Source organism: Leucopleurus acutus (genome assembly GCF_964270905.1).
Source record: "Leucopleurus acutus genome assembly, chromosome: 16".
Classification (NCBI taxonomy): Eukaryota; Metazoa; Chordata; class Mammalia; order Artiodactyla; family Delphinidae; genus Leucopleurus; species Leucopleurus acutus.
In genome coordinates this window covers 60,014,310-60,157,504 of record NC_139158.1, presented here as the reverse complement: position 1 = coordinate 60,157,504, position 143,195 = coordinate 60,014,310, and the positions used below count along the sequence as shown (strand labels likewise).

General features: G+C 50.2%; 2 protein-coding genes across 2 annotated transcripts in view; both read right to left on the bottom strand.

Moving 5' to 3' along the window:
• ANGPT4 (angiopoietin 4) overlaps positions 1-35,440 on the bottom strand; it is a gene marked incomplete at both ends in the record, with an annotated part of 39,016 nt that extends 3,576 nt beyond the window's left edge. Inside the window, 7 exons of the mRNA XM_082856745.1 lie at positions 2,774-2,940; positions 4,383-4,484; positions 7,350-7,465; positions 11,101-11,333; positions 14,097-14,218; positions 15,672-15,827; positions 35,132-35,440. Coding sequence (XP_082712871.1) covers positions 2,774-2,940; positions 4,383-4,484; positions 7,350-7,465; positions 11,101-11,333; positions 14,097-14,218; positions 15,672-15,827; positions 35,132-35,440 — 1,205 coding nt within the window. The remainder of the gene's footprint in view (positions 1-2,773; positions 2,941-4,382; positions 4,485-7,349; positions 7,466-11,100; positions 11,334-14,096; positions 14,219-15,671; positions 15,828-35,131) is intronic.
• A 33,486-nt stretch (positions 35,441-68,926) lies between these two features.
• RSPO4 (R-spondin 4) lies at positions 68,927-108,366 on the bottom strand (the record flags this gene model as incomplete). The annotated part of the gene is made up of 5 exons (XM_082857815.1): positions 68,927-69,030; positions 72,394-72,579; positions 75,186-75,326; positions 76,028-76,216; positions 108,288-108,366. 5 exons carry the CDS (start codon positions 108,364-108,366, stop codon positions 68,927-68,929), a joined length of 699 nt encoding a protein of 232 aa, XP_082713941.1.
• Between the last annotated feature and the right edge of the window lie 34,829 nt (positions 108,367-143,195).

Here is a 143,195-nt window from a genome sequence, read left to right as displayed (position 1 = left end):
GCCTGCCCAGGTTTCGCCACCTCTAGGCTTCCCTATGGGGATCCACCCCACCTCACCAGGCAGCTGACTCTGTACGGTGGGGACCCAGGGACGGCACCTGTTTCTGTCACTCTCCCCTTAGCCCTTCTCTGGCAGTTTCCAGGTCCCTATGTGTTTTCCAGGATCTTCCAGGCTTTTCCTGAATGAGCAGGGCCTATTCCTTACGATCCCCGGAGCCCTTGAAAGAGCCTTGCTCAGGTTTGGGGTTTCTGTGGCCAGCTGCATGTCAACTCTTCTTTCTGCCTTCTTTTCAGAATCTCCCTGCTGCTTGGGGAGCCCTTTCTATCCTCTCTCTGTCTGCAGAATGCCTACTCTTCATAGGCACCACCTCCTCCAGGGAGCCCTCCCCGATAGCGCAAGCATCTCTATGCCCTTGTGCTTTCCCCTTAGGCAGCTCCTGTCTTCTTGGGGGTGTGGGTTTGCTTGTGGACACACTCACCCTCAGACACACACGACACACTGGACTGTGAACAACTTTGAGGGGTAGAGCGCAGGTCTGATTCTTCCACAAATGACCAGAACCAGCCCATGCCTGGCACAGAGCAAGTGTTCAATATATCACTATTATTATTTAGGGCTCTGCAAAGGGTCACATAGATGTGGGCCCTTTGAAACCTGAGCATAACAGTCTGGAACCATGGGCAGGGAGCTCTCCATGTCTCAGATAAAAAGCCAGAGGGAGCGCATCAGATTCACAGAGGGGAGCACAGCAAGGGGTTCCAAATGTAACATACATGTATATGCTTGTATAAATGGACATAAATAATTGAGATATACATAGATGCAGAAATATTATATTTCTGTCTTTGAATATATCGTTTGTATATCTCTAACATTTATGTAACACTTACCACATGCTGTGCGTTTTCTGCAGATTATCTCAATTATGACACAGATACTATATTTTACAGATGAGGAGACTGAGGCACAGAGAGGTAAGTAACTTGTCTAAGGCCACGAATCCAACGAGTGATAGAGTCAGGGTTCACACCCAGGCAAGCCGGCTCCAGGGCCATGTTCTTTAGCACAATGAGATACTTTTCCCGATGTTTCTTGCGCAAGAAAAATGGCAGATCCTGGACTTAGGGCCACAGAAGCTGCTGCCCAAGAATTGGGTCATGGAGTTGAGGTTTAACTGTTACTTGTGTAGGAAAGGGAGGCTCCCCCAGCTTCCTGTTATGCACTTACCATGTCCCAGGCACTGGAGATGGGAACAGCAGTGAGCTTGCCCAGAGCAGTCCAGCCAAGTGTGTGAAGGGCTGGCTTGGGGACAGTAATTATAACGTTATAATATAATTTGCTGAACATATACTAAGTGCCAGCACTAATGCTCTACGTGTGGTATCTCATTCAAGCTTCACAACACTTCAGATGAGGTAGGCACACCTATGGCCCCCATTTTGCAGATGAGAAGGTGAAGGGACTTGCTCAGGGTCGCTCAGGGAGAGAGGGATAAAGTCAGGATTTAAGCCTTGGCTTTGGTGCTCAGTGGCTCAAAGAGGAGTCAGCAGGACGTTGTGGCTACTCACTGTTCAGCTTAGGGAGTCGGAGGCATCCAGCTGAGCCCTGCCTAGCCCAGAGCCGGGGATGTTTCATTCAGCTCTAGACATTGCACTCGAGGGAGGAACATTATCAGACTGGGTTGGGTCCCACAGAGGGGATGTCAGAACCAGCTAGCTGGAGGAACCAGGGGCATTTAATAGAGGGGTTGGGGACACATCACCGGGAAGCCCTCAGAGGTGGAATTAGGCATACAATGCAGGCGGACAGAGAGTCATCAGAGATTCTTTGGGAGGAAGTGACCTCCCATCAGTGAAGGCATTCCAGCATGGCTGGATGATGAATGTGGCTGTGGAGGAGATTCTATCATCATGTGAAGAACCAGATGACATGTGAGGTCCTTTGTGGCCCTAGAGCATGAGTCTATGAATTCAATTCTGTCCTGGTTCCAAGCTAGCTTATCTTTAAGATCCTTGAGTTTCTGAGAGACGTAACATCATGTAGGAGAAACACCATGAGTTTTGGCAGCAAAACTGAATTCAAAACCAGGCCCTACCTGTTTTGTAACTTTGGGCAGGGGACTTAAGCTCTGTGTCTCAGTTCCCACATCGCTAAAGCAGGTACAGCAATGCTTACCTCAGAAGGTTGTGGGGAGGATTAAATGGAGTCATTTGCCTGGAACATAATAGGTGCTCAAGAAATGTTCATTCCTTTTCCTGAACAGAGCCAAGAACCAGGCTGAGGGAGGGGTGAGAGACCTTGATGATTTTCTAATGGGCTCATATTTAAGCCCATCCTGTGGTTAAGAAGCAGAGGTACAGAGAAGCCCACTTGACTTGCCTGAGTTCACACACTGAGCTGGAGCAGAGCCAGAATGAGCCCAGTTCCCCTGATTCCCAGCCTGAAATTTCCACCTCACCCCACAGCATAGGACAGGCTGGGAAAGTCACCTCCCCACTTCTGGGCCTCTGTAAAATGATTGCCTCGGGGTGACTGACCTTGGAAGGCCCCTTCCTGTTCCTAGCATGGCAGTGTCAGCGACATTCTCTCCACCCCACCCAGTGGCCAGGATGTGCTGAGTGCTAACCAGCCGCCTCCAGATCCCATGACGTGCGCCCAAACGGGGGACAGATGGCAGGAACTGGAGACGCCCAGGGACTGACCGCTGGTGCATACTCTGTAGCCACTAGCCCAGGGCTCCCAGCCCACCCATGAGCCTGGGCCCCAAGCCCACCTGTACAGCTGCCCCTCGCTGCCCAGCTGGAAATGCTCATACTGGGCGTAGGCCTCGTTGCCTTCCCAATCTTGCAGCTCCACGCGCAGAGAGTACGCTGCCCTGCTGGTGAGCTGGTGCACCACCTCGTTACCTAACCAGTGCTCCCCGGCTGGGTTGCCAAAGCCCTGGGGAAGAGGAGAATGGGGGTAGGCTGCATGCCGAGGAGGAAGGCTACACCTCCGGTTAAGGAGCTGGGCTGGGCCGGGCTCTGGGGACACTTACCCAAAACCACTTTGCTAGGAGCTCCCCAACTCCTAGAGCAAAAAGACTAAGACTTTTGTGAATGTAAAAGCCTGTTAAAAATAACTGAAATCACATGAATCATAACTGAAATCTATGAAGTTCAAGAACAGGCAAAAAAACAGAAGTCTGTGGTGGTAGGAGTCAGAATAGCTACTACCTTTAGGGGAGTCTTGACTTGGAGGGGACACAAGGAGGGTTTCTGGGGTGCTGGAAGTGTTGTATATCTAGCTTTGAATGGTGGTCACATGGGTGAATACATATGTGAAAATTCACTGAGTCTTACACTTCAGATTTGTGCACTTAGCTACATGAATATTACATCTCAATTAAAAAATTAAATCAGCTGCATAACTGGTAGAGCAAACATTGTTCAGTGACATGGCAGCCACTGCAAAATTTCAGTGACATAGGAATGTAAAGCTAAGAGCATTGGGAGTCACCAGTGTCCCAGGGTGACACGTGACCAATGCCCTTGGGCAGAACAATAATTCAGCACCGAGGACAGGGCACACCTAAGCCCCACTCCCCATTTTAGTCATGCTGTACCCCTTATTAGCCTAATGGTTAATATCCAGCAGTCTTTTGCGTATTTCTGCTTCTGAGCACCCTATTTCTCTTTGCCATTTGAGTGATTCTTTAAAACCCAATTGGTTCAAGAACAGTCATAGATTAATTTGGTGCTTTTTAAAAAGTATTTATCAAATGAACAGCAAGCAGACACACACAAAATAGTATTGTATTTCTGTGTAGCTTTTTCTATTTCTTTTGCTCTTAAAAACTTTAATAGCTTTTGAGTCAGTTTGCCAAAAATCCTTTATCCAAAATTTAATTAAAAAATTGAAAGACGATAAGGCACTATTCCTCGTCTTGTAAAATGCATGGGGTCTTTAAGCCAGCAATTCTGAATTTAAAACATCTCTCCTGCAGATGTAGTCATGTATGTGTGCTAAGACAAAGACATTCATTTAAGCGATGCAGCCAGGGGTGAGCAGCGGAGATCACTTTTTTCTCTTCCCTTTTTTGTATTCTTTAAAAATTTTTAGCAAGGTATATGTATTATCTTTTCCAAAAATTAAAACAAAATAAAACTTAAACTTTCATTCTTAGGATATATGTCAGGACTTGCAAAAAGAGGGTTCAATTTCGGGTGATGGAGTCCCCGATAGCATACTTGCACTGGCCAAATCTCTTTGAAGGCAGTTGGTTTAGGTGGGCTGAGTTATTTTCTGAGAAGGGTTGGGGGCAAACCAGACCCCTGCCCACAACCCACTTCCTGCCCCAGGTTTCAGGGCTGACAAGCTCCTCCCCAGGGCAGAAATGTTACCTGTTTGTAATCCTTCCAGTTCCGTTGGAAATTCATGCTGCCATTCTCACGGCGCTGGATGAGGGTCCACCCACCTCCACTGGCCTCCATGTCACAGAATACCTGGAGGAAATTGGGGAGGTGGGAAGTTGGAAGCCCCAGGAGGCAGCCAGAAGCCAGGTCTGGGCCAGCCCGAGGGTGATTTGGCTGACAGAACCTCACAGAGCAACAGGTGAGCTTGGTGGTCCAGGGCCTCCCAAGGATCCAGGTCCGAATCCCCCACCCGTTGTCTTCATTTGTCTGAAACGGTGGGCAAGTGATGTCCTCCCGGAGCCTTCTTTTCCTCAGTTGTAAAATGGGGATGTTAATACCTTAACCTTTTTGTGCCTCAGTTTCTCATCTGCACACTGGGATTGTTGTGAAAATTAAATGAGATGAGTCATCCACCAAAAGAACAGAGCCTGGCACATAACATGCTAGGAACTCAGTAAATGGAGGCCTTTCACTCGCTATTATTGCAGGGTTGCTGTAAGAATTAAATGCCAAGAGATGTAAAGTGCTTGGCACATGGTGTAGACTCAGGAAATGTTATTACAGGGGTTCCCTGGTGGCCTAATGGTTAGGATTCTGTGCTTTCATTGTGGAAGCCCAGGTTCGATCCCTGGTTGGGAAACCATCCTGCATGCCGGGCGGCATGGCCAAAATACAAAAAAGAAAAAGGAAATGTTATTACATTCAGCAGATAAATGTTTTCTGAGCATTTACTAGGTGCCAGGTTCCATTCAAGGCATGGGGAATGCCAATATGGATTAGACAGAATGATTCTTTCTTTCAAACAGCTTACCATCCACCACAATCACATCTTTCAGTTTAACTTTTGTTCACATGTTATTTCTTCCAGCCAGCTCAGTACATTTCAATGTTTGATGAGGAAACATTTGGTGCCTGCCCCTGTACTAGGTGAATCAGAGACAAATCAGAGATAAATTAACCCCCAGGGCTGGCTTGGTCTGGAGGAGGCTAGCAGACTGATAGGGCTAGGTCTGATAGGGCTAGCAGACTATTGAATAGGAACATTTGAGCAGCTACAAAGAGAGTTCCCAAGAAGGAGTCATGGGGCAATCCTGGAAAGCTTCCCAGGGGAGGTGGCATTGGAACAAGGCTTTGGATGATGATATGCCTGCCAGACAGAGATCAGTGGGAATAGTGTTTCCAGTGGAGGGAGCAGGAGTAAAGGCTCTGAGATGGTGAAGGTCTGCTCAGGGAGAGAAGACAGTGGCATCTGTTGTGAGGGTAGCAGAAGTTGCAGGAAGGGAAACTGAGGCCCAGAGAAGGGAAGGGACTTGCTCAAGGCAAATGAGTCAAAAGTAAAGCTGAGGTTTGAGCCCAGATCTCTTGCCTCCCAGGCCAGCTCTTCCCTCTCTATCAGTGTTCCCAAATTTTAGTTATTCACGCCTATCCAAATTCCACCATAGCTGAACTAATTTCATATAAAATATTTACTTTAAAACTGGTATCTTTCAGGCTTCTCTGGTGGCGCAGTGGTTGAGAGTCTGCCTGCTGATGCAGGGGACATGGGCTCGTGCCCCAATCCGGGAAGATCCCACATACAGCGGAGCGGCCGGGCCCGTGAGCCATGGCCACTGAGCCTGCGCATCCGGAGCCTGTGCTCCACAACGGGAGAGGCCACAACAGTGAGAGGCCCGTGTACCACAAAACAACAACAACAACAACAACAACAACAACAAAAAAACTGGTATCTTTCATAGAGAATGGACTTGAGGATACGGGGAGTGGGAAGGGTAAGCTGGGACGAAGTGAGAGAGTGGCATGGACATATATACACTACCAAATGTAAAATAGATAGCTAGTGGGAAGCAGCTGCATAGCACAGGGAGATCAGCTCGGTGCTTTGTGACCACCTAGAGGGGTGAGATAGGGAGGGTGGGAGGGAGACGCAAGAGGGAGGAGATATGGGGATGTATGTATATGTATAGCTGATTCACTGTGTTATACAGCAGAAACTAACACACCATTGTAAAGCAATTATACTCCAATAAAGATGTTAAAAAAAAAAGGTGTCTTTTTTTTACATAAATAAATACTCAGACTAAATGCATCTTAAAAGGAAATCTTATTAGTACCATAGAGGGAAAATTAGCAACACTTGCTTTTATTCAGATAATTGTAAAAATATATATAATGAAAACAAAATAGTGTTAGAAAATTCTAGCTAGAGATTGAGGGCCTAATCTCTCTTTGTTAAAAGGGGGATTTAGCAGGTGTGTGAGAACTGTTGAAGATAATCTGAGCCATCCTCCTTGATATATTCAGCTGGGTTGAAAGAAAACTGAAAAGGGAATATGAAGTGGGAAGACTGGCTAGTTGTTCTCCAAACTCTTCCACTTCTGGGCCTGGCCCCCAAACCCTCCCTCCTGACATCCACATTTTCCCTTGACTGCCCTCCCCCCACGCATCTGATAACTGGGCCTCAAAGTTCTGGGTAAGCTTGGGAGCCACTCACTGAAGATGGTGGAGCTTCCATCGGCCCCAGTCTCTAATTTCCCACATAAAGCAAGCTCCCACACCTACCTTCAGCTGGACTGTAGGTAGACTAGAAATAAACGTCTTTGTGGTAAGCCCCTGGAACTGAAATGCTTGCCGGTTTGTTTGCTGTACCAGCCAGCATCATCTGAACCAACACAGAACCATTTATTGCTATTCCGACTTAAAAGCATCCCAGGAAAACACGCTGGAGAAGGATGCATTGCCAGCTTTGGGAACTTCTGCTTTAACCGCATGATCTGACGCTGAATGAGTGGGGGCTCCAGAGGGTAGGCTCACCCCCACCTTCTCTGGAATCTCAGCTGTTGGACAAGGCCTGGAGGTGACGTTGGTGGGGGCAGGGCGGGGTGGGGTGGAGGGCTGTCTGCGGGTCTTCTGGCTCAGCACCCTCTGATAGCCTCAGCCCTCCGGGAGCCCCCTAACCTTTCTGGGCTCTGTCACATTGGCCACATGGATGGTGTAGATGCCACTGGCATTGGCTCCGGAGCGCTGGATCTCTGCACAGTCCTGGAACACCTGCTCAGCTGCCCTCATGGAGGCTGCAATGGGACAAGGTAAAAACAATTGGAAGTGAGCTAAGGAGAGAGGGAAGGGGTCAGGTGGGCACTCCCGTCTGCTCTGTGCCAGGTTCTGGGCTGGGAGGCGTTGGGGATAGGGAGAGGTAGTCGACCCGGGAAGGTTTCGTAGAGGAGCTGACAGTGAGCTGGGGCCTGGATGAGGAGCAGAGGCCACCCAGGTGGAGAAGGGGCGAGTGTCTCAGGCAGAGGGAACAGCATATGCACGGACTCCAAGGCGGGAAGAGTCCTGTGTGTGCAGGGATCGGGGTGAGGTGAGGGGAATCTGGCTAAGGCCACAAAGAGGAGATGACTCCCACCCAAATCCAGAGCTAAGGCCGGAGGGAGCTCTGGCTGTTTGATGGACCAGAGAGCAACATTAAAGAAGGAGAGATGAGGCTGAGATTTCAGCCTTGAATGCCAGGCTGAGGAGCCCAGACTGTGCAGAAGAAGAGCCCTCTGGCCAGAGGATAGAACAGAGATTGGAGGGGATGAGACTCAAAGCAGGAAGGGCAGAGATGAGGCTGCTAGAGTCTTCCAGGACAGGTAATTGGGGCTTGAACTCCACTGAGGTACTTCCGCATTTCACAGACTAGGAAACTGAGGCCCAAAAGTGAGGTAACTGGCTCAAGGCCACACAGCTGGGTCAGGTGGGAGGGGTTGGGCAGGGCTTTCCCTCTCTCCAGGTCTTATGGGGGATTTGTCCTTGGAGCTGTCTCGGGTAGGAGACCCAGGGTCCCCTCCACAGCCCACTCTACCAGCTGCAGCTCTTAGGTGGGTCCCCCTCATTGTGCCCTCCCTGGGAGCTGACCTCTGGCCTTAAGGGAGAATATTAATTTAATGGCCAAATCCCACCAGGGCCCTGGAGGCCTTCAGGCTTAACCTGAAAAAAGTGACTGTTGGTAAATAAACTACAGAGGTTTCAAACACCCTCTCTGGCTCCTTTTTTGGGATCCAATTAGAGGTTTGGGCTATGATTCCACCAGAAACCAATCTGTGGGTAGGTGGGTATCCAAGGATAGGGCTAAAGTTCCAGATGGATAGGTATCCTGACCAGTGAGGAACCAGGAAGCTACCAAGGGGTGGGACTTCCTGTTTTGGCCTCATTCTTGAACCTGGATCCTGGGTCCTGAAGCTGAGGCCCTGTTGAAATGAGGCTGTTATTCCCAGATCACAAATGAAGGGACAAAGGCCCCAAATCCATCCCAGTCTGTGCACATACATTCCCTGGGCAGAGTCTCCACGGCCACGTCTGCCAGCCCCCTGGTCCCTGGGGAACTGGAGTCTAGCCAAACCTGGTAGGTTGCTGGCCTAGAGGCGAGCTGGGACAGGCCCAACTTTCCCAGCTAGGAAAGGGCAGAGCTAGGAGCTGGCCTCAGATTTCCAGCCACTCTTCTCAGGGTCTGTCCACTATTGTTTTCCTTAGTCAACAACAATAGCCTTAACGACAATCATAGCAATAAAAGTGAAATACCCACCATGCATTGTAGTGTTTCTTAGCCAGGTACTGTCAGGGGCAGTCTGGGGCCAGGAAAAGTATTTTCAGGGAGCATAAGAGCAAGGATGGACCAGTATTGCCATGCAACATAGTCTGGCCTCAGCCTGGACCTCGCTTAATCTTTGCACCAGCTTCACCCCCTTTGGCCCTAGGCACCACGCTCAGCCCCTTCATGTGTATGAACTCATCTGATGCTCTGTGCCAGAACTCTGAGAGGAGCTATTATTCCCATTTTATAGGTGAGGAAAGTCAAGGCTCTGAGATGTTAAATGACCTGTGCAAAGTGCCAGTGCTAGTAAGTGAAGGAGCCAGAGCTCGAACTCTGGTCCATTTGACTGGAGAGCCAGTACCTTTCCTACTACCCACCTCCCCTTGGGTCTCCACCACTGAGCCCATACAAGGTTGGACAAACAGACCTCGTTAACGAATGCTGCTTCTGATGCCATGCATGGGTTAGGTCTTTTCTACCTGTGCCCCCGTCCTTCTAACCTTCTGAATGCCCTGAGTTCTCCACCCCTTGCCAGCCTCCACCTGCCTAGGACAAAGCTGTGCAGAGAGGGGGTGCAGGCTTCCTGCTGGCCTTCATGGATGCCTGGTTCCTGTGCCCGTCTCCATCCAATCTTCTGTTCTACACCTGGTGACTAATCTTCCTCCAGTTTCTCCATCTAGACAGTAGGGAGAAACAACCCGTAGTGCCTCTCCCTGGTGACAGTAGGGCAGGACAGGCGTTTGGTCAAAGGGGGCCTGAGGCAAAGTCCCCTATACAACCTCTCACCCAGACTGGTGAGCAGACATTGGGCCACAGCTGGAGACTGAGTTAGCGGTGAGCCTGTGGGGAGAAGTGTTGGGCCCAGGCCCCGTGCCTTTGCTACAGGATTGATTTAGGCAGCCTCATTGCTACGGCTCTATGCACAAGCCAGTGATGGGTTCGAGTCACTCCTAATCTCATGGTTTGGAAGGTGTTCACCTCTCTTGCCTGTGGCCACCTCAGGCCTCACACCCCTATCTGGTGGGACCTGCCCAACTTAGATGGAGCCATGGTGCCATCCTCTGTCTCTAAATCGCTGCCACCCATAGTGTCTGGAATCCATCACTATTGCTTTTTGTTTTTTTTTGGCTGCATTGGGTCTTCGTCGCTGCGCGCGGGCTTTCTCTAGTTGTGGCGAGCGGGGGCTACTCTTCCTTGTGGGGCGTGGGCTTCTCATTGCGGTGGCTTCTCTTACTGTGGAGCACGGGCTCTAGGCACGTGGGCTTCAGTGGTTGCAGCACGGGCTTAGTTGCCCCACGGCATGTGGGATCTTCCCGGAGGACCAGGGATCGAACCCATGTCCCCTGCATTGGCAGGCGGACTCTTAACCACTGGAAACTTCAGGAACACTGCTGGCAGGGTATCTAGCACATAGTAGGCACTTAACAAATATGTATTTCCTCCTCCTTCCCTCAGAGACCCACAGACGGGGGTTGGGCATCTTTTGCAAGAGACAGCTGTGGAACTCTGCTGTTCACAGCTGTATCCGCAGCACCAGCACCGGGTCTGGCGCGGTAAGTGCTTGTTGACTGAGTGATTGAAGTCGGTCCCATTAGAAGTGAGGGCTGGGGAGCGGGGCCGGCCATTGTCCTCCTTTCTCAGAAGCCTGGGCCACAGGTGCCTCCCCACTTCCGTTTGGCCCTCTAGGGCTTAGGGGCAGGGGGCATTAGGGTGAGAGAAGTCCTTGGGAGGCATTGAGTCCAACCTCTCCATTCTGCAGATAGGGAAACTGAGGCCTGGGGAGGGAGGCAAGCCCAAGCAAGTGAGGATGGAGGGTGGATCCTGGACCCCGGACTCCTCAGTCTGGGCTGGTGGTATCCTTCTTATTATCATCACCTCCATTAAACGCATGGGGAAACGAACGCCGGTCAAGGTCACACGTGGAGTCGGGGCAAGAGTCTGGACTGGTTCCTCTTAGGACTGTTGTCGTCACCATTATTACTGCTGTTTGGTGTTATTCCTGTTTCATAGGTGGGGGCGGGGGGTGGTCTTTCCCGAGGTAGCTTCCAGGACTGGCGTGAACCGGGAGAGTAAGCGGGGTCTCCCACCCCTCTCCTCCCCTCCTGCCGCACCTGGCGGGCCCCCTTTGCTCACCCGGGCCCTGGGCCACGACGCGCACCAGGCGCTGCACCGACTCCAGCAGCTGGCTCTGCTGGCGCTGCAGGAGGCTAGAGTTGCTGCTGGCGGCGCGCAGGCTGCGCTCAAGGCCGGCGAGGGCGCCGCTCTGGCGTCCCAGCAGGCGCCGCAGCCGCTCCTTCTCGCCGCGGAGGCTGGCCAGCTCCGCCTGCTGCTGCGTCTCCAGGGCCTGCACCCGCGTCTCCAGCGCGCTGCGGGGCGGGGGCGCACAGGCGTGAACCCGCCGTCCCCACCTTGCAGTCACACTCGCGGGCTTTCCCCTGGGCCCGGGAGTGAGACTCAGACCCACACTGAGGCTCAGAGCGGTAGCGTCCCGCCCAGGGTTACACAGCCCGGAGGTCCGTGCCCACAGATAGCACAGAGTGAGGAGGGGAGGAAAGAGAGACCTGGCATTGGAGTAAAATGGATTGGAGTCCAGTAGAGGAAAGAGGTGGGGTGGGAGGGACACAGCAGCAACCTGGTAGCCATTATCAAATCCCAAATATGCGTGCCCTTTGACCTAGCAGTCCACTTACCAGAGATAACCTCCAGGGAGCACGGGCATGAATGCCCTTTGGAGGATGGGTCGTAATAGGGAAAAACAAAACAGCCAAAATGCCAACGGCCAGGACTGGCTGAGTCTGTTCTGTTCTGGTGTCCCTGGAAATGTTCTGGAGCGGTGAAGGGGAAGGAGGCTGAGAGCATTTGCGCAGAATTGGAAAGATGCCGGGGACTTGGAGTGGGCGCCCTGGCGCATCAGTACCTCTAGTCTAACCCCACATGTGGGAAATTAAAAGAGAAAGAAAAAGGTATTAATGTAAATGTAGAGGGATACTGGGGAGCTTATAGGAAAAGGCGCGGATGGACACGTGGAAGGACATAGTGGCGCCTGTGTTTCTAGCGAATGTGAAAGAAAATCCACTAAGTGCTGTTACTTCTGCAGAGCAGGTTTGAGCAGATGGGGGTGGAGAGGAGGGGGTGGGTGGAGGGGACTGACCTTCCCTTTCATTCTGCACAGGTCTCTATTGTCTGATAAGTAAGACTGTCTAATGAGCATGAGGCATTTTTGTAATGAGTTTTAAAAAAAAGAGTCTTAAAAAAGAAAGAAGCTTTTGACTCAGCTCTTGCACTTTTGGCATTTTATCCCACAGATTTGCTCACATGTGTGTGCAATAAGATATGGGAATGTTATTCATAGCGTCACTGGTTGGAATCGTAAAAGACTGGAACAACCTCAATACCCATTAACTGGGGACTGGGAAATAAATGCGGGGACAGCCACACAGTGAAACATTATGCAGCTGGAGGAAAGAACGGGCAAGTGTGTCATGCAGTTACGGAACCATCTCTAGGATAACTGAAAAAATGAGACCAAAAACCAACGTGCCGAGGAGTAGTCTGCTTCACTTGGGTTTAAAAAGGGACTGTGCGTACATATTTGCCTCTGCTGTGGGTGGGTGGGTGGCTGAGGGATAGGGGTAGGAGGGAGATGTCTTCCTATACATGAGGCTATGCCAACCCATTCTCCAGACTAAGAAAATGAGTCCAGCCAGGGCAGGAGGAATTTTCCCTGGACCCCAAATTATGCCGCAGGAAAAGAGAGAATTTGGGCACACTGGATTCTAGAATTTTAGCTGTCTCCATGGGCCAAGAGCTTATTGATCATATCCTCAATCTTCACTGGTCTCTAGGCACTGGGTAATTCAATTCAGAGTGATTGATAGTGTCCCAGTCCTTCCCCCCTCAGGGTGGAGAGTAAGAATAAGAAGTTACACAAACTATCATTAACGGTCCTCAGGTCACAGGGAGCTGGAGGACCTTTATGCCTTTTCTTTTTTTTTTTTTTTTTTTTTTTTGCGGTACGCGGGCCTCTCACTGTTGTGGTCTCTCCTGTTGCGGAGCACAGGCTCCGGACGCACAAGCTCAGCGGCCATGGCTCACGGGCCCAGCCGCTCTGCGACATGTGGGATCTTCCCGGACCGGGGAACAAACCCGTGTCCCCTGCATCGACAGGCGGACCCTCAACCACTGCGCCACCAGGGAAGCCCCTTATGCCTTATCTTGACCCAGCATGTGAGCAACAGTAACATCTCGCCCTGTACACAGGGCTTGTGGCTGCTTCAGTGCCTCCTCCAGCAGCCAGACCTTGGCAGTGTTTTCTCTACTCAGCTCGAAACCAAGATGAAATCAGCTTCAGAGGTCCATGTCTCTCTGCCTTATCTGTACCCCAGGACTCTTTCTTTCTTTGTAATTTAAAGGGTGTTCCCCTTGTGTGTCTTTGCTTATAAATGCAGAGACTGTCTGCTAATGCAGAAAAGAAACTGGTCACTGTGGTTGCTTCTGGGAAGGAGAGTTGGTAGATGAGATCAGATTTATTTGTTTGCAAATAAGTAAATCAAATTAAAATGTACAGGGTGAATTGTATGGTATGTAAATGGTAGTTCAATAAAGCTGTTAAAAATTTATGAAATAAATAAAGGAAGAAAGAAAAGAAGGGAAGAAAGAGAGAGGGAGAGAGAGAGAGGGAAAGATAGAAAGAACAGAGAAAGAATCAGCGTGTCCTGAGCCCCAGGAAAATGCCTGTCCCCTGTCCCACCCAGGACGGGATAGCCAGGCCCCATGCCTGCCTGGCCGCCAGCCCCAGGGTCCACATTCACTCTCGGCTTCAGTCTGATCCCCAGCCCTGGTTTCAGTCTTTCCCCCAGCCCTGGTCACGACCCAGCTTTAGCTCCAGCTCTAGTCCCCCAAGTGTCCCCTCACTCCAGTCTTAATCCAGGCCCCTAGCTCTGGCCCCACCCCCCAGCCCAGGCAGTAGCCCAAGTCCAACTTCCGACCTCGGCCCCGGCCCGAGCCCAACCCTGGCTGGCTCTGGTGCTCACCCTTGGTCTCAAGCCCACTTGGGTCCCAGCTGGCCCTGGCCCTCAGCCCTGGTCCCAACCCTTGTCCCTGTACAGTGCCAGGGTGCCAGTGCCCACCTGCTGTGGCCCTGCAGCCGGTGGAGCTCATGGCCCTGCAGCAGCAGCTGCCTCTCCAGCTTGTTGGTGGACAGTGACGTCTCCAGAAGCTGGATCTCCATTCTCGATGTCTGGTTCAGGACCTGCCCCGGCGAGTGGGGGGTGGGGGGAGGTGGGGGTCCATGTAAGCCCTGCAGGAGCCCTGCCAGCAGCCACAACACCTGACCTTGGGCCCTGCCATTCCAGAAACTTGCTGACCTATTTCCACCTTCTCAGTATTTTCTCACTCACTCACAGACCCTAACTGAGCTTTTGATCTGCTTCTTAAATTTACTCTTCCCCACCACTGCATGGCAGTTCCATTCCTCCTGCTGCTCGGACCCCAGCAGAGGTCAACTTTGACCCACCCCCCCATATCTAATCCATCAGCAGGTCCCATCAGCTCCGCCTTCCAAATGGGTACCTGACCACTTCCCTGCGCTTCTCCGCCCCCACTCAGGCCCCGGCCTCCATCTCCCGCCGTACCCGGGCCAGCCTACTCACCGGGCTCTCTGCTCCTGCCCTTGCTTCCTGCAGCCCTTGGCTGCTTGGTAGTCTGAGGTAGACTTAAAAAGCAGCCCCTATGCTCTCCCTGCGGCTCCCACCTCACACGGCAGTGGCCTGCAAAGCCCTGTGATGCCATCTGCCCCCATCACCTGTCTGAGCCCACTAGTCTCCCTGGGTCACTCCAGCCATACCGGCCTCCCTGATGCTCCTGGAGCTTGCCAGCACCGTTCCACCCCTGGGCCTTTGCATATACCATTCTCCCGGTCGGGAAGGTTCTCCCAGGAAGCCTGGCTCCAATCCTACCCTCCCAGTGGTGCCTTCCTGGCCGTACTGTCTAAAGTTGCAACCCACCCCTCCCGCCACTCCCGGCGCACACTCCCCACTGATCTCGTCCATGCCACTTTCTCCCTAGTGCTACCCCCGTCTCACACACATGTTATTTATCCTGTTTGTTTTCTTGGTGCTCATTAGAAAGGAAGCTTCATGGGGGTAAGGCTCCACGCCTGTTTTGTTTACTGCTGTAAACTAGAACCAGGCCCATCCAACAGTGCCTGGTACATAGTAGGGTTTAACAAACATGTGCCCATTTGTCAGTGTCTTTTCAGCCATTCACTTACCCTCTTATTTATACTCCTGTCCTCTCCTTCCCTCTCCGCTGCTCCCTGTGGCCTCCTCTTTCAGAGTCACTGGCCCCCTGAGTTCTAATGAATTGTTTATTATCCACCTTCCCCTGGAGCACTGTGAGTCCTCTGGGGGGTGTGTGCTGCGGCATCCCCTCATCCCAGTGCCCAGCACGGACCCGGACACTGGAGTCACAGAGGCAGAAGAGCCAAACCCAGTGTCTACCCTCCCCCCTCTCCCTACCCTGGGCTCATGGCCTGGTGGGAGAACGTTTTGTAACGGGGTCATCAGGGAGGAGCCCAGGAGGCTACAGGGTCAGAGGAGGCCCTGACCTCACCCAGGGACAGGGGTCAGGGCAAGATGACTGGGGCTGTGAGCCAGCCTGGCCTGCCACAGGCCCCCCAGTGCTGCCCCCTCACCCTCCGGTACCTGAGCCTCCACGTCGGTCAGCTTGCGGGTCTGGGCGGTGGTCTGGTTCAGGAGGCTGGTGCCCAGCTCCAGCATGGTGGCTGTCTGGTTCTGGACCATGTGCTGCTGGGCCTGCGCCAGCTCCAACCTCAGGTTCATCTGGATGTACCTTTCTAGCTGTGGGGAGACAGACGGTGGGCTGGGGTCATGGGTAGGGCCTGGGGGAAGGCGCCTGTCCCTTCCATATATCCCCATGGAAGGACATAGAGCAACCAGGGGCATCCTCCACTCAGCAGCCAGAGGGATCCTGTTAAACCTAAGTCAAATCACATTTCTCCTCTGCTCAAAACCCTCCCAGGGTTCCTGTCTCACTCAGAGGGAAAGCCAAAATCCTCTCTGACCACAGGTTCTTTCATGACCTGGCCTCCTGCTACCACTCTGATTTCCTCTCCTTGCCTTCTCTCCCTCACTCCGCTCCAGACACACTGGCCTCTGTAACACCCTTCCAACAGAGCAAGCACACACCACCTCAGGGCCTTTGCACATGCTATTCCCTCTGTGTGGATCCTCCCCACTCACACACCATCTACAAGGCTCACTCCCTCATGTCATTTCAGGTCTCTTCCTACCACTTATCACTCCCTGACTTCGTATTACATATTTATCTGTCTATTGCCTTTTAAAATTTACCCTTGGAATGTCAGTGCCATGAAGCAAGGGGCTTTGACTTGCTTTATCTCCATATCTAGCACAATGCTTAGCTTACAGTGGGTGCTCAAAAAAAATGTGTTCAATGAGTCGATGAAAAGAGGAAGCAGCAAGGGTCAGAGCATAGCGCCCAGTGTCATGCCCGTTACCCCGCTTCCTAGGGCTGAGTCCGTAGCAGGAAGTGGGGATGCATCTTTCCCCGTACAAGAGTTTGCAGGTCCATCAACCAAGCTGGACTTTCTATTTTCTGGCCCCCTCCATCTGTGAAATGGAGCTGAACTGGCCAGTCTCCAAGGGTTCTCCCAGCTCAGATGTTTTGGGATCTGACAAGCTAATATTCATTTCTTTGACAGGGCAGCTCTCTTTCCCAAGAGCAGGAGAAAACTGGTGTGGTGTGAGACCAGGATCCAATTGCAAAGGTGAACAGCATGTTCTCAGGGCTCAGTGCCTGAAGGCAGAGAGCCGGTGCCCCTCCTCCACTCCTTCTCCATTTGGCACACTGGCTGGCCTCTTGCCGCAGTCTCTATCCCTCAGCCCTGGCTCCTTCCCTTCTCCTGTCAGTCTTCCAGGAGGTCCAAAAGGGCAGCTCCCAGGGTCCCTGGGAAGACTGGTGCTTCCAAGAGAGAGGCAGTGACCTTGGCTGGGGGTCAGGTTCCAGCTGCTTCTTCCTTAGTCTCTTCCATCTCAAGTGTCTGCTCCCACACCTTCCTCCCCTGAGTGCTTTAAAAGGGGCATGGTCCATTGTAGTGCAATGTTAAATCCTGAAGGGGGTGCCAGTGGTGTTGACTAGAGCAGTGGTTCTAAACTTGTAGTCCTTGTGGCAGCATCGCCAGTGAGCTTGTGAGAAATGCAAGTTTCTAGGCCCCACTCCAGACCTACTGAATCAGAAATTCTGCGGAGAGGCCCAGCCAGCTGATGCTTGCTTAAGTGTGAGAACCCGTGGTGCAGAGGTCACCAAGGGGACTTGAGGACCAGGGAGACAAGTACATCCGAGCTTCTCAAGCCTTTGTCCCTTTGGCGCCTTCTTTCCTCCTCTGCACCATGAGCGCCCCACCTCCCCCAGCACACACATGTGCTCCAAGGGCTCCCAGCTAAAAATTAAAGAAAAAAAAATCCTTGACTCCACAGCCCCCTCTATCTGTGTCTCCAGTTTCTCTGCTCCCCCAAACAACAACACTTCTTGAACAAGTTGTCTCCATTTTCACCTCCATTCCCACGCTCACCTTTTCATTTTTTTATTTTTAATAAATAAATAACTAAATTAATTTTGGGGCTGTGGCATGCGGGATCTTTGTTCCCCAACCAGGGATCACCCTTGCCCCCTGCAGTGGAAGCATGGAGTCTTAACCACTGGACCACCAGGAAGTCCCCACCTTTAAAAAAATTAATAATATCATTATGGTGTACTTCACGCACACACACAAAAGCATAAAGAATAGTACATTAAAATCTGTGTATCTACCACACTCAAGAAAAAAATACAATCCATATTGTTGAATCCTGCGCACCCGCCGACCTATCCTCAGCCCCAGGGAGCCCCTTCACTCTTTAACGCACCTTGTTATAACCCTCCTTGACAAGGGAGGGTCAGGGGACACTTCTGTGCCCTCAGCTTACCCTCCACCTCAGCAGCAGTCAACCCATGGGGCCGCTCCCTTTTTCTGGAAGTATTTCCCAGATGTACCCTCCTTGAGTTTTCCTTCTCCCCTCCTCCGTCCTTTGCCCTCCCCTCCCATCACCCCCTCTCTGAGTCCTCCTTTTTAAGGCTTCTTAAGGAGCTCTCATGAGCCCCATCCTGGGCCCTCGTCAAGGGTGTTTACGTTCTCTCCCTAGATCAAGGGTGCTTAATGGGGGACCACAGGGCCTGTGAAGAGAATTTAGGGGGTCCATGAACTTGGATGAGAGAAAAATTACATGTCTGTTCACTAACCTGTAATTAAAATTTGGTATTTCCTTCAATTATGAGCATAGGCCCCAAATCATAGCACTGTTAGTTGATTGTACAACTTCATTACCAATAGAAATCACAAATATTTTCACATCACAGCACCGATGTTACATTATCTTAAAATATGATAGTGATCATCACTTCAGAATGACAGACATTCTCAAACCCACCACTGGATAATGTGACAACTATGGCACAGATTTAATTTTTAATGTTTTGATTATAATCGCATTATCACTGGGTGTTCTTAGGCTTTTATTTTATGCATTTAAAAGTAATATTCTGGGGCTTCCCTGGTGGCGCAGTGGTTGAGAGTCCGCCTGCCGATGCAGGGGACGCGGGTTCGTGCCCCGGTCCGGGAAGATCCCACATGCTGCGGAGTGGCTGGGCCCATGAGCCATGGCCGCTGAGCCTGCGCGTCCGGAGCCTGTGCTCCACGGCGAGAGAGGCCCCAGCGGTGAGAGACCCGCGTAATGCAAAAAAAAAACCAAAACAAAAAAGTAGTAGTCTGAAAAAGGGTCCATAAGCTCCCCCCAGGACCAGATGGCAAAGTGCCCAAGGCCCCAGAGGCATCAGGGTCCTGCCACTCCAGTGGGTCCTAGGATTTTCACATCCCCCTACGTGCTGACTGCGCGGTCTCCATCCCACCCGGATTTCTCCCCTGAATGTCCCACCAGCTTGCCATCACCACCCGGGCTTCCAAAAGCATCTCAGGCAGAAGCATCCAACATATAACCCTTGATTCCCCAGCTCCCACAGCACCCCGTCCCTGCCTGTCCACCCCATTCTCCTCCCTCTTTCCCATCACAGTAAATGGCCTCACTCAGTACTTAAGCCCCAAACCCAGACTCCATCCTTGACTCTTTCTGTCACCCACCGCACTCAATCCACTAGCAAGTTCTGGTCACTATGATCCTAATGTGAGTTGCCAATCTGTTCGCTTCCCTGCACCTTGGGCGAGGCTGCCAGCATACCCACAGGTCAGCCTCCCCGCCATGCCTCTATCAATACTCTGGGGATTCTAACATGTGGCCCAGCGTGCATTCATGTGCACAAGGGTAAGCAGAGCTATACTGAGGCTGCTCTCAGACTATCCCATGTGTCACAAGCCTGGTTTAAAATATAGACTCCCAGGCCCTGAGCTTCTGCTCCACACAAACAGCAAGTTTATTCCTGCCATGAGACCTTCTCAAGCCTCTCCCCCAAGAGTCTCATTTGCAGATGGTCAAAGTGAGACCCAGAAGAATTGTCGAAGGTCACCAGCTGGTGGGCTGTGTTCCAAGACTCCTCAGGTCTGCAGAGCAGGGTAGCTTGGGATCCTCTCGAGCGATGGGAGCTCCTTAAGCACTCTTATTAGTCCCCCACTTGTCCTGTGGCTGCCAATGGCTGGGTGGGGCGAAGGCCACCCACAGCTGGGGCCCATCACCCAATTTGCCACGCATGCTCATGGGCCCTAGGATGGGTGATCTGGGCACCGTTCAGCCAGCCCGCAGCTCTGGTGACTGATGTCAGCTTGTGTGGTGGGCGCTGGGCCCAGCCTGGGCTCAGGCACCAGCTGGAAGGGTGGAGGAAGGACCCCCATGGAGAAACAGGCCCTGGTGGGATCTGCCACGCCCCCCCCCCCCCCCCCACGCAGGACTGGACCTCCCCATTCTCTGCCACCCTCATGCTGGTAAACTCTCAGGGCTGAGATGGGGGGAATGGGGCTCTGAACTCCCACCACCCCTCTGGCCTGCAAAGAGGCTGATCTTTGGCCCTTGAGCTACTCCCTCTCCCCTTGGCCCTGGGTTTGACTTCTGGCTCTGCTACGCTCTAGCTGTGGGCCTCTAGCAGGTGAGGGCTACCTTTCTCTGAGCCTCACTTTACCAACCTTTGACACGGGGACAGTAAACCCTGCTCCTCGTTGGGGAGGGGGCATTTGAAAAGGGCCTTGAAGGAGAGGAAAGGAGTTTTGACAGGCAGGGGCTGGGGGAGGAAGGAGGCTACCTCGGACACACTAGGGACGAGCATGTAGGCATGAGCAGCCTCAGTGGCCAAGGGGATCTGCTCAAGCCAGCTTTGCTCCTGCATTATCTAAATGAAAAAGACTTCAACTGGTCAATGCGTAAACAGCTGTGCTCCATTCATCCAATGAACTCTGCTCAGCAATTAAAAGGAACGAATTACTGACGCATGCGACAGCATGGAGGCATCTCCAATTATGCTGCACGAGAAAAGCCAGACTCAAAAGGCTACATGCTGTAGGATTGTATTTATATGACTTTCTGGAAAAGTCAGAATTAGCTGTTGTCAGGGGCTAGGGCCCGGGGGTAGGGATTCACAGCAAGGGGACACAGGGGAAATTTTTGGGGTGCTGGCAATATTCTATATCATGTGATGGTGGTTACACGACTATATACATTTGTCAAAATTCATAGAACTGTACATTAAAAGAGTGAATTTCACCGTATCCACATATTGAGACTATATCTCAATATGAAACAAACCTAGCCACACAAGGTTCTATAAAATGTCCCACATAAAAATGTGTTATAATAATAAATGTGTTTCCTCAAGCTAATCCCTCACCCTCTGAGTTTCATTCATGTATTCACTCAGAAATTATTCCTTGAGCATCCCATCTTGGGATGGGAATTAGGGTGAAGCAGGACAGGCTGAACCTTGGCCCCAGGGGAGGAAGGGCAGAGATTAGAGCCTAAGGAAGGAGAAAGGGCTTCGGCAGGGGTCCCTCAGGCACTGGGCCCCGGGCAGGGAGGGATACAGGAGCAGAGACCTGGCGAGCCTGGAGGACGTGCAGGGCCCAGTCAGCCCAGCCCCATTTCACATACAGGGAAACTGAGGCCCCAATCAGGAAAGTAACTTGCAGGAAGTTACACACAGGAGCTACTGCCCTGTCTAGCCAGACATATGGACATCTGGAAGGTCAGAGCTTTGATGGTTTTGTGTATGTGTTTCAATTTAAACGCAAATTTTTGTAATTTTAATTTAAAATTTTCTGATGGGTAATATAAGCCCTGCCCTGTTTCCCCTACTCACAGGCCACTGAAGGGGCTTCCAGGTTTCCTCTCAGAGAAACTCTAAGCATGTACCAGCAGTAAGTATGCTTATATCCCCCCGCTTTTAGTCTATAAAAATGTCAGCTCACCGTGCTGCACCCTGCGTCTTTTTTCTTAATATACTTTGGAGATTGTTCTAGATTCATCCAGGGAGACTCGCCTTGCTGTTTTAACAGCCTCCCACTGTTTGTTTACAGCTGGGCTGTAGGTTATTTCCAGGCTTTTGCCATGACACCAGGGCTGCTGGGAACATCCTGTTCACTTGTCATTAACTCTCTTGCAAGGCTGCTTGGGGATAAATCCCTTAAACCAGAACTGCCGAGTTTAAGGGTGTGTACACTAGTGATGTGGACAAACTGCCCTGGGCAGAGGCTGTGTCTGTCGTTCCCACACTGCGTCTGGAGGAGGGGTCCTGAGCCAGGGTGTTACCTACTCCAATCCTCCAACACACATCCACACGCCCCTATCTCAGGAGCTCCCAGAGCTTCTCCTGTCAGCTCCCTTCTGACTTTCAGGTCTGCCCATAAGTGTCACCTCCTCTGAGAAGCGTTCCCTGGCCACCCCATCAAAGGTAACTGCACCCCAGCCCTACTCCACCTGCCATGACTGTGGTTTCTTCACAGCATGTCACGCATCTGAAATCACTGCAGTCATCTCCTATTTGTCTCTTCCCCCCACAGGAATATCAGCCCAGGAGCACAGGGTTGCCCTGTTCATGGCCACGCCCTCTGTGCCTCTAACAGTGCCAGACACATAAGAGGTGCTCAGAAACTATTTGTTAAAAAGAACAAATAGGTCCATTCTATGTAAGGAGCACCGGATTTCCACTGAATCATCGTTTGGCTGCTAGAAATAAGTTTGGACGTCCTAACCCAGCCCCAGCGGCCCCTGGAGCCCCGTGAGAAGTATGGCCAGAGGGCCAGAGTGTGGGGAGACCACTGGTTCAAGGACAGTAAGAAAAGGGGAAGAAATGCCGCACAGAGACTGGAGGGCAGGGGGGCAGGAGCTGAGGGAGGCCCACGGCAAGGGAGGGAGCCAGCTTGTGGTATCTGCAGGGGAAATGTTCCAGAAACCTGACACAGTCTCGGGGCCCATTCGTCTGTTCAACACACTCATTCAGAAGTGCCAGGACTCTTGCGGGGCACTGGGGAGAGAGCGGTAACCAGGGCAGGCTGGTTCCTGCTTGAGGAGGGGTGCCGGGTGTGGCCCCAAGGGCTTTACTTAGCCCGTTTAGTCCTTGGTCTCATCGCTCCCATTTCACAGACGAGGAAAAGAAGCACGGAGAAGATGAGCCCGTCCCCCAAGTCTCACAGCTTGGGAGTGGCAGAGGCTGGCTTGGGACCCAGGCCTTTGGGCTCCTGAGACCACAGCCTTCACCACTCCAGTGGGCTGCTTGTAGCAGCCAGACTTCATGGCAGCCCCAATCACCCTCCCAGTACTCATGCCCCAGTGTAGTCAGACTGGCCAGTGTGACCAACAGGAAACTGGAGAGATGTTGGTGGTGAGCCCGTGGTGACATCGTCACATTGTGGCTTCTGCTTTGCCCCCTCTTGAATCTCTTGCTCGGGGGGAAGCTGGCCCCCATGTCCTGAGGACCCTCAAGCAGCCCTGAGGAGGGACCCATCTGGAGAGGAACAGAGGGCTCCCACCAGCAGCTAGTACCACCCTCCCGGCCCTGTGCTGGGGCCACCTGAGAGGCTGATCCTCCAGCCTTAGTCAAGCCTTCAGATGACCACAGCCCCGGCTGACATCCGAGTGTAACTACATGGAAAAAAACCCTAGTTGGAGCTACCTTGGTAAGGGGCTCCCGATTCCTGACTCTCAGAAACTGTGAGAGATAATAAATGTTTGTGGTTACTCTAACTTGCTGAACACCTTAGGGTGATGCATTATGCCACAACAGATGACCGGAACTACTGTACTGCTTTCGCAGAGGTCACAGATGTTAGACCCTCTTTCTCGCCGGCCCTGCCCCCTTTGCCTGGCCCATCACATCCTGCCCTGCCATCCCCAGGCTTCAGTTTCCTCATTTTCCCGATGGAAGTAACTTTGTGGCTGTGAGCCTGACGGCCAAGGTTGGCCACTCCTCCTCTGCCTGGCTCCAGCCCCTCCCGTCCCCTCGGGGCCCACACAGGCCCTGACCCCTTGGCCCAAGGCAGAGGGGGTTGTCTTGTTTTTCCTGAGTCGCCAGGCCCAGACTTCCTAGGCTCTTTTCCTCCCTGCAGGAGATTCTGTTGCTTTTCTTCTGGGTCAGGGCTCAGAGTAAGCAGAGTGAGTGGGCAGGGAGCCAGGAGTGGAGAGTGTCAGGGACCAGCGGGCTGTTGAGGAGGAATGCGCTTTTCAACTCTCAGCTCAAGCTGCGATTCCCGGCACAGGCCCGGCTCCGCCAACCTTCCAGCTGGAGCGCTGAGTCCAGTGTGGGCCTGGTGCATGGCGCTGAGAGTCAGGCGCTGGTCCAGTCACAGCTTTGGTGTTTGCTTTCTGAGCCAGTGAGGGAGCTTCTCTGAGCCTCAGTGGCCTCATCAGAAAATGGGGCTCATTGATTCCTCCTTGCAGAGGAGCTGGCGTGGGTGCCTCTGCCACCTGGATGTGGGTGCCTCTCATAAGTTGGGAAGGAGCTGCCAGGGCTCTGGCCTCAGGTTCAGCTATCCCTTTGTGGTTGTCTATATCTAAACCTTGATCTTGGAAGGATTGTCTACAGTGAGGCCCAGTGGATGAGGCTTCCTTATTCTCCCAAGTGTAGGAATTGGGAGTTTGATCAAGAGGAAGTGAAGAGGCCCATTTCTTGCAGTCACTCACCTCCCTGCCACCTGTGCAGCAGCCCTTACACAGAGTCAGGTGGTGTGTCCATTTTGCTTGGCAAGTGTCTACTTAGTGCTTGTTATGTGCTGGACACTGTTCTAACCTCTATGTATATTAAATCCCACCCTCTGTGGTAGGAGATACTATCAACCCATTTTACAGATGAGGCACATAGAAGTTAAGCAACTTGTCCAAGGACAGACAGCTCATCAAGGGCAAATCCAGGCTGTCTGGGAGTAACTCTCCCAGGCTGCACTTCAAAGCTGGCTTGACTGAAGTGATCATGTGACAGTAACCCCAGCTCCCCTCCCAGCCCCAGCTCCACCTGGGGGAATGGAGTCAAGTGTGTTCTAGATGGAAGGAGGCCTTGCTGGGGTCTCTCCCCATGCAGCAACAGGGTTTCCTGCCTGCGCAACTCTGGTGTATAACTCTGATCCCCAGCAGCCTGGAGGAAAGGAGAGATTGCTCCACCCTTGACAAATGAGTAAACTGAGGCCCAGAGAGGCCAAGCATTACCCACAGCTGGTAAGTGAGGATTTGAATCCAATGGCTAAGCTCTTTCCCTCACCCATCCTCCCATCCCCCATCTCTGTTGGGCAAGGCTGATATTGAAGACAGGGTGACAGGGATAGGACCAGGGTCAGGCAAAGAGGGGAGGAGCAGGTACAGATGTCCATTGCCACTGCCCATCACTGGGGGCAGGACAGAAAGTGGCCACATCAGTTCCCAGCACCCAAAAGCCTCGAGAGCAGGGTCAGGCCCAGGGAGGTTGGGTCTGGGCCCTGATGAACATGCTGGTCTTATCTTGGCCATACTCTGCTGACTCTCTGGGTTACAGCCACACCAAACATTTTTCACTCCTTCAAAATCCTTTTGCTCCATTCCACCGCAGGGGCTTTGCACTTGCCATTCCCTGTGTTTGGAATGTTTTTCCCTTCTCTTCCTTGCCTAGGAACTGCTCATCCACTCTTTAGATCTCAGCTCTGTCCTTCCTCCTGGAGCTGTCCCTCCATCAAGGTTGGGCCCCCTATTATCCACTCCTAGAACAGGTGAGCCCCTCCCTCACAGCATGTATCATGGTTTATCATTACACATGAGAAATTACTAGGTTAGTGTCTCTTCCTCTGCTCCCAGAGGGGAAAGACCAAGTCTTCCTTGCTTACTGCTGAATCCTCATCCCCTGCACAGTGCCTAGCGTGTAAGCTTGCAGTAAGCATCAATGGAGGGGATGATGAAGTGCATGGAGGAATGAACAATCTACCTGGCAAATTGAGTTCAGAACAGTGCATGTGTGCACGTGTGCAGGCCTGTATTTCGGCACATAATCCCAGAGCTTCATAACTGTAAGGACGCATGGATTTTTCATAAGGTTTCTGACATGCTGTGTGTCCTGTCACCACAAGATTGTCCCTGCCAATGACCCTGGGGTGAATGTAGTCGAGTCATTCCTCCACCCAGGGTCAGTGTACTCATCTGTAAACTGGGTGGCATGGAGAGGCAGTCAGTGTAGTGATTAAGAGTGTGAGGTCTGGAGCCAGCTTGCCTGGGTTCAAGCCTACCTCCCTCACTTCCTAGATGTGTGAACTCTCTGGGCCTCAGTTTCCCCACAATAAATGGGGATCATAACAGTCCTCACCTTTTAGGGTATCATGAGGTTCAATGAGTCAATGTTTGTAAAACACGTATGATAGTGCCTGGCACAGAGACAGTCCTGTTTGTGGAGTAGCCACAGCAACACATTCACCCCGGAAGAGAGAAGAAGCAGTAACAGCATCTCCCTCTTCCCTGCAAGAAGATGCAGCGCCAGGCATGCTCCCAGACCTCCGCATGCACTAGTTATTTGGGCCTCACAGCAAACTCAGGCATGTGCTCACCATTGTCCCCAGTTTACAGATGGAAAAACTGTGACTCAGGCTTTTCCCACATTTGCAGAGCTATAAATCTCACAGATACAAGGTCGAGTGAACAAAAGCAAATTGTAGAAAGAGATAGGCAGTGTGACCACTTATACAGGAAACAAATATACATCGGTTAGGGAGGGACCTGGAGTAGGAGGTCGTCAACACAGAATTCACAGTAGCCATCTCTGGTGGGGGAAGGAGGCAGGAGAGGGTGAGGGGCTTAGCTAGGTTGGTAAGGTTTTGTTTCTTAAGCTGGGTTGTGGGGACAAGAAATTTCATCTGATTTTTCTCTCTACCTTTTCATACATCTAAAGCATTTCAGTAAAAATTTCAAATGCATAGAATGAACAGCAAGGAAACTAACCAGGAGATGATCAGGGGATTGGGTGATTTTTTTCCCTCTGCGTCTTCACACACTTCCATATTTCCCAATTTTTGCACACTGAAAATTCGTCAAAAGCTGAGAAAAACAACTAGGCTGCTGGCAAGAGGTAGAGCTGGAGCTGGACCCTAGGTCAGCGTGACCCCGGCCGCTGTATTTACAGCCTCTCCCTAGCTCATCTCTGCGCCTGGGGGACCCATTTACAGTCTCTGCAGAACTTTCATATGGGGGTTCCCCTCAGCTGCTTGGGAGTCACCTTCCATCCTTCAGCCCTACTTGGTAGACCAACGAGTGTTGGACTGGAGTCGGGAGTAAAGGGCCACAAGGCTCCGCCAGCATGAGCTTCTGAGGCTCTGTTCCTCTGTCCAAAGGAAGCCGTTTTGCTTTCAGTCATCTCCTCACCTGCAGACCCCACCAGATCTCTGCATGCTTTGCTTCATTTTGTCCTCACCTGAGGTACTTGTTTTCATGCTCCCCACTTGGCAGACGAGGAAACTGAGGCCCAGGGAGGAGAAAAAGGGACTTTCCCAAGATCACACAAGGCGGGGCACAGAGAAGTTGGTTGGGCTCCTGTGCTGACGCCAAGAAGGATTGCCCTCCTGTGCCGAGCATCCCAAGCACGTTTTCCACAGCTGGCTTCCCTGGGCTCTGGCTCTATGCCGGGCGCTGTCTTCAGCCCTGCACGTATATTAGTTCATTTAATCTCCACGACAACCTGCAAAGTGGCTTCTACTAGTACCCTTGCTTCACAGACAAGAAAGCTGAGGCACAGACTGGCAAAGTGATTGAGAACACACACCCAGCAAACAGTAGAGATGTGATTCAAATGGAGTCAGTGGAGCCCCAAGGCCCACGCTCAGTCTCTGTGGGATTTACCCCAGGCCCTGGGCCGAGGATGGAGGTTGTGACAGTGATGACGCCTAGACGGAAGTTCAGGGTTCCCTCAGCTTTCAAGGGCTGCCCCTGGTGACTGAGGTGCTCGCTGAATTTACTCTGGCAAAAGAGCCCTAGAGAAGTTCTCTTTGGCTGAGGGCCTCCCGGGAGAAGGGGAAAATCTAGCACCTGTGAGTTTTCCCTCTGATGGCCAAGGGCCTCTCTGTTCCCCAGGCCCCAGTTGGGTACCCAGGGACCAGGTCACAATGGACATGTCTTGTTTATTGTGTTGAGAGCGTGGTTTCTGGCATCAGACAGCCTGAGTGTGAACCTGACCTCACCCTTCCTGGTCTTGTGATCTTGGGCAAGTCACCTCACCTCCTGGTGCCTCAGTTTCCTCATCTGTTAATGGGCAAACAATCTTAGGCTCATTGTGAGAATTCAGTGCAATAATTCCCACAAGGCACATAGGACAGTGTCTGGCGCACAGGAAGTGTTCCATAAATGCTGGCCATAACTCCTGTTCTATTTCTTTATCTTACCCTCTCGCTGGGAGGCAGGATTTTAAATTCCACTTTGCAGAGGAACTACTTGATGCAGGTGGCTTCCCCAGGGCCCACAGCTGGTCGGTGGCCCCCCTGGGACATGACCCCTGACTCAGGCTCCATTCCAGACATTTCAGAGCTGACTCTGGGGTTAAGCAAATGCTCGGAGGCCGGAGTGCGGGCAGAGCTTCAGGCTGAGGGGCAGACCTGGGGCCTGTTTTCTCACATTTCCTGCCCAAGGAGTGAAGGGGAAGGGGTCTGTGTGTATCCCAGCCAGGCCAAGCTCTGGGGCCCGGGAGGAGAGAGCCAGGAGCTGCCCGTATGGGATGGCCTGCTCCTCTGGGGAATCCTGCATGAGGGGCTACACTGCCTCTGCTCCCTGCTCATCCCTACGCCCAGGGCATCTGTGCAATCCATTTCTAGGTTCCCTCCTTGGAACAATAACCCCATTCTTCCAAGAAGTAGATGCTGTTCTCCCCACCCCCTTCCCCAGCCCCAAACACTTTAGAGGAGCCAGCGGTGAGGTTAGGAAATCAAACCTCAAGACATTTTGTTCGGCAACCAAGATTCATTTCTTGTTTGGATAACCGAAGGCTGAAAATGCCAAGAATTTACGGGCAGCCTGGGGAGGCCAGGGCAGCCGGGAGCCCCGGCCAGTTTGGGAGGATCTTGGGCTGGGCCAGGACCCCACGCTGAGCTCCCGCTGGATGCACTTTCGATCCTCGTTCAGCCAGGCAAGGCCTCGCGACCGCTGGGCCGAGGGACCGAGTTATTCTGAGGTTTGACGTCAGGGACCTGGAGCGAACAGCAGAGGCTGGGGGGCTCCTGCCCAGCCTCTGACCCTTCCCTGCTTGGCTTTGGGTGCAGAAGGAGAAGAGAAAGAGGCCCCGGCTGAGCCTGGCTGAGGGGTGGGGTGCTAGCCATCGGGCCGGTGTGTCCTGGGTCCTCCAGTGTGGACAGAGCATGTGGACACCGGGGAGGTAGAGGCAGGAGGGATGGATGGCCTAGGGGTGAGGGGAGACCAGAGCAAGAGACTGGGAGAGACTCAGGTAGACGCCAGCCAGACAGGAGAGAGAATAAGAGTGACAGAGGCACCCACGGAGTTAGAGAAAGCGAGTCAGGCCACCGTGAGAGCCCTAGGACAAGAGGCAGACAGACACAGAGACAGAGAGAGGCAGAGACACACAGAGAGATCGGCAGGGAGGGCCAGCAGTTCTTGGTACAGGTAAGAAAGTGGAGGGCTCCACGGTTTCCGGGTTCAGAGTCTGCCCCGCTCTCAGCAGAAGCTTTGCTACCCTCAGGTGCTGGGGGTAGGACGGGAGCCTGGGGACTTGCGTTTCCTCACGCTCCTCATGTGAAGGAACGGGTCTCCTTGGGGGGCACGGGAGAGGGACTTCCTGGCTGGCAGGCCTGGGGCGCTGAGGCCATGACAGGACAAGAGTGGGGCTTTATCGAGCACCTGCTATGGGTAGATGCTTTCTGGACGCTGCCTCTCTCGACCCTACATCAAATGTCAGGAGGAGGACCTTTCACTCTCCATCTTGCGGCTGAGGCTCCCAGAGCTAATCTGAGGTGGACCCAGGAGCCAGGCGCTAACCACTGGTATGCACGGCCCAGCGAGGGAAGCCTGCTCTCCAGCTGGCTCTGTCCCACCCACCCCTGTCCCCCCAGCATTCCTGCTGCAGCTCTTCACCCAGATGAAGTGGTGGAGCAGAGCCAACGTGCATCCCGCTGAGCTGATAGCCGGCTCCAGACGTGAGTCATTGGGCAGCGGTTCCAGGAGGAGGGAAGAGGAAGAGGAGACTAATAGAAGGAAGGGGAGGGGAGGGGTGCCTGGAGGGGAGTGAGGACGGGGGAGAGGGAGCGGGGGTGGGCACCCCCATGCACCCTGAGCCTAGGCAGGAGGACACCACAGCAGAGTGCTGAAAGAAGAGTAGGTATTGGGGATCTGGGAATTCTGAGGCAGAAGGGAGCACCCCATTGTCTCAGGTCGGGCTTCCCCCACCTCGTTGACACCCTGCAGAGCTGGAGAAGGAAGCTGGACTTTGGGTCTCGCTGCTGTGCCATTCTGGCAAGTTCCTTCCCCTCTCTGGCCTCAGTTTACTCGCCTGTATACTGGGAACAGGGAGAGGGGTTGGGGGCATGGGCTGAGCAGGTATTGGCTATGGCGAGCTTGCAACAGGGAGGCTCTTCCCTGTGCCGTCCCAGCTGAACGAATCTTGCTGAGAGCTCAGTCTGGGAGGCCAGTCCTCCCCAGTCATCCCTGGTCATCCCTGATGGCGATGGTGATGAGAATATTTTGAAACTCATTTTTTTCCTCTTCTGGGAGATTACAGCAGGAGCCAAAAAGAGGCCCTCAAATTTCAAATACTGTGAGATAAGCCCAGACCAAGAGAATACACAAGAGAAGAGCCAGAGGCAGGTCATGGTCACAGAAGGTAGCAAGCACTCGTGACCAGAGGGGGAGAGATGACTGTTCAGGGGCCTTGTGTCTCTGAGCCAGGGGCCACATGTCTCATCTGGGAGAGGAAGAACTCAAGAATTGCAGGATTTGTGTTTCTTTCCAGGGAGAACTCCTAATAGAAACAGCCAACATTCATTGAGAATTTACTGTGCGCCTGGTGCCGGGCAAAGGACTTCATACGCATCATCTCATTAAATATTCATAAAGGTAGATAGTATTGTCACCACATTTTATAGGTGAGGAAACTGAGGCTCAGAGAGGTGAAGCAACTTGCCTCAAGTCACACAGTCAGAAAGGGGCAGAATGGGTCTCGAATCCCAGAAGTTGGGCTCCAGATTTGGGGCTCTCACATTCCAGGCTATGCTGCTGCCCAGGAGGTGACAGGATCCAGAGGAAAGCGACTGCCAATGGGTCTGACCTGGTGGCAGGCTCCACCAGCACAGGGTGACCTGGCAGTAACCCAAAGACCAAAGGGCATGAAGGGGACACTCAACCCAAGGGTACCCAGGAGATGGCACAACAAACCTCTGCTTGGACCCCAACAGAGACCAGGCAGGATTGGGGACCCCCGAGAATACCAGCATGGACAAGTGACACTCCCTGCCCCAAGGTTACCTGCCACCCTTGGACTGACTTGACAAGGATTGAGCTTCCCCCACCCAGTGGTGCAGAGCTCCAAACAGAGATGATGTTGAGTGGAGTAAAAGCCTACTGAGCTGCTGTATCCCTGCCCAGGTGAGCGACCCCACGTCTCCATATGTTGTAGCCGGGCAGCAGGCTGTGAGTGGTGCCTGAGTGGTCTCACTGGTCCTCCCAGCCACCCCTTAACATACTGTTCTTCTCTCCACTTTGCAGAAGGGAAAACTGAGCCTTGCTTATCAACCGCCACGTGGCAAGTAAGTGCTGGGGCCGGGATGGGAACTCAGGTCCACCTGATTCCCACGTCAGTACTCTTTAGCCCCATGGTGCTCCATGGTGACCCCTGCCTGGGATTATCAGGCTACGTGGACAGATACCTGGAGAGGACACGCCACTGCCAGATAAAGAGGCGAGGGACCTCCTAACCTGAAAACCATTGGTTTAAATCCATCATTTGGCTCAGCCAATGTTATCCAAGCACTAGACACCAGGGGAGTCAAAGATGGATGAGAAGGTGAGACCTGGGGGAGAAAAAGCAGGTGGGAGGTGAGAGAAGTGTCCACAGGAGAGGTGACAAGGCCTGAGCCAGGGCAGTGGCCAGGAAGACAGGAGGATGGCCTGAGAAACTGAGGCAACAGGATGGTTGGGACCTGCTGCCTGGGGGTGAGTTGGGGGTGAAGGACTCCCCAGGGCCATAGATGACCTACTGGCTGGGTGGTAATGTCTTCAACAGGACAGGTGGGCAGGGGAGGGAAGAGCTGAGTTTCAGGCAGCTTTGGAGTTGAGATACTGTGAGCCCTTGGAGAGGAGATCAGGAGCCCATCAGATGTTGGTTTGGTGTCACTGGGGGGCAGGTTGGAGACGGTGCTGCTGGAAGTGACAGGGGCAGCCCTGTGGGTTGTGCCACGAAGTGTGAGAGGAAGCAAAGAATGGAGACTGTGTCCTAGGAAACACCAACATTTCAGGGTGGGGAAAGGAGCAGGAGTGGCCTGAGAGATTGGAGGATGCTTGTGCGTCCACGCATTCATCCATTCGACAGACATGTATTGAGCACCTACTATGTGCCAGGCACTGTTCTAGGCCCTGGGAACCCAGTAGTGAACAAAACAGACATGGCTCCTCCCTTCTTGGGGCTCACAGACCAAAAGGAATGCTTTTAAGAACAGGTGGTGGTAGGTGTAGGTGTTAAGGGAGAAAACCAAAGCTGAGTAAAGGGATAGAGAGTGGCAGAAGGATTGTGGCTATTTTAAATGGGGTGGACAGGCAGGGCCTTTCTGAGGAGGTGACATTTAAGCACTAGACCTGAGGTGGGTCAGGAGTGAGCCACAGAAGTGTCTGGGTGAGGGGTGTTCCAGGCTGTAAGGATTTTTGTTCAATAACTAAATAACTAAAGAGAATGGGAGTCCCAGGAGGGTTTTGAGGAGAGGATCTAGCTTAGGTTTTAACGGGACCCCTCTGTCTGCTGAGTGCAGAATGAACTATGGGGGTCAGGGTGGAAATGGAGCCCAGGGCAGTGGCCATGACGACCATACGGGTAGGAGATGGAGGTGGCTGGTCCTGGGTGGAGGTAGGGAAAGTAGTCGGAGTAGCAGCTGAGGACTGGTTGATGGAGACTGTTTCTAGAAGGATGATATTGGTCAGCAATATTAAATTTGCCAAGAAGTCAAGTAAGATGAAGACTGAGCTGTGGCCATTGGAAGTGGGAAGTGGGAAGTGGGAGGCTGCTTAGGGAAAGGAGAGAGTGGAGGAGGAAGTGGAGGCAGAGCTTGTGGATTTCTGAGAGACAGGCCAGACGTCAGAGGGTGTGGGGGTTGGAGAAGGGGCTTGTTCTCCTTCCTCCTCATTCTCTGCTTTCTCTTTCTTTTTTAACATAGGAGATACTTGGATGCAATTAAAGACTGAGGGGAAGGAACAGCAGAGAGGGAGGTGTTGTTAGAGACACAGCAGGGCATGGTTGGTTTGAGGAGGTTGAGGGGCTGCAAGGGATGGAACCTGCAGGTAGGGAAGAGTGGCCTTGGCTCATGGAGGAACACTTCCCTCTGAGCCAGAGAAAGGCCCTGGGGACTGGTGGGTGCATGGGTGAATCTGCAAGTGTGGGGCAGGCCCCATTTCTCTTTGAAGTAGGAGGTCCATGGTCTGGTGAGATGATGGACAGGGGGTGAAGATGGAGGCCTGAGGAGGAGGTGAGGTTTGGCACGACACTTATGGGACTGGAAACAGCTGCCTGAAGAGACACACACAGATTTCAAGGCAGCATGGAGCCCCCTGGGTTGGGCTCTGGTGTATGAGGCCAAGAGCTCCCTTGAAGGGGAATCCAGGGGTGGGATGGTGGCAGCTGGAAGCGCTGCAGGGCAGGAGGGGTGGAGGGCAAAAAGGCAGGGACTATGGGAAGATGGTGAGTGGGGGGCTAGGGAGATAGATGGCCAGGGCAGGAATGAAACAGTGTGTATTCGAGTGTGTGCACAAATCAGCTTGACTAGATACATATAGAGCAACCTCTCCACCTGGGGGATGGACCAACCCAGGGTATGCAGAAGGCAATCCTTTGGAAAACAGGAGGAAACCACCAGAACTTCAGTTTACATGATGTTATATCTTATCTTCTTCTTTTTTTTTTTGCGGTACGCGGGCCTCTCACTGTTGTGGCCTCTCCCGTTGTGGAGCACAGGCTCCGGGCGCGCAGGCCCAGTGGCCATGGCCCACGGGCCCAGCCGCTCTGCGGCAATGTGGGATCCTCCCGGACTGGGGCACGAACCCGCGTCCCCTGCATCGGCAGGCGGACTCTCAACCACTGCGCCACCAGGGAAGCCCCATATCTTACCTTCTTAAAGTTCCATTTTCCTTTATCTCATACCCTGTACATATTATATTAATATGGGTGCACGTGCATAAATTCTAAATAAATATGCGTGCACTGGGGGAGCGAAGCGTTGTTTGCTGATCGGGCAAATGATCTGAAAAATTTGGAAACCATGGGTAAGGAGGGACTGCTCCCCATCTTGGACACCACAGGATGCCTTTTCTGCCCCCACCCCACCCAGGGCCAAACCTGCCTCGTTCACCTCTGTACTTCAGTGTCTTGCCTGGGGCCTGGCACATGGTGGGTGCTCAGAGTGTCTGCTGAAAGTATGAGGACAGGAGACCCTAGAGTGGCCCTGGCCTTGGGCAAAAATGGCAGTGGAGTCCTCAACTCCTTGATCTCTGCCACGCCATATTCAATTCATCAGCAGAGCCCATTCGCGCCCTCTTCAGAATATACTAGAACCTGACGGCCACACCCCCTACCCCAGCTCCGTTCTGCTCCACACCTCCATCACTTCTTGCCTGGTGGCTGCAGTGGTCTCTTCTTTGGGCTCCCAGCATTGAATCTTCTCCTACAGTCTATTCTGTTAAAACTAAGTCAGGTGTTTCTCACCTGCTCAAAACCCTGCAATGGCTCCCGTGATGCTCAGAGAAAGAGCCAAAATCCTTCCCAGTGGACTCCAAGGCCCAACATGGTCTGCCCTCCCCTCATCTCTCGGATTTTGTCCCTCACCCCTCTGTCCTCCTCCTTTCTGCTCCAGCCACACTGGCCACCCTGCTGTTCCCCAGGTAACCCAGCTACATTCCCACCACACAGCCTTTGTACTTACTGATTCCTTTGCCAGGAATGCCCTCCCACCAGATACCTTCCTGGGTTGCCTCATCACTTTGCTTGTTCTCTGGGCTCAAACATCACCTCCTCCGAGAAGTCCTCTCAGATTATCTGACCTCAAATAGTCACCTCTGGTCATTCCTTGCCTTTTTCCCTTTTTCATTTTGCTTCACCATCTGACAGAATAGATATTTATTGTTTATCTCTTTATTGCCTCTTTCTTCCACTAGGTCGGACAGGGATGTACGGTTCTGTTCACTGTTGTATCCCCAGCGCCTAGGATGGGCCTGGCCCTTAATCAGATGAATGAATGAATGGCAGTTAGGGAGTCAGGTTTCCAGCTCTGACTCCGCCCAGTCTTGCTGTGTGGCCTCAGGCTCCTCTCTTTCTGGGCCTCATCATCCCAACCCGTACAATTCGGAGACAAAGGACCTATCAGCCTGGCCATCTGTGTCCAGGGCAGGCCTCTGGGGTAGATGTTTCACCTGCTGCTCGCTGCGCACCACCCTCCTGCAGGCCCAACCCTTACCTTCTGCAGCCACTGTGTGTTGTTCTCTAGCATTTTTTCCAGCTGTCGTACCCGCTGGGTCGGCCAGTCCCCTAGGTTCAGTGCGGCTGCCGGGGAGTCCCTCTGGAGGCTGTTGGAGCCCCCGAAGGCCTCGGGCTCTGGCGGGCAGGGCTCAGGCTCGGGCAGCACGAAGGTGTAGCTGCACTGGCCATGCTGGACTCGGTGTGCCCGGCGGCGCCCGCCGGCCTCCTGCCCCCTCCGCTGGGCCACAGTCGTGGTGGCCACAATGAGGAGGAGGCCACTCAGCAGCATGGCTGGCCGAGAAGGCATCCAGAGATGTGATGGCGAGGGGTGTCAGGTCAGAGCCCAGGGGCCGTGCCTGTCCACCGCCTGTCTCCCTGCCCAGTTTGCACCCACCGTGGCCAACAGTGGCCAGTCCCTCCTGCACAGCCGCTGCAGCTGCAAAGCCCTGTTTGGCCAAGCTCCGTCCAGGCGGCTATTTATACTTGCTTCCAAATACCACAGCTGCTCTGCTTCCTCCCACCGCCTCAGGCTCCCGCCCCAGACACCCCCTCACCTCTCTGCTTCCCCCTTTCCCTTCCTGCCTCCTCACTCTTGTCCGCACACTGCTGTGTCCCTGCACTGGCTTGCCTGCCTCGCCCCTGAGTCCTTGGATTATCCAGGGGAGGCCTGGCCTCCCTGCCTGAGCGGAGGAAAGAAAACAACGCACACACAAACCCCCAAGCTGCCCGCTTTGGAAAACCAAAGGCAACTGAATTCTCTCTTCCTGTCTCTGTCTCTCTGTGTCTCTCTCTCCAACCTCCCCCCACAGGGAGGCTGGGATCTCAAATTTCAGCCCCCAACGCCTTCCCCTTCTCTCCCCGCTCCACCTTCCCCCCTTTGATTCCCAGTTAGTCTCGGAACACAGTGAAGTGACCTTACAGGGAGCAAAGGGGAGGGGGGCAGATGGGTGAGGCTGGGGAGGAGGCAGCCAGTTCAATCTGTTTCTAGAGACAGAGAACATCCTTGCAAAGCCAGGGAAGTGGGCGCCCCAGCCGGAGCGGCTCCCATCCTCCTTTCTCCCTCAGGGCCTGGAGGGACATTGGGCCTTAAGGTGGCCCTGGCTCCGTTGCTGTGACAGTAATGAGAGATTGTCCTGTCTTGGGGCAGTAGATTTTGGGGAGAAGAGCTTGGGGTGCAGCAGTGCCCGAGTTAGCGGCAGCTGGCTCTAAATCCTCCTGCCCCAACTACTGGCCCTGAGACCTTGGGTGGGCAACTTCACCTGTCTCGGCTTCCATACCCTGGTGTGTCAGCTGGGTAAACCCCATCTCTTGCATGAGGAATGTATATGAGTTCTGCGCGTGGGGACTGAGGAATTTTTGATTTACTTGTTAACTTGTTTACTGATTCAAATCCTGGCTCCACCACTTATCAGCTGTGTGACTTCGGGCAAGTCGCTTAACCTCTCTGTGCTTCCATTTCCTCTTGGTGAACAGAGAGAAATAATACCATGCACTTCACAGGGTGTGAAAATTGAGTTACAGCAATGCTGGCACAAGGTGAGCGCTAAATAAATGTTTTTGGTTGTTGTTGTCATCAGTGTCACAGTTATTATGTACCTCCCCTCCCCCACCCTGCTGGAATGTAAACACCACAGGGGCAAGGATTTGTCCTTGGGGGACCTGGTTGCTGGACAGAAGGTGCCCAGGAGTTGCTTGGGCCCTTCCTGTGTGGGCTGCCTTCTGGCTTTCTCTGCTTGTTTTCCCAGAGTGGGGGCTTATCCGGCTGTTTGGTATTGTGTTTTTCCCTTTGTCTTCCCAAATCCTGATGGCGTTTTGAAGTGGGCAGGCTGCTTGGGACAGCAGCAAAGTAGGGGCTCATCCGGGGGACTGAGAACATGAAACCAGGTGTGTGGGGCTTTGGCAGGAAAAGGAAAGGCAGCTGGTCATCAGCCACCAGCATTCACAGAGCCCTGCTTGCCCACCTCTGCCTCCACTGTCTCCACTGTAAAGGGGGTCACACCACCTCTGCCCTTGCAAGAAAGAAGAATGTTAATGTAAGTCACGAGTTTATCACAGTGCTGGGCGCAGACGAGCCCAGAGTAAGGGCAGCTCTCGTTAAGATTGTGTAGGTTGAGGCTCGAGATAATCTCAGTAAGGCCAGCATTATTATCGTCCCCATTTTACAGAGGAGAAAACTGAAACCCAGAGAAGGAAAGTGAATTGTCCAAAGTCACACAGCCTGGAGGGGCTTGACCCGGAAGTGGCAAAGGTGGGCAGGCTCAACAGCCATGCTGGCCCCAGAGCCCATACCACTTCTTCCCACGTACCTGTCAAGGCAGTGTGTGAGGACGCCTGCCCCTCGGCCTCAGCCTCTTCATCTGTGCACTGGAGGGAGCATTAACACCTCCTCCTGGGCACCAATATGACAAGGGAAGCTCCTGGCACAGGCAATGCATTTAATCCTATTGATTGAAAGAAAGAATGAATGTTAATTTCTACCACCCCCTAGGGCTTAATTAAATAGACATGGGCCCCATAATTGCACTAACACAGGATGCCTCTCTGCACAGAAGAGCAAATAGGATTGTCTGTTCACAGGAGAGATGCCGGTAGAATCAAAAGAACAGCTCTGGAAAGCCTGGGAGATGGCCCTGCCAACCTCTGCACCTTCATTGTAGCACCTCCTTCTCACCTCAGGACCTTTGCATATGCTGCTTTCTCTGTCCAGAACACTGCTGTCCACATGCCCTCACCCCCACCTTTCATCAGTGTTCCAGTTACTGTGGCTGCCAGAAAATGACCCCAACACTTAGTGGTTTAAAACAAAAATAACCATGTAGTATCTCTCAGGGTTTCTGTGGGTCAGGAATTCAGGAGCAGCTCAGCTGGACAGTCTGTTGCATTCTCTCATGAAGTTGAAATCAGATGGTGGCTACAAAGGCACATGTCCTCAGAGAGCCAGGTGGAAGTTACATTGCCTTTTATGACCTAGCCGCGCAAGGCATTCAGTGGAAGCTCTGCCTTATGCTATTGGATGGGGTCTGCCCAGGTTCAAGGCAGGAATGTAGACACCATCCCTTGATGGAGGGGTGTCATTGTCACAAGAGGAGCTTGCAGGATGGGAAGTGCGTTAGTGTAGCCACCTCTGGGAAATGCTACAGGCCGGAGAACTGACACATGATTACACGGCCCCCTCAGCCCTGTTCAAACCAGACCTGCCCCTCTTGGAGCCCTACCCCTTTATCTTAACCCTCCTCAAGGTGCTCAGAGGTTAATTACTTGTGTAATTAGTTATCTCCCTCTGTTCCCAGCATTTGATATACAGTATGTTCTCAGTAAATAAATACCTGTCAGATGAATGAATGAATGAGTGAGTGAATGAATGCTTGAGCCAGGCTCTCTCTGTCGGACTGATGAGGGGCAGGAGGTGGGATGCCGTGGAGCTGCCATGGGGCTGTGGCACCAGGGCAAGTCCCAGCTGGCACAACGCTGGGAGGCCTCGGGCAGATCACCATTTGGGGCCAAAGCTACCTCCTCCTCAGTCGGAGGGCGGAGGGCGTAAACAGCCTCCACCAGGTCTCCTGAGATCTCGCAGAGGAGAGCTCTAGGGAAAGTTTACAAACTGTCAGGCCGCTGAGAATCTTTGAACACAGGGCCTCAGGGCCAGTGTCGGAGGTAGTCTGGGCATAGGTCTAGCCAGGAGACGGAGGTTTCACAAAGTGGCCTCTTGGCATTCTGGGAAATGGGAACCAGCCAGTCCCACGAGAAGCAGCAAGTGCCCAGGGGGCAGCAGGCAGGGGGAGCTGGTGCCTAGACCCAGAGAGGAAACTGGAAAGATGCCATCTGGGGTCGGTTAGCGAGCTCAGGGAGCCTAGAGGCAACACTGAACTTTGGACCTGAAGGGTCTTTGGTAACCAGCGTGCTCTGTGCTGTGGACTCCTGGCCCCGAATTCCCTCCTGAGCACCAGACCCATTCGCCTCTGGACGTGACCTCCTAGGTCTCAAACGGAACTCCTCATTTTCTCCTCCCCTACTCCACTCCAAATGAACTTCTTCTGGATTATTCCATCCCTGGGAATTGCCCCACCTTGACCAGGCACCTGGACCAGAAACCTGGAAGCAGGGCTGGCCAGCTTCACGGGTGTGTGACCTCTGTAGTCATACAGGGCCCCACGCTTAGAAGGGTCCCATACTTGGTTTAATGCTCTGCTGTCACCATCTTTAGATTCTTAATAAGTTCTGAACAAAGGGTCCAGCCCTTTCATTCTGCACTGGGCCCCTCAAACTATGTAGCCGGTCCTGCCAGGGAGACACAAGGCCCCACCACCCCCCTAACCCCACCTGCCATCCAATCAGACCTGTTCTGCCAACATGATCCTTTAAATATTTCTCCCTTCTGCCCCTCTTCACTGTTCTGGGCATACTGGAGCCAGCCTGTCTGGGTTGGAATTCTGGCTTTCCCATCTCCCAAATGTATGGTCTAGGCCAATTTGCTTAACCTGTTTGTACCTCAGTTTTCTCTTCTGTCAAATGGGGTTGATACTAGCAATTACCTGGTAGGGCTGTTAAAAGGATTAAAAAGCTTATCCCTGTAAAGGCTTACCACAGAGTCTGGCACATACAGTCTGGCTCAATAAATGGCAGTGCGATGATGTCATCATTTCCCCAATGTCACTCTTTTAGCCCAGTGTCTTCATCCCTTGCCAAAGGGAGGATAACAGCCTCAGAACTGAACTCCTGTTAATCCACCTTTGATGCTGCAGTCAGCGATTTTTCTAAGACACAAATCTAGCTCTTGACTCCTTTGCTTAAGACCCTTCAGTTTTAAACTCCAAATTCTTTACATGGTTTATAAATCTCTGCAGGACCTGGCCTCCAGCCTCACCGCTCTTATCCTAGGACTTGGTACCTTGTGATGAAGAATTGGTTTTAATTTCCAACACTCTGTCTGCTATCTTCAGCCTCAGTTCCTTTGTTTTTGTAGTCACTCTGCTTGGACAATCCTCCTCACATTTATTCACTGGCTTCCTTCTACCTGTCTTCTGGGTCTTATCTCAGGCATCACCTTCTCTGGGAAGCCTTCCCCGTCAGCCTCCCTCCTTTGGTGGAAATAGGCCCTCTTCCTCTGGGACCCCGGGGCCCCCTGCCTGTGCTTCCCCATCAAAGCTCTCACCCTGTATTATAAAGCCTTGTTTGTATGCCTTTATCCCCCTCTGGTTTGAAAACTCTTTCAGGGCATCAGCCACACTTTCCATTTCTGTGTCTGTTGCCTCTCCTAAGGTCAACTTCATAGTAAGTTCTCAAGAGTGTTGAATGAATAGTCTCCACTTTGGTGTGGGGACTGGAGCTGCAGCCCCAAGGTGGAGACTAAGGAAATCACCCTTTCCAGGGCAAGGGAAGCAGGAAGTTTCTGTTTGGGGTATTTCAAGTATCTTGCCTCCAAATACTTAAAACAACCCCTCTACCCCTAGTTTATTTTCCCTTTGCTGGCCTGCTGTTGCCGTGGAGCCAGAACGTGGAGAAAATATTCATATCCTTCTAGAGACTTTGGCTTTTGCTCAAATGTCTTGTGCAAAAAGAGAACTTATTGGCCGATGTAACTGAAAAGTGTAGGGGTATCTGGCTTCAGGCATAGCCTGGATCCAGGTGCTCAGTTGATATTAGGAATTCTTTTTTCCCCTTTTTCTCTAGCTCTAAGCTCTTGTTTCCTCTGTTAGTTTATCGCCAGACAGTTCTCACCACCATCACCTCTACCATTGATGAGGGTAGCTCTAATCTATCAACTTAGGCACCCCCCCAGAAATGGAGTACCCCTTTCCTGACAACTCTTGGGAAAGTTCTGGCTTGGGTCACATGGGCCTTCCTGAACCAAGTACTGCAGCCAGAGGGTTGAGGTACTCTGGTAGGTCAGGCTGGGCCATGTGTCTCATGGGTCAACCTCATGGGACCCAAAGGGATTGAGGGAAGGGTAGGGTGGCTCTCAAGGGAACCTGGGGTAGAGAGACCAGAAGGGAGATGGATGTTGACGGGCACAGACCACCTGCCCACTGCTTCCCCATCTTAGTCACTCACCACGTGAACTGGCTTCCTGCCCCCTGCCCCCAGCCAAGGGAGCCTTGGCCTAACCAGGGATACCACGGGTTCTCACCTCGCATTTAGCTCATGAGGCGACTTGCCCCAAGTCACACACTGGGGTCGATTCTCCTGGAAGTATGGCTCTTTCTGCTCCGGGGAACAAAGGTGGGGAAAACGGGATCATTCCTGGAGAGCCACTTACTGATTTTGGATCCAAAGAAGAGGATTTAGTCACAAGTCTGAGTCTGCTACTCCTGGCTTCATCTCCACAATCCAGCACTTCCCCGCCCACCCCCCTTTTCAGCTTCCTACATTTCAACACCCAGGGTGATAATTGAGGGTTGCAAGTGGGCAGCCTGATGTGACCCAAGCCTCTTGTTCTCTACTCTCCACATCCCTGAGAACATGGCCTGGCATCTGCTAGGGCTGCTGATTGCAACGGGGCGAGTCTTGGCAGGAAGCTCTGGGGTTGCTGACCACCAGGGGGATGGTCTGTCAGTGTCCCCAGGAGGCCAAGGGGGAGATCTTTGGAGCAGGAATCATGGTGCCCCCCGTGAGACCTTCCACTCAAGACAAGTCTGTCAACTGTTCCCTGCCTCTGCTTTCTGCCACCCCAAACCTAGAGCCACAGCACAGCTGATGGATCGGGAGGGCCCAGGCTAGGTATTGAGGTCACTCCTGTGACCCACACCTATCAATTAAGAGCTCCCCACTCATGGTACTGAATCTTGATTCCATTTTAGTAGGTGAGACTTGGTTTCTTCATCTATATAATGAGCGAGCCGTCCCTCATTAGCAAGGTGATTGGGGGGGCGTGGCTTCCGGTTCCCAGGGTTGTGTAATAAAACACCCAACACTTAGTGGTTAAAAGCAATGGCAACGCCTATTTTACTCATACACGTGCAGTTTGGGGCAGATTTAGCAGGGACAGCTTGACATGACTCCATTCGACGTCAGCTGGGTCAGCTTGAAGGCTAGAGCCTGGAATCACCTGACAGCTCATCCATTCGTGTAGCTGATACCTCAGCTGGGGCTGTCAGCCCTAAAGACTACGTACGGCCTCCGCATGTCGGGGGGCGGGGTGGTCCTCACGACGTGGTGGCTGGCTGTCCAGGGGGAGCATCTCAAGAGAATCAGGCAGAAGGCATATGACCTTTACGACCTAGCCTCATGAATCATGCAAGGCCAGCTCTCAAAGTCCCATCCAAGTTCAAGAAGCAAGGGGATAGACTACCTCTTAATGGAGAGTGGCAAAGCTTTGGAAGAGCACGTGGGGCAGGAGATGTGGCCATATTTGGAAAATATAATCTGCCACAGAAGGGCAGGATATGAGAAAATGCCATTTAAGTGTTTAGCGCAAAAGTGCTTAATAGTTGGTAGCTGTTATTATTATCCCTGCCATTATGGGAAAGATCCAGCATCTCTTTGCGTGAAAATGTCCTTCAGCCCTTCTAACGGCTAAATGTGCAGCAGGAAGTGGGATTATTTCCATCGGGGCCGCCAGAAAAATTGGCCCAGAAATGCTCTGGTATTTGTCCAAAGCCACCCAGCGTATCAGCACCCAGTCCAGTCCCAGCCAGACGGGCCTTGGACAGAGCTCTCTCTGCTGTTAGCGACACTTGCCTCTCCCTGGGGTATCCCCTCTGGCCTCGGCTTCCCCTCGGAACAATGGCAGGCCTGATTCTGCTATCCCAGAGTTTGAGGGGACCAGGGTGGAGGACACGCACCTCTTAGCTGTGCAACTCAGCCTGGGCCACTATCCGTATCCATCCTTTCTCAGGCCTGGGGAGCCCCACTGCCTCTGAGCCCACGCCTGGCACTCGCTGCAGGACGTGAAGAGTGAGGCTGCCAGGTCGAAGGGCAGATCTATTTTGGAACCTGGCACCCCCCGGAGGCCCAGGGGAGCCTGTGACCCAGAGAACCAACAGGCCCCTCTGTATTTTGTTTGTTTTTATTAAACGAGCACAGTATGTCCCTCATAGAAAAGTCAGAAAATACATACTTAGCAAGAGGGAAAAAAAATACATGTTGCCTGTGCTCTCACCAGCCAAAGGCAAAACCACAGCTAACATTTTGGAGTATTTTCCCCCAATCATTTCTCTCTACCGTATATTTTGGGGTGGTTTTCTAGCAATCCCCCAAAACAAAAAATCTTCCAGAACCGCAAAGGAACATTTCTAAGCCATTTAAAAATTTGTTTTACTTACATTGGTGTTACTTTTTGAAAAACAAAATATAAAAAATGCACAGGGTAGTATAATACAACCCCATATACCCATCACTCCTAATGGGCACCTGTCCACATTTTGCAAATTTTCCCAGATTTTTTTAAAGAAATGAAATATTGTTACAGGTTAAGTTGGCATCCCTTACATCCTCCTCCCCAGTCTCATTTTCTCTTCTCCCTGCCCACAGGTCCATATGTATGTAACCATAAATAATGATACTATTTCTGTGTTTCCAAAACTCAAACATATGCTATTAAGCTGTAAGCAATGTCCTGCGTGCACACCATGTTTTCCAGATCTCTACAAATTTCACAGATAGATCCCGTGACTGGGGTCATCTTCTTTTCACTGCTGTGCAGCACTGCATCAATAATCACACTACTCTTTATTTATTCAGCCTCTGCGGATGGACATTTGGGTTGACTCAATTCTTCTGTAGTTCCTAACGAGTTCTGTGGCTTTCTTATACACTAGCCCTGTACCATGAGTAAGCGTTTCTCTAGGGTATTAATGGAGGGGTGCTCCTCCTGGGATGTGGGGTATGTGCATTGCCAGCCTGAGTAGATTTCCAGTCTGTGCTTCCAAGAGGCTGCACTGAGGTACTACCCACCAGCAGGCAGGAGAGTCTCTGCTGCTCAGCACTCCTGCCATCCCTTGGTATCGTCAGGCTTTACTTTTGTGGCAATCTGATGCCTGTGAAATCAACATGGAATTATGTATACGTAATTTTATAGCCTGTGTTTCCTACTTAACACTCTATGTGTTATGAAGTACTTTCTACAGCAGAAGGTTCTTCTATAAGCACATGTTTAATGGTGGCGTGAGCCACCACTGGTATAGCCAAGGTTTTCTTAATTCATTCTCTGTTGTTGGACACTGGGCTTTGTTTTGGGGTAGATTGCAAAACTGGCCACAGATTCCGGTCCCTGTAAGCACGCTTCTTTGCAATGTGACTTCCCAGCTCCTCCCTTTAAAAGGTGGAGGCTATGTTACCACTCCTCGAAGCTGGCTTTGGTCATGTGACTTGCTTTGGTCAATGGGACCCCTTCAAATGTGAGGCTCCAAAGCTTGAAAGAGACTATGCCCTGGGGCTTGCTCTCTCACTCACCTGGAATCCTGGGACCACAGTGTGAGTGAGCCCCAGCTAGCCTGCTGGATGATGATGGACATGTGGTCAAGTCATCCTATCACCTCAGCTGACATTGAACCAACCTCCAGATGAGTGAGGCCATCCTTGACCACCAGGCCAGCTGAAGACATCCTAGACCACACATCTCAGACCAGAAGAATTATCCAGTTGACTCACAGAGAGGTGGGGATAGTAAATATTTGTTGTGTTAAGCCACTGAATTTGGGAATGATTTGTGAGATACTAAAAGCTGATGCAGATCCAGTCAGGTTTCCCCTTTGCTCAGCTCATTAAGGCTGTGTATGTTAGGCAGGTTGCTGAGTCTCAATTCCTCTTCAGTAAAATGGGGGTTAATATCTATCCCTCAAAGTCGCTGTGAGGATTGAATGAGATGGTGCATGTCAGGATCACCCAGTGAGGACTTGGTACCTGACAGGTCCTCTTTCGTGTCCTGGTGGTCTTAGACTTGTGACTTTTCTTAGGTCCCCTTTGTTCTCCCTGCTGCCCCTCTTTACCCAAAACTTCCTCATCCTTGCAGGTTTTCTGGAGGGTATGGCTATCTAAACGTAAAGGCAAACGTGATAATTTAAGTATTTGATGATCACTTAAGTAAACATCCCTAGTGCTAGATTTCCAGGTCTCTTCTCCTTCCAGGACACTCCTTCTTGAAGTTACGCATGGCCACGTGACTTGCTTTGACCACAGAATGTGACTGGACACTTTTAAGAACCACTGTGGGATCCTCTGCTTCCTTTCCTTATTGCAGAGAAGCTGAAGCCTTGTGTTAAGACAGCAGCAACATCAAATGGTCAAAATTCGTGGTCCCAGTGAGGTTTCCATGAGCTTACCTGATGATCCCCATTGGGGACAAGAAGGAGGAGAAAGACAAGAAAAACATTTGTTGTATTGTGCTGTTTGTTATGACAGCATAACAACTATTTTAGGCTGACCTGTGTCCCTCAAAATATATGTTGAAGTCCTAACCCCAGTACCTCAAAATGTGACCTTATTTGGAAAAAGGGGCATTGCAGAGGTAATTAGTTAAGATGAGGTCATACTGGAGTAGGGTGGGTCCTTAATCCAATATGCCTGGTGTCCTCATAAGAAGATGATGTGAAGATACCGTTACCAAATGGAATTCAGGTCCGCTAGCCCCTGGGCAGCAAAGTCAATCTATTGACACTGGGTTGTGGTGAAGGAAAGTACAGTGTTTACTGCAGGGCGCAAAGCAAGGAGAATGGGCAGTGCATGTTCAAAAGATCTGAACTCCCCACTGGCTTTTAGGGAAGGGTTTTTAAAGGCAACATTTGGGGTGAGGGTTGCAGGAATCTGAATCATCAACCTTCTGTTTCCAACCAGTCTGGGGTCAGCATGTAGTCACCATCTTCCACCTGGGTGGGGGTCTTCAGATTGTTATGTACATCCCTTGAGGAGGAACTAGGACTCTGTTTTATCACTGAACCATTGTTTGAGCTATCATCACTTTTCTTGCTTGCTTTGTTTGTTTCTGCACTCCCTCTCTTCCCTAATATTTAACCGGATGTGTCTGCTCTTTGGAACTCAGGGAAGGCCTAGGAGACTAAAGCCTTTTTTCCACAAATAAGAAACGGGGAACACAGAGGGGCTTTTGTACTTGCAAAGGCCCCACAGGGTCCTTCTCAGCTTCAATACCAGGGCAGAACACCACGTGGAGGTGGAGACAGAGATTGTAGTGAGGCAGCTGTCAGCCAAGGAATGCCAAGGATTGATGGCCATCACTGGAAACCAGAGGCTAGGAAGGATCTACCCAGAGTCTCTGAGGAAACATGGCCCTGCTGATATCTTGATTTCTAGCTTCCAGAGCTGTGAGAAAATCCATTTCTGTTGTTTGAAGCCACCAGGTTTGCTGTACTTTGTTATGGCAGCCCCAGGAAACGAATTCACCAACTTACACTATCTAATACAACAGTCAACGAAGGTTCCCTCTTGCAGTCATCACAGTGTCTGTTTAGTGAGATTTTCTGTACACCAGGCACATTGCTCAGTGCTCCACGTATTATTTATTTTCCTGTTTATTTTATTTACCACATGCTTACTGTATGCCCAGCACTTCTCTCTAGGCAACGAGGAAGGACTGTGAACAAAACGGTCCCTCCTCACAGAGCTGGCTGACTACGGGGATGTGTGTGTGGCTTTTCCAAGGAGATGGCATTTGAAGGAGGCTCCACAGGTCCAGCTTTGGGGATTTAGAGGCCCTCTGCCTGGACTCCTCTTCCAGAAGGGGAATAAGAAACTGTAGCAAGTTCGTGGGCTGAAAAACCAAGGAGCTATTAAAAGTGAGGTTGTTGGAAAGATCCATGATATATTAAGTTACAAAAACAACTTCAGCCAAGATTTCTAAGGACGCCAAAAGCATGAATCATAAGAGAATAGATTGATAAATTGACAAAACAGTGTGGTATTGGCACAAAAACAGACATATAGATAAGAGACTGATAAACTGAACATCATTAAAGTTAATTGCTTTTATTCCTCTAAGACACGATTAAAATAATGAAAAGGCAAGTCACAGATGAGGAGAAAATATTTGCAAAACAAATATCTGACAAAGGATTTATATCCAGGGTATATAAAGAAATCTCAAAACTCAAGAATAAAAAAACAAACAACCCCCCAAAAATATGGGCTAAAGTTTTGAACAAAAACTCTCAATGAAGAAAGAGATACAAATGGCAAATAAGCACATGAAAAGTCGTTAGGGAAATGCAAATTAAAGCCACAGTGAGATGCTACTACACATTCACCAAATGACTACAATCAAAACGACTGACAACAGATGCTGGTGAAGATGCAGAGCAATTGGAACTCCCATTCATTGCTGGTGGGAATGCAAACTGGTACGGCCACTTTGGAAGACAATCCGGCAGTTTCTCATAAAGTTAAACATATACTTACCATGCAACTCAGCAATTCTCTGCTTAGGTGTTTATTCAAAGGAAATGAAAACATATGGCTACATATATGTATTCAAATATTCCTATGAATAACATTATTCGTAATTAAAAATTACCCCCAAATGAAAACAACCAAATGTCACAATTTGTGAATGGATAAACAAATCGTAGTACATGCAAACAGTGGAGTACTACTTAGCAACGAAAAGGAGTGAATTATGTAGAACAACATAGATGAATCTCAGAAGCATTATTCCAAGTGAAAAAAGTCAAAACCACAAAAGAATTCATAGTGAGTCCATTCATATGGAGCTCTAGCAAAGACAAATCTAACCTATAGCTACAGAAAGCAGATGAGTGGTTGCCTGGGCTGGGGCCTGAAAGGTAGAGATTGACTGGGAAGGAACGTCACAAAGGAACATTTTAGGGTGATGGAGGTGCTCTATTCTGGATCGGAGTGGTAGCTACCCAGGTGTACAAATTTGTTAAAACACAACAAACTATAAACATAGATGCGTGAATTCTATTGTATGCAAATTATACCTTAATGAATCTGATTAAAATGATAACGGGTAGTGTCAGTAGGAAGACGCTTGACTCTTGGTGATCACCAAGGTGCTGGAGCACTGCCTGCCTCTGAAACAAAGTGCAAGGCACTGAACCTCATCAATAAATGGGAATCACCACCTGCCTCATTGTGTGATCCCTTGTGAGGATTGGAAATGATGCAGGAAAAGAGCCCCAAAGACCATAGTAAGTGATGGTGAAGATTGTTACCTCTAATAAACATAAGGATGGGTGAGTTTCCTTAAGGAGCCTAAGAATACTCTCCCCATCTACTAAGAATTCATCCATCCATGCCTCCACCCATGCCCCCATCTGTCCATTCATCCATCCATGCCTCCACCCATGCCTCCATCTGTCCATTCATCCATCCATCCACTCGTCCATCTAATACATATCTATTGAGCACTTGCTACCTGCCTAGAACTACGCTTGGCCCTGTGGATTCAGGAACAAACAAGGAGAAATGCTATCGTTGTTGGTTTATATTTTAGTGCAAGAAAGTGATGCCAAGCCAAAAATAGACAGAAAATGAATCCATTTGTGACGAACGCTGGGAAGGAGGCTCCAGGGAACCCCGGGCCCGTGTAACAGGGTCTCAACCTAGTCAGGGTCGGGAAATGCAGCCTCGCAAAGGCACATTTGAGTCGGGCTGGTGGGTGGTGAGGAGTTGCTCAGGCATGGGGTCGGGAGGCTTCTTCCGGCAGAAGGCACGGCAGGGGCAAAGGTCTGACACAGGGAAGAAGGCGTGAAGAAGGGAGACATCCCTCGTATGTGTGTCAGGAAGACCTGGGCTCCAAATGAGAATGGAATGGCCCCTCGGTCACTTCATCCCCCTGCAGGGCTGGGATCTGGCCGGGCGGGCAGGGTGGCTGCTCTCCATCTTTCTGTCCAGTAACTTCCCCACCCCACCCCCACCTACCACAGAAGCAGGGGGAGTCAGAGCCAGGAAGGTGCTGGGGACCTCAGGGAGGCCCGATAGGGCTACGGGTTGGGCTCAAATCTGGACCAGGTACATAGGCTGGCACGGGAATGGGAGAGCTGGTGGCAGGACCCCGCCAGGCCTGGGATGCCCCGGGTAGGGAGGAAGTGTGTCTGCAGGAGAGGAGGGAGTGTGGCATGATGCCATGGTTTTGAGCTCAGCTTTACAGACAGAGCTGGGTTCGAGTTCCATCTCTTCCACTATAATTATGAGACAGTGAGAAAGTCATTTCATGTCTCTGAGCCTCCAATTCCTCCTCTGAAGAAGAGAATAATAGAAAAACAGAGAAGTTAGTAATACTATCTCCTTGGCCAGCACAGAGAGGCAGCAGAGCATAGGCCTGTGATCTCATCACATCTGCCCTGCTGACCAGCTGTGTGACCTTAGCCAAGATCCTTCACCTCTCTGTGCCTCTGTAAGATAAAGTTAGAGACCATGAGCTGTTCCCAACATCTATATCCCTCTTCTTCATCAATTATACAAACTGTGAATTTTAGCTGGGCTAAAGATGGAATTTCCCAGCCTCCCTTGTGATTAAATTCTGGCCAATGAGATCTAAGCCAAGGTTTGTATAACGTCTGGGGTAGGGATGGGGCTCTTTTCTTCTCCTGCCCTTTTTCTCCTTCTTGCTGTCTAGAATGCAGATGTGATGGCTGGAGCTGGAGCACCCATCCTGGACCATGAGCTGAACGTGGGAATTGAGACCACATATGGCAGAGCAGCAGATAGAAGGAGCCTGGGTTCCAGACCTGACTGTCTTCCCCTGGCTGGTAACTGAGATAGAAACAAACTTCTCTGTTGATTAAGCCGAACCACTCCAAGTGCTGTAGTTTCTACCTCATGGAGGTCTTGAGAAGACGAAATGAATGAATACACATGAAACAGTCAGGACAGAGGTTGGCACAGCATACGCTCCAGAAAGTGCTGTGTTACGGATATCACCTCTCAGCAATGCAGGGAAGAGTGAAGGAGCTAGTGAGAGCCAGGTGCCTGGCACATTGCAAACAGTAAGCCTCTGCATGAACGATAGCTGGTGTTGTTGTTGTTGACGTTATTTCATTATCATTGCCCAAGATACAACGTTGGGGCATGCATAGCCAGCAGTGCATCAGAGAGGAAGGTGACAGCAAGGCCTGGGCCCTGACGGAGCAGACTCTGAGCCCCTGGGCGTGGGGGGCTGTCTCAGTCCACAGTGCGGCACACACCGGCCTCAGGAGGGCACCGGTCTCACTGGCTTCTGGCCTGGGACATTTTGGGCTCATCCCTCCCTCTCACTGAGTGATCCTGGGCGAGCCACGTGACCTTCTTGAACTGGGGGGGTGGGCGTGGGGGGGGTTCTGCCTGTGGAAGGTGAGATAATTTTCCTTACGTCACAGGGGTTGTGGGAGGATTACGTGAGTGAGTGGATGTGAAGGCTGAGCCCAAGACCTGGAAATCCTGGAGGACAAGCATATTCCCTCACAGATATCACCTCCTCGGCAGAAATGATTCTCTGAAAGTTGGCAGCCTAGATGAAGTTCCATCAGTGACAGACATTCTCAAACTGGCCTCTTTTCTTAAGTGGATCATTTTTCATTCCACATTGGGGTGAGAGGAGTATTTGGCCTGGGGTGTGCTGTACGTAGGTTCATTCATTCATTTAGACATTTCCTACGTGTGGGTCACCTAGGACCAACCGGGGCATCTTTGTGTTTGCTGTTCCCTCTGCCTGGATCACTGTTCTCCCAGTGGATACCTTATCATTCTAGCTAGCTTCCAGTATCTGCCCTCGAAGAGGTCCTCCCTGGGCACCCAATCAAACAAACTCTTTATCCCTTTCCCCTCTGTGGTTTCTTCATGGCGCTCTTACTATCTGACATCGGGTTTTATTTATCTATTTTCTGTCTGTCTCCTTCATTAGATTGTGAGGCCCCCAGATCATGGACTATGTCTAAGGCATTTACTTTCGTCTCCCCATTGGGTACCTGGCACACAGTAGGTGCTCAGTAAATATTTGTTAAGTGGATAAGTGAAGTGTTGTAGTCTCCAATTCAAACGTTTCCTGAGTATCATTGAAAGCCTATGGGCTGTGGATACGAAAATAAATCAGACATAGTCCTTGGCCTCAAGGAGCACTTGGTCTAAAGGAAAAAGAGGAAGTTGGACAGATGCCATAGCAAAACATAGCTGGGAAATTCATCTCCAGTTTCTGAAAACTGAATGGAAGGAGGGAGGAAGGCAGTTACTGTGTGCTGAGGCGCACCTGGGAGAGGACCTCTCACACACCACATTTGGGTCAATTCACACGATAGCCTCCTTCACAGAGTAAGCATTGGGAATTCAGAAAGGTGAAATGACTTGGCGAAAATTAGACTCAAGGCAGAGCCACAACTGGAAACTGGGTGGCCTGATTCTAAACTCTGAGTACTGTTTCTTCCACCATGAGGCCTTTCTTATGGAAGAGAAAAAAGTTAAGTCCAGCCTAAGGGGGCAGGCAAAAAACAATATATATACTGTTTCATATAAAATAAATTATAGGACTTCCCTGGTGGCGCAGTGGTTGAGAGTCTGCCTGCTGATGCAGGGGACACGGGTTCGTGCCCCGGTCTGGGAAGATCCCACATGCCGCGGAGCGGCTGGGCCCGTGAGCCATGGCCGCTGAGCCTGCGCGTCCGGAGCCTGTGCTCCGCAACGGGAGAGGCCACAACAGTGAGAGGCCCGCATATTGCAAAAAATAAAATACTTTATAAAATATTTTATATGATATATTTTAAATTTTAATAAAATTTAAAAAATAAATGTAAATATAATATTTCACTGTTATTATTAATTTTTGCTCATGTAATAAATATATCCATGAGGGGTAGCCTTCAGGCATGGCTGGATCTAAGGTCTCAAACAACAACATCAAAATTGGCTCCATTCTCAGGTGGCCTCTCATGTCATAGTAGCAAGATGGCTGCCTGCAATGCCAGCCCTCCCATTCCTTCCTCCCCTCCCCAAAGAACCAAGTGTTGAGGGAAGAAGAATGTCTAATCGCAGTCCTTGGGCTTGGCTAATCAAGTGCCCATTCCCATCGGCTTCCTTCCACTACAGAGGCTGTGTAGCCAAATATCCCCCTGTTCAGCCTCTTCTACAGCTGTGGGGACACATGACATACTGCTGGTCAATATGACATAAGCCAAAGCCAGCTGGCAGGAAGAGAGTTTTTGCTACTCTAATAACAAGGGCAGCAGTGGCTGGAGCTGCCTTTCCTCACTTTGTCTTGCGTTGTACATATAAAAAAATAATTAACAGAAACCTCGATTAAAGGGAGTCGAGAGACCAGAACGGGGAGCCCTCACAGCCTGTGATGGTAGCAGAGCAACAGGAAGAAGAAAGACTCCTCTTCTCTCCTGGCAAGGACTCAGCCAATGAAAAACCACGGACATTTTGTTTACTACAGCCCTCCCAATTCCTTCTCCTCTCTATAAAAGTGTCTTCCTTCCGTTGCCGTGCAGGGAGCTGCATGTGGCTCACCCCAAATTGCAATTCTCTGCCGATTCTGAATAAACCCATCTTTGCGGGAGAAATATCTAGCTGTCTGTTTACTTCAGGTCAATGAAAACAAGCCTGATGCTTGGAGCCTGGACCATCTTGCAACCTCGAGGGAAAGGCCAAAAAAATTATCATGACATTAGCTCTGACATTGTTAATCAGCTGAGTTCCTACCTTCAGACTTCTTCGTAAAGAGAAAATAAGCCCTCTACTGTTTAAGCCACTGCATTAAATTCCCCGTTACTTGCAGCAGAAAGCATTCCTGACTGCTGCACCTCTCTGTCAAGTCCCCATAAAATCTCTGGGAAGACATCACATTGGCTTCAATGGGGTCCTGTTCCTACTGCTGGACCAACCGTGGTGGCCGCAGGGATGGGATACGCCAGCTAACCACCCTGGAGGCCACCTTCACCACACAGGCTGAGAGTGGGCAGCAATGGCTCCCCCGTGGGCGAGGAGGGGGGCTGTCAGCAGAGGAGGGAAATGGTGGCTGCTCTCCCTACACCCCAGGATCCAGGGAGACAACAGACTCCTTGTTCTTGGTCTGAGTTTCCGTCCATCATTTCCTGGGACAATGAGGGAGATAACAGCTCGTTTATCCTGCAGATGTTTTATTGGGGAGGTGGAGGGAGGATAATGCAGGGGGAACTGTCCAGATAGGGCATCTTCCTGGGAGTAAAGGACAAGCCGTAAAGCGGGTACAGGACCAGGCTGTGACCTTCCTGAGTTCATCCTATCACATGGCAATCCTTGCGACCCTGAAAGCAGAGGAAGACAGTCCTTTCCCTCCTCAGTCCTCTCCGCTTTCCCTGTAAGACTTCTGAGCCAGTCAGGCCCTGGGCCTCACCTCAAAGCACCTGCATCTCCAGCATGGGGGACAGAATGGCCATCCGGTGGAGGACGGCATGAGAGACAGCGGCTGGCCCCAGTGGCCCTGTGCCAGCAGCAACAGCCAGGGTGCTTTCTCTGCAAAGCCTTCCCCAACAATCCTAGAACCCCAGGTAGAAAATCTGCTCCCACCAGAGGCAGGAACCACACAGCGGTAAGCAAACCCAGGCAGGTGGCGAGGCCATATTCCCCAGCCCCCTTTGCAGGTAGCAGTGGGCGTGTCACTGAGTTCCGCTCCACCACACGCCTTCCCCTTCCGTGGGCTTGATGCACGCAGGTCTGGAGACCTCGTGGTGGAAATGGTGGCTCACAAGATGGAAGGAGCTTGGGTCCTGGAATCATTGCTGGTGAGAGCCGCTCTCATTGGGAGCACCCATGGTGGACTTTGGGTGAGTGAGAAATAAACCTCTATGGTGTTGGTGCATTCTGTCTCTTGGGCTTACTAGTGTTGCCCTCACTCATCCACTGCCCGGGGGTCCTGTAAAGTCTTGTGGGGTGGGAGATGGACGGCCAGCCATGGAGGGAACACCATGTGGGCACCAGCAAAGTCGGTGGGGCAGGTGAGGAGGCCCAAGGAGCCAGCGGTGACCACATGGTTTGTGCTGAGAGCAGAATCTCCTTGGGTCCTCCTCCCTTGACCGCCAGACAGCAGCCCATGACGTCAAGCCTGGAGTCGGGGTGAGAGACTAATAACCACAATAATGAGAGTTGCTGCCAGTGTTCAAGAGCGTCTGCCGCTTGCCAGGCACTGGACTCATTGCTTCATAAGCCTGATCTCATTTCATCCTCATGATGATGGCCCAGCAAGGAAGGCACTGCCCCATTTTACAGATGAGAAAATGGAAGCTCATTGGACATTCCAGGACACTTTGCAAAGGGCAGCATCTTTGGAGTGCAGCATCTTTCTGAGACAAGCTTCCTTCCCACAGCACGGCCTTTCCTTGGAGCTTGTGCCTTCACTCATTATATGAGAGGCAATATTTATGGAGCTGAGGACACAGCAGTCAACAAAATAGGGGGAAATCCCAGACCCCATGGAGCCGGTACCCTAATGGGGAAAACAAGCAATAAACACGTAGGCAAATAGATAAATGATGAGTTCAGATAAGGATGAGTGACAGGAAGACAGTAAGTCAGGAAGATGTGGGTGGGTGAGGGGAGGAGGTAGTGCCCTGAATTTCAATGTCAGTGGAAGCCTTCCTGATGTTGAGCTGAGAGAGAAAGGAGTGAGCCCCCTGAAGACCTGGGAAGGGTGTCCCGGCAGAGGGAACAGCACATGCAAAATGCAAGTGCAAAGGCCCTGAGGCTGGAATGAGCTTGTCACCTTCAGGGAACAGAAAGAAAGGCAGTGCAGCTGGAGTGGAGTCAGCAGGAGAGGGAGGGGTTGATGAGGCTGTGGAGGGGGCTGGGATGGGACAAAGGATGGGTTTGGGTGGGCAGTGGTGGGATAGGGTAGAGGACTCCCCTGGAAGGGCTCATCTGGGTGTCAGCTCTGGGGTTGCAGGGAGGGGGTATCCAAAGGAAGAGAGAAGACAGGATCTCAGCCCAAATTTATCTCTTCTGCTCCACTTGACTTCTCTCTCTTGCTCTCTTTTTCTTGTCACATGTGGAGGCTGGATCTCTTGGGAAAACGAGGCCCGGGCTTGAATCTACAGGCCCTTGGAATGACAGGGGCACCCTCCTGCCCTCCTGGAGATCTTGACACAGAGCAGAGGACAGGGACAGACGGCCCTGAGAGTCAAGCCCTCATAGCCTCTGCCCTGCCTCTAGCTTGCTGTGTGACCTGGGGCTTGTCTCCGCCTGTCTCTGGGCCTCCCTTTTCTCCTCTGTTTGAGGAGGGGGCTGGTCTGGCTCCACACTTTTCCAGCAGTCTGTCCTTGGGCAAGCTATTTAACCCCCTGTGCCTCAGTCTCCTCATCTGTGCAATGAGGACGGCCCAGTCCCCAGGGTTATGATGAGGATTAAATGTGCAGTGACTGGTGCTCCGTAACTGCTAGGAACAACTATTATTACTATATTTTACCATTCTATTGTTATTGTTATTGTTGCATTAATACCAATGCAGATCCTTTCTGAGGCCCCTTCCAGCTTGCAGACTGACCTGGTTGTTGCCTATACCTCCACACCTCAGTCAGTGTCAAGGGGCAGTGTTCACCTACCTCACTGATGCTCTGGGGAATGGGGCTTGACCTCCTCTCCACGAGAGGGACCCAGCCCCTCCCTTCCTTCTCCAGCCTTGCCACTCTCCTTGCCCAACTCTCTTCTGCGGGGACCCAAGATTGTTTCCACCACAAGGAGCAGTCAGGACCAAAAATCAACCCTGAGGCCTGAAGGACTATTCAGGCCAATTTCTTGAGAGCCTGGAGGGAGCAGGGGGGGGAAGTGAAGATGAGCCCCAAGCCCAGCTTTGCCTCTGGGAGGTCTTAGTCAGGGCCCAGGGGACCAGGTTCCCCACATTCTCTGAGCTTCCCTACCCCACCCTGGCTGCAGTCCCATCCTCCCATCCTTCCCTCCCCTTTCCTGAAGGGATGCTCCTTCTCTCCCCTGGGTCTTGCCTCAGCCCCACTGGAGAGCAGAAACTCGGGCTGCTCTCTAAATGCCCCGCTTGATTAAAATGCAGAAGACACCTCTGTCTGAAAATGAGACTAGACCCTAATGGCTTCCAGTCTTCTTGGCCGACTGGCCACCGGCTTCTGGCTGCCCTCACCCAGCACTGGAAGGGGCTTACCGACAAGGGAGCAGAGGCCTGAGTTGATCACAAGCCAGGCTTCAGACTCCTGGCTCAGTGCTCAGGCTGGGTGGGAACAGAGGCTGTGAATGGAGGGTTGTGAGCAGAGGGTGTGAGTGGAGGGTGAGGTGGGCAGCCCATGGGTCACTCCCGGGCTTCAGTTTCTCCATCTGCAGAATGGGGATTATAATGTAAGATTTCATGCTTAGAACCTTACCTGACCCACTGCCAGCGTCGATGAATCCTCCATAAGGCTTCAGCCCTCAGACTCCTGCTGTCCCCTCATCTTGGCCATTTCGCCACCTCCATAGACCCAGCTCTTAATCAGGCACTTGGGGCCACAGCGCAGGGAGGGGCTGCCGAGGGCCGGCCCTCTTGCCAGGTCTCCCAGCTCGGCAGCCGCCAGGGGATCAGAACGCCTCCGCCCGGTTCAGTTGAGCCCCCTCTGTGTATTAGGCACAGTGCTGCCTGCTCTTTCTTTCTCTTATTCTGAGAAAACAATGACTGATTCAGTGAAGGAAGTTCTAGAAGGGTGTAAAGCAGAGTTAAAATCCTGTCAGTCGGTCCGCTCACGGCCCCCTTCCCGCCCCCACCAACTCTGTGCGCACAGACCCCACCCCTCCGCTGTTCCCGGCGCACGCTGCCCCGAAGCCCCTTTGACCAGCGCACAGCAGGGCTGGGACGGAGTCCCGGCAGCGCAGGACCCCTGTGTCAGGCTTTTCCACCACGGTGTCGTTTGCCGCAGTGTGGTCGGGCCGCGGTCAGTGGGGCCAGTGCCCCGGGTGGACCTCTGGGCTGCAGCCCAGATCCTTACACTTGTGAAAGGGCTGCAGGGTCAGCCCTCATTCGTGCCTCTTTATCCACACGGCGCCGTTTCTCTAAGGCAGATCCCTGGACGCCAGGCTGACGTGCTCTTAACGCGTGCGGGTGTCGTCAAATCCCACCTCCCCAGCAGGCTGCTCTAGACTAGCACGCTCACTCGCCCAGCCTGTGTGTGAGGGTGACTGTCGCCCCCGCCCCTCCACCCCGGAAGGCCCCAGCCTCCCTGCCTCTCTGGCTTTCTCCTTCTCCTTCAGGGTGACTGGAGGTCCAGCATCCTCTCTCGGCTGTGCTGTCGATGCTCGTCTCTCAGTCAGCCATCATGGGTTGAGATCAGTGTTCATCTCCATCTCAGGTGACGCTGTCACAGGCACCCACAGGGATCAGAGATCAGTGGAGAAGAGGTTTGGGTCCATAGAAGTGGTGCAGGGAGCGCTTTGGAGTGGGGATTCTGGAGCCAGGTGGCCTGGGGTTCAAATCCTGGCTATGCCCATCGCTGGCTGTGTGACTTTGGGCAAGTTATTCAACATCTCTGAGCTTCAGCGGGGTCATCAGAAAAGCCAAGTTAGTAGGAGCGTCTAGCTCTGATGGTTGTTGTGAAGAGTTAGTACATACACGGTGCTCACAACAGTGCTGGGCACGTTAGCTGTCGATATTTGAGCACCTACAGTACAGGAATGAAACGTGGAGGGGTATCAGGAGACAAGAACAGTTACTGTTTATTGAACGCTGATGTGCCGAGTGCTCTGTATGAACTGGCTTACAGCGACAGGAACCCAAAGCTCTGAGAGGTAATGGGACATGCAGCCTGGAGCTGGAAACCCATCTCCTGCAGCTTTCAGGACCCTTGTTCAGGTCCTGGTGGGGAGGGTGGCTGGTGTGAGGGTGGCCTGGCCTGGCTGGAAAATGGGATTTCCAGGGCTGGAGCCCAGTCCAGAGCTTGAGCCTTGATGAGGAACAGATGCACACAGAGTCCGTCCACTGCAGCCCGGGGTGGGCGGTGGTAATGGCTTCCAGATGGGCTCCGCTCCGAGCAGTACCTTAAGTGACTCGGTCTGGGTCCCTGCGGGGCAAGACTGCCATCCTCCTCCCTGGCTTTTAGCCCCTCTGGTCCTGGTAGATACCTGACAATGTACCTTGGTTTGGACCAGGTGACCTCAGGAATGTTGGCCCTGGTCAGAGCCTCAGTTTCTCCTTCTGAGAAGCAGGCATTCTCCCTCAGCAATCATTCTCCATCACGCCGGCCTGGCAGGGATGTCCTGTGCTGGGAAACCTGAGGAGGAGTATGAGAGGGTTTCCCAAACTGTGAAGGGCTGTGCACCTGGAGCAGAATCTTCCAGACCGAGCACCCCTGGAAAAGTAAGGACTTTGAGTTTGGTTTTTATTTTCTGTTCATACTTATTTTCTGAATGTATAATTCATATCCCTAGTACAAAATCTCGAAGGTGCAAAAGGAAGGGGACATAGTGAAAAGTGAGTCTCTCTCCCACCCCCGTCCTCCAGACACCCAGACTCTCCTTCCCCAAGGCAACCCTGTCACCCATTTCTTGTAAATCTGCCCAGAGATATTTTATGCATTTATAAGGAAATACACGGGGTTCTTTTTTTTTACCCAGTGATGGCAGACTTTACACACTACTCTGCACTGTCCTTTTGTTATCTAAAACTCCCTCTAGAGGTCTTTCTACACGCTCCATGAAGAGGCCCCCGTTCCTTTTGATGCCTGACCAAGATGATAGTCAAAGTATCATACAGCTATTTAGCATGGACATTGACAAATCGGAATGGAGTCCAGCAGTGCACAGCCCCTACACCTGTACGGTGTTGGTGGCTAGTGCCAGCTCTGAGTCTGCTAGTGTTTTCATTGCATGAGTGTGTCAACATGTACTCAACCAGTCTTCAAGCGATGGGCACTTAGGCTGTTTCCAATATTTTACTTTTCCAATCAAGGTTGCAATTGCATTGAATATCCATTTTATACATTTGCATTCTGCATCCATATGTAAAAAAAATTATTTTAACCTATACCTCACACCATACGCAAGAATTAACTTGAAATGGGCCGTAGATCTAAATGTCAAACTTAAACCCATAAAATATCCAGACAAAAAGTAGGAGAACATCTTTGTGAACTTGGGTTAGACAAGGATTTTTTAGACAAGACACAAAAAGCACGAATCTGGAAAAAAAAAAAGTTTGACTTAATCAAAATCAAAAACTTCTCTTCCAATGGCACTGTTAAGAAAATGAAAATACAAGCCACGCATTGGGAGAAAATATTTGCAAAATTAATATCGGATAAAAGACTTGTATCCAGAATATATATAAAGAGCGTGCACAACTGGATAATGAGAAAACAAATAATCCAGTAAAAATGAGCAAAAGATTTAAAAAGATACTTCACCAAAATATAGATATTGATGGCAAATAAGCCCATGAAAAGACGCTCAATATCATCAGTCATTGGTGAAATGCAAATGAAAGCCACAGTGAGATACCACTACACACCTGTTAGCATGGCTAAAATTAAAGATACCACCAAAGCCAAGGGCTGATGAGGGTACATAGCAACTGGAACTTGGGAAAACAATGTGGCAGTTCCTTATAAAATTAAACCTACAATTACCATAGGACCCAGCAATACTACCCAAACTTGATATCTACCCAAGAGAAATTAAAATTGTGAAAAAGTCATACACAAATAGTTATAGCAGCTTTTCTCATAATCACCCCAAACTGGAAACAATGGTGCTCCAACCGGTGAATGGATAAAAAAATGGAATACTACTCGGCAAGGAAAATAACTGTTGATACAAGCAAAAATACAGAGGAGTCTCAAAGGCAAGATGTGGGGTGAAAGAAACCAGACTTAAAAAGCTATGTACTGCATGATTTCACTTCCATGAGCTTCTGGAAAAGGCAAACCAAATGGCCAGAGAACAATCCAATTAGTGTTTGCCCGGGGTGGGTGGGGGAGGGGGGAGGAGAGCAACTGAAAAGGGGCAGGAAAGAACTTTCTGGGGTGATGAAACAGTTCTAGATCCTGATGTGGTGGTTACATGACTATCTGCTTGTTAAAACGCAATAAACTTTACATCTCAAAGGGATGAGTTTTATTTACTGGAATAAGTTATATTCCAACAAAACAGTAGTAAATTCAATATTGAATATTTTAGTATTGAAAAATATTTAAGGAGACCATACGTGTGTTTTGTAAACTTAATAAATACTTCCAAATGCCCCACAGAGATAAAGGTCGTACTGGTTTGCTTACCCTCCCAGTGTGAGTGAGGGCAGGGCTCTAAAGGGCAGTAGGGGTTGGGAAGCGGGGGTTCACTGACCGGACGAGGCTGTGTTCTGGGGCTTTAGGGCCGTGGCTGGACGCTGATCTGCTGCAACCCATGGATGGCACAGGCAGTGGCTGCTGACTCAGAGCTGAGTCAGACCCAGGCCTTACCCTCACGGGGCTCCCAGTCTAGGGGCGAGACAGACACATAGAGCAAAGAACCTCACAGGGAAGTCGGAGCAGAGCTGATGGGAGAGGCACCTGGCCTGCCTGGAGGGCTCTCAGGAAGGCTTCCAGGAGGAGGCAGAGTCAGAGCTGAAACCTCTAGGATGATGGCTTTAGCTAGGTGAAGAGGAGGGGGAAGGGGGCTGCGGGCAGAGAGCACAGCTGTGTGAAGGAGGTGAGGGGTAAGATCGGGGTGGGGCCTTTCAGGGTCTGGTTGGAAAGTTCTGCAGCCACCGGCTGCCTGCTCTCCCTTGCGGTCAGGTTCCTCATTTGGAGAATGGGGCCGTTACCCAGCCTCCGAAAGTGGGCAAGATGATTCAAGAGAATATGTGTAAAGTGACTGATATACACTTAGGTCTGCAACAGTGATGGGGGCCTGGAGGAAGGGGGGAAGGGGGAAGTCTGGTGGCAGCCTTTTGAAACTGGGTCAGAATCCAGGTGAGGGGGAAGATGTAAAGAGGTCGAGAATTGGATAAACAAGATCCTTTAAATCACCATAAAGGCTATGAAGAAAAATTTCAAAGGTACTAAGTAGAGAATGACTTGTGGGGAGGGGCATGGTATTTAGACAAGATTATCAGGGAAGGCCTCTTTGAAGAGGTGCCTTTTGAACTGAGAGACTTAGAGGAAGAGAAGGAGCCAGCCACGTGGAGATCTAGAGAGCATTCCAGGCAGAGAGGTTAGCAAGTGCAAAGTCCCTGAGGCCAGAATGAGATTGGTGTGTTTAAGGAACAAAGGAAGCCAGTGTGCTTTAAGTGGGCAAGCACAAGAGGGTAGGAGACGAGGCCAGAGGGGCCACGGGGCCGATAGGTTGGGCCTTGTGGCCACTGTGACCTTGTTTGTACCAGACATAGCGCAAGGGGCCCTCCGGATCCTTGTTCCTGGTTGGCTCCTGGTCTCTTGCCTCCTCCTCTGTTCTTGTCGACGTCAATGGACACGTTGGCCGTCCCCAGATCCCTCCGGTGCCCCTCCACCCGCCCCACTCATCCAGCAGTGAGGCCCACCCTCCCCGAACCCCCTTTTCATAGGCTCCTCGATCCTCTTGCCTGTTGTTGAGTTAACACAGCCATCACCCCTGACCACAGTACCCCAAGATCATCAAGGAACCAGCAAACATTCATTGACTGAGTGGGCGATGAATGCATTGTTGCCATTGTTAGAGAGGTGGCCCAAGGGAGGGCTCCACTTTCTACTTCCTGGGCGCCTGAGCCTCAATTGTATGACCTGTAAAATGGGGGAGAATGTAGCAAACAAGTGTGTGAATAAATGCTTGTAAATCTCAGTAGTAATCACAGAAATGCAGGTTAAATGGTAAAGAGGCACATCCCCTCTGCCTATACCTACCCGACTGGCAAAAATTAGGAAGTCAGGAACTCCCAAGTTAGCGAGGGTGTGGGAGATGGGAGTTTCATGTTCTGCTGGCATTTGGACTGGCGCAGTACCTAGGGACAGTAAGCAGGAGGGACCCAGCCACCCGTCTCCTGCGTGTAAAGCCCAGAGAGATTCTCCCGCAGGCCTAGGAGGGGACACTAAGAGGCGATGGGTCTCTCTCCTGTGCTGAGACATGAGGAAGGGGGCAGTCAACGATAACCTATGTCTGATGGCAGGGTAAGTGAAGTGCAGGGATGCAGCTACGAAACACCAGGTGGATGAGGGGGAGAAAAGAAGATAGAAATCTGTAGCACGAGGCCATTTCTGTAAATGAAAAACCACAAAACATCCCCATGTGGTTCACAAGGATTCGTGAGTATTCAAGGACACAGACCGGACTCATGAGAGTGGGTGCCTGTGTGGGAGGGGAAGAGGAAGGGCAGGAGCGGCAAGAGGGAAATTAAAAAGAAAGAGAGGGGTTTGCAGGAATGGAGAACGATCAATGCAACTTCCTTGGCACCCACACTGTAAAAAACAGTGAAAAAGAAGATAAAGTGGGCATGATGGAAGGATGGCCATAGCAACACCTTCCTGCAATGAGATAAAGCGGGCAGGGTACTCAGCGCGGTGCTGGCACACAGTCAAGCTTCGTAGGTGTGAGCTTTCCAGCCACTGGCCCTAGAAGTCGGGGCCTTGCTCCTCTGTCTTCCTGGGCAGTGCTCCCCTCTCGTGGCCAAAACAGTTATAGGACTCAGGCCACTCCCAGGGTATCAGACAGACAAAGGGTGTGGAAAGAGCGAAGGAGGAGGGCGTCACAAGAGGCAGGGGACTTCCAATTGGGGAAGGATGGATCAAGTGAGGCTTCCTGGAGGAGGAGCATGTATGCTGAAGGAGAGATACTATTTGGAGTCTGGGATATTGATGAAAGATTGTATGGAGTTATATTATCAAAAGCTACCATCACCAAGCCCTTCTGTGTGTCAGGACTTTATACACCTGATATCATTTTATCTTCTACCACCCTGGCAGTGGGTGTTACTGCTTTTGGCTTCACTTGCAGCTGTGGAAAGGGAGACTCAGGGGGCAATGTGACACGCCCAGGGTCCTGCAGCCTGCTGGGCACAGAGCTGGGATCCGCACCCAGGTCTGTGTAACTTGCTGGTATGTTCAATTATCCCCACTTTGGGGTGGATCAGAGAACTCAGTGAGCCCAGGCATAATTCACTCCTGAATCTTGGTATCTGAAAAACTCCTTAGCAGACTTTCACACCAGGTTTGCTCAAGTAATGGAAATGGAACCCTCAGAGACAGGCGGAAGCTCGTTGTGGGCTGGTGTGCAGGGGTTCGCCCCGGAAGCTGGCTCTCGCTCTTTGGCAGGCAGCTGGGGCGCCCACACTTGTGGGTGAAAGGTGGGGCCTCACTCTCTGAACTCAACGACGTGTCTCCAAGACACCGTCTGAAAAATGCTTCATTTCAGAATTTATGTCAAAGCCATTTGAATTTTTATTAGGAGTACTTAATGACCAGTTTGCAAAATGTCTCCAAAGTATTTCATTTTTATTTTTTGGACTTGGTAATATATTCCCATATCTTAAAAGTCAAAAGGAACAAAAGAGAAAAGCAAGTCTCCTTTCCCCTTCAACCCCAGCCCTGGTGCACACTGCACACTGTTGTGCAACTGACCTTTCCTGGGTGACAATGTATCTTGGGATTGCTCCAGGCCAGCACACCACCCGCTTCCTCAGGCTTCTCGGCTGCATGGCATTCCATCACAAACTCTGCGATTATATGGTAAACAGATCTCCTAGAGATGTTCAGGATGTTTTCAGATTTTTGTGATCACACACAGGCTGCAGGGAACAGCCGTGTACCATGTACACGTGTCACTTTGCATGTGAACGAGGCTAGTTAGAGGATAAATCACTAGAAGTGGATTGCTGGGTTGTAATTTTGATAGAGGTCGTCAACTCTCTTCTGCAGAGGCTGGGCCATGTCCTCCCCTGAGGAAGGTAGGAGAGATCTCCAGAGGCTTGCCCACAGCCTGGCTGAGGCCCTGTGGTTTGAAATTCTGGCTCTTGACCAATCAGGTGAAAAATAGTAGCTCTGTGTAATTTTATTGTCATTTAATTTGAGTGAGGTGGACCGTCTTTTCCAGTGTGTAGGTAAGAGCCATTTGGAATTCCTATTCTGGATGAATGTTTTTGCCGTAAGGGAGCAATGATGAGTGGGACATGCCTCCGTGGGTGTCTGTGCATGAATGAAGTGGCCGCCTGGTGGAGGGCAAAAGTTTGAGTTCCCATTCCACTACTTACTTTCTGAGCCTCAGGTTCCTTGTCTGTAAAGAATAGGAATAATAATAAAATCTACTTCAGAGGGCTCTAGGAACCTAGGATGAATTTAAGTTTTTAATGTTAAGTGCCTGGCACAGTTCCTGGCTCAGACTTAGTGCATAAGAAATGTTAGTTGAGTGAATAAACAAAATATATATCATAATAAAAAATTTATTGAGTACGTACTGTGTATATAAACTCTTGCTCATATATTAACTTATTTAAACCTCACAGTGACAACAGGAGGGATACTCTTATTTTCCCCTTTTACAGATGAGGAAACTGAGGCACAGAGAGTACAGGGTCTTGCCTGAAGGCTCATAACTTGCCTGAAGGTCAGAGATGGAGATGGGATTTGTGGCCTTGCCATCTGCCCCTCCACCCTAGGAGAAAGGTCCCACTGTCAACCCCTGCTCCTGTTGTCTATTGCTACAAAACCTCCCAACTTTAGAGGCGGAAAGCAACAACCATTTTATTGTGCTCATGAGTTCTGAGGATCAGAGTCCAGACAGGGCAGAGCGGGCCCGGCTTATCTCTGCTGGGGCCTTGGCTAGGAGGATTCTACAGCTGGGGCTGGAAAGGCCAGGGCTGGCAGACCCGCTCCGGAGATGACTTCTTTACCGGCAGGTCTGGCTGGATGATCTATTCTGCCTTGTGGGTGGCAGGTTGAATGAAAAAGCACTTCTACAGGTGAGGCTGGGAGTCATGGACTGCAGGGTAGGGAGCCAGCAGACCCCAAGGCTGTGTCCCCGTGTTCCAGGGTCTGACAGCCTAAGAGGCTTAGAAAGTCTAGGCCCCTCTGCACCTGCTGTTTCCTCAAGCTGGGACCCTCCCCACCCATCTCATTCACACTCGCTCATTCTTCAGTTCCCAGCTTGGCTCTCTGGTGCTGGGGGTGGAGCTCCCTGATCCCCATAGGCTGTAGGCAGATTTGCTGTCCCTCCTCCTAGATCCCGTCCCCTGTGCGGGGCCTTATCACACCATTGTATGGACTTGTCCACAGAGTGACAGCTCCAGGGACAAGGTCTGGGTCCTTATCACCAGCACCCAGCACAGTCCCAGGCACTTTATACATATTCATTGAGTGGATGAAGAGATGAGATCAATGACTTTTGAATGACTTTAACTTGAGCGTCAATTTCCTCTTCTATAAGCTGGCTTTCAGGGATGCTGTGAGGGTGGCAGGAAGTAAAGGATGTGAAAATGCATGTGCATAGGCAGCAGTCAGAAAAGTGGGAGTTAGTATACTGCGGAGAGAAGAGCGAGGAAAATGAGGTACTGTCCCTAAAGCACTTAGCAGTGTCTGGCGTTACTAGTCACCATTATCATTATTACTATTATTTTTGTTATTATAAGAATGCACATCTCCTGAGCCAGAAGGACCACATAGGATGGTTTTCATATACGTGGAAATGGAGATACATGAAGCTCCACGAGTTGGGGGCGGGGGCGCCGTGTGTCTTGGCAGGAGGACCATAATTGCCGCCATCATGGAGACTGGCTATGGGATGCTGGGCGGGGGTTCTCCGCTGAGTCGGTTTCCCCTCTGTGCGAGAAATGGCCTGGGCCTGGACCTCTGAGGTCTGACCCTCTCCGCGCTGCTGCGAACGCCAGTCATCCGAAGCCACCATCGCAAGCGGTGTTGCTCGGTTATGAGCCTGTTCCCGGTTGGGTGACGCCCTCTAGTGACAGAACGTGGGTAGCACGGGCACCGTGGTGCCCCGACAGGCAGGTGCGGAGTGAGCCCAGGCGGATGCAGAGCCGGGGCGAGAGGGCCGTAGTGGGCCTAGCTGGAGTGGGCCGCCGGAGCGGTCAGGCGGGAGCTCCTAAACCTGGGCTAAGCTGTTAATTCTCTGCCACTGGGGTAGCATCCGGAGGGGCCAGAAGCCGGAACCTCCCCCGTACTCTGCCTGACAGTCCTCTCTTGCTGGGTGGCCCCATCAGTTTCTGAGCTTCTCTCTGAGTTTGGCCTCTAAGAGGTGGTTACCTGGGAGGGTCTCCTTCCCAGTAAGGGGCCTAAATCCCCGGGAGAATGTGGGAGAGGCTGGGATTGGTGAGGGTTAGGAGCTGGGGGGCAGGGAAACATCTGAGATCCAAAGGTTAGAGGAGGGGCTTAGGCCCTGAAGAAACTTCATTTCCTAATTTGAAAACGTTTAGAAAAAATCTTGTCCACAGCCCCCAGTTGGGGCAGAGGACCAGGCCCCCTGAGGGAAAGCACATGGCCAGGGGATTGCAGGACTGGAATTTTCTAATCCTATCTTTGTGTCTCAGAATTGTGGAATTTAGAACATTCAGCATCCTAGAATTTGAATCCTACTAGAAAACTCCATGTAGAATATAAACTTTGTAGAATCAGATTAGTGAGCCTTGAGGTCAGAATCAAAAGTGCAGCCCCCTCAAATTTAGACCCAGTGATCTGGGACTGGAAGTCATCTGAGAGCTGCCCTCTCCCCCGATCTCGTCTTGGAATGAACGTTTGCGCTCACTGTCTGTTCCGAAATTTGTTCACAATTAGTAAGTCTGGGCGGGGCCCTGAAATCTGAATTTTTAGGAAGCACCCAGAGGATGCTGTTGGGCCACCCAGGCCGGGCAATGGATTTAATCCAGTTATGCCTCGTCTTCCTCCATCAAACAGGGGCACCGAGGCCCAGAAGAAGGAAATGATTTGGCCTTGGCCCCACAGATGGCCGATGACAGGCTGGGACTTGGACCTGTGCCTCCCAGTGCTGAGGCCCCTCTCACCAGCAGCCCAGGAAGTTTAGACGGCTCCGTGCAATTGTCACACCTCCTAGGTGTCCCTGACCCCTCAGACATGTCATATAGCACACAGATAGGTTCCTGGGGTCTCTCCTGTAATCTTGGGGCTGAAAGGCACAGGGTTGCTCTCTTCTGCCTCCGGCCAAGCCCCCTTCTTACAGGAGGCCTGAAGGGGCTGAGGGCCCAATTCTCCTCTCCCCCCACGCCCCCCACCCAGTCCCTGGCACACCCTGGCCCTCTTGGCCCCGGGCATTCCAGAGAAAACCACCCCACATCATTTAGATTCCGCTACTCCAAACTCATCAGCGTCATGATTTCATAACACCTGCTTGATGCCCAAGAAGCATTTGTGAGTTTCTTTCTTTTCCCTTTATTAAAAAAAAAAAAAAATAGTGGGGTATTGAAACAACAACAACAGAGCATTTCAGAGGCACAAACTTTTGCAGAAGAGAAGCTGGTGGCCTGGCCAGGCAAGGGGCTCTTGCTGACCTCAGGGAGGTGAGAGGGGGACTGAGGCCTGGGAAGGGGCAGGTTCCTCCGAATCTGTTGGAGGCAGTGCTAGGGGATCCCCATGCACCAGGTGGAGGGAGGCCTGGGGGTGGGCGCTGTCTCGGGTGGGGATGTGCCACTTCATCACCTTTGGCCTCTCCTCCAGCCAGCTGATAGCCCCAATTCCCAGGCCACCCTGGGCCCCTGGGGTCTCACGCTCTCCCTGCTCTTGGCTGCTGGAAATGCCAATGTGAATTGGGAGCACTGCTTCCTGGGGAGTCAGGGGAGCAAAGGAAGAAGGAGGCACTTGACGGCGGGACAACAGGCAGTAAGGAGATGCCTCCTGCTCTTCCGGCTGGTGTGCGGGGGTCGCAGGCTGGGGTGTCGGGGTGCTGTGGGTGAGTGGGGGAATCTTCCCCTGCTCCTGATCCAACAACTTCCTTCCTCACCTCCCCAAGGGCTCCCGAAGTTCCCTCTCAGCCGTGGGTGTGCTGAGCAGGGCAACCAACAGGTGGAAGGCACAGCCCCTGGGTTCCCTGTGTGACCTTGGGCAAGTCCCTTCTCAGGCCTCAGTTTCCTCAGCGGTAAAACAGGCAGGAGGACCCGGGGGGACAGAGTGGCCTGGATGATCTCAACGTTCCTTTCAGCCTCCATGGCCTCTTCTAGGATGGGCTGGTGGTTCCTCCAGGGGTGACAGCCCCACCTGATGCAGGACATGGGTGTACCGTGGGCTCAGGACGCAGGGGCCAGGGAACCGTGAGAGGGAGGGTGCTGAGGGAGCACTGATGAGTGCAGCAGGCAGCTCCCAGGAGGGTGACTGCGACACAGGAGGGCACGGGCTGGTTGACCAGCCAGAGGCCCCGTCGTGGCTCCTCCGTGGCCAGCTGGGGCAACAGGAAGCCCTGAGACTCTTCCAGGGGGTTCCCAGGGGAGCTGGTGGCTGAGGGCTGTGAAAATGCCTCCAGGGATTGGCCAGAGCTGGAGGCACCCACAGCTCCGGGTTCTGGGGTCTCCTCTGGAGCAGAAGCGGGTCTCTCAGGACTCAGTAAGCCTGCCTGGGCTGTGGCCTGGGCCCTGTCCTTAGAAACACCTTCTCTGCAAAGGGGTCACGGAGGGTCCGGGAAAGGCCTAGAAAAAGATGTTTGCTTTCTTTAAGGAGGAGACAGAGAGCGAGGGGGTGAGGGATGGAGTGCACAGGAGCTGGTGTCTGTCTTAGTGTGTGTGTGTCGGGGGGCGGGCGGTGGGGGACGCAGTGAAGAACAGAAGAAAAACAGGAGGGAAGAAAAAGATAAAAGGAAAGAGAGAAAGAAGAGAAAGGAGGGGAGGGAGAAGGGGAAAACAGAAGGGTTAGAAATGCAGGAAATAAAAGAGAAAAAAGAGAGGCGAGGTGGGTGAGACAGATAAGAGAGAAGGAAGAGAAAGCAGCGGCAAGACAGCGAGGAGCGCGCGCGAGAAAGCGTGGAGCTGCCGGCGGCCTGGCTGCGGGGGGCGTGCCTAGGCGGGCGCTGGGCGGGGCCTCCCTTCCCCCCTGCCGTCCAGCTTCCGGTCCTTGCGCGGGCGCCGATCTTTCCCGCTCTTCTTCTGGTTGGGGTTACTTTCTGCAACGAGAGCGCGGGGCGTTGTTGCTGAGGCCATCCTGACAGACGAGGGTGCCCCCCACTCCCCGCAGCAGGCTCGGAATGACATGGGGGTGCTGACCTGAGAATCACTCCTTTTTGGAGTTGGGACGGCAGCAACACTTACCCCAAACCGGACACTCCCCTCAGTTCCTCGGCGGGGGGTGGGGAGGGCGCTGACCTGCTGAGCACCACCCATGCTGGGCATCTGCCCCGCCAGGCCTGGAGGCCCACTGTTGGGACCCAGTTGGGACTTAGGGTGGCCTCGAGGGGGCGCCCATGACTCCCACGTGCACTCACTGTGAGGTGTACAGGGCTCTTCGCTGGAGACTCAGCACCTTTCACCTGGGTCCCGGCACCAACCTTCCCACTCAGCTTGGGCCCAGCTCTGCCCTCAAAACGACAACAGTAACGTCAGCACTTAGCTGATGCTCCCACTGAGTATGTCACCCTCACGACAGCTGGGAAGCAGGCGCAGGCCCACTGCCCCATCTGACGCCGTCACCGGGGTCTGTGCCTCACCCACTTCCCACCGTGGGGAGTGGATGCAAACCCCAGACCTGCCTCGGGATCCTGACCCCATTGTGCCCCACTCCCCATGCCCCGTGGAGCTGGGGTGAGTTTCTAACACAAACATCTTATCAAGTCCCATTTCTCAGGTGAGGTGACTGAGGCCCAGGTGGGGCCTCACTTAACTCAGTGGCACAGCCTGGGCTGGAGTTCTGGGCATCACTTTCAAGTGACTCCTCACTCACTTGGAGGAAAAGACCATGTTGTCTCCGTGGCCTCCCCGCACCCGCCCCAGCCCCCTTGCTCACACCGTCCTGGCCACTGGCAGGTTCATGCCACCTCCACACCTTTGCACTGGCTTTGCCCTCCGCCTGGAATGCTCTTCCCATTGTTTTTTGTCATTATTATTATCAACAGGTGAGAAGACTGAGGCATGGCTGGGAGCAGGTCCAGCCCTAAATTTCTGTTTTTAAAGTGTCTCCACATCCAGGCCGTTTTCACCCATCGTTGGCCCCATACTCTTCTCCCACAGGAGCTGTGTGCCCCCTTAAACATGAAGGAACCGAGGCTCAGGGAACCACTTCCCAAGGTCACAGGGTCAGGCAGTTAGAGAGCTGGGAGTGACAAGGGGAGGGCAATTTTATTACCTGAGTATCAGCTGTGTGCCCGCCTCCTCTGGAGTCAGGGCTCCTCCCTTCTCAGGGTCATCCCCTGAGACCTGGCTGCCCGCTTCTGTGGCCCCCTACACCCACTCCTGGGCCCTTCAGGGGCGCTGAAGCCAGGTGCCCCTCTAAGCTCCCGCTGACTGTGTCAGCCCTCAGGGGAGGACAGCATCTGGGGGATGGGGTGGGGGGCTGCCTGAGGGGCCCTTGCCAGCTGTGAAGGTGGGAAATGGGGTGAGAGGCTTTGGGTCCCCACCTCTTCCCTAGGCCTGCCTACCCACCCACACCTGCCATCCACAAGTGTTGACTGAGCACCTACTATGTGCCAGGCCCTGTTCTAGGTGCTAGAGGGGGCTGGAAATAAAGCAAAGAGCTTGCTTTCACTGGAGGTCCCACTCTATCGAGGAAGACAGACATTAAACATGCAAAGAAGGTGCACGATCATTTCAGGAAGATTTAAGAGCTTGTGACGTGATATGATGGAAAGTGACTCTTGGTTGGGGGAAGCTCATGGAAGGCTCTCTGAGGAGGGACGTTTGAGCAGATGCCGCAGGGAGCCCACAGCAGGGCTGTTGTGAGGACCAAAGGCATCATATTTACAAAGCACTTAGCACAGTGCCCGGCATGTGGTCAGCGCTTCCGGATATTCGCTGCTGTTGCTATTGTTGTTATTATTCTTATTGTTATTACCTGGGGGGACAGCTTTCCTCTCTCAATCCCTCCACAGCCAATCAGCCACTAGCTCTCAGATGCCATGAGAGATGTGGCCATAGTGCTACAGACACCTGTCCGTCTGTGTGGGTGCTTCCTCAGGTCTGGGGTCTCTTAGTTTCTCTGGTCCCATCTCAAACTCATCCTCTGTCCCCAGCTGCCCACTATGGCCCTGAGGCGCCTCCATCTCTGTTACCTGCACTCCCAACCCAGACACCACAAGCCCTTCTGAAACCAGGGGTGCCCCTGGGTTTAAGTCCTGACTCCACCCCGACCCAGTGAGCCCCAGGTCACCTAGCTCCAGGGCCCTCATCCTTACCGTGGCTGTAGATTCTTCTTTGCACACAGACCTATGTTTGAATTCCAGGTCCACCCTTCCCTAGCTGTGTGACCCTTGAGCAAGTGGCTCAACCTCTCTGGGCCTTAATCTCCTCATCGGTAAAACTAGAATAACAATACCCACCTCATAGTGTCATTGTGCAGATTAAATGACTTAATGAATGTAGAGAATTATCACAGTGCCCTGTGCATGGTAGGTGCACAGTTAACATTAGCTAATGCCACATTATTACTACTCACTGTTTACATCTTACCCACACACTCTGCGGCCTCTCTTCTATTTAAATCAGTGGTTCTTCATAGCCAGTGGGGGTATTCTGGAACTCCGTGGTGATCTCGGTTGTTACAATGAAGGGGTTCCCTGGGCCATTCAGTGGAAGGGATGGGGGGGTGCTGCGTGGGACAGTCCCCCAGGAAGAAGACCCCATCCCAGCCAGTTCTCTAACGGCTGCTCCAGCCTCACGTAGGGAGCTCAGAGTTGAACTCTGTCTCCTGTGTGAATGCCAAGTGTTTGGGAACACTTGTCCGTTACTGAATATTCTAGGGCTGCCAGCGTGGTGTCAATCGAGAAGTCAGACAGTTTTGTTGGACTTTACTAAGAGCTGGTCGCCATTTGGGAATTTGCATCTCTGATGGCAACACAGCTGTGCATGAGGCCCTGACCGTGGACGGCTACCACTTTCACTGTGATTTGACTTTGGTCAGTACTCTCTGGTGCCTTGGGCCCAAGCGCTGCCATAATGAAATTTCTTTTATTTCTCTTTTATAGTTAAGCACTATACTGAATCTTTTAAAAAATGACCAGTGCCAGTGGGTCACATTATCCATGACTTTGTTTCAGAGTGTAAAGAGGGCGTCCCAAGTCCTTTGACAGGAGGTGTCAGTCTGAAAGGGTCGCAAACTCCCGCTGGAAAGGGCAAGCTTGATCTTCCCAAGGGGTCTGGGACTGACCCCAGTAGGAGGACACCAGAGGGGGCAATGCTCAAGACACAGAAAGGTGTGGCTAGTGGGGGGCTTTCAGGCAGCCTTACAGGGACTCGTTGTGGGGGCTGTGTCCCAAGGCCACTCAGAGCCACCCTGGGCCCTGCCTGCTGCTGCCCCCCGTGCCCGGCCTGGTGCTCACCTCCTAGGCAGGGCCTCCGAATGGGACATTGCCTTGACTCAGATAGCACCTGGCAGGTGGCTGCCTCCTCCCGCCCGGCCCGGCCGGCCTCCCGCACGCGGGTCTCCAGGCCCCAGGCTGAGCCGCAGGTCTTCCCGTTGTGTGTGCAGGGGCTCCAGCGGCCCCAGGGGCCCAGCTCACACTCCTCTGTGAGGTGGAGAGACAGACAGACAGATGGGGTCAGCCGGCAGTGAGTGTTCCTCAGCTCAAGGGCAGGGTCTGAGCGGTTCAGTTCCCTGAAGACACCATCTCCTCATGCAAAGGGGTCACAGGCTATTACAAGCAGCAGAGGGGGACGTTTAAACAGCTATTTGTAAGAGCCTGGGCTGAGAGCTGTACTAGAGCAAGCACAGGCTGCTGCGGCCCAGAAGCCTGAGGGACCCGTTGTGTGGCTTTAAAGGGGAAGGCTTCCCTGAGGAGGTGACAAAGGAGCTAAAGGGAGAGGGGACATCTCCACCAGGTGGTGATGGAAGGAAGTGCATGCGGGGCAGCTGTGTACAGCCTGGGGGACTGGCCACCCTGTGTCAGGGACAAGGAAGCTACAGTGGGGGTGGAGTGAAGGTTCAAGGTCAGCTGGGAGGCCCTCGGGGCCAGGACCTGGATTTTGAACTTGATCGTGTGCCTTTGATCAGCTGTAGGAGGTGGGAGCTACACTGGGCTGTTGTGAGGAAAAATGAAGTCACGGACATGAAAGGTCTTAGTAGGGAGACATTTTCAAAATATATGAACATATATAGTATTCTTTCACATTTGATTCTTTTAAGAGTTCCTGAAAGGTAGGCAGAGAATCGGGCAGCTATTAATACCCCATTTTTCAGATTAGGACACTGAGGTCTAGAGCAGGTGAGGGGCTTGCTAAGGGAACAGAGAAGGAGCTCACAAAACAGAACTGCAAGTGTTTAAGATCCAGTTGGGCCCAGAAACCAGCTCTCCAGACCTTTGAATGATGGTCCTTCACAGATGCATTCATTTGGGAAGCAAAAACTGAGCACCTACTGTGTGCCACCTGCCGTGCTGGGTGCCGAGGTGCAGCAGGAACAAGACAGACCCTGCCGGTCTGTCTTCTGGTCTTGGGTCTTCCTCTCAGAGTTCACTGTCTAGAGCAGTCAGGCTGGAAGGCAGGGTGCTCTGACAGTGATGGGGAAAAACAGGCAGCTGTGGGAGACCAGAGGGTCCCAGCCTGGGTGACCTGGAAGGCTTCCTGGAGGAGGAGACTCCTGATCTGTGTCTTGAAGTAGGGCTGGGGAGGTCAGCCAGGCTCAGGGAGGGGCAGGAAGGAGAAGTGCTCCAGGTGAAAGGAATAACCCTAGCAAAATCCCCAGGATGACTCTGCCCTCATGGGGAAGTTGGAGCACGGACTCAAATGGGGAAGGAAAAAAATGATAGGGGTGGAGAGGTGGCAGATGGGGACCAGGCTGCCTATAGCCTGGGGGCTCTACCTGAGGACAATGGGAGCCACTGAAGGGCCTTGAGCAGAAGAGAAGCCTGATCAGATTGTCATTTTGAAATAATCACTCTTGCTTCTGAAATGAGCCAGCTGGGCTAGAGGCAGTGAGACCAGAGGCAGGCAGGTAGGCAAGAGGCTGTGGCCAAGGTCCCAGCAATGGGCAGAGGGTGGGGAGAAAGGGATGTGTGGGGATGGGGTGGGGAAAAGGGGGAAGGAGGGGTGCGGCAGGTTGGGGAGCTTTATTCTGCTTCATTTCCCCCAGAGTTCTTTTTACCACCTAACATCTGTATGTATTTTTGTGTGTCTTCCGTCTCCCCACTAAAATGTCACGTCTATAAGGGCAGAAGCTTTGTCTGTTTTGTTCACTGATGTGTCCCCAGCAACTTTGAAAGTGCCTGGAGCATAGAAGATGCTCTAGTAAATATTTCCTGAGTGAAAGAACGAGATTGGATTGGATGTAGGAGGAGAGAGAAGAGCCCACAGTGATGCCCGGAGCTGGTTATTGATGGAGGAAGCCCAGAGGAAGCCCCAGGCTGGGGATGGGGAGGGAGGGAAGGAGGCATCCATAGGGCAGGTGAGGATGTGAGTCTGCTGCCCATGGAGAAATGCAGTTGAGGACAGTGAGTTAGGAGCCATCAGCTTTTGGAATGACCGTGAACACGTGCCCAGAGAGAATGTATAGGCAGAGATATGTGATTTAGGTGAGAACACTGGAGAATACCCTTGTGTAAGGACAGATCACAGAGGAGGGGCTCACACAGGAGTCTGAAAAGGAGTGATGGGAAAACAGAACAGTAATGACAGCTCATATGATGTGTAATAATAATGACATGCATTGAGCATTTGCTGTGTTAGTTACTGTATTAAGTACTTTAAATTGTATTCATTTACCCCTTACGACAACCCCCCCCCATGAAGTAGGTTCTATGTCCTACTGTAATTTTTTTAACGTTTGGAGAAACTGAGGGACAGAGAGCTTAACTGGCTTGCTCAAGGTCACTGATGGTGAATTTTAGAGCTAGCATTTGAAGCCAGGCCTTATTCCAAAATCAATGCTCTTCTTCTGTGCTCTGTGGCCTCTCTTGGCAATAATACTGATGTAGATGTTGGTAGTAATAGTAATCATAATGGTGCTTATGATGGGTCTAGTGTATTGAAGGGTTCTTATGTGTACCTGACACGGTGTTGGGCTTCCCATCACCACGTGACATTCTCCTATGATTTCTTCCAGGTCTCCTGACACCCCTCACCAGCCCCTGCTCCAGGGAGGGAGGGGACAGGGCAGGGTGGGGATGCCCCCACTCACCCTGGCACTCCCGTGTGCTCTGCTGGGCCGCGGTGCCCGGCGGGCAGGTGGGCAGACACTTTCCCTTGTACAGGTAAAACCGCCTCTTGCACTGGATGCAGAAGTCCTGGCTGAAGCAGCTCTCACATGTGGACCCACATTCTGTAATACAGCAGGGCCACCCTTGGTGAGGGTGGCTGCCCAGGGAGGGGACCCTCTGGGACTGCCTGGGACTGGGGAGGGCCTCTGAGTAGCCCAAGCTCTGTAGCACTGGGGTCTGGATTCAGTGTGTCCTTTGAAGCCCAGACTTGTCCAGGGTCAAACTGAGCCTCATTCAAGAACTCTTGTTCTCATTTGAATTGAGGCTCAGTGGGGGCAGGTGACATGTCCAAGGTAACATGGTTATTTTGATTTCCTTTCTCATTTTAGCTGAGGCTCAGAGAGGGCAAGTAAGTTGCCTAAAGTCACACAGTAAATCTGGACTGGGAGTGAGGACTCCCTACTCCATTTCCATCAAATCTCAGAGATGGTCATGATTTGTCCAGGTCACAGTGAAAATTAGAGTTAGGAGTTAGGGCTCCTTTTCCCATTGAGCTAGGCCCAGAGAGAGTGAGTAGCCTGCCAAAGGCCACAAAGCCAAACTAGGGCAGAAGTGAAGGTCCCCTGTCTCATTCGTGTTGAGCCCAGAGAGGGCACTGACTTGCTAAGGGCTTCACAGCCAGCTTGAAAGCCAGCAAGTATCTCAGAGTCTGGGCTCAGGCGTATAGTACTTCCCCGGGGGCTGCGTTGGGCTGGAGGCAGGATGTGGGCCAGGCATGCTCAGGAGGACAGTGCTAGCACAGGACAAGCGAGGGGCCACGTACTTCTGCACCTGTTGACCTCCTGACCGCGGACGCCGAAGTAGCCGGGGGGACAGTCATGCACACACTTGCCGTACTGGCGGATACCTTCCCGGCGGATGAACAGGAAGAGCCTCTGCTGGCAGGTGGAGCAGCCATTCTCCTCTGAGCAGATGACACAGCCTGTGCAGTTGCCCCCCAGACCAGTGCCCACTGCCAGCCAGACCAGGGTGGAGGGTGGGGAAAGGAAGAGAGAGATAGTCAAACCATATGCGTGAGCAGCTCAGACTGTCTCACTGGTATAGCAATTGAGCACGTGGCCACCCAGATGACTACATTTCCCATGCAACTAGATGTGGTTGGCGACCAAAATCTAGTGTGTTGTAAGGTAAAGCAGTGTGTGCAACTTCTAGAGAGCTTAAAGGGCAGGGGCATACCCTTTGTCATCCCCTCATCCTTCCTGTTGGGTGGAATGTGAACATGATGGCTGGAGCATGAGCATCTATTTTGGATCATGAGACAGAGACCATGTGTTAAGGATACTGGAGGAATAAGATAAAAAGATCCTGGGTCCTCGAGGAAGGTAGAAGTGCTGCATCAGCCCTCTTCTGCCTGTGCAGACTGTTACATGAGAGAAAAATCAGTATCTATTTTGTTCATACCACCGTTATTTGGAGTCCTCTGTCACTCACAGACAAACTTGATCTTCACTAACATAGTGTGTATGTTTGACTGGGTGTGGGGTGCACATGCCTGTGGAGGAGCCCCTCACCCTCCTGCTGCCCCCCATTCCTCACTGCCACCATTATCAAAGGCTCCCCAAATCATCAAGTATAGCAAGTGGAGGAAAGGAACTTTTTGTTGTTCCAGAATTGGCAACCAGGGCTCAAAACTGCGAAGAAAGAGGTGGAAAATACCCTGGAAAGAGAGCTTCTCCAAGGCTTATAGGGAGTCTCTGCTGTCTGACCACCACCTGATCAAGCTGACCCCCTAGAGAGGGGGACTCAGGGGACTTAGGAGCTGTCAGCCTGGGGAAGGGGGAGCGCTGTGGCTTTGCCGCTGTTCCCAACTCCCAAACCAAGAGGGAGGAGAGGCAAGGGTACCCCTCACAGAGACGGATGCCTGCAAAAAGGGGTGACCAGCACCTCATGCCTTGGTTGGACATGAACCTGTGTGGCAGCCCTGCAGGTCTGCCCCGTCCAACATCTCTTTGAGCAGAGAAAAGAGACCAGGAGAGAGAAGGGCCAAGTTGGGAGGGGGAGGCAGCAGAAGAACCTGCACATCCTTCACGGCAAGCAAGGGGGTTCTCAGCAGCGAGGGCCCCCTAGGAGTAGCCAGGCTCAAGTGCCGCTGCTGCTGCCTCCCCAAGAAGGCTGGTTGCTGGCGGGTGCCCCAGCAAGGGGCAGCAGGGCAGACCATCGGGGGAAGATGGTATTTGGGGAGAGTCAGAAAGTGACCAGGTGTCATTAAGGGACAGAAGAGGACCAGGCAGCTTCTTAGACACAGCAATTAGGGAAACATGAAGCTGTTTCACGTATGTTAATACTCCATCAAGGTCAGCCTGTTTAATAAACTACTTATACACTTTGGCCCACCCGAGCCCATGGCCACCTAGCAGGGGACATTCTTGACTCTCCAGCCTCACCCCCACCCCCTTCCTATTGGTGCCCCATCTTCCTTTCAGAGGAATTCCCTGTTGTGAGAGGCCCTGGAGAAGGGCAAATCCTGGTGCCTGCCCCCAGAAACAGAATCCATAGAGGCCTGGCCCTTCAAGTCGACAGTGAGTGGGCATTGACCAAAAACCTGACCAATCAGATATGCCTGGTAGTAGGGCTGAAGCCCACAGAAGCGACTGTAATAGCAACGCAGATGGTGACAAAGCAAAACTCTTACTAACCACTGTCTCTTGGAAGAGCTTAGGGGTCACTCAGCACAACCCATGCCACATCACTGGGGATGCTGAAGCCAGAGGAGGTGCAGGCTTCCCCAAGGTCAGGTAGCCAAACAGCAAAGAAATTCCAATTAGAGCTACAGCACTATTTGTAGAGTGATATTTCAACATGCTGCAGAAAAAAGAACCCAACAAGGACCCTCCCCTGACCTCAGAGGGTGCGGGGTGTGTGTGTGTGTGCGCGCGCGCGCGCACACGCACACGCACAGGTGATGAGTCTCAACTTAGCATCATTCATCACCGGGGTTTTGTAGAGAGTTGTCTCTGCCTCCTGCTGCATCCTTGATCCCGGCAGTTGGTAGGTTGCCCTCTAGTGCCTCTATGTTGTAGTGGCACCTCTGACTTTTTGATTCTGATGGCCTCACTCAGGCTTGTCATCATATCTCTAACACACTAGAAAGAGCAGTACTGTTCCTCCCACTTCCCCAAGGTCACGGGTATAGAGACCTGAATGCTAATTTTTATGAATAATAAGTGACGACAACTAGAGCTTGTACAATGCTGCTTTAGAAAGAGCCAAACTTGATGCTTCTTAAACCTGACTGTGCATAAGAATCCCCAGGGAGGTTGTAAAGTATATAGGCCCAGGAATGTGCATTTAAACAAGACCAAAATAGATGTAATTGGCACTGTGGAAGTGTCTTCCCTGCTCACAATCTCCTTTCCCTGAGAACGAGACGTGGCAAATATTCTTGTACTGCATGACCCTGTCCCCTGGCCAGTGGTGGACAGGCTGTACCAGGGCCTGACAGTTCATCCAGGCTGGGACAATTAGACCATCTCTCTTGAGAATTTTGACTGTGGGCCAACAGACAATGGTCTAGGATGGCCTCTTGACCTAAGGACGTTTGTAGGAGGGCAAGGTGGCCTGTGCGAGAAGCTTTGGTGAGCACTGGCATCTGTGGCACCTTTCTTTGCTCACAGAGGCCCCATCTTTGACTTTCAGGTTCGTGTGGAACCATCTCTGTCCAGATGCATTTAACCTGGGATTCGGCAACCAGAGAACCAGGTCCCCTTGACTGCAGTGATTGGTTCAGACACAGGCACATGTTTCAACTAGAGCTAGTCTTAGGATTGCGTGTGTGTGTGTGTGTGTGTGTGTGTGTGTGTGTGTGTGTGTGTGTTTGCACTCTGTTTGGATTTGAGAAGATGTAGACCAGAGCTGGTGGGCAACGCATGAGGGGTGAGTGTCCCGAGAATGGAGGCCACACAAGAGATTGTCTGTGCACCCGGATCCACCCCTAGGAGGGTCCATAAAGTCTCTTCTTTTCTAAAGCCATTTTGAGTAGGGTTTTCTGTCACGTGCAGCCAAACACTCCTGACCACACAGAAGCAGAGAGAGAGAGAGAAAAAATAAATCAGATGCAGGGAGAGAAAAAAAAGCAACCAGAAACTTCATGGGCCGTAGATGGTCAGACAGAGTTTCTGACCATCTTCCAAGCCCAGGTTCCAGTCCCCCAAGGCTTGGCTCACCCCATAGCTCCAAAGAAAGTCAGTAGTTCACTTGAGCTAGCTCTCCTCCTGTCAAATTGCAATCAAAATGATGTATCTCGGGCTTCCCTGGTGGCGCAGTGGTTGAGAGTCCGCCTGCCGATGCAGGGGACACGGGTTCGTGCCCCGGTCCGGGAAGATCCCGCATGCCGCGGAGCGGCTGGGCCCATGAGCCATGGCCCCTGAGCCTGCGCGTCCGGAGCCTGTGCTCCGCAACGGGAGAGGCCACAACAGTGAGAGGCCCGCGTACCGCAAAAAAAAAAAAAAAAAAAAAAAGATGTATCTCACCAGATAGGTGGAGCCCAACAGATCATGGTGGAGCAGTTCTGCTTCAAGGCCAAGGGACCTGAAGCACTGCCCGCCCAGCCTGACCATGGCACGCCAAGGGACCCTGGGATTGTAGGGAGCACAGTTTGAAAACCCCTGGCTCCTTCTACACCTCAACTGCATGCTGGCCTTCTTTGCTGCCCTCTAGCAGCTCTGATACACGTTTCTAAATGAAGTATTTGAGCTCTGATTTGCAAGTTCCCCGAGCTTTCTTGGGGCATCAGAGGGGAAGGCACCCCCTGTGATTTCCCTTAATCAGTATCTCCCATAATCAAGACCATCCTCCCCTGGTCAAAGTGTCAGTTGTACCAAAAAGGATGGCCTTGTGCTGCTCCAGCAGCTGGAGGGGCTTGGAATGACATCTGAGTCCTACTGTCCTTCCCCAAGCACCCAGGGGACAAGCTGAGACTTGGACGTCCATGTTATGGAGAATGACAGTGGGGTTGGCAGTTTACAGAGGGATGCAGGCTTATAACAACTCTGTACGTGCATTAGCCCAAGGCTGAGTGATCCATCCATCCATTCATTCAACAGTTACTGAGCCCCTGCTTTCTGTGAGGTCCAGTGCTGGGGGCTCGATGGTTATGAAATGTGGCAGCAGCTGTGTGATCACGGGCAAAGTACTTTTAACTCTCTGGGCCTCAGTTATTCTAGCTGTAAAAGGAGGGATAATGCTTAACTTGCAGTGCTGTTGTGATGAAAGGAGATGGTACATGGAAAACTCTTAGCTTAAGGCCTGGCAGCAGACTTCTGATAAATTGGATATCTTGTTATTATATTGTTTTCTGCCCTCAAATACCTAAGGACATGTATTATGGTCCAGATGCCCAGGTTCAAATCCTGGCTCCACCACCCACTGACTGACCTTGGATAAGTACCTTCATCAATGTGGGCCTCAGTTTCTCCACCTGAAAAACTGTGGCAACAACCCCTACTCCCACACATTTTGTTATGAGGTGTGTGCAAGCAGCAAGTACCTGGCATGTCGTAGGTCCTTCTCCATAAATATCAATTCCTCTCCTGTTCCCTCACTGACACGATACATGGTGGGATTGTCAGCCCACATTTGGACCCTCCTCCCCTTTCACTGGTGAGAAAATGGAGGCCAGAGGCATTGGTGGAGGACAGCCACCAACCACCATCTCCAGGGAGATGGTCTTTCATCCTCAGGATGGTGAAGGGCTCAGGGAAGAGACAGAGGAGGCAGATTTGGTCTTGGGTGAAGGGCAGGTTTTTCTTTCTGTTGGGATCAGGGAATGACCTGTGCTCTTTGAAACAAGGGTTCCTAACCTCAGAGTCATCCACATCCTGAGAATGAGCCCAAGCCCCTTGTTGCTTTTGTTTGTTTTGTGGTACGCGGGCCTCTCACTGTCGTGGCCTCTCCCGTTGTGGAGCACAGGCTCCGGACGCGCAGGCTCAGCGGCCACGGCTCACGGGCCCAGCTGCTCCACGGCATGTGGGATCTTCCCGGACCAGGGCAAGAACCCGTGACCCCTGCATCAGCAGGTGGACTCTCAACCACTGCGCCACCAGGGAAGCCCTCCAAGCCCCTTGTTCTGATAGGAGTCAATGGTTCAGTGTTTGCAAGTGAGCTCTATATTTTTTCATTTAGGGATTTGAGTGGATTCAGGGCCATCTCTGCATTATCATGCCTCCCACCCACCTTCACTCTGCAGTGCTTTCCTTGAGGGGGTCAAAAGGCACAGGGAGACATCTTGGACCCTGAAAGTTACCTGTTTTCCCCAGACAGGCTCATCTCCTCAGCAGCCCACAGTGCGTCTGTCAATGAAAAATCCTCAATACCCAAAAGCCAAGAACTCCAGCCACACACTTAAAAAAAACCAAAAAAAAAAAAAATTTTGCCAACATTTAAAAAAATCAGATTTCACATAAGAAGCTGGAATTTGGACTTCTCTGGAAAAGGTATGAATACCTGCTAACACTGGGCCTGCATTCCTGCAGGGCAACATTTGGTTGGAGTTCCATAGATGGGGCATGTGCTCTCCAGTTTGTCAGTACCCCCCCCCCCACTGTTACCCCTGACACTGAGGGCAAAGGTCAGCTGCCGTGTGTTTTCCCCCTCGAGCTGCTGTTTGTCTTGTACCTGCTTCATTCGTTCACATTAGAAGGCAACGTAGAGCAGGGGGCCCCAAACTTGGGCACGCGTCAAATTCACCTAGAGGGCTTGTTAAAAACACAGATTGCTGGCCTTCCCCTAGAGTTGCTGACCCAGTAAGTCTGGGGTTGGGCGGGGGGGAGGCTGAGAATCTGCACTGCTAACAGGTTCCCACTTTAAAGTGGAGTTGGGTTAAGAGCCAGACTGCTCGAGTTCAAATCCCAGCTCTACCCTTTATCCTTGCCCATGTGACCCTGAACTAGTGCCTTAATCTCTCTGTGCTTCAGTTTTCCCATCTGTAAAATAGAAATCACACTGGCCAACCTTACAGAACCTTGAGGAGCTGAGCAGGCTGGACACTTAATGAGGGTCTCAGTAATGTTACTGTCGCCACCTGCCACACCTCCATTGGTGTTTGTGATCTTGGACTTGCTTTGGCAATCAGTGCAGAACTTTTAATTTGATGTCAACATTTTTTGGGTAGAGTTTCTTCATAATTGGGATGTGCCCAGGGAAGTGTGTTTTGCATGAGAACATTGTGTGTCATGGTGGACTAAAGGATTTGACACAGCTGTCCCGAAGGACTCCCTGTGGGTGAGGAAGATGGGGAAGAAGAAAAAGAGACCGCTGCTCCCTGCCCCAAGGCAGTGCAACCTGAGGAGGGCCAGGCCCTGCCCTGGGCCCTGCTATGTCCTTGAGAAGGATCCAGAACCATGTAGGGGGGCCCCACGCAGAGAGTGATGGGCAGTGCCTTCTCGGATCCCTGCCTGGCAGTGTGGGATGCATGTCGCCGATAACCAGAGGAAATAAACAACATCTGGGCTCCCGTCCGCCCGCTCAGACCGCCACATATGGGAGGCAGTCACTGCCACTGGAGGCTGGCTCAGAGGGCCCCAGGCACATTCCTGCCTCGGGGGCAGATTGCACCATCCTCAGCAAGGCACGGGCGCTAGAGATGACTCCAGGTTTGGAGACTCCTGCAGGTGTGGGGACATTGAGATGATCTCAGCTTGGCAGCATGACAAAACACCATTTTCTGGCTGGGTGATCTTAGGGAAGTGGCTTCACTATTCTAAACCTCAGTCTCCTCTTCTGCAAAATGGGGACAATGGTAGTAGCAATCACCTCCCAGGCACTTGTGAGCTCATCCATGCAAAGTACTTAGCACAGCTCATGGCTGATGAATGAGCATTATTTTATTACTTGCTTCATGGGAGATACATGAGAGGCACCCCGAGGTGCTCACTTGAGGGCTGGGGCCCAGCCTGGCTCATTCTCCTTCAAATTTCCACAGTCTTGCACATTGTAGGTGCCCACTATTTCTTAAAAGAAAGAATAATGCATGAATGAATGAATGAATGAATGATGGCTTAATAAAAGTTCTCAAAAACTCTTCTCAGGGAGGCTGCAGTCTAGTTGGGAGAACTAGGCTCATACATTGCAAAGTAAGATGATGATGTCTGCCCAGCAGAGCTCAGAGCCAGGGGCTGGGCACAGACTGCAGTCATCAGGGATGGTTTTCTGGAGAGGCAGATGTGGGGACGAGAGCAGGGCTAGTCTGTGTGGGAGAAAGAAAGGTTTTTAAGAGAGGTGAGTACATGACAGTATATAAGTTGGTGGCAGGGAGGGAGCTCGGGCAAGGAGCAGACAGTGAATCCCTGCTACGATGTCTGTGCATGACACCAAGGGCTTAATGCGTAGGACCCTCAGCATATAGTAACAATAGGCACACATCCAAATGGAAACTTGTAATCCTTTCCCCTCCTTCCCCGCAAACCTGCCTCTCCTGTCCATCTGGGTGAATGGCTACTCCACTCATGGTCAGAAATCTTGGAGTCACCCTGCCTCTTTTCTTTCCTTCCTGTCCCACATGGAATCTATCAGAAATTGGTCTGCACCAACACGTTTTCCCCCCTCCCTCCCAATCATCGCTTGCCCTGCTCCAGTCACGCTGGCCTCATCCTTGCCGTTCCTCAAACATGCCAAGACCACTCCCTCCTCAGGGCCTTTGCACTTGCCGCTCTCTCTGCCTGGAATGCCCTCCCCACATACATCCTCAGGGCTTACTCCACTTCAGGTCTCTGCTGGAATGTCCCCTCCTCTGTGAGACCTCCCTGACCACCTCGCCTGAAGTAGGACCCATCCCTGCATCCTTGTCTCACCCTGCTTTGTTTTTCTTTGGCATTTATCCGCACCTGATATGGGATGTGTTTGTTTGAATTTTTGGTGTCTCTTTCCCACCACTGAAAGGTGAGCTCCAGGAGGGCAGGGGTAAACCACAGCACACTCCACAGACTCTTTAGCACCATGCTTTGCTCACTTAAATTATCCTGGCGAGTGTTGCACATCACTGACTCATGCTTTTTTATAGCTGCTTACCATTCCATATAGAGATGCTGCAAAATTAATTTAGGTATACTTATTATATCTATTTCAGAGAGGAGGAAACTGAGGCCCAGGGCAGGGCTGCTGCTTGCCTGAGGTCACTTAGTAAGAGGACCCAGGCAGTGTGGCTGCAGAACCTGAAGGCTTCATCTCGAGGCCACACGGCCTCCCAGCTGCCAGTGTATCCCAGCACCTCCTTTAATCCTCCACACAGAATAACAGGTCCCCTTGCTAAGGCCTTGCTAGGTTCCCAGTGCTGTGCTAAGGCTACTGCCTCCTTCAATGTCCATTTGACCTTGACTGAGACAGGAAATTAGCTAAACAGTGGCAGTACATGTGTTCGCAGGACAGACCCTGCCTCTTCTGCATCTCTCATTCATTTTCCCCTCATCCCGTACTCATCTCCCCTCATTTCCATGATGTGGGGCAGATCAGTACCTGCGTGTTCAATCAGGGGTGACATGCCTATTTCCCCGTCCTTCAGGTCCCCTCTAAGCTCTCTACAAGTGATTCTCTTGCCACCCACCTAGGCCTGGGGAGGTGGGGAAGTGCCCTGCCCCAGCCCCTGCTTGAAATCCACATAGAATCATTTTCAGACATCGGCTTCCATGGGCTGGGGAGGTGGGGAGATGGAGGCTGGAAGTGGAGTCAGGGTTCATACCCACATCTGCTGTTTCCCAGCCAGTGGTGATCCTGAGATTTAAATCCACATCAGAATCACTTGGGGCTGCTTATTAAAAGCAGAGACACCTCCATCCCTCGATATATGCTGTTGGTTTAACGTGTACACTGGTGTGCCTGGGGTCATATGTGTATGAACTCGCGTGATTTTCAGAAACCACTCTGTGAGGTCAGCCAAGGCGTCCCAAACTCTAAGGAGCACACAGAGTGCCCAGGGACCTTGGGTTCAAGTGTAGATTTTGATGCTAAAGGTCTGGGCTGGGGCCTGAGATTCTGCTTTTGTACGATGCTCCTGGGGGATGCTGATTGTGCTGGTCCCCAGACCTCATTTTAAGAAGCAAGACGGGGCTTCCCTGGTGGCGCAGTGGTTGAGAGTCTGCCTGCGGATGCAGGGGATATGGGTTCGTGCCTTGGTCCGGGAAGATCCCACATGCCGTGAGCCATGGCCGCTGAGCCTGCGCGTCCGGAGCCTGTGCTCCGCAACGGGAGCAAGACGGCAGGTGCTGTTATTACTTCTTACTTTACTGAGGAGCAAACTAAGGCTCAAAGGCCAACAACTATAAGTCACAGAGTTAGGCAGAGCCCCCAAACTCTACTGTGTCACAATGCCTGTCCCTGCTGGCGTGACGATGGATGAGAGGTTGGGCTGATATTTGGAAGGGGCAACTTGGCCCCTCTTACCACTCATAGGAGGGGTATTTTCCCAAGTGGCCCAAGTTGAGGACAGTCCCTGCCAATCCCAGCATGGCAAGAAGAAGAGGGGTTGGGTTCGTGTGCCCTGAGCATGTGTGTGTCTCTGAGACAGTGGCAGGTGTGTGCGGACAGATGAGACCCATACCAAAAGGATTCTAGTGCCTAGAGGTTGAAGCATGGAGAAGGCCTTGGCTGTGCTACCGCTGCCCAGCCCTCCTGCTAGGTGGGGGAGGGTGGACAGTCCAGAGCGGGCTGCTTGTGCCTGGAATACCTCCCCGCATCAACCCAAATATCTGCTTCCTTAACCCTTAACGACCCACCCTGGATCCACAAGATATGATCTGCCTTCATTAGCTATTCATTAAGGGAGGTCACCCTTGTGTTCCTGATGGGAGCACTGGGGGCCCTGAGCAGCCCAGAGCAGCTGCCAGAGACCTTCAGAAAGTCACCGCTGCTTAAAAAAAAGAATTGTTGGCAGACAGCAGAAGCAAGAAGAACTACAATCCTGCAGCCTGTGGAACAAAAACCACATTCACAGAAAGACAGACAAGATGAGGAGGCAGAGGGCTATGTACCAGATGAAGGAACAAGATAAAGCCCCAGAAAAACAACTAAATGAAGTGGAAATAGGCAACCTTCCAGAAAAAGAATTCAGAATAATGATAGTGAAGATGATCCAGGACCTCGGAAAAAGAATGGAGGCAAAGATCGAGAAGATGCAAGAAATGTTTAACAGAGACCTAGAAGAATTAAAGAACAAACAGAGATGAACAATACAATAACTGAAATGAAAACTACACTGGAAGGAATCAATAGTAGAATAACTGAGGCAGAAGAACGGATAAGTGACCTGAAGACAGAATGGTGGAATTCACTGCTGCAGAAAGGAATAAAGAAAAAAGAATGAAAAGTAATGAAGACAGCCTAAGAGACCTCTGGGACAACATTAAACGCAACAACATTCACATTATAGGGGTCCCAGAAGGAGAAGAGAGAGAGAAAGGACCAGAGAAAATGTTTGAAGAGATTATAGTCGAAAACTTCCCTAACATGGGAAAGGAAATAGCCACCCAAGTCCAGGAAGCGCAGCGAGTCCCATACAGGATAAACCCAAGGAGAAACACACCGAGACACATAGTAATCAAATTGGCAAAAATTAAAGAAAAAGAAAAATTATTGGAAGCAGCAAGGGAAAAACGACAAATAACATACAAGGGAACTCCCATAAGGTTAACAGCTGATTTCTTAGCAGAGACTCTACAAGCCAGAAGAGAGTGGCATGATATACTTAAAGTGATGAAAGGGAAGAACCTACAACCAAGATTATTCTACCCAGCAAGGATCTCATTCAGATTTGATGGAGAAATCAAAAGCTTTACAGACAAGCAAAAGCTAAGAGAATTCAGCACCACCAAACCAGCTCTACACAAATGCTAAAGGAACTTCTCTAAGTGGGAAACTCAACAGAAGAAAAGGACCTACAAAAACAAACCCAAAACAATTAAGAAAATGGTCATAGGAACATACATATCGATAATTACCTTAAACATGAATGGATTAAATGCTCCAACCAAAAGACACAGGCTAGCTGAATGGATGCAGAAACAAGACCCATATATATGCTGTCTACAAGAGACCCACTTCAGACCTAGGGACACATACAGACTGAAAGTGAGGGGATGGAAAAAGATATTCCATGTAAATGGAAATCAAAAGAAAGCTAGAGTAGCAATACTCATATCAGATAAAATAGACTTTAAATTAAAGAATGTTACAAGAAACAAGGAAGGTCACTATATAATGATCAAGGGATCAATCCAAGAAGAAGATATAACAATTATAAATATATACGCACCCAACATAGGAGCACCTCAATACATAAGGCAACTGCTAACAGCAGTAAAAGAGGAAATCAACAGTAACACAAAAATAGTGGGGGACTTTAACACCTCACTTACACCAATGGACATATCATCCAAAATGAAAATAAATAAGGAAACAGAAGCTTTAAATGACACAATAGACCAGATAGATTTAATTGATATTTATAGGACATTCCATCCAAAAACAGCAGATTACACTTTCTTCTCAAGTGTGCAGGGAACATTCTCCAGGATAGATCACATCTTGGGTCACAAATCAAGCCTCATTAAATTTAAGAAAATTGAAATCATACTAAGCATCTTTTCTGACCACAACACTATGAGATTAGAAATGAATTACAGGGGAAAAAATGTAAAAAACAGAAACACATGGAGGCTAAACACTACGTTACTAAATAACAAAGAGATCACTGAAGAAATCAAAGAGGAAATCAAAAAATACCTAGAGACAAATGACAATGAAAACACGACAATCCAAAACCTATGGGACGCAGCAAAAGCAGTTCTAAGAGGGAAGTTTATAGCTATACAAGCCTACATCAAGAAACAAGAAAAATCTCAAATAAACAATCTCACCTTACACCTAAAGGAACTAGAGAAAGAAGAACAAACAAAACCCAAAGTTAGCGGAAGGAAAGAAATCATAAAGATCAGAGCAGAAATAAATGAAATAGAAACAAAGAAAACAATAGCAAAGATCAATAAAACTAAAAGCTGGTTCTCTGAGAAGATATACAAAATTGATCAACCATTAGCAAGACTCATCAAGAAAAAGAGGGAGAGTACTCAAATCAATAAAATTAGAAATGAAAAAGGAGAAGGTACAACAGACACTGCAGAAATACAAAGCATCCTAAGAGACTACTACCAGCAACTCTATGCCAATAAAACGGACAACCTGGAAGAAATGGACAAATTCTTAGAAAGGTATAACCTTCCAAAACTGAACCAAGAAGAAATAGAAAATATGAACATACCAATCACAAGTAATGAAATTGAAACTGTGAATAAAAATCTTCCAACAAACAAAAGTCCAGGACCAGATGGCTTCACAGGTAAATTCTATCAAACATTTAGAGAAGAGCTAACACCCATCCTTCTCAAACTCTTCCAAAAAATTGTGGAGGAAGGAACACTCCCAAACTCATTCTATAAGGCCACCATCACCCTGATACCAAAACCAGACAAAGATACTACAAAAAAAGAAAATTACAGACCAATATCACTGATGAATATAGATGCAAAAATCCTTAACAAAATACTAGCACACAGAATCCAACAACACATGAAAAGGATCATACACCATGATCAAGTGGGATTTATCCCAGGGATGCAAGGATTCTTCAATGTACGCAAATCAATCAATGTGATACACCATATTAACAAATTGAAGAATAAAAACCATGTGATCATCTCAATAGATGCAGAAAAAGCTTTTGACAAAATTCAACACCCATTTATGATAAAAACTCTGCAGAAAGTGGGCACAGAGGGAACCTACCTCAACATAATAAAGGCCATATATGACAAACCCACAGAAAACATCATTCTCAATTGTGAAAAACTGAAGAAAGCATTTCCTCTAAGATCAGGAGCAAGACAAGGATATCCACTGTCACTGCTATTATTCAACAGTTTTGAAAGTCCTAGCCACAGCAATCAGAGAAGAAAAAGAAATAAAAGGAATACAAGTTGGAAAAGAACAAGTAAAACTGTCACTGTTTGCAGATGACATGATACTATACATAGAGAATCCTAAAGATGCCACTAGAAAACTACTCGAGCTAATCAATGAATTTGGTAAAGTTGCAGGATACAAAATTAATGCACAGAAATCTCTTGCATTCCTATACACTAATGATGAAAAATCTGAAAGAGAAATTAAGGAAACACTCCCATTTACCATTGCAACAAAAAGAATAAACTACCTAGGAATAAATCTACCTAGGGAGACGAAAGACCTGTATGCAGAAAACTATAAGACACTGACGAAAGAAATTAAAGATGATACCAACAGATGGAGAGATATACCATGTTCTTGGATTGGAAGAATCAATATTGTGAGAATGACTATAGTACCCAAAGCAATCTACAGATTCAATGCAACCCCTATCAAATTACCAATGGCAGTTTTTACAGAACTAGAACAAATCATCTTAAAATTTGTATGGAGACACAAAAGATCCTGAATAGCCAAAGCAGTCTTGAGCAAAAAAAATGGAGCTGGAGGAATCAGACTCCCTGACTTCAGACTATACTACAAAGCTACAGTAATCAAGACAATATGGTACTGGCACAAAAACAGAAATATAGATCAATGGAACAAGATAGAAAGCCCAGAGGTAAACCCACGCACCTATGGTCAACTAATCTACGACAAAGGAGGCAAAGATATACAATGGAGAAAAGACAGTCTCTTCAATAAGTGCTGCTGGGAAAACTGGACAGCTACATGTAAAAGAATGAAATTAGAACACTCCCTAACACCATGCACAAAAATAAGCTCAAAATGGATTCGAGACCTAAATGTAAGACCGGACACTATAAAACTCTTAGAGGAAAACATAGGAAGAACACTCTTTGACATAAATCACAGCAAGATCTTTTTTGATCCACCTCCTAGAGTAATGGAAATAAAAACAAAAATAAACAAATGGGACCTAATGAAACTTCAAAGCTTTTGCACAGCAAAGGAAACCATAAACAAGACGAAAAGACAACCCTCAGAATGGGAGAAAATATTTGCAAACGAAACGAATCAATGGACAAAGGATTAATCTCCAAAATATAAACAGCTCATGCAGCTCAATATTAAAAAAACAAACAACCCAATCCAAAAATGGGCAGAAGACCTAAATAGACATTTCTCCAAAGAAGACATACAGATGGCTAAGAAGCACATGAAAAGCTGCTCAACATCACTAATTAGTAGAAAAATGCAAATCAAAACTACAATGAGGTACCACATCACACCAGTTAGAATGGGCTTCATCAGAAAATCTACAAACAACAAACGCTGGAGAGGGTGTGGAGAAAAGGGAGCCCTCTTGCACTGTTGGTGAGAATGTAACCTGATACAGCCACTATGGACAACAGTATGGAGGTTCCTTAAAAAACTAAAAGTAGAACTACCATACGACCTAGCAATCCCACTACTGGGCATATACCCAGAGAAAACCACAATTCAAAAAGACACATGCACCTCAATGTTCATTGCAGCACCACTTACAATAGCCACATCATGGAAGCAACCTAAATGCCCATCAACAGACGAATGGATAAAGAAGATGTGGTACATATATAGAGTGGAATATTACTCAGCCATAAAAAGGAACGAAATTGGGTCATTTGTTGAGATGTGGATGGATCTAGAGATTGTCATACAGAGTGAAGTAAGTCAGAAAGAGAAAAACAAGTATCGTATATTAACGCATATATGTGGAACCTAGAAAAATGGTACAGATGAACTGGTTTGCAGAGCAGAAATTGAGACACGAATGTAGAGAACAAACGTATGGACATCAAGGGGGGAGAGCCGCGGGGGTGGTGGTGGTGGTGGTGTGATGAACTGGGCGATTGGAAGTGACATGTATACACTGATGTGTATAAAATTGATGACTAATAAAAACCTGCTGTATAAAAAAATAAATAAAATAAAATTAAAAAAAAAAAAAAGAACTGTTACTGGATTCCTCATCATTCGGCAAGCTGCATGGTGGGTGAGGGGGCGGGTAGGAGCAGCGGCTGAGACCAGGACCAGGGGAGGCAGTCACACCCCCCAGCTGGCTTCCCCGGCATCCACGCCCCCAGAGCTCGGCACGCCATTATCCATGAACAGAATTGTCACGAATCTGCCCGGAGTGCAAACCTGTTGCAAAATCCATCTGTCTGTGGAATTGTCACAAAACCCTCTTGCGTGTGAAAGTGTCAGGTATGTGAAATTGCGTAAGGAATTGTCTTGCAATTGTCCTACATGTAAAACTGTCATGAAGTGTTGGGTACGTGCAGTTGCTATTCTTCTGAAAAAATACGGAGAGGACAGTTCCTTTTCTTTTTGTGTTAGAAGAATAGGTTTGCTGTGTGCGTGACCTTGAACAAGTTGCAGAAATACTCTGTGCCTCAGTTTCTTCTTCTAGTGACTTTTACAGGGCTATTTTGCAGATAAAATGCATTATGCTCAAAACAGTGCCTGGCACATAGTAGGTGCTCAAGAGACCCTGCTACACCACACACACACACACACACACACGAAATCTCTCTGAGGTAGGTGTTTCTGACTTGTTCATGTCTGTAGCACCGGTACCTGGTACACAGTGGGTGCTCAGTGAGAACTTGTGGGCTGGGGAGTGGACTCAGACAGGTTTTGGCTTTGCCTATGGTGGGGCTGTCTGGCCATGTGGTGTCGGACAGGTCTCTTGCTTCTCTGATTCTCTCTGAACCTGCCTTGGGTGCTATAAAGTGCCCCAAGAGCTGTGTATAAAGCACCTGGCAGTACTGGGGACAGGAAACACTAGCTGCTAATTCCCTTGCCCTCTGTGGGGAGTTCACGGCTCCCGGGCGCTTTGTGGCTGTGGAGGCCTCCTGTGGCTCTTTGGGAGGCTGTGAAAGCTTCAGCTTCAGCTGAGTGGGAGGATGCTGCAGCAGTCAGGACCTGGTGGGACATGTCCAGCCAATCTGGAGACCTGACGCCACAGGCCGGGGGTAGGGGGGATGGTGCCCACTAATCCAGTCCAGGAGCCCCCCACGAGCCGTGGGGAGGATGAGTGCCAGGATTCCAGGGAAGGTGGGGGAACTTCTTAAGAGGAACTGAGAACACATGATTCCTAACATGCACGCGACTGAGAGGTACCAGGTCTCGCAGTTTGCTCCACAAATGACCCCTTCACCCCACCATGCTGAAGACCCGCAATGAACAGAGCTCGGGGCTAGGAGCCAGGACTGTGCTTCCTGTCTCAGCTGGGACTCAGGCTCACTGTGTGACCTTGGCAGCCTCAGTTTCCCCAGCAGAAAAACAAGGGATTGGTCTTGACAGAGGACTTTCCAACTTTTTTCAGCCAAGGAGGCTTTCTTTTTCCCAAGATAGGATGTGATCTGGGAGCTCGATTAATAAGGCAGCTAAGAGTTGAGCTGCTTTGGCTGAGGCTTGCATAGGGTGAGGGGGAGGATCTCAAGCCAGTCCCCTTGGTTTCGTCTGCTCACTTCAGGGGGCATCCCCTACGGGCATGGATAATCTCTAAAGACTTTCAGACCCCGAAGTCCCTCAGCACCAATGGCAGGAGAGGCAGTACAGCATGGTGTAGCAGTTAAGTCAGCCTCTGCAAGCAGACAGCCTGGGTCTAAATCACAAACTAAGCCTCAGTTTTCCCATCTGTAAAATGGGCATAATCATTGTCCTCATGCATTGCTGAGAAGGGTCAGTATGTTGGTGTGTCTGACATGCTCAGAACAGGGTTTGGCAGATGGTAGGTGCACGACAATGGGGTAGCTGTGAGCAGTGTGGAGCTCTTACAAGGCCAGACCCTGTTGCAACAACCCTACGAGGTATTATCTCCTCTTACAGACAAGGAAGTTAAGGCACAGAGAAGGTAAGTAATTTGCTAAGGATCACATAGTGGCAAGCTGGGATTTAAAGCCAGGAAGTCTTAGTAACTGGTAGATATTATTAAGTACTGCGGAGAACCTAGCCCCTAGAATATGTCCCATGAAAACACCCTCGTTGCCTCTTACAATTAAGCCCTAAGGAAGCTTTGGATATACCATCAGCTCCCAGTGCAGAGAAAACCTGGGGCTCTGCCGCCAGTGAGTATCAGGGAATGGGGCTGGGCCTCAGCACTGGACCCTCTCAGTGTTCCAGGGACAGCCCCAGCCCCTGTCATCCAGCACCCGGGGTAACTGGAGGTTCCGAGCGGTGACAAAGAGTTGGGAATCCAGTTTGGACCTCCAGACATGGGGTGAACATCTTTAGGGACCCTATTCTGGGTCTGGTCTCTCCCCACAGGCTCCCTCCCCCTCTCAAAACCTTGTAGAAGGGAGAGAGCACAAGATATGGACTCTTATCCCAGTTCTGTGGGTCCTCAGCCAAGTCCCTCCCTGTCTTTGGGCCTCAGTTTCTCCATCTGTCAAATGGATGGTTAAACTCAATGTTTCTAAGGGCCCAATAGCCATCCATCCACCCATCCATCCATCCATTCAGTAGGTGTTTCTTGAATGCCTACAATATACCAGGCCCTTGTCTAGACTCCAGTGAAAACAAGAAACAAAAACTTTTTTCTTTTATTTGATTTATTGGACAAAGTTAAAAGACAAATCACAGACCTGTGGAAACATTTTAGAAAGATGAGCAAAATGATACTAGATCAGGAAGGGAAATTTCCCAGGCACCTTGTCTTGTTCACCCACGCCTCCCAGTGCCATGCACAGTGCCGGGGTACACTGGGTGCTCTGTAAATGTCCATTGGGTGAACGAAGGAACAAGATGTATCTTGCTGCTCCAAAACCTGTGACTAAGGGTGGAAACAAAGTCTGAGTCCTCCCCTCCCCTTACCACTGTGTTCTAAAGAAAGCTGCCTCGTGAGTATGGAATTGGAGCCAGACACCCCCTTCAGAACTTAGCAAGGGGGAGGCCAGGTATATTTGCACCCTCCATCCACTGCCTACCCCCTCCACTGCCTACCAGCTGGTGTAAACCAATGTCTGAAGAGGATCCAGGAAGGACTGTCTAGCAGGGGCTGCGGTGGGGCACAGCACTTCCCCAATTCCCTAAACCCAGGTGGGGTGGCAAGAGAATCACTCACAGTTTGGAGGGAACCCGATAAGACATGGAAATGGGCATTTCATCCCCTGACTGAACACACACTTGCTGATCCTTCCCACGTCTATTGGGGGAGGGGGGAGAATGAATGAGAGATGCAGAAGGGGAGGGGTCAGTTTCTCAGAAGCCTGCGCTGCCACCATTTGGCCAATTCTCTGTCCAGATCATGTGGACACTGAAGGAGGCTGTTGAACTTGATCCAAAATTTCCAACCCAAAGGTGCTGTAGGGGTACCATGGGGTAGTGAGGGAGCTGGGAATATGCGAAGAGGTCGAGGCCATGCTCCTCCCCTAATAAGTCACAGCTGTGCCACAGGTAGGGCACCTGCCACACACGGAGGGTGTGGAGGGAGGCGGCATAGGAACGTTTAGACCCAACCGCTTCCTTGTGCTCACTGGTGATGCAGCCCTGAGTTTTCTCACTGCTGGGACTTGTGAGGCCACAGCAGCACCAGAGAAGTAAGACACAGCTGTCCCTGTCCCCATCCCTCTTCTGCTCCCCAGCACACAGGGGAGGAACTGAGGGAGGACGACACATCGCCCCACAGGGCAGATCAGTGGAGTCAGGAGCCAAGTCAGTGATGGGGAAGGAGACAGTGTTGAATTAGACCTGTGTTTTTAAAAATTTAGCACCAAACTGAGCTTTTTAATACCAGAAACTCTGGGATCTACCCAAAGTTATTAAGGATTGGGTTTTAGAGATATAACAGAATTAGCGAGAGAGAGAAAAAAAGCAAATGTCATGTTTGTGATCCTCTGTTACATGTCCACTCTGATCATCATACCTCACAAAAGAAGGCCAAGGATTACCATCCTTAATATACAAAGAGCTCTTAGAAATCAAGAAGAAGAAAAACAGCAACAACCCAAGGTTGTGAAACGGGCAAAAATATTACAAGTAATTCAAAAAAGAAAGACAAATGGACCAGTAACCTCAGGAAGAGCTATTATATTGCACTAATAATTTTCAAAATGATGTTTAGAATAAGAACAAAATATTACTTGTGACCTACCAGAAAGGCAAACTAAAAGACTGACAACATCCAGTGCTCACTTTCATAAGGGATTTGGGCAGTGTCTATTAAAGTTTGAACTCTGTAGTATACGGATAGTAGTATTATTTTACAAATGGTGCCCTGAGGCTCAGAGAGGGGCAGGCACTTGTTCAGAGCCACACAGTGGGTCACTGGAAGGCAGGGCTGGAACCCCGGTCTCTGGATGGGTGCCTTTGGCTTTTTATCTCCAGCCAGCTGGCTCTCCCTGTCTGGCCTTGTGAACAGCCTGGTCCCTGGCCTCTGACTGGGGCAGCCAGGCCTGCTATACCCACTGCTGCACCTGCTTTGGGACTGAGGATGGCTGGGCTCTTGCTGTTCCAGGTGACACAACTATCGTCACCCCTTCCCCACAATAGATGAGGCTCCCAGTCAGTCTTGCTCAGCAGTGAGGCATAAAGAGTGGAGGTGGGAACCTAAGGCTTGGGATCAGACAACCCCACCTTCAAATCCCAGCTCCACACTTCACTCCCTGGGCCCGTTATTGAACCTCGGTTTGCTCATATGTAAGACAGAGGCAATCACCCACTCACTGGAAAGCTTGTTCCTTTCACAAATATGCTCGAGGGCCTACTATGTGCCAAGAACTGTTGTAGGCACTGGGGATACACCAGTGGACAAGACAGCCCTTCCCCTCAGGGAGTTTGCATCCTAAAGGAGAGGGAGGTCATTCGAGATAGTGACAGTGAGTGAATGACAGTAAACAGAGTGAGGAGAGGAGAGGAGGGTCCCGGCCACAAGACAGGACTTGCTGAGACATACAAGGAAAGTGTTCTAGGCAGAGGGACCAGCAGGTACAAAGGTCCAGGGGTTTAGCATGCAAGAGAGCAGTGAGGCCAGAGCACAGGGACTGGTCGGAAAGGCAGATCAGCCCAGACCTGGGTGGTAGGCTCAGAAGGAGTGTGGACGGCGCTGGGTTCTCCTGGAAGCAAGATGGGAAGGCCCTGCGTGGTGCAGGCCAAGGAGTGTCTGCCATCTTGAAAGCTCCCTCTGGGGCTGAGCACAATGAACAGTAGGGGGCAGGAGCTGGGAGCCCAGGGCGGAGGCCTGTGACCACCTAGGGGGTCTGGACCAGGCTGCTGGCTGTGAGCAGCAGATGGACAAGTCTTGCTTGTGGGATATTATGAGAATTAAAAGGTAAGTGGCCTAGCCCATGGTGCAGCAGGTAGCTGGTGCGAACAGACCTCAGCTACCCGTCCTCCGCAATCAGGGGACCTAACCCAAGAACCCCATGACTGTGTCTGCCCCGCAGCCTCCTCCAGAGATGCCTGAATCACTTCTGCTCCTCCCTGCCACTGGCTCGGGTTGTGCCTCTTTGACCTGCTGTGGCCTCTCAACTTTCGCAGGCCACCAGGACAAGGTCTCATTCAAGGTTCCCTCTGGTTGCTTTAAGCCGCCTTGCTGTTCAGTGGCTCCCTAAACCAGCTGTATACCGCCGCCCCCAAGCTGGACTGAAACCCGAGGCCCTGTCTGGATGGTTCCCTAAGTCATTCTCGAAGGTGAGAATAAGTGGTGAGTCACAGTGGCATCTGCCCGGGCCAGGTCCCCAGACCAACTGCCCAGGAAATGGGAGATGGGAGGGAGGCAATGCTGGGCAGGCGGGAGTCCAGGTCACACACATTTGGGTATGAATCCCAGCTCTGCCACCTTGACTCTGGGAAGTCCCTTTCACCTCTCGGAGCCTCACACTTCAGCTGCAAAATGAGAGTGATGCTATCGAAGGGGTGCCCGGAGGATAAAGGGAGGTAACAACCTACAGAGCCCCTGGCTCTGTGCCCAGCTCATATGCCAAGGACATCAAATGGGAGCCAACTTTGTCCTTATGCTCTGCCCTGGGCTCTGCTCACCAATTCCCGGCACAGTGAAAAACAGCTCTGGTTTCGGAGCCCCAGCTTGGCTTCCAACCCAGACTGTATGGGGGCTGTGGAAACCTGGGCAAGTGGCTTCGCCTACCTGGATTCTACTTTCCTCTTCTGTAAAACGGGTCCTATCTTCGAAGGTTGTGGGTAACTAATGCACACAAAAATCACCCGGCACATAGTAGGTGCTCAAGAAATGGTGTGATGCCAGTAGGGAGGAGCTGAATGGAAGAAGGGGACACAGGCACAGTATGTGGTGGGGCTCTACCTTGGAAACCTCTCGTGGTCCTGGGGCACTGTCTCCACCACACCAAAACCCAGCCAGTTGGAGGGACCTAGGCTTGCAGGGCCTGGAAATTCTACAACCACTGTCAGTGGATCCCAGTTTCCTCATGTGCAAAATGGGAACCATAATCCTTCTTGCCAGTTAAAACCAGGATTAAGGGCTGGGACCAAGGTGAGCAGCCACAGCCAGAGGTGCTGGTCTCTGTGAGCCCCTGTAGATCCTCTGAGGGGCCAGGTCTGCAGATGGGCAGAGCCAGGCTGATGCCGTCTGCAGCATGCAGGATCCTGAGCTACCAGGCCCTGTGTTAAATCACTGCAAACCCATCGCAGCCCTGAAAAGCTGGCCTACATTTACACATGTTCATGGATGAGGAAACTAAGGCTCAGAGATGTTAGGGTTAGGGTTAGGGTTAGTGGTTGACCCAAGAACCCACAGTGAAGAGTCAGGCGGGATGCAAACCAGAGTCCTAGCTCCTAACTGCTGGGAGCCATGCCTCCCTGATGGCCTCTCAGCCCCTCCCTGCTGCCTAATGCCCAGTGGCTCTCCAAAGGCAGAGAGGTGCCACTGAAAGTCATACGTCTCTCAGGGCCAAAGAGGGGCCCCAAGCTGTGCGCAGGATCAGACAGGAGAAGAGGGGAGGCTGCAGGAACAACCCAGTGGTCTTAAGTCTGAAACCATGGAGCCCTTAGCAGCATCCCCAGACCTTTAATAAAGTCTGTTACCCAGAAATGTCCTGAGTGCTCTGTTTTTTTCTTTTTCTTTTAATGGGGGGAGGTGGTTGGAGGCAGGGTTATTGATGCAGGGGAATAAGATGGTCTATAAACTGAAGCTATTCAGCCAAAGCAGCCCTGGGAGAACGGCAGCCACTGCGAGGATGCTCTGCTCTCAGGGAGGACGTCAAGCCAACGTTCCCTGTCCCAGGGGCGGGGGTCTCCAGCTGACACCTCTGCTATTCACTCTATTGGGACTGCCACCTTCATCAGTCTGGGGCCCCCAAGGACAGGGGCCAGCTGACAGCAAGTGTTCAGCAGACATGTGCTGGCTGAAATGCGATGACTCAGGGGACATCCAGGAATGAGGGTGGACAGAGAAGCGTCACCTGAATTTGAGTTCCAGGAATGTACTCAGGAAGGGCTGAGTGCTGCTGCATCAGGACTGTCAACACTTGTCAGGGAAGAATCACTTGCAGGAAGGGTGATCCGCTCAAGGGATACAGAATCGGGGGCTCACACCCTTCTCATGAGACCATCTTAAGACGACTTTCTGTAAAATCAGAAAGCTCAGAACATATGGCAGAAACAACGCCCTCCTACCTAAAAAACCTTCAAGGGATTGATCACATGAACAGTATTATAAGTAACAATTTCTGTTCTCCAAAGGACATAGAAAGTTAGCAGCTGGGTATCAGATTGAAGAAACATATCTTCCATGTCAAAACCAACAGTGGATTAATATGTAGGTAATACAAAGAAGTCCTATAAACTGACAAGAAAAATCCAGGAAACCCAATAAAAAAAGTGGGCACATAAAAATACAATAAAAATTTTAAAATGAAAAAAACCCAAAAAGTAAAATTAAAAGATTTAAAATAAAAAATAACTAAAATTGGGCTTCCCTGGTGGCGCAGTGGTTGAGAGTCCGCCTGTCGATGCAGGGGACACGGGTTCGTGCCCCGGTCTGGGAAGATCCCACATGCCGCGGAGCGGCTGGGCCCGTGAGCCATGGCCGCTGAGCCTGCGCATCCGGAGCCTGTGCTCCGCAATGGGAGAGGCCACAACAGTGAGAGGCCTGCGTACCGCAAACAAACAAACAAACAAAAAAAGCAAAACTAAAATTAATAAAAAATTTAAAATAAAATGGCATTTTAAAACTAAATGATAAAATAAAAAACTTAGAAAAATAAAATGTAAGAATAAAATAAAAATACATTTTAAAGTAAATTTAAATAAACTACACTAAAATTAATAAAAATTAAAACTTTAAAAATAAAATTAAGATAAAAATGAAAAAATTTTAAATAAGTGAAATAAATTTTGAGTAAAATTAAAAATTGTCAATGTGTAACCATTTAAAAAATAAGGAAAGAGAAATAAAGTAATACAAGAGTACTATCAGCTCGGCTGATACCGATAATGTGCTATGAATTAAGTCTGATTGACTCAGATGCCTGTCAGAAGCGGGGCAAGAGGGGAGGAGGAAGGAAAATCGGGTCTGAAAGACAGCATTTGACTGGGTTTTTCCAGCCTGCCATATGGGCAGAGGGCAGGATGTCAGGCCCCATCATGGCCTCATCCGCAAACAGCCATCACATCATTTATACTTTTATAATGTGCCAGCAACACACACACACACACACATCCTTCCATCCTCACTGCTGTTCTCTGAGGTTCCCTTTCACAGAGGAGTGAACAGAGGCTCAGAGAGGGTGAGTCACTGTGCCATAGACACAGAGCACCTAGGACCTCCCTATCCTCTGAATCTGGGCTCCCCAAAATAACCTGCTTTTGGAGAGTTAGGTCTACTGAGGACTTTCAGACACAGGCGGGGGCATGTCTGACATCAGGCTGGAATGTCCTGGATGCTAGAAGGAGCCAACCTTCCCATGACGCATTACTGTGATCACCATTCATTAGCATCTACTGTCTCGCAGGTGGGTTATACGCACAATTTTGACCTTCAAGGCAATCCTATGATGTAGATGCTATTATCATCCCCATTGTACTGATAGACAACAATGAGATTCAGGAGTGAAATATTTTCACCCAATCACGGCAGTAGCAGAGCTGGGAGCTGAGCCCAGGCCTGTCACAGCCCAAATCCCACACCCACTGCCTGGCACTGGACACTCTTCATAGTCACTAACTGAGCACTCACTATGTGCTAGGGATGCGTTTCATGCCCCATTTTGCAAATTAGCCAACTGAGGCCCAGAGGGGAGAGGTGACCTGCTCAAGGTCACTCAGCTGGTGAGCAGTAGAGGTCGTGGCCTTCGTGACAGCCAGCCAGCCTCCCACTGCTCATCTGGCACTTGCTAGACACAGCTGTGCCTGCCTGCCAACACCAGAGCAGGCTGCAGAAGGGCAGTTGTGACATTCCTTTCTGGGTGTCTCCACCCCTGCGGATGTGGGTACTGCAGTCAGGCTGCAGGGAAAGGGAGTGGTTTCCCTATGTAGTCTGGGTCCCCCAGGCTTGAGAATGCCTTTCTTCTGAGCTGCTGAAACAGAACCCCCCACCCACAGCAGCACAGGGGAGTCCCCACCACGGGACACAGAGCAGGGGCCCTATGAGTCACGCGGCATTACAAGAAACCATCCCAGGGGCAGGCAGTAGTGGCCTAGCCTGAGGCAGCAGTGCTCAAGATGAGTGAGCTTCACCCAGGCAATGGGAACAAACCATTCCCTTCGGGACCCTGGAGGAATCCCCAGGGGTGGGGCCGAGGGCTCATGTGTCCCGAGTGGCGCTGACTGCTGCACAGGGCTGAGAAAAGGAGGTTCTGGCTATGGAGACCTGGGGGGCACATTCCAACCTCTCCCCATCCTGGCTGTGTGACCCTGGCAGGTCGATTGCCCTCTCTATGCTTGGAGGGCCTCTGGAGAATAAAAGGATCAAATCACCTCGTGGGCTATCACCTGGATGAATTGGGAGGAGGCCAGGCAGGACGGCTATGCACCCAACCTTTGGAATCAATTGTCTGGGTTTAAATCCTGGCTTTGCCAAACTTACTTGCCAAGCTATTGGGAACACATGAAATCGCTAATATTTGGCTGTTTTCAACCTACAGAAATGGCAGTTTCACATACTTCAACTAATGCTCCTCTCTTCTTAATTCAGTTTCCTCTTCTGTAAAATGTGGATAATAACAGTCCCTTCGCAAGTTGATGCGAGGACTAAATAAGGGTGGGAGGCAACTGAGCTCAGTACTTGGAGCTTGGCTCTGGGACTAGGAAGGATTTGAACTTGGCTGTGTGTCCTGGGGAAAGTCACTTAACCCCTCTGTGCCTCGGTTTTCTCATATGTAAAACAGGGATAATAATAGTACCCACGTCACAGGTTTATTAGGAGAATTTAGTCAGTTTATATGCATAGTACCTGACATTGACAAATAAAATAAAACAACACAGGTAACATCTGGCATAGAGTAAATGCTCAGCCATAAAACCAAATCAGAAAGAGACTTTTCTAAACCTTTGGTGCCAGTGAAAATTAAGTACTTTAAAAAAAACAAATAAATGTTTTTAGGAACATATATACGTGAGGCGTGTGCTCCTGGGTGTCCACAGGGTCTGGGGCTGATCTACGTCCTGACAGTGTCCACAGCCTGGGGCTCTGATGGAAGGACTGCCCTCCAGGCCATGGTGATTCTGTGTGGGGCCCAGGCCTCCACCAGGTCCCTCTTATGGGACCACACAGCCAGGCCACAGACCCCATGTGGCACTCAGGTAACTCTGGAGGCCCTTACGAGGCTCCTGGACCACAGGCTGGCCTCTGGTTATTAAGAAACCTCTGCAGACAGCCTTCAAGCTGTGAAAGCCCTCTTGGTTCCATCCTCTCATCTAGCATTTCTTCTAGGCCTGGGAGAAAGGCAAAGCAGACTGAGTATGGCCAAGTCACACAGGGGAAACTGAGGCTCTGAGAAGCTCTAAACCAGATTCCAGGCCCTGGAGTAAGTTGCCTTCCTCTGCCTATCCATCACCTCCCCCGTTCGCTTTCCTGCATCCTCACCTCCACTCCTGGCTGGGTGATGCTGGGTGAGGTACTTCCTCACTTGAGGCTCCATTTTTACAAGCGTGGGTCTCAAAGGTCTCAACTGGCCTTTTCAGTCCTAACATTCCATTATTCTACCTTCTCCAGAACTCCAGAGAGAAAATGAAAGTTGAACTGCTCTCCAAACAATAAAGTGCTATATAAATGACAGGGTGGTGAATGGCAGCATTAGGTGGACTTTCTGGAGTAGTCTATAGTAGGCGGGATTTGCTCCTGTGGTTCTGGAATCAGGAACACTGGCTATGTGACCTTGGACAAGCCTGCTTCTTCTGTAAAGGAAGAGGGGCAACCACATCCACCTGGCAGGGTTGGGGGAGGGTCGATGAGAAAGGAACATGCAATGTCCGGCGCTCACTGGCTGCTTGAGGGTGTCTAATGCAGGAGGGATATTTAGGCCCCCAATGGGTCCTAGGGCTAAAATCTACCTTGGGAAAAGAAAACACCTTGGGAAGGACGTGGCTGCCAGATCCTGGGCCGTTAGAAACAAGCACAAGAAACAGAGGTTTGCAAAATGTGTCGAGGGCAGTTGCCACTTATAAAGGCAATTCGGTGTCCTGTTTGGGGCCCCAGAGCCAGACTCTCTGGGTTCACACGCCTATGGCTGTGTGACCCATGGGGCCTTCGTCTCCCCATCTGCAGTACTGGGATCCCCTAGAACCCGCCTCTCGGAGCTGTCAGGGGCACTGCATTGGGCTCGGCCAAAAGTTCCGCACTTTTGGGGGAATGGTAAAAATTACATTTTTACATCAGTTCACACACAGTACACAGAGTACACACACACTCATTCATACACTCCCACACACACCCACATCCATGTGCACACACATGCACCCACTCATACATTCACATACATATGTAAGCCGAAACCCATTTCTCAAAATGATAATTAATCTTAACACTTGCAATGCACTCTGCTATCTTCTAAAAAGGGGGCTGGCAAACTATGGCCCATGGGCTAACTTTGGGCTATGGCCTCTTTTTGTATGGCCTGTAGGTTAAGAATGGTTTAATATTTTTAAAGGCTTGTGAGAAAACAAAACAAAACAGGAAGAATATGTCCCATGAAGCCTAGAATAGTAACTATCTGGCCTCTTGCAAAAACAGTTTGCCGACCCCACTCTATTTCGTTCTACTCTATACTATTCTGTTCTGTTTTATCCATTCTACTCCATTTCGGCATTCTAAACACTAGCTGCATTTACTAAATTCATCTCCCTCATCTGCTGATGGAAACACTCTGCATCGAAGTGAGCTTCAGTTTTTTCACTAGATGAAAGGATGGAAAGATGGATGAAGAGACAGTGGACTGACAGATGGACTAGAGGAGGCAGGGGAACAAAGGCAAGAAGGTCCCCTTATCCTGTGACACCTCAGCCAAGTAACGTCCCACCTCTGAGTCTCAGATTCCTCAGCTGAGCCCAGGACTGCCGCCGACCAGCCTCTCTGGGCTGCACTGAGGGATCCTGTCCATGTCAGTTTTTCTGATGGATCCATTCCTGACATCCCTAGGGGATGCTGGGCTCTGGCCTGTCTGCCATCGGACCTCCACTCCCTCTGCCACACAGCCCCTTCGGCCCTTCCCATCCGGCCAGACCCTGCCCTCCTCCTGCCAGAGTCCCCAGCTCCTATGCTGCTGCCACCTCTGCAGCCCTCTGATAGGCTCTTCTCAGACGCCTCCTCCTTGCAGCCGCTGGCAAGTCTCTAGCAGAATTCATTTATTTTTCTATGCACAGGCTTTGGAGCCTCCAAAACTCTGGGTCCACGTACCAGCTCGGCTTCTGGGAGTTCCTGGGCAGGTCCTTGCCCCTTTTGGGGCCTCAGACCCCTTGTCTAGGAAATAGGTGTAACACAGGTAGCGCCATAGTCAGTCAGATGTCGAAACCCACATGCAGAGCTCCCGGCACGTGGCTGGCCCCAAGTGGCCTCAAGGGTCTCCTCTCGTGGCTGGGCAGGGGTAGGGTGGTCTGTGGGATACCCCTTGTTCTGGGCCCAGCCATGGCCCTGACCTGGAGACTAGAAACCTGGGTCGTCCCCGATCGCCACCCCTGCCTCAGGTACTTGCTTGCTGTGTCTCAGCTTCTCTGTCTGTGTACAGGGGACGGTGCTGCTGGCCTGGCCATCCGCATAGGGCTTTTCAGTTTACAGAGAATTATTCTATTCAGTCCCCCTAACAGGACTCTGGAGTGGGCGCTGCCACAGTCCTTTTACAGATAAAGAAAAAGAGGCTCAGAGAGGGGAGAAGGGCAGAGGTGAGATTCAGCCTGCATGAAACCCCCCTCCCCCAGCCCAGGGAGCATCCGGCTCTGCTGTAAAATGGGAGGGGGAAGTGGCTGAGTCCTGAGGAAGCACCTACTCTATGCCTTTGGACACCTTCCCTCCGGGACTGTGGTGAACCGTCCCAAACACCAAAGAGGTAGGTACAACTGTTCCCATTTCACAGACGTGGAACCAATGCAGAAGGTAGGTGGACTGCCCCAAATCACACATCCAGGGAAGGCGAGGGCCCTGAATTTCAGAGCTCCTCCCTCTGCCCTTTGCTGCCTCAGGTCTAGAAGGATCTAAAGGCACCATGTGAATGTGGGTGACAATTGTTTCCATCAAGCCCCCTCCCCAGAAGGCCTTGGACGCTGGGAAAGTCAGTCACGGCCTGTCCTCTCCTCATTGCCTAAATGAAGCTCCGTATTGAGGTAGGGGTACAGACCAGGGCCCCCTCACCCTGCCCGACTGTCCTATTGTGGGGACACCCCAGCATGTTTCAAGAGAAACGTCCTCATCTGGTTCTGATTCATTTATACTTAATTAATCAACATGTTGTTTTGTAAGAGTCACTTGAGATCCAAGAACTGTTCTCAAGCCTTTTCTTTTAGTCTTTCTTGTCTTGGAAACAGAAAAATTAGGTTTCATCAAAAAACAGTGATGCTGGAGCTTGAGGAAGCATGGTCTGTGGGAACCAGGCTCCGAGGGTGACAACTCAGCCTGGGTGGCTGCTGGGCCCAGCGAGTGTTCCTCTTGACCTTGCAGAGTAGGCCAAAGGCTGGGCCAAGAACTTGGGCACGCAGGGGAGGTAGGAGAGGGCCAGGGAAGGGCATCCCTCCACACTGGCAGCTCCTCAAGGACAGGCCCCAGGTCTGTTCACCTTGGCACTCCCAAAGTTCCCAGCACAGAGCCTGGCACACGGTCTGCCCTGTAATGCTTGTTGAATGAACAAGGGGAAGAGAGGGAGAGAAAGGGAGGGAGAGAAAGGAAGGAAGGAAGGAAGGAAGGAAGGAAGGGGGAAGGGAGGGAGAAAAAAGAAAAGAAAAGGAAAGGAAAGGAAAGAAAAGACACTGCCAATACCTAGGTGCCTTCAGAACACATTCTCCTGCCAAAGTTAGACCAGAATGTCAAATCTGGTAAGACCCTCAGGGATCTCATGTGCAATTTTCCAAGCAGCTGTCTTACGAAAAATGGTTTCTAATCTAACTGGTTTGGGAAAGGTCCCACTCTCTATCCTCAGCCTCTTCACTATGAATCCTCTGATAAGTCCCACAGTTAAGAAATCTGCTAAAGCCAGCATCTCTCATACCTATTTGGCCAGGACTCCTATGACCACCTTGCAGAAGATGCTACAGGAAGCCTTCTGCTACCCCTCCACCTCCACCCCATTGCCAATGGGGAAACCAAAGCTGTGGGCAGCGGGCAGGTGGTGGTGCGGAATCCACTTACCCAAAGGGGTTGGCGGTTGGACCGAAATCCAAGGCTATCTCCATTGCACCTGACTGATAAATGGAGCCACAAGCCTGTTTCTGAAGACGCTGCACTGGACATGCATGTGCCCCAGATGCAAGCGATCACCTACCGTGGGGAGGGGTGCCAATAGCCCCCTCACCAAATGGTGGCTATGTAAGGCGCAGCCATGCCCGACCTCACTGAGCAACTGGGGATGGGGGGAGGGACTGAAAGTTTTCTTTTTCTTTATTCTTTGTGTGTGTGTGTCTTTCAGAACTGACTGAGAAGCATCTTAAAGATCTTAAAGATCTTTAGCATCTTTAGATCTTAAAGCATCTTAAAGATCTTCTAAACCAGCTACTCTTCAGATGGGGAAAGTGAGGCTCTGAGAAGAGAAGACCAGCACAGCTCAGGAGATATCTTCTCAGCGTCATGTCAGACGGATTGAGATTCAAGCCTGCTTTGCTACTAACCCTCTGTGCAACGCTGGACAAATCAATTTTCCTCTCTGAATCTCAGTTTCCTTGTCTAGGAAATAAGCATCCCCCCAGCCCCACTAGGCTGTTATGAGAGGCAAAGGACGCAATGGACAGGAAAGGAGAATGACTTGTACTTGGCTACTCGTGTAACATACACACTAACTCATTCAGTCTTACCCACATCTGCCCTGTGAGTTGGATACTGAAGATTATTATTCCTATTTGAAAGAGGAGTCGCTGAGGAGACAGTTTTTATTTATCTATTTTTTTGGTCTTTTTAAAAACTGAGAAAGATCTTAGAGAGCTTCTAAAAGACCGTCAGATGGGTAAACTGAGGCTCAGAGAGGCAAAGTGACTTCCCCAAGGTCACTCAGCTGGTAACTGGGGAAGCAGGGATTTGAACAAGGCAGGCTGACTCCAGAGCCCACGACTGGAACTACTATACAAGGGCCATTCACAGAGCAGTGTCCCCATGAGGTCCCAGATGCCCCCCAGCTCATGTGAAGTCCACCCACCTCTCCTCTCCCTGGATCCCTCCGTCCAGTCACACCTGGAGCTGAAGTCCTTCAGGCCACAGTCTCTCTGTCCCACCCAATCCCACCCCCAATTCTCCCACAGCCTCTCTCTGCCTCCTGTTTCACTCCAGGAGTAACCGTGTCTATTTAGGGCTTTTTCACTCAGGTGGACTAGAATCCCCCAGAGGGAAGACTCTCGTTCTCTTTCCCATGTAGCCAAGCTCAGACTTCACACCAGAGCTGCAAGGAAAGAAGACACAGGGTCTTCATTCACCTGCTGGTCAACTTAGCAAAGTTATTTAGCCTGTCTGAGCCTTGGCACCTGGATTTTAGAATGGGGTAAGCCCTATGTCATGAGGATGTAGTGGGGATTCCCTCCGTGAGTAGAAGACCCTGGGCACAGTGGCTGGCTGTTGATTCTCAGGCTGCCATCCGGAGGCCAAAGGGCGGCCGGCTCAGGTATGGGACTTGCTCACCTTCCTCGGTCCCCCAGGCTCTGCCAACCCTGGCTCTGCAGGGACAGCCTCAAACCCACCTCCTGAGGATGTTTTGACTCCTTCAGGGAGGGGCTGTGGCACAGGACGCCCGAGGTGAGAGTGCAAGGGGCCCCTGGCTTTGTGCCCCAGGTGCATTTATGGTCTGAACCTTGGTACATCCTCCTAGTGGCCCTAGGAGGTCAAGATGGAAAAACCGAGGCTCTTAGAGGGGCTGGACGTCTTCCAGGTCATCCCAGAACAAATGTCTTCAAACTCAGGTCTCTCTGAGCTCATGCAGCTCATGCCCTCACCAGAGGGGAACCCACCAAAAATGACTGGCTTCTTGAAAGTGATGTGGGGGATCAGGGTCTGTAATGGGGCTGAGACAGGGGCATCTGGACTCCCAGCTCAGGGCTCTTTATGTCACCTCCTGGCTCAGTATGCATGCTTGGGATGATTTCTGAGCCACTGACTCTGTCCCCTAGACCCTGCGACCTCTAGCCTGCCACCTGAGGCTTCCTGTCTCTGCAAAAGTCACTCCCCCCCCTCGCCCAGCAATGCTGTGATTATAGGGAGCGGGGGCAATGAGAGAGCCCTGGCAGCTCGTTCCCTCCCTGGAGAGCCTCTTGGTCCAGCTTGCCCCACGGGTGCCCTGGGGCCTCAGTTTCCCCATCTGTAAAGTGAGATTGACAGCACTCTGGAAGAGTTAACAGCCCCGGGCATCGGGCAGCAGGCAGATGCCCCAAGGGCGACCCCCCTGACTATCCCGCGGCGTCTTCCCGCCCACCCTGCCGGCTGCCCCTCGTACCTTGCTTCTTCCTTCGGTTCAGGGGGAGCATGTCCACGGCGTGGGCGACGAGCAGCAACAGGCAGAGTGGCGCCCGCATCTGGGCAGCCTGGTCTGGGCGGGGGCGCGGGGCTCCCTGGGAGGCCCGACGGCCCAGCGGCTACCGGCGGCGGCGGCACAGAGGGCGCAGGGGCTGCTCGGGGCGCGCCGGGAGCATCCGCGAGTGCGGGGTCGGTCCCGCCGCCAGGGACCTGTAGTCAGCCCAGGGTCCGACCTCCAGGTCTAGAGAGGGCGTCGGCGGGGCTGGGAGGGGCGGGCGGGGAGGAGCCAGCGAGGCGGGGGCGGTGCATTAACCCGTTTGGGGAAGGCGCGCGGTGGGGTTGGAGGGGGTCGCCCGGCCAGGTCGGTCTGTCACGCCGTGCGCGCTCTGGCGTCGTTCCCGCGCCCGGCACTGTCCCGTGGCATACACAGGTACGGTCCTCCACGCCACACACAGAGGTACAGACGCGCGGACGCCAGGTGACCCCCTCCTCTCAGCATCTCCCTCCACCCCACTCTCCGCCTCGGATTTTCTTTTTCCGCTTTCTCTGTTTCCTCTTTCTCCTAAGCCCCGAAGTGACCAGCACCTGATAAATTAGCCAGTGAAGGGGCCCAGGACCTGAACTGTGTTTCCTCCAGCCTTGTCTACAGGATGGGAGCAGCTGGTACAATTTTAACGCTTTCAGAGCCAAATCCCTCCTTCTCCCCAACAAACGGTGCACTCCTGCCTCCGGCCACCTTGCCCACTAAAAACAGTAAGAGTAAGAATAATACTGCCTATCACTTTGAGGCCTACGTGCTTGGTGGTGTTCTAAGCACTTTACACATGATATAATCTTCAAAACAACCCAGCGAGGTTCTATTCTGATTAGCTCCACTTTACAGGGGAGGAAAGGGAAGCTCAGAGAGGCCAAGTGACTTGCCTAAGGCCACACAGCAGATCAGTGGTTTGTCTGGGTCCAGTGTCCACCCTTTTAGCCACTGCTTGGGGCACAGAGGAACTTACCCTTGACAGTCTCTTGCTGACCAATTATCCTTCCTTTATCCTGTGTGTGTAGTTTGATAAAAAAAAAAAAAAAAAAAAAAAAGAAGGTAAATGCCGGCATCTCCTTCTCCAGCCCCTTGTCCTCATCCTTAGTAAGGCCCCCAGTATAATGAAGACATTTGAGGGCATGTCGGGGGAGGGAAACACAGAGAGTGAGGCAACTCTGCCCTGGCTGTTCTTCTTCTGTAGGGCTCCACGAATACTGACAAACAACATCCTAGGAGTCTTGGTGGAATGTCAGAGCCACCCCCCCCAAAATGGCTCCATTCCACAGATGGGGCTACTGAGACCTCGGGAATCGAGGTGCCTAGCTCAGGCAGCCCAGCAAGTCTAAGGCAGAGGTGGGATGGGCACCCAGGTGTCCCAGCATGGTCCCCATCCACCAGACCCTACAAAGCCCTCTTGTTCTGACTTCTTTGATCTCCGTCTTCCCCTCTACTCCTCCTTTCACCCCTTTAATCCCAGATCTCAACTCCTTGCAGTATTTCCCAGACACCTCCAAGCCTCTCACACCTCTGAGCCTTTCATGAGTGGCCTCTCCATGGGATGTTGGTCTACATGCCATCCCCATCCCCACTGACTCATTCAGGACCCAGTCCTGAATACGCCCCTCATCCAGAAAGCCTTCCCTGATTCTCAGGCCAGGTCCAGTGTCTCCTCTGGGCTCCCACAATCTCTTTATTACAGCTTGTATCACAGCAGGTGGTAACTATGGATTTGTCTGTCCCTTCCTCTGAACTGTCAACTCTTTAAGGCCAGAGATGAGGTCATATTGGGATGCCTGGAGCCTAGCTCATGCTGGACACAGAGCAGGTGTGCAACATGTTTGTAGAATGAATGAATGAATGAGTTCTCCAGATGCAGGAGTCTCCCAGCTTATACATGGAATTTGGGTACTTCGAGAAATGAGATGACCCTAGAAGTTCAAACTTTAAGAAGTTTGAAAGTCAGCCCCTACCCAGCCACCACCGGTCCTGAAGTCTCCAGAGTCCAGAGCAGGCCATCCCCCAGGTGAGCAGGGCTGGGGCAGGGCAGGGTGCATGGGAGTCAGGCAGAGGCTGGGGCCACTTAGTAGCCACAGAGCTCCGCAGCCTGTAGCCTCTCGCCTCTTCTCCCCCCGACTCCCTCTGCTCCACCTATACCACCACCCCCCGCCCCCAGGCCTTCTTCTGCTTCTCAAACTCTGCCATGTGTCCCCAGCAGGGCTTTTTGCTGTTACCTCTGCTTGGAAAATCCTTCCTCACATATCCTCAGGGCCTGTCTCCACTCAAGGTTACCTCCTCTGAGGGGCCCTCTCTGATCACTCCAGACAAAATAGATGCCTGGGCCCTTTATCCCCTGGTCCTGCTTTATTGTCCATAGTACCGAGCACCACCAGGCCTGTTCATGTTTGTAATTTGCCTGTTTGTGAATTCCATGAGGGCAGGAATCTTCTGTTTTATCCTTGTGCCTGACACAGAAAGTGCTAAATAAATATCTGTGGAATGAATAAAGGAATGAATGAATGTTCACTCATCCCTTCATTCATTGTGGGACGTCAACTACCTCCTATTCTCTCTCAGGGCCTCAGTTTCCCCATTCATTCAGTGGTACGGATGGGATTTTGTGTTCTCCAAGGGCCCTTCCTATCCTTTCAGAATTTGGTATTTCCAGGGTTCTAAGAGCCAGAACTCAGGCCCCCACCAAACCTTGAGCTGCCCAGAGGGTCTTGGGTTCTCTGTAGCTGTGGAGGGCTGTCTGGGAATCCCAGCCTGCCATGCAGTCGCCTTCCCCAAACATAGGTACACAGGGAGGACATCAAGACCAGTGGTGCTGATGGCAGAATAGGAGGTGTACACACCAGGGGCCATCAGTTAAGGAACCACTGGACACCGTCACAAATAAATGAAGATGGGTCTAATGGCTGCAATGCGTTATGCTCACAGTGCGTGTTCCTGATCAGCAGATCCTGGATAGCCAGGACCGAGGTTCCTTCCAGCTTGTGCTCTGCTCTCTGGTACATGGCTTAAAGCTCCCTGAGGAAGGGGCAGGGCATGGAGGACCACATATTGGAGGCGAAGATCATGTCCCCCCACATCTCACTGGCCAGAACTCAGTCACGTGCCACATCTGTCTGCAAAGGTGGCTGGGAAATATAGTCTAGCCATGTGCTCAGGGGGAAAACAAACATTTGGTGAACATCTGGCCAGGCTGCCACTCTGGCTCCACTGATGTAGTAGCTCCTGGCTGTGGCAGTTCTGGCCCCTACAAGCTCTTCTTCCTAAGCAGCCAGAGGACCTGGCTTTTCTTCCAGGTGAAGCCCAAATGCCTCCTCAGAGCTACAGGGGCTGCTGGATGGCCTCTGCTAGAGTGACCAACTCTCCTGGTTTGCCAGGGATTGAAGAGTTTCCTGGGATGCAATTTTATCTCATGTATAGTTTCATGTAGCCATTACCACATCAAGATGCCTAACTGGACCATGACAAGACTCGCTCTCCTGTGCTTTCCTTTAGGATCCCACCCACTCCCTCCCCTCCACCCTAACCCCTAACAACCACTAATCTGTTCTCCACTTCTATAATTATGTTGTTACACTTATGTTATATAATAGAATCATGCAGTATGTGTCCTTTTGAGACTGTCTTTCTTCACTTAGCATAATTTCCTTGAGATTTGTCCAAGTTATTGCATGTATTAATAGTTGCTTTTTATTGCGGAGTGGTATTCCATGATATGGATGTATTATAGTTTGTTTAACCATTCATCCACCAAAAGGCATTTGAATAATTTCAAGTTTTTGGTTATTAAATCTAAAGCAACTGTGGGCGTTTGTATACAAGTTTCTGTGTATCCTCTTTGGCAAAAACGTCTGTGCATGTCTTTCTGCACATTTTTAATTAGATTTTTTTATTGTTGCATTTTAAGACTTCTTTATTCTATATGTTATTTGCTAATATTTTCTCCTAGTCCATAATTTGTCCTTTCATTCTCTTACCAGTGTCTTTCATAGAGCAGAGGTTTTACTTTTAATGAGGTCCACTTTATCAATTTTTCCTTTTATGGATCATGATTTTGGTGTTAAATCTAAGAACATTTGCCTGGTCCCAAGTCTCAACTATTTTCTCCTATTTTTTTCTAGAAGTTATATTGTTTTACATTTAAGTCGATGATCTATTTCAAATTAATTTTTGTATAAAGGGTGAGGTGTAAGTCAGGTTCTTTTTTTGCCTGTGGATGTCCAGTTACTCCAGTATTATTTGTTGAAAAGGCTGTATTACCTCTATTGAATTGCTTTTGCTCTTCTGTCAAAAATTAACTGGGTATATTTGTATGGATCTATTTCTAGGCTATCCATTTTATTCCATGAACTATGCGTTGTTCTGGCTGCCAGTACCACATTGTCTTGATTATGGTAGTTTCATAAGAAATCTTGAAATTGGGTAGACTGATCCTACCCATTTTGTTCTTTTTCAAAACTGTTTTAGCTATTCTAGTTCCTTTGCCTTTCAATATAAATTCTATAGTGATTTTGTCTATGTCTTCAAAAAATCTTGTTGGGAATTTGATCAGAATTGCATTAAGTACGTATATCTATTTGGGGAGAATTGACATCTTGACTATGTTGCATCTTCCAATCCGTGAACATGATATGTCTCTCCGTTTATTAAGATCGTCTTTGATTTTTAAAAAAATCAATGTTTGGTCATTTTCAGCATATGCATATGTTTTATTAGATTTACACCTAAGTATTTCTTTTCCTTTTTTAAAAAGCAATTGTGAATGGTACTGTATTTTTAGTTTTGCTGCCTCATGTGTTCATTCCTAGTGTATAGAAATGCAACTGATTTTTAAAAAACTGAAGTATAGTTGACTTACAATGTTGTGTTAATTTCTGATGTACAGCAAAGTGATTCAGTTATATATATGTATTCTTTTTCATATTCTTTTTTATTATAGGTTATTGCAAGATATTGAATTTAGTTCCCTGTGCTATACAGTAGGACCTTGTTGTTTATCTGTTTTATATATAGTAGTTTGTATCTGCTAATCCCAAACTCCTAATTTATCCCTCCCACCCCCATTTCCCCTTTGATAACCATAAGTTTTGTTTTCTATGTCTGTGAGTCTGTTTCTGTTTTGTAAATAAGTTCATTTGTATCATATTTTAGATTTCACATATAAGTGATATCATATGATGTTTCTCTTTCTCTGTCTGACTTACTTCACTTAGTATGATAAAATCTAGGTCCATCCATGTTGCTGCAAATGGCATTATTTCATTCTTTTTTATGGCAAATTCAGATATATATATATCACATTTTCTTTATCCATTCATCTGTTGATGGACATTTAGGTTGTTTCCATGTCTTGGATATTGTAAATAGTGCTGCTATGAACATTGGGGTGCATGTATCTTTTCAAATTAGAGTTTTCTCTGGACATATGCCCAGGAGTGGAACTGCTGGGTCTTATGGTAACTCTATTTTCAGTTTTTAAAGGAACCTCCATACTGTTTTCCATAGTGGCTGCACCAACTTACATTCCCACTAACAGTGTAGGAGGGTTCTCTTTTCTCCACACTCTCTCCAGCATTTATTGTTTGTAGACTTTTTAATGATGGCCATTCTGACTGGTGTGAGGTGATACCTCATTGTAGTTTTTACTTGCATGTCTCTGATAATTAGGGATGTTGAGCAGCTTTTCGTGTGCCTATTGGCCATCTGTATGTCTTCTTTGGAGAAATGTCTGTTTAGGTCTTCTGCCCATTTTTGATTGGGTTAATACAACTGATTTTTATGTGTTGCTCTTTTATCCTGCCACATTGCTGAACTCACTTATTAATTCTAGGAGTACTTTTAAAAAGATGTTTAGGGCTTTTCAAAATAGACAATCATGTCACTTGCAAATAAAATAAAAGTTATTATTTCTTTCTTTCTGATTTATGTTCCTTTTATTTCCTTTTCCTGCCTTATTGCATTGGCTAGAACTTCCAGCACTGGCTGAACAAGAGTGATCCTTGCTTTGTTCCCAATCTTAGTGGGAAAGCATTCAGTCTTTCACCATTAAGTATGATGTTAGCTGTAGATTTTCTGTAGACGCTTTTTATCAAGTTGAGGAAGTTCCTCTCTATTACTGCTATTGCTATTGCTATTTTTTTCTGAGAGTTTTTATCATGAATTGGTGTTGGATTTTGTCAAATGCTTTCTTTGCATCTATTGATATAATCATGTGATTTTTCTTTAGCCTGTTGATATGGTACATTCATTGATTTTTGAATGTTGAATCAGCCTTTCCACCCTGGAATAAACTCCACTTGGCCATGGTTTATGATTCTTTTTATATATTACTGAATTCTACTGGACAATATTTTATTAAGGATTATTGCAGCTATATTCATGAAGGATATCGATCTCTATATATTTTTGTGTACTGTCTTTGTCTGGTTTTGGTATTAGGATAATACTACCCCAGTAACACCAGAAGAACAAAGCAGGCCAGAAGAGAATTGCAAGGGCTCTGGAAACCAAATGGTCATTGCAACGACAGCCCCCAAAGTAGGTGAGAAACTATATGCTATACCTAAACCGTGAGACTGCATGCTAAAATGAAAGATTTAAATAGGACCTGGAGTTTTCCAACATAATAGCCCAAATGTCCAGGATATATAGAAAATTACCTGTCATACCAAGAACCAGAAAACCATAGTTTGAATGAGAAAAGACAGTCAGCCAATGCTAAACCATGATGATTCCAATGTTGAAATTATCTGACAAGGATTTTAAAGCAGCCATCAAAAAAAAAAAACCTTTGAGAAGAAATTATACAGTCTTTTGAAAAAAATGGAAGAAGAAAATCTCAACAAAGAAATAGAAGTTACAAAAAAGGACCCAAAAGAAATTATAAAACTGAAAAATACAATAATTGAAACAAAAACTTTGCTAATAGACTCAATAGCAGAGTGGAGATACCCAGTGATGGACAAATACCCCCACTCCCTCCTTCAGTAAGTGAGAGAGCCTGAGGCACGTTCTATGCTGTCTCCCAGAACTCTCCAGCATGGTTGAGCTCCAATTGTGCCCAGTGGTAACTGTCTTGATGAGCCATCCTTCATGGGCTGCCTTTCGGTCCTGTTTGACTCCTTATTCTCATTCTTGTGTTTCTCAAGATCAATTCCCAGATAAACTTCCTGAACTCCAATCTGTGTCTCAGGGTCTGCTTCTCAGCCACCCCAAACCAAGACAGTATTTTACTAATTCTGTCCTGACTGCTTCTGAGGTAGTGCAGGTAAAAGCAATGCCTAATCCAGAGTAAATCTTCACTAATAATTTCCATTGTCTATACCTCAGTTTCATCATCTGTAAAAGAGAGGCATTGAACCTCCCACCTTCCTCCACCGGACTTTGTCTTGTTCTCCTCTTAAATCACAACCTCTGCAACCCCTGTCTTCATTCTTCACTTTGTCTGGTTTTTCCCAAGGGAAGGCAAGCAGCCTTGGCCCTGGGATGCTCAGGCAAACAAAGGAGCTACTTCAAGTCATCCACCCCTCCCTCACCCACCCCAGTGGAATCACAGCCTCCGTGGTAGGTTGGGTTGTTGTTTTTAATACCAGTGTGAAATAAATTGAAAAATTACCCATAAAATACAGGTTTTCAGCAGCTGGCCCGAAATTTCTTTCCATAAACAAACAAGTTTAAAGAGATGCCTTAATGCCACCCACCAACTCCTCCCCCCAGCCTTTTATGTCCCTGTGTAGGAGTGGGGTCTGCTGAGAGACTCAGCCTCCTGGGCACAGGCATGCTGCTGGGGGCCATGGGTCATCCTTAGGCCTTTTGCTGACCTGCATCTCTTACCCTTGTCTGTCTGTTCCATGAAGAATCCCCCAGACTCATCCCCCACCCTAGTTCCTATACACAGCATAGACTTGGGAGCCAAACTCCTTGGTTTGAACCAGAGATTTCCTGTGTATTAAGTGTGACTTTAAGCAAATTACTTATTTCTGCCTCAGTTTCCTCCTCTGAAAATAGGGATGATATTAATACCTACTTCTTAGGGTTGTTTGAGGATTAGATTAAATATACATGAAGCTCTTAAAACAGTGCCTGGCACAAGGCCATGCTGTGTAACTGTTAGCTATTATTAGTGTTACAGACAGAAGAGAAAGTGGGATAGAAGATGGAGTAGGAGGCTTAGTGACATTTAGATTTTTCCACAATAAGCCTTGTTTGGGATTTCCTCTGGGGTGTTTATATAAACATCTGCCCAGTGCCCTACAGTTTGCAAAGCTTGCTGACATCTACTATTTCATCTGGCCTGACATTTAACTATGGAAGGATTCAGAACACAGGTTATGGTTAGCCCAGGTTACAGAAGAGGAAAGTGAGGCCTCGTAGGTGGACTGACTCACCCAAGGTCTCAGGAAGTGATAGACTCCTATTTGGTCATTCAGGGACCCAAGATGAATCCTGATCCTGGTCGTAACATTGAACCCTGATTCTCTCATCATAGACTGAGCCTTGGTCCTTCATCACACACCGATACTTGACCCTGATCTTAGACTGAATCATAATCCTCGTCCCAGGTGGGGCTTTGACCCCATTCTTTATTTTTTTTTAATAAATTTATTTATTTTATTTGTTTATTTTTGGCTGCATTGGGTCTTCGATGCTGCGCACGCGCTTTTCTCTAGTTGTGGCGAGCGGGGGCTACTCCTCGTTGCGGTGCACGGGCTTCTCATTGCAGTGGTTTCTCTTGTTGAGGAGCACGGGCTCTAGGCACACGGGCTTCAGTAGTTGTGGCTCGCAGCCTCAGTAGTTGTGGCTCGTGGGCTCTAGAGCGCAGGCTCAGTAGCTGTGGCGCACGGGCTTAGTTGCTCCGTGGCATGTGGGATCTTCCCGGATCAGGGCTTGAACCCGTGTCCCCTGCATTGACAGGTGGATTCTTAACCAGTGTGCCACCAGGGAAGCCCTGACCCCATTCTTGATCATGAACTGAGTCCCAGACTAAGCTACCATCTTGGATTTGGTCAGAACCTTGAATGTTGTTTCACAGTAGACCCTGACTCCAGCCTCCGACTGAGCCTGACCCTGTGACACGCTGAGCCCTGATCCTTCTTATAGACTGAGTCATACCCCGGGCCCCATACTGACTTATGATCTTGGTTTCACACTGACCCCCTGCTTTGGCCCCAGATGGAGCCCCCAGTGGGGTCTCTAACCTGGGACTCCAGATCTAGCCTCATCCTGGATCTGCTGTATGAATCCAATTTCCCATCTTCCCCAGGCTTCAGTCCATCTCCCAGAAAAGGGTGGAAAAGAAAACTGCTCTCAGCACCCTTTGGAGAAGGTGCAGGCATCAGAGCAGGATTTACAACCTATTACTGGAGGCAAGATCCCCATATCCTCTCCTGTGTTTGCAAACCCTGTAAACCCCACCTGGGGGCAGCCTCAAAGACCCAAGTCCTCCTGATGCCAGAACTCTGAGGAGTTCTATTGTTTGGGTAGTTTTCAGTTCTGATTATTTAATACAGTCGTTCCTGGTTTTACACTCACAGCCATTGTCCGCTAGGATAGGGTTTTTCTTTTCCTGCGGTTGAAGTTGTAACACGTTTTCAAACAAAGGGAAAATGTTTCAAACAATAGTGAAAATATTTCTAAACCATGTTCACAATCAAGTTGACCTCTCAGTAATTGGCTGGGGGAGAGAAGGGAAGGACAAAGAGAAGTTTTGCATAGTTGGGGGCAGCAGGTCTCTGGTGGGCTGGGGGCAGCGGTGCTGGGACCAGCCTTGGCTCTGGGAAGATGAGGGAGAACTCAGTGCAGAAAGATGGAGGAAAAAGCCAAGGTTCAGGCCTCTGAACTTTCCCACTCTGGGAGGAGCTGAGAGCCAGAGCCTCTTACTTTCTGTGCACCCTTAAATCTGAGCGTCACTTTTCTCGTCTATGAAATGGAGATAATACATGCCCAAGGAGGACTCTGGAGATCAACAGATAACTGCAGAGCACGCAGACAAGTGCTGACCCTAGGAAGGTGCAAATTATAGCAGGTGATGCCACCATTATTATTTATATCCATTGTTTGTCAGCTGAGAGGCGGTAGAGCTTGGTGACACATGGAGGCTGGCATTCAACTGCCTGGGTTCAAGTCCTGATTCTATTACTTACTACTTATGTAACCTTGGGCAAGTTGCTGAACTCCTCTGTGCCTCAGTTTCCTCATCTGTAAAGTGGGGATGGTAATCAAGTTATTGTGAGGATTAAATGAGTTAATACCTGCAAAGCACTTAGAACTGTGCCTGGCACATCGTAAGTGCCTAATAAGTGTTAGCTATTACTATTTGTTCAAAAAATATTTCATGCAGCCCTATTATGTGCCGCTTTTAGGGATAGAAAAATTACTTCACATGAAGTGCAGTGAGGGACACTGGGCCCCCAAGTTTTCTTGACCCATATCCCCTGTCTCGATTCCAACCTTTAGTAGTTGGATAATTGATTGATTGATTCATTCATTCATTACCTAACACCAACCTAACACCAACTGCCAGGGAGCGGTGAGAGTTAAAGACACAAGGTCCTCATGGCCTGGTGGGGAGCAGAGAGGGAAAGCAGGCAATTACAACAAAATTGGATAAATTCTAAAGTGCAGGCATGTTGCAGGGGTGGTGGAGACCCCGGGAAGGTGCTGGAAGGAGGCCTGCAAGAGCTGATATCTGAACTGAGTCTTAAACGGCTCCCAGAAGTTAAACATTCATTTATTCAACAAATATTTACTGAGCACTGGTCCACACGCTGAGGACTCAACCAACAACACGACAGGTCCAGATTCCGCCCTCCTGGGGCTTACAGTCCAGCAGGGGTGAGGGCGAGTGCTATGAAGGAAACGAGTGGCGTGAGGAGGCAGAGAGTGACAAGGGGTAGTCAGGGAGAGCTTCTCTGAGAGGTGACACTGGCCGGAGACCTGAATGAAGTGAGGGAGCGAGTTGTGTGGAGATCTGGGGAGAGCATTCCAGGCAGAGGGAACAGCAGATGCAAAGGGTCGGAGGTAGGAATGAACTTGGGGTCAAGGCAGTGAAGGGAGGTAGAGTGGCTAGGATGGAGGGAGCGAGGGGGTGTGCAGGAAGGGGAGTGGAGCAGTGGCAAGGGTGGTGGGATTGGGGCAGGCGTGGCCTTGTCTGAGTGTATTCCCAAGGAGATGGGGAGGGGGCGGGTGGCTGGGGGTGGGTGGGAAGAGAGGAAGTAGGAGCTGCCGCCCTTGAGGAGGACTGGGGAGGGACAAGATCAGACACCGGCCTTAGAAAGGCTGGAGTTCTGGGTCCTTCCACACTCTGTCCTTAGTTCTCATAACGACCCATTTCACAGGTGGGGAAATGGAGGCCCCAGAGAGTCACACGGAGAGACCACAGATCTGGCTGCCTCTAGCTTCCGAGCCCTGGTTCTCAGAGTTCCCCACTGTCTTCTCTGGTGTCTGACTCCCAGCCCTAAGGATCCTCGGGACCCCCAGCCTCCCCCAGCCTACAGAGTCCTCAGCCACCTCCTTCTCAGCCAGCTCCGCCAAAGTTGGGCTGAGGAGGAAATGATAGGCACCAGCCTTCTGATCTTCCTCAGCCCCTTAATCCCAGTCCCTACCTGGGCCTCAATGGTCCCCCACCAATCCCTCGTGACTTCTGACCAGTTCAGCTCCTGAGAATTCTTGGCAAAGGCATCCAGTCCCAAGTCTCTCCGTCCTGCCATTTCTCCGGCTCTGTCAGTGGGTGCCCTGCCCATACCATTTGGTGTTCATCATTCAGGTACTTGCTGTCCAGAACCTAGGGCTCCAGCCACCCACCGGGCAGGCTGGGAGTGCTGGTAAGTTAACACACCTCCTCCTCGCCCCGTCCCAGGATGATACTGGGAGTTGTGGATAAGCCCGCAGCTTCCTCGCCCCTTGGGTGGGATGACTCTGTCTCCAGACTTCCCAGTGGGATTGAAGCCGGGTTGCCCAACTTGATCTTCACTCCTTTCATTCACTTCCTTTCCTTCCCTGTCTTCCTTCACTTCCTTGCTTTCTGGGGTCCACTCCCAAGTAACCAATGTGCACTTGAATTCTTATTTCCAGGTCTGCTAAGACAATGACCGTGACTCGTCAGTTTTGCCTGTGAAATGGCTCTCAAACCAGCCCCTTCTGTCCATCACCTCTGTGACTGCTTAGTCCAGGCATCCGGCACCCCGACTGCACACACGTAAAGGCCTCCCAGGTGGTCTTCTGCTTTTACCCCTGCCCTCTACCCCCGCCCCCAGTCCCACCCGGCCCCAGGAAGCCAAAGGGATCTGATATAAAGAGAACCAGGTCATCCTCTCCTGCTTAACACCTGCCATGGCTGCCCCTGGTTCTCCCCTCATCACGGCCCACAAGGCCCACAGGATCCAGCCCCGCTGGCCGCTTCTCTGTCTCTCTGCCCCAGGCCACACTGGTTGCCTTCCTGCTCTTTAAACACACCTGTTCATTCCCATCTCAGGGCCTTTGCTCTTGCTGTCCCCTCTGCCTGGAACACTCCCCAGATCTCCAATGGTGAGCTCGTTCTGGTCCTCCTGGGCTCATCTTGAATGCCACCTCGCCAGGGAGGCCTTCCCTGACCACGCAGTCAAATACACCCGGTTCCTCGTCACCACGCTCCATCCCCTAGGCTGCTTCGTTCCCTTTATGCCTTTCCCGCCATCTGAACCGATCTTGTTGATTTGTTGTCTTGCTGACTGTGCCCCCAAAGCAGGGACCTTGTCTGCGCACATTGGGCTTCTTGCCCCAGGCCCTTGGCCAGCTTCCCTGTTTAGCTGTGGGTTTGGTGATGTCCCTGCCCTCCTGGAGTTGATAATCTGGTTGGACAGGGGCTGGGGGGAGGAAGGCAGATGATGCACCAGTTGTGGAAGATGCCACAGAGGAAGAGAACTTGGAGAGAGAAAGTAGACAGCTGGGGGAGCAGTGGGTGCCTAGATCCTGTGTAGGAACAGAGAGCTGGGATAAGAATGATTTAAAGAAGGTGCAAGTGTAACTCCTCCCACAGCAGCGTGGATGTGAGCAGCGCAGCCTGGTTCGGGGTCTGCATGGTGCGCGGCTTCCCCGGGGGCTGTCCGAGATAGCCCCCAACACATCTATCCTCCAGCGGGTGGGACAGGTCAGCCCACGACCACATGGCTATGTCCAGCCACAAGGGAGGCTGGCAAATGTGGTATCACGCAGGGCAGCCACGCGCTCAGCTAAAAATCAGGGGAAATGTTATTCTCCAAGACAAAGGGAGATTGGGTATGGGGGCTGCCTGGCGGTCCTTGCCTCAGGCACCAGCAGGAAGCCACCAGCCCCCGCTCGCCTGTTTGCTGCATGTCTGTCTCTTGGTCCTTCTTTGTGTGAGGAGGCGGGAAAGGTGGCTGCTCGTGGTCCTGAACGAGCCTGAATCCCACCTCTGGGATCCCACCCCCTCTGCTAGCTCCCTCCTTCCCTCGGTCCTTTCTCAGCGTTTCCAGCTGGGCCCTGCCCCTCTCCCCCTCCATCTGCCTGTCTCTGGTCTCTGTCCTCTCTGTCCCCTTCGCTCTGATCTTCACTTCACTTCTCCCTCTTGTCATGAAACATCTTAGAAATTCTGCCTACCTGTGTGTGGGCTGCTTTCTCATCCTCTTCTCTCTCGACCCTCTCTGGAGGTCTGGCCTCTCCACTCTCTGTTTACTCAGGGACCAAAGCTCTTCCCACGCATCAGCTCAGACACGCTGCCCTTCCCATGGCCCTTCTGTGCTCTTTTCTCCTTCTTTTCTAACTCCTCTTGCTCTTCCCTCACCTAGCTACATTCCTGAGTCAGTTTCCAGCTCTGTTCTCCTATCTCCGCCTCCGGCGGCTCCCCAACCCCGTCCCCAGCTGTGACATGGGGCTCCATCCGCCTGGCTGGTCCTCTCCACTTGAAGCCCTGTGGGCATGTCAAACCTGGGGCGTCTGGAACCTGACTCAGCCTCCTGCCCTCCTGGCTTCCGACCCTGGGAAGGGCCGATCCACCTCTTCACTGGGTCTGTGGGGCCAGGCCTGGTCCTTGGTAGCCCCTCCTCCATCCCCAGCCCCAGCAGGGCTGGGCTGCAGTGTCTGCTGCGACCACTTCCCCGGGCCTCAGCCTCTGACTTCCTCCCGTCAGTGCCCACCTGCCTTCCACAGCTGCTCAGTTATTCTTTCTAACACACTACTGTGCGTGTGTCACCCCACCTATATCACAAGCTGTCGTTGTCCCTTTGGTGTCAGTGTGCCCTTGGTGCTCGCCTTTCCATGCCCAAGGAGGCTTCCCAAAACATCTGCAACTCTCTGCCCGAGGCCAGAGGTGCTGGGGAATCAAGGGTCCCCCAGCACCTTTGGCCAATAACTAATAGGATTTGATGGGTAGATACGCAGCTCCCAGCCCTCAGTTGGGATGCCTCTTTGTTGTGTCTCTCACTGTCTCCCAGAGGTCCCCAGCTGAGGTCCAGTTGGCGTTGAGCTCTCATAGCCCGCATCAGCAACCTGCTGGATTATTTTGGTTGCCTTTCCTTCCAGGCCTCACTTCCCTCTCTTCACAGTGCTTCCTGGAGTCACCTCCCAAATTAACCATTTGCTTGGTTCCTCATCTCTGTGTCTGCTTCACGGGGAACCCCAAACAACTCACCCTCTTCTGTTTAAAAATAAAACACAAATCTTCAGTGGCTTCAGTGGCTTACCCCAGTGGACCCATTGTCTCTGGGTCACAGAATTTTATGAAAGTGACAGCATCTCTCCCCAGAGCCCATCTGTGGAGCCCCTATTTGAGAAGCCCTGGTCTCCAGGATGACATCCAAGCCTGGTCTTTAAGGCCCTCAGTGCACTGACCCCACCACACGTGTCTGCCCTTCCACACTGGGCTCATGCTGTTCCCTCTGGTCTGAAATGATTGTCCTTTGCTTAATGAGTTGTACCTACCCTCTAGATTCAGCTCAAATCACCTCCTCCAGGAAGCCTTGCAGACTACATTAATCCTTGGAGAGTTCCCACAGCCCTAAGTGTCTGCTTCCTACTTGTGGCACAAATAGTGTCTTGAGTTTTACGTGGTTTGTTTCTCCGGAAAATAGTTAGGTTAGCACTTTCTCTGAGAGCTGGGAGAGCCAAGACATGGAAGTGAATCAGCACAGACCCTCCCTTGAGGTCTGAGCAATCCAGTGGAGAGGATGTACAGGAGATGGCATTCCAGGTAAGACCATCAACTCTAAGAAGAAAGGGACCATTTTTATACATCGTGAGAAATGCATGAATCATTTATTTTAGTGGCTTAAAGCAGGGGTTGGCAAACTACGTATCAGAGACTGAAACCGACCCACTACTTTTTATTATAAATAAAGTTTTATTGGAAAACAGCCACACTTATCTACGGCTGATTTTACTCTCGAATGACAGAGTAGTTATGACAGTGACCACGTGGCCCACAAAGACTAAAATATTTACTATCTGGACTTTTATGGAAAAAGTTCACTGACCCCTGGCTTAAAACACCAATAATTATTTATTATTTCACACAGTTCCTAAGGGCCAGGAACTTGCAAATGGCTTGGCTGGGTAATTCTGGCTCAGGGTCTCTCAGGAGGTTGTTGTCCAGATGTCAGCTGGGACAGCACTCACCTGAAGATTTGGCTGGGACCAGAGGGTCTGCCTCCAAGGTGGCTCACTCACGTGGCCAGCAAGCTGGTGCTGGCTGTCGGCTGGGCGTCTCGGTTCCTCTCCACGGGGGCCCCTCTGCAGGGCTGCTTGAGTCTCCTCACTACATGGCGGCTGATTTCCCCAGTGAAGGGTTCCATGCTAAGCACTTTACACACAGTCTCATTTAATCCCCACAACATCCTTAAGGGCCAGAAATGATTATTATCTACATTTCTCAGATGAGGAAACCAGAGTTCAGAGAGAGGAAGCAACTTGCTCAAGTCAGGGATAGAGCTAGGACTCAACTTCAGGTCCCTCTGGCTCCAAAGTGCTGCTCCTAACTACTGGGCTGCCTCTCTGAATCATCACAAAGTTCCAACAAAGAATCCGTGGCCGGGGATCCAGGAGCATTTTGGTTTGGTTTAGTCTCCCCTTGCTGGGAGCATGGTCCCACTCTCCCTCCAGTTTCCAGCTCCGCTGTGGGCTCCACCCTTTATCAGACCCTCTGTTAAGTGAGTCGCTGGTCCTACCCATCCTTCCTTCCCAATATTTTTGCCATATACTTCTCCTCTTTTCCAGCCCCACAACTTCATTTTTATCGTGGGTCATCTGGTCTCCCACATGGAGACAAAGTCAGAAGAGGCAATACTTTCTGCCGATGTTCCTTGCTTGTACCCACCCGATCCACCCTCAGCTCTCCTCTGCCCATTCTCTTAGAAGATAGAGGTCCAAAGGATGACCCCATAAGGCAGGATTCATTCTGCGTATTTTGCAGATACGGAAATAGAGGGTCAGCGAGCATGAGTAACTCAGCTAGGGTAACATAAGGAGTGGGCAGAGGATTGGAACAAAAACCCAGGTCTGTCTTATTCCAAACCCAGTGCTCTTTCCAATCTACTTATTGACCCATCAGCTCATCAACCCACCCTCCCATCCTCTCATCCATCCATTTCCCCACCCACCTATCAATCAATCAACCCATCCTCCCATCCACCAAACTATAATCACCCATCTTCCTACACTACCATTCTCTCATCCATCCATCCTCCCATCCACCAATCCACCCGATAATCCCTATTTATTCGATGGTTACTGAGAGCCTACCATCCCGCAGTCACTGTTGTAGGGTCTGAGGTTGACTTGGAGCTAGACAAAGTCCTGCCCCCTTGGAGCTCATACTCTGGTTGTGGGAGGCAGACAACAAACAAATCAATACACACTGTACATGAGGCATAAGTGCTGCAAAGAAACGTAAAGCCGGGGAGCAATGTTGGGAGTAACTAAGGCAAGATGGAGGTCAGGGAAGTCCTCTCTGAGCCCTTGTGACAACTTTGGAGAAGAGCATTCCAGGCGGAGGGAACAGTGGGGCAAAGCCCCTGAGGTGGGAACAAGCTTGATGGGCCTGAAGATCAGTGAGGCTGGTGTGGATGAAGCAGAACAAGGGACAGAGAGAGAGAAGGTGAAGAGGCAGGTTGGGCTAGATGACATCAGCCCTTGTTGGTCACTGTGAACACAGGTTTCCTCTGCTATCTGAAAGTAGAGGGTTCCTCTGAAAACTTTTGTAAGCCAAAATGGTGTAGGGTGAAAAAATGATTGCTTTAGGACACATCTTGCTAATGGATATGCATGAAATAAATTGAGATGAAGCACAGATGCCCACAGCCACAGTTCAAAGCTAGGGCAGCTTGATGCTGAGATGCTGAGTGTAGTTCTGGGCGGTGGTCGGGGGGGGGGGGACGAGCTGGATAGGGCCATTCTCACTGCTCAGGGGGTGCGCTGCCTCTCTAAGGGCTCGCTGCAAAGCAAACGCTGAATGCTATTTTCTGTCTGTGCTTTTCACCTTTTTTTTTTATACAAGTGTAAATCCTCTTCAAATTTCTTTTGGTTAGTGAAAACAGGTACTAATGTAGATGTTTCATAAAAGCGGAGTAGCGTAAAGCAAACTTTCGAAAAGAGGGGGATGCCGGTGAATACATTTTATTTGAGGTGAGTTAGCCAACAGAGTCTCCCCAATAGCAGAGTGATTCCTCATCTGCCAGGGAAGGGGCCACAGAGCTGTGGGCATCATTACTTCCTGATCTCTCCCTCAAGCAACCAGCCAGTGCTTTTCACAGCTGCCACTGGAGCTGGTGCCAGAGATGGGGGCCTACGAGGCTGAGACCTGTGCATCAGCTTCCACAGGAGACGAGTCTGTCCTTCACTGGGTAATGAAGGGGAGGGGCCAACCATTCCTAAGCACTGTTCACATCCCTTAACCTGTTCCATCTTCACCACTTTCCGAAGCTGGCATCATCGAATCCATTTTACAGAAGAGCAAGTCGAGGCTCAGAGAGGTCATGAGCTTGCATGAGGTCACATGGCCAGGAGGTGGCACCAAACTCGCCCATATTCTACCTTTTCAACTCTCCTCAGTTAAATCTTTCAAAAAATTAGTTTGAGTTCTTACTGGGTGCTGGACTTAGCGTGAGAGACACTTGTAGGTTTATGGCCAATTCTGGAGGCGAACTCCACAACCACCCGGCAAAATCCACTATTCCCTTGATGGGGAAACAAGAGGCTCTGCGAAGGTACATCCTGCAGGTCACACAGCATACAGAGGAGGGAGCTGGGCTAGTAACATTCAGCTTATTTTACTACATCTCTGCATGGTAGGAAAGGGAAAGAGCCCATATTTTCCTCCACAATTTTAGTAACTTGACTTGGAGCTTGACAACAGATGTGTTCTCAGACTGTTGGCTGTAAAACGAACCAGCTTTCCCCCCTGATTGTCATTGTGTTTTGGGGAATAGAGCCTAGGACTTTGCTGTGTCCATACTGGGTCAATAACTCTCCCAAATAAGCACATCTGGTAAAAATGGGAATTAATTCATCGATAGGTTTCTTAATTGATTGATCAATTGATTTCTATGTCCTTATTGTACAAAGGGTTCGAGGCAGCTTAGGAAGAAAGCCAAGAGTGGAAACTGGTCATCTTCTGTGCTTCTTACATTCCACTCATCAAGGAATAAAAAAAAAAAATCCAGCTGCTACATAGCGGGGGAACAAATTCTTGGTATGGAAGTAATTCTGCTAAGGCTAGCCTCCTCAGAGTACATTCCAAATGCTTTTCCTATTTTCAAATTTAATTAGAAGACGTTTCTGTAATGTGAGTCATCACTTAATAATGGGGGTGTATTTATTAGGGAATGGGTGGGAAGGGGACAGGACCGTTGGACAAGTCAGATTCGAGCTCTGTGAGTCGCTCACTGGCTGTGTGATCTTGGGTGAGCCACTTCACCTCTCTGAGCACCAGTTCCTTTTGTCTGTAAATTAAGATTTAAGTGGCAACTGTTTTCAGCTTCTTTCTTGTGTTTCCACTCAGAAGTGGTTTATGCACTTGTGAGCATAGGCACATACATTCCCTCCTCCCCTTTTTTCTTTACCAAATGGTACCTTACTTTTCAGTGTTTTGCACTTCATTTGCTGCGACACTCCCTGGCCAGCGGTACTTAGAGATCCGCCTTTTTTCTTTTTCACAGCTGCATGAATTCCATGGTTTAGATGTGCCATCACTTATTTAATTGGATGAATGTTTACGTTGTTTCTTGTCTTTTGTTATTGCAAAGGCTGCAACGCCTGTCCTTACGCAGACATCATTTTGCAAATATGAGTACGTGCAGAATAAACTCCTAGAACTGGAATCAGTGCGGAGATGTGTTTGTAACCTGCTAAATGTTGCCAAATGGCCTGACACTCCAACCAGTGTAGCAGAATTCCTGTTCCCCACTGGCCAGTCTGTCACCCAGTACTTTTCATCTAATCTGCAGTCTGTATTCCAACTTTGTCAACTGTTCCGATTATATCCCTTATACATTTTTTTTTTTCCGGTGCAAGGTGCAGTCGTTACCCATTGTATTAGTTGTTGTGCCTCTTTAGTCTTCTTTAATCTGGAACAGTTTCTGACCTTTCTTTGTGTTTTATGACTTTGACATTTTTGAAGAATATAAATATGTTGTTTTATAGAATGTCACATCCCTCACTTTGGGTTTGTGCACTGTTCCTCATGATCAGACTCAGGTTATGCCTTTTTGGCAGAATGCCTTAGAAGTGGTGGTGTATCCTTTCCCGTGTATTACATCAGCAAACACATGGTGTCAATTTGTCCCCTTATTAGTGTTAACTTTGATCACTGGGTGAAGGTGGTGTCCTTTCTCCACCATAAAGGTATTACTTTTCCTTTTGTAATTAACGTTTAGGGATGTACTTTAATATCTTTATTAAATAGCTGTCCTTGTCAAACCCATTGTACATTTTAAATGTAAATTTCTTCATTGGGAGTGATGGGGAGCATTTGCTCCTGTATTTAGGAAACACTGGGTTTCCTTTTTATTAAATTTTGATAATGATTTTCTTTTCTTAAATTTAGATTTTATTTAATTTAAATTTTACTTTATTTATTCTATTTATTTTTAAAAACCGGCATGGTTTGAGCTTAGCCCTATAGCTCTTGATCCACGATGATACTAATAATTTTTTAAAAATCCTTATTTCTCTAGCACATGCAAGTAGGATTGCTTTCCAAAAGTCATCTGGGTCTCAGGCCGAGGGATGGGCCTGGCATGCCTCGCCCTTCCTGATGACAGCCAGAGGCAATCTTTGCTGCAGGAAGGGGCAGAGAAATGCCTCCTGCTGTTCCCAGGGACTGCAGCTGTCATAGGCTGTAGGTCAGAGGTGGCCCCGGCCAAGATTACAGCCTGCCCTGAGAGCCAGCCCTAGCCCTACAGTTATCACCCCCTAACCATGCCCCGGGAAAATGGTTATCACCCCAGTCCAGGGAAAGTCCCTCTACCCATTGCATCCTCTGGATGCTGAACTTTGCTCCAGAATGGTGCCCCCCCCACCACCACCACCAATGTTGTGCTGGCCTCAGGCTCCCAGTACTGCCCCTACTACTCCAGACTGTCCCATAACACCTTTCCCACCCGGGAGAAAGCCCAGGAGTGGCCCCAGGAGAGGAACGTTTCCAAGGCATTTTAGCCACAGATCTCTGCTCGCATAAAATCCTACTCAAAACTCCAGCTCATTCAACATCTCAAGTTGGAGTTGAAAATCCTTTGTAGGTTCTAATTTTTTTCACTTTGCAAGCATTCCCAGGGGTGCATGCCAACTGCCATAGAGTTTAGACAACTGCTAATGAAATAAATTATTCATAGCCAGTAAAAGGTAAAAGATTTAAACTCTTTCAAGTTATGTATGGCTAAAAATATATTTAGTGTAGGTACATTTTAGAATATTTGATTCAATTTGATTTAAAAATAAAGGATGTCAGGGGCCCATAGTGAGACACCCTCTCACACCTCCCCCCTGCCAAATAAATCTGGTTTTGTCGGTCTCTACACTGTTCCCTTTAGTGTTATCCTCACTTCTCATGTTATTGATGGGACTAAGTTCTCTCCCCTTCGACTGTTAGCTCTGTGAGGCAGCCTGCCACCATCGTCTCCCCAGCTCCAAGAATAGGGCCCTATCATAAAAGAAAAGATTGATACATTGGGCTACATTAAATTAAGAAGCTCCTTGAGGTAAGGTGCTCAAAAAATAGCTGTTGGATAGATGAGGGAATGAATGAATGAGTAAATGAATGAGTGAGTGAATCCGTGCTAGTTCCTTGTGAGGTCTGAGGGGTGTGACGCCTCATTTGCGCGGTGATTACAGAGTGTTTTCAGTGATTGGATCTGGAGGGAGAGGGGCTGCCCTTTGTCCCCACTTCTCATACCCCACTGATGTGGGGAGCCACTCCCACGAGACTGTGGACACCCTGAAGCCACCTCATCCTTCCCTGGGGGGTGTTTATTTCGATGCTGTCTGGCAAAGTGACCAATCACATCAGTGACTCTGCCAGACCCCATGGGACTGCAGTGCCCTCTCTCCACCATATCTCTGAGAGGGAGAGGAGGACGCCCTGTTTTTTTTGTTTTTTTTGCGGTACGCGGGCCTCTCACTGTTGTGGTCTCTCCCGCTGCGGAGCGCAGGCTCCGGACGCGCAGGCTCAGCGGCCATGGCTCACGGGCCCAGCCGCTCCGCGGCATGTGGGATCTTCCCGGACCGGGGCACGAACCCGTGTCCCCTGCATCGGCAGGCGGACTCTCAACCACTGCGCCACCAGGGAAGCCCAGACACCCTGTTTTTAAGGGGGCTAACCTGGACTCCAGGGTTGAGGATGGGGGAGGCCTTCCTTGTGTCCGGCTGCTGTTTAATGGGAAGGTCCTGGGACCACGTCTGGACATCGGCTCCCATCACCTGTAGGGGTGCTCCTGCCGGGAACACTACACAGCTCTGGGAGGGACCTGCCACGAGGAGATCTGACCTCTTCTCCCAAGCACTAGGGCAACCTCGGCCCTGGCTGCAGGCGGGCAGCTGGAGGGAATGGAGCTGAGTTGACATGCCCACTCTGGCACTTCGTAGCCCTGTGACCTTGGGCAGGTGACTCCTCCTCTCTGGGTCATCCTGAGTTTCCTCCTCAATAAAATGAGGATAATCATCCTTGCAGCTCTGCACCCACATAATGCCAACGTGAAGTTCAGACAAGGGTGGATGTGAAAGGGCTTCGCAGGGAGCTCTGCACACACAGGGGAAACATTCTTATTAAGAGGGAAATATACTTTTATTCAAGGAAAAATAAAATTCTGAAGAATGAGCTGCCCAGCATCTTTAAAAGAAGTGGCAAACAGGACAGTGCTTATTCCTGGCTCACTCCTGACCGCTGCACTCCTCCTCCACCTGGCAGGCTCCTGCACCTCTCTGAGGGGCAGTGTCTCCCCGAGAAAGCCCTGCCAGGCTGCACTGTCCTCCCATCATGCCTCCTCCATCACCGCCCCAACTTATGACTGTTTACCTGACAGTCTCCCCTACTGGCCTGGGAGTTTCTCTGGGTAAGATCTGCATCTGATTCATTTCAGAATTTCCAGCACTTAGCACAGAGCCTGGTGCATAGTAGGTACTCATAAATGTTTTTAGTCAGAGTGACTGGCTAGAGTACAGTTAATGGTGGAATATCGGGGGCTGGAGTCTAAGGTTGGTGGAAATTTAAAGCAGGCAAGTTGACACTTCCTTCCTAGCAACTTATCTGGATGACTTTCTGCATCCAGGTTAGAGACAACGTCTAGTCTACCCCTGACTTCAGGCCAAGTGAAAGCTCCTTGGCATAGGGTGACTGACATGTCCTGGTTTGCCCAGGACTTTCTCAGTTTTAGTTCTAAAAGTCTCATTTCTCAGGCAAACCAGGGCCTTTGGTCACCCTACTTTGAGTTAAGGATCTGGGCCCTGTTTGCCACTGAATCTCTGTGGCAGATATTGTATTTGCTCACTGATCAGATATTAGAGAGTGATCAGAGAGATCAGAATCAGAAGTTCTCTTCTTCTCCCATGCTGGCAGAGCCCACCTCTCATGATAGAGGCCAAAAATGCCAGATACTTTCCTAGCCTCCCTTGTAGTGAGGGTTGGTCATGTGACCCAGTGGCCAATAAGGCAAAAGAAAGAGTCAGCTGAGAGCTTCTGGGAAAGGGTTTCTTCCCTCTATCTATACTTATCTCCCCCACTCCCCTTCTTCCTGCTTTCGGTTATTGTCATGTAAAAATGTGTTGCCTAGAGCTGTGGCAGCCACCTTGTGGCCATGAGGGAACATCCACACAATATACTGAAGGATCAAAGGAGCCCAAGACTTTGATGATGAATCAACCCTGGGATCAGAGATTTCTTACCGTGTGTGATAATAATAAATCCCTTTTGGTCTAATGAACGTTTTTTAGAAGAAAACATATTATAAAAATATTTTAATAATCTTGGCAATTGTCATATACCTTACACAGAACACAAAAAGCATGATCACAAGAAAATTGACAAATTGGACTACACTAAAATTAAGAATTTTGTTTATCAGAATAATCATTAAGAGAACAAAAAGACAACCCATGTGCTTGGAGAAGATATTTGAAATATCTTTCCAACAAAGAACTCATCTGTATAATATATCAATGATAGATGAACAACCCAATTTTTAAAAAGTGGGGCAAAACGTGAATAAGAACCCCACAAAAGAAGAGATCCAAATATCCAATAAGCACATAAAAATGTGCTTAACTTCATTATTCATCAGGGAAATGCAAATTAAAACTACAACGTGATATAACCTCATACCCACCAGAATGGCTAAAATTGAAAAGACTGACAATACAAAGTGTTGGTGAGGACATGGAATAACTGGAACTCTCATATTCTGGTGGTAGGAGTGTAAATTTGTACGATCACTTTGAAAAGTGTTGACCAGTAGTTACTAAAACTGAACACAAACTTACCCAGTGACCAGGTAACTTCATTTCTTGGTATTCACCCAAGAGAAATGAACACATGTCCACCAAATGATTGTGTCCATGTACCTTTATTCATAATAGCAGAACACAAGAAACACCACCAATGTCCATCAACAAGAGACTAGACAAATAAGTTGTGATATATCCATACTATTCCATACATAATGGAATATTACATAGCAGTAAAAAAGAATAAACTACTGATATATGCAGTAACAGGGATGAATCTTAAAATCATTACATTGAGCAAAAGAAACTAGACATTAAAAAGTACATACTGTATGATTCCATTTCTATGAAGTTCAAGAACTGGCAAAACTAATCTATGCTGTTAGAAGTCAGGTTAGTGGCTACCCTTTGCAGTGGTGGCAGATGGAGAGAGAACTAGCCATGAAAGGGAAATGAGGTTGGCTTCCTCATTATGGGGTTCCAATAATGTTCTATATCTTGATCTGGGTGGTGGATACATCTGCAAAAATCACTGAACTGTATGGCTCAAGATTTAGGCACTTTATTTATGCAATACACCAATCCAAAAAGTTAAAAATAATCACATTTATGGTTTAAGTCACTTTAAACAGGTATTCTGTTACTTGCAGCCAAAAGCACTCCAAGTAACACATTTCTTTAACACACCCTGGAGGCTCAGAAGATGTTTGTTGGGTGAGTGATGATAATGGCCATGCAGAGCTTTCTTACGGGGAATAGAGCACAGAGCACATTCACATCCAATGCCCATCATCCTCACCTCAATCCTACCAGGGAGAGTTTATTAATCCCATTTTACATATGTGGAAACTGAGGTCCAGAAAACTGAGGTCCAGAAAATGGACCTGCCCAAAGTCATACAGTGAGCTGGTCAGTCTGAAATTTGGGCCCAAGATTGTTTCAGTCCAAACCCACTGTTCTTTCTTCTACTTTTCTCTCACCCCTGGGCACATCCATCAACAAGCATTTATTAAGCTCCTATTGTGTACACTTCAGGGAAACCTTCTCTGGTCTCTACTTCCACTGAGCTTATAGTCTAGTGTAAGATTTTCTCTTAGAGCAAGGATTTTCTCTAACAATAATAATTATGTATTTTTAAAGTAATAGCATTAAAACTACTTCCATTAATAAGCACCTGCTGTGTCCAAGTTCAGCGGTTTCCAAAGTGGAGGTCAACCACTGCAGGATACATCCTAGTGGGTTGCAGGAAAATGATTAGTAATTCTATCTGCATATGTTTATGTCATTAAAATTTTTTTTCATTATTGTGTATATCATATAATAAAGTAATGATATATTGGGACAGTGATACATGTTTTCACTTTATAAATAAATAAAATATACTAGGGTGGGTGAGAAACCAAGACCTTCGAAGACCCATTGGGTCACCTGATGACATTTAAACCTCACAATACCCACAAGGACCACCTGTATTACCCCATGTTACAGATGAAGAAACTGAGCCTCAAAGAGATCAGGGGATCAAGGCCACACAGCCATGTAAGCAACAAAGCAGGGACTGGAATCAAGCTTGGTGGGCCCAGTACTCCTCTCTGTCAACTGTCCTGACACTAAGACCTCACTGTCCCCTTGATCAAATCCCTTCTCAGAGTTCCAGTCCCTTTGTGTAAAATTGAGGGGCAGACTAGATTCAATTTAGATGGACCCCAAAATATAGTGATGAGGATGTGACTGTCCTCCAGAAAACCCATGTGGGGGGCCATTGGGAGCATAGGGGTTCCCCCTAACTCCACTGGCCGGGGTGTCAGTGAAACTCTAGCACATGCCCTTCGGGTGGCTTAAAAAGTATGAGTGCTACACACAGTGGCACAACCAGGAGCCTAGCGTCTTTATTGCCCTTGTGTTATGTGGTGAAATTCTAAATTTACCTCCCCACTTTGCAGGGATGTAACCATTACCTCACCTGATCCAAAATGCATCTCAGTATCTTTAGTTGTGTCTTCTGGTATTGACTTCCGCATTTCTGAATCTCACAAATGTATAGCTATTTCTTGATGCAGCAGTCTGCAACATTTTTGGCACCAGGGATTGGTTTCGTGGAAGACAGTTTTTCCACGGAAGAAGTGGGGATGGGTCAGGCAGTAACGCGAGCTATGGGGAGCGATGGGGAGCATCAGATGAAGCTTTGCTCGCTTGCCCGCCACTCACTTCCTGCTGTGCGGCCTGACTCCTAACAGCCGGTAGCAGTCCACGGAAGCCTTGGCAAAAGCCCAGAGGTAGAAAAGAGGGGTCGAGGTACGAGGCCAGTCTGTCCCTGCTATGGCAGAAGTGCCACTGTTCCCACAGCCCACCCCTTCCTCCCTGCAGGTCTCTGCTTAGACATCCCCTCAAAGAGAACTTGTGCCCGCCACCATTTTTACCTACTACCTCTGCTTTATTTGTCCTCACTTGACTGCCTGGCAATGGATTAAATATTGACTTATTCATCTTTACTGTCTCTCTAACCCACTAGAATGTGAGCTCCATGATGGCAGGAGTTGTCTGCACTTCTGTAGGCCCAGTGCCTAGCACAGGGCCTGGTATATTAGTAGATGCTCAATAAAGCGCTGTTGAATGAACCAATGAATGAGTGGCTGCATGAGTTCCAGGTTTCTATGAGAAGGCTGAAGCTCCGAGGACACAGACAGAGGCCAAGCGGCAATGAGAGAGGCTTGTGGCCCAAGCAGTGAGGCTTGAGCTGCCTACCATGGTGGCCCCTGCTCCTGGGAAGCCACAGCTGCTTCCTCTCTAGTAACTCCCTCCTTGGAAGCCAGGGGGCTATGAGAAAGAACACAAAGTCCCTTTATTCAAGGGAGTGGATTCCATCTCGAGACAAATTGTTACCTCCGAGGCCACCAGCCGCCCAGCCAGCCCATCACCATGGCCTCCCTCTCAAGGATGTGGGCACAGGCTGAGCCAGAGCTGAAATTGCCCTGGAAAATAGTTCTCTCTTTAATTAACAGGGAGAGAGACCAAGCCTGCTAATGGGGTGGGGTATGGAGTGGGGGTAAGGGCAGGTTCATAAACTCCCCAAAGGATCAAGGCGTCCTTGTCTATTTTCCTGAAAATGTTCCCCTTTACCCAGAACAGGGTGGGGGCCCGGCGGGCCGCAGGCAGGGAAAATGCTTTAACCTCCTGCCTGCTCAGCTCAGCACGTCACAATTTGACTTGCATTTTTGTAATAACTGCAAACTTAATGAGAAAATAACCTAACCCCCAAACACAGCAGGGACTCATGGCAGTTGGCGGGAGCCCCTGGCAGCTGTGAGGACAAGACGCAAAGGGTACAGAGGAGCCACTGGAAGATAGGGGACACCCTTCATCTGGAGACTCCCTCTTTCCATAGCCAGCCTAGGCTCCCTATTGCCTTTTGTGTCATGTCCAAATGTCTCAGCCTATTCTTAGAGCTGATTTTCCTTAGGCCCTACGTGGAGGACATGGAACCCAGAAGGGAAAGTTGTCAGGTGTGTGCATGTGAGAGCTGCAGCAGGTAGTGAAGTTGGTTGGGATGACGTCTCAGAGAGAGCTGGAGGGAAGTGAGAATACATCCCTGTTACAATCTGCGCCCCGGCTGGCTATGCCCAACATACCAGGCAGCTAGTCCTGGGAAACAGGCAGTATGATTACCTGTTTTTACATCCCAGGACTTGAGCCCAGGCCTGCCTGGTTTTACCCACAAATTAAGCGCTCTGAAGGGAGCAGGGGGTAGAAATCAAACAACAACAGCAGCAGCTTCAATGGATTTTGGACTTGCCCAGTGCCAGACAGCGAGCTGAGTTTCCACCATCACTATCTTTGTTTCATCTTTACAGCAATCTTACATGGTAGGTGGTGTTTTTGGCCCATTTTACAAATGTGGCACAGACTGTTGGTCCACAGTTCTGCAGTCAGGAAGTGGCCTATGCTCTTACCCCCTGAGCATAATGCTCTGCAACGAGTGGGGCCAGAAGTGAGTTTCATGATCTCCCAAGAGCAGAGACCTTATCTGTTTTATTCACTTTGTGTCCCCAGGGCCCAGAACAGAGTTTAGCATATGGTAAATGCTTAATAAATATTTGTGGAGTGAACAAATGAATGCATGTGGACCTAGAAGTAACTTCCAAAAGAACCGTCTCGAATCTCCTGTCCCCATTGCAGACGACCTCAACTTACCTTGAACTGGACAAGGTAGAGAGGGGCTCCAAAAGCCAGGCCGAGTTACAGAACTTGGTTTGAAAGACACTGGGGAGCTATAGCAGGTTTTTGAGAGAAGAAGTTCCAAGTTATGGAGAGGGGGTGGGTAACTGTCTTCCTGTGTCCCATGGATTTCAGGAAATAGTCAAGGTCAGTGAACCTTTGGCCAGAAGGTCAAGTTATCTCCAGGGCCATGTGTGTGTTGAGGGCAGAAGAGGACACTCCTCAGAGTTTGCAGATCCCAAGCTTGTCATTCTCTTTGGGTTGGTGGCTGGGAGTGCCAGGATCAAGCCAATCAGCCAGGCTCCTCAGCTTGCCCTGGTAGATCCTGATCCCGGGGCAGGGACGTCAAAACACATATGCCCACAGCCAGCCTCCAGAATCAGGGCATCACTGAATTTTTTTTTTTTTTTTTTTGCGGTACGCGGGCCTCTCACTGCTGTGGCCTCTCCCGTTGCGGAGCACAGGCTCCGGACGCGCAGGCTCAGCGGCCATGGCTCACGGGTCCAGCCGCTCTGCAGCATGTGGGATCTTCCCAGACCGGGGCACGAACCCACGTCCCCTGTATCGGCAGGCGGACTCTCAACCACTGCGCCACCAGGGAAGCCCCATCACTGAATTTTTGAACAATGAATTCTTTCAAACTTTCAAACTTGGAAGCTTGGAGACAGAAACACCCATCTCAGACTCTGAGGCTGTAGAAACTTTCCAGTCTAGAATCATGGCAGGAGCAAAACACTGAGTTCTTACTGTGCTCCAGGCACTGTTTACAAAGATTAACTCATTTAGTCCTCACAGCCCCTCCATGAGGTCATAACTACTGCGCTCCTTACTTCACAGATATGGAAACTAAAGCATCAGAAGGTCAAGAATTTTGCCCAAGGTCACCCAGTTAGTGGGAGTGGGGCTGGCCGTAGATGAACCCAGACCATCTGGCTGTAGAGTCCACTGCACTGCCTCAGGTACTTAAAAGCATTGAGACTCAGAATCTCAGGTTTTTAGAATCATAGAAATTTTCATGGCAGGGACTTAGAGCCACTGAACTTTAAAATCGTAGCGTTTTAGAACTACCGTTGTTGACTTGTCAAATTCTGCAGTCAGAAAATCTGGGCATTTTATAATCCTGGAATTCTAGGCTCTTGGGGGCTTTGAGTTAGCGAGGTTTGGATTCTGGTGTGTTAGACCGACAGAAAGGAACTTGGGTTACAGGCCCTCTCCCATGGCAGACAGGGATACTGAGGGCCACAGAGGGGAAGGGAGGTGTCCAAGAGGGGCAGAGTCTGGTGGACTGGGGGTTGGTGTTTAGAGAGAGAAATCTGAGTGAACAAAGCAAGGCCCCGGGTGGGCGGGGGTCTGTCTGTGATTAGCTGTGGGTTTTAATGCTGCGGAGGAGTGTGCCCACGGTGCCACCACCCTGCAGGTTGCTGCCTCCTTTCTTCCCCGTCAGATGTTTTCCTCGGAGCCTGCCTTCACCAGCCTCAACATCCTGTTATACTGCTGACAAACTGAATTTTCAGAAGTTGGCCTCCTAGAAGCGTTGGAGGTTTTCTTTGCCTGTATGCTGTTTCTTGGTGAGATGCCTGCTCTCCAGAAGCCCAGAGGGAGCCCATAGAGATTTTGAACACTCAAATCAGCAGCCCAGGATAGAGGAGGGGCAGGAACCATGGGACAGGTGATAGGGGACATGGAAAGACCCCAGGGCAGGAAGAGAGAGGGAGTGTCCCAAGGCAGGGGGTGATAGGCCTTCACAGGCTCCATGCTGCTCAGGCCACACCTGGGAAAGCAGCTCCTAACTAGAGGCCCTTGATCTTTCAGTGACATCAACCAAATGGGGCTCGTCCAGTGGAGGGATGGGGAGAGGTGAGTGGGAAGCCCATGCACTGGGAGGTCTTTAGCCTGGAGCCGTGTCCTGAATTCTAAAGCTTAGCCTCCCAGGTGCTGCCTCCTTGAAGGCAGAGGAGAGACAGGTGGAGTTCTCCGGGGCAGACCTAACACCAAAGGGTAGAAACCATCCGGATATTTTGGTTCCATCAAAAGCAATGGTTCCCAAAGTACAGTCTGCAATCTCTGGGGTCCTGAGACCATTCCAGGGGGTCTATAACATCAAAATTATTTTTACAACACTGAGACATCATTTGCCCTTATCACTCTTAGTGGAATTTTCCAAAGTTGATGTGACACATGATAGCACTATTGCTTCAAAAACAATGAAAAAAATTAATGCAAAAAAAATTTCATGAACAAAGTATCAATTTTCAATAAAGATCAGTATTACTGATTTTTCTTTTCCTTTCACCTCAGGCTCCAATATGGATTTTTCAAAATATTGCATTAAAATATTTATCATGTGGGCTTCCCTGGTGGCGCAGTGGTTGAGAGTCCGCCTGCCGATGCAGGGGACGTGGGTTCGTGCCCCGGTCCGGGAAGATCCCACATGCCGCGGAGCGGCTGGGCCCGTGAGCCATGGCCGCTGAGCCTGCGCGTCCGGAGCCTGTGCTCCACAACGGGAGAGGCCACAACAGTGAGAGGCCCGCGTACCGCAAAAAAAAAAAAAAAAAAAATTATCGTGATTATTGAGATTTTTGGCACCCTTTAAATTTTATGCTTATTTAACTCCCCATGGTCCTGGTTCTAGATATAATCCACATGAACAGAAGCTCTTTGGGGTCTTCAACTTTTAAGGGTATAAAGGGAGCTCAAGACAAAAATGTTTGAGAATCACTGATCAAAGGGACCATGTTCCTTCAGCTCAAACTACCCGACAATGAAAGGGATTATGTTCCAAGGTACTGAGTTTCCAGTACAAGGTGTGTGCAAACAAAGTGATTAAAGCATCAGGTGTGGGGAAAGGAGACAAATGTCCAGCATCTCTTGTCCAGATGCCTAGGGCAGCTGCCCCTCTGGCTACCCCATGGCCCCTGGCAGGCAAAGGATCTTCTCATTTTCCCACTTGACACTTCCCAATAGTTTCCCATCATGCTCAAAGCGAAAACCAAACTCTTGACTATGGCCCGCAAGGCCCTGTGTGCCCTGACCCCATCTCCCACTCTTAACCCATAGCTGGCTCCACTGTCACCACACTGGCCTCTTTGCAGTTCCAGACATGTCAAATCCTTTCCCACCTCAAGGCTTTGCACATAATGTTCCCTCTGCCTGGAACACCCTTCTCGTCACTCTTCCTCACAGCCATTCCTTCTTCTTCTTCAGCTTGATGGTCACTTCCTCTAGGGAGCCTTCCCTGACTACCCCAAAGAAATCAGGATTCCTCTAACATCATCTCTCACCCTCTTGTTTGCTCTCTTCACAGATGTCACACCATCTATTTTATTGTCAGCATGGATTGTTCTCATCTGTTCTTCCCATGAGACCATGAGCTCCTCCAGTGCAGGAAGCGTGTCCTGATGTTGGGTACCAGCATCTGACCTGGCATGGAGGAGGCCCTTGAGAAATATTTGTTGAGCAAATAAACAAATTCATTATGAAACAAAAAATGAACAAATTAAATAAGTAAGTGGTGAAAACAGTTGCCTGCTGATGCCCTGACACTCACCAGGAAGCCCAAGTCAACACAGGTTGCTGGAAACGTCAGTAACCAATGCTGAATGGTGTGTGTTAAAGTGTTATGTGTTTGCCCCTCAGCATTAAACAAGTGGGAGGAGAGAGAGATCAGCCTGCCTGGAGAAATAAGCTAGAACTTGGATGAGTTGGAGCCTGAATACTAACCTCTAGGCCTTTGCTAAGGCAGTTGCCCCTGTCTGGAATGCCTTCCTATCTTTCTCTGATGATTCATATTCTATTCACTGTCAGGGCTCAGCTCAAACAGCCCTGCCTCCTAAATCCCTCCTCTGACTCTCCTTGGGTGAGAATGAATCACTCCTCGCTCTGAGTATTCTTTTATTAGGACAACAAACCTTGTCTATGGCACTGATTTGAAAACATTAGCTAATAGAAATGTCCAGACAGCCTGGATGTCATTGTCCCATTTCAGAGACAAGTAAAGGCCCAAGAAGCATTTCCATTCCATGGAAGAGACTCATCCGAGGCAAAATAAACAGATCCCTATTATATGGGGAGTGATAAGAGCTATGGGGAGTGATAAGAGCTATGGGGAGTGATAAGAGCTATGGGGAGTGATAAGAGCTATGGGGAAAATATTGCAGGGCAAGGGGATGAGGGAGGCCTCTCTGGGGGCTCAAATAGATGTGGGTTCAAATTCTAGCTAAGAATATCAGCTAAAATTCAGTTAGCTGTTATTCTAGTTAGCCTTTCCTTCCAGGACGTCTGTCCCATGGGGGCAGGAACTGTGTCTGTTTATTCACTTCTCTGCCCCCAGCACCTAGAACAGTACCTAGCCCGTGGTAGGTACTCAGAGCATGGTGTAGGGTAAATACAAGTATGCACCAGGCATTATACGTGTATTATCTTATTTAATCTCAATGGTCAGTGAAATAGGGGTTATTATTATCCCCATTTTATAAATAAAGTAACTGGGGCCCAGCAAAGTTAAAGACTAATTTACCCAAGAACACATCACTAATAAAGGTGGAGCCAGAGACCACGGATTCTACTCCAGTCCGGCCTGCCTTGCATCTTAGCCATTACCCAACATGGCCTTACTCCACTTGCTTGTTGTGTGATCATATTGCCTAACCTCTCTGAGCCTCAGTTTCTTTATCTTTTAATATAATACCCATATCACAAGGTTACTGTGAAAGTTCAATCCCTGCAGAGCTCTTAGACCCCTGCCTGGCACACAGTAACACCTCAGTTCCAGCGAGCCATTCTCATTTGATATTCTATCAGCTATTATGGAACAAAAGGGCATAGAATGAAACTTTCCAAATGGACAAACCTTCTGTGATTTCTGGAAAGCCTTAGGAAACTTGGTCAGTTATGGAGCCTTCAGAGAAGAAAGGCTTAGGGGGGAAATGTGAAAATGGTGACCCTGCCCAGGCAGGTTGATTTGTAAACTACCTTCAGAGGGATTGCATAGGAGGTAGCATTTATGCTCTCTGCCCCCCAGGCACTGTGCTAAGAGCTCTGTGTGCCCCTTGTTGATTCTCCCCAGACCCATTATACACTTGGCACCACTGAGGCCTGAAGAAGTGAAAGGACTTGCCCAAAGTTCCACAGAGGGTCAGAAGCAGAATTGGGACTCAAACTCAAACTCAAGAGAGGGCCCCAAAGCCAGCACCCCCAACCACTGTGATCAGTCAGCAAGGAACAAGGCGGGCCATGAAGACAAGGGCAGGAGGAAGGTTGGAATGTTCCAGAGACCCAGAACGGGGCCACCTGGCTTTTCTGGGCCAGGGCCCCACCCTTTTCTTCTGGCCTTCCTTTCCATCTCCACCCTCCCGGGTTCCTGCCCTGGAACTCCTGCCACACCACCTCTTCCACTGGTTCCCGAGATGGAGGTCAGTGTTCGGGGGTTTATTCACGAGAGCTCTCAGGACTACCTGTGAGACGGTGGGGAAGACAGGACTGCGGGGACAGAAAAACTGACACATGGTGGAGCTGTGACAGAAATCTCAACTGATCCCACAAGGAGTTCTGGAGTTGAGATGGCCCTTCAGGGTTGCCCCCAGCTGAGGGGTGTAGTCGAATATTTGTAATACAAATCACCAAATACAAATTTGGTGATTTGTATTACACGTCACCAGGGGTTGCCCCCCGGAGAGGATGTGTCCTTGGGCAGGGCAGTTACCAGCTGGGAGCCATCAGTAGCCGATATTCCCATCAGCCGGAATGGGTGGCTGAGGGGATACGGGCAGAGACCCCAGCAACCACTCCACCTGCCCGTTGTTATGTAACCATGATTGTGGTACAGAGGCTCCCGCTGACCAGGCACTGTCTACCTCTCAGGAGCCTCCCTACATGTGTCACGTGGATTCCCTCATTTCATCCTTGAAGCGGACGCTATTATCTCCCACTTTACAGATGTGTTAACTGAAGCTCAATGAGATGAAGAGCTTGCTCGGAGTTATATGACTGCAGAATGCTGCAGCTGGGATTCTACCGCAAGCTGTGGGACCTCAGGGTCCTACTTTTGTCCCTTATAAGAACTCCTTCCTTTAATCCAACTCAGCACTGGGTCTCTGGAATCAAAGTTTCTGCCTTCAAGGAGCTTATAGTCCAGACAACTGATGTCTTGTAATAAATGTTGTGATGAGATGCAATCTGAGGGTGGGGTATGGGGGCATCCTGCCCAGGAAGCCAGGGAAGAGAAGCAAGGTCAGCCAGGTGGAGAGGCTCCAGCCACAGGGCGCTACATGACATAGTCTCTGCCCCTCGGGAATATTTGCTGAGTGAACAAATGCATGAATGGTCAGATGGATGAATGGATGGCTGCTGGTAGAGCGTGAACTGGAAGATCAGACAGGAGGCAGGGAGACCAGTGAGGCATCTAGAGCAACTGTCCAAGTGCGAGAGAGTGGGACCTAACCCTGCAAGGAATATGGGGATGGGCCATAAGAGAGATAGGAGGTGGACCCTACAGGATTCTGTGCCCTAGAGCCTCTATCTGCACCATCACTCAAAACCCCACCCCATGTTCCCATCTCCACGCCCTGCACTGTGCCGGATCCCTTTCCTTTTCTCTCTGCATCCCCAAGTGTTGCCCATTTTCCCCAGCTGTCCCAGCTCTGCTTCCTCTGGGAAGGCTTCCCGACACTGCAGCTCTCCCTCACTCACCCTGTGGCGACACTTCCCATTCCC